At 40.0% G+C, this 106,491-nt stretch overlaps 1 protein-coding gene across 3 annotated transcripts; it reads left to right on the forward strand.

Moving 5' to 3' along the window:
• The first annotated feature begins 404 nt into the window (after window positions 1-404).
• Window positions 405-90,196, forward strand: BMAL2 (basic helix-loop-helix ARNT like 2). 3 transcript variants are annotated; one of them, XM_032159897.2, is made up of 17 exons: window positions 405-672; window positions 37,410-37,560; window positions 39,273-39,374; window positions 45,495-45,536; window positions 49,369-49,526; window positions 54,637-54,716; window positions 56,384-56,476; window positions 58,780-58,897; window positions 59,700-59,843; window positions 70,149-70,389; window positions 70,871-70,977; window positions 71,138-71,288; window positions 72,230-72,288; window positions 73,350-73,458; window positions 85,257-85,335; window positions 87,481-87,589; window positions 89,777-90,196. In XM_032159897.2, exons 1-17 carry the CDS (start codon window positions 642-644, stop codon window positions 89,911-89,913), a joined length of 1,911 nt encoding a protein of 636 aa, XP_032015788.1. In that variant the 5' UTR covers window positions 405-641; the 3' UTR covers window positions 89,914-90,196. The 3 variants fall into 3 exon arrangements, with proteins under 3 accessions (XP_032015788.1, XP_032015786.1, XP_032015787.1); XM_032159895.2 differs by lacking the exon at window positions 45,495-45,536; XM_032159896.2 differs by lacking the exons at window positions 39,273-39,374; window positions 45,495-45,536.
• The last annotated feature ends 16,295 nt before the right edge of the window (window positions 90,197-106,491 follow it).

Below are 106,491 nucleotides of genomic sequence, written 5' to 3' on the forward strand. Positions count from 1 at the left end.
GATTTACCTAACCGTTCCAGGAGGCAAAACGGCTTCCTCGGAACCCTCTCTCTGTCATTTACACTCTCCTCTCTGCAGCTAAGCCCTTCCTTAAGCAGAAAAGAGCAGAGTCTCTCGTCCAGCACCCTCCTCCCCAACCCAAGCCCTGTGCCCTCCGCTAACCCACCGTGCAATTATCTTCATTCACCCTTTACCTTTGCCCCGAGGGTCTACAACTGCAATCTTCGGAATGCTGGGACAAAGCTTACTATGAGCATGGAAGCTTGTTTTCAATAGGGTGGTTGCTAGGACTCAACTGGCCTTTTAGTGCTTTGCCGCTCGCGGGAGGGCTCGGCTGGGCGGTGTCCGCAGCGACTCCGCCCTTGGCCCGGGTCTCCTTCCCGCCGGGGAGCCCCGCGGCGCCCAGAGCAGCGGGCGGCTGGCTCCAGTCCGCATGCTCAGTAGCTGCGGCCGGCCGGGCTGCGGGGCGGCGTCCGCTGCGCGCCTACGGGCTGCGGTGGCGGCCGCCGCGGCACCCGCCAGGGCCCGCCAGTCCCCGCTTCCCCGCTCCAGAGCCGCCGCCTGGGCCGGGGCAGGGCGGGCCCGGGGCTCCTCCATGCTGCCAGCCGCGGGGCTGCGGAGCCGACCAAGTGGCTCCTGCGATGGCGGCGGAAGAGGAGGCTGCGGCGGGAGGTGAGGTTGCCGGTGGCTAGGCGGCGGCCCCAGGTGGGCGCGCGGCGTCTGACGCCCTGGGGGAGTCCCCGCGACGCCAGGTCTGCCCCCGCTGCCCCGAGGGAAGCGCTCGCGCCTGTCCCCTCGCGCCGGGCATCGCCTCCGAGGGGCGCTGGGACGAGGCCGCCCCGTGGGGCACAGGTGCGGCGCGGCGTCCGGCGCGTCCTCCTGGGGAGCGGGACGTGGGGAGGGGAGCTGGGGTCGCCGCCGGCCCTCAGGACGCCGTGTCTTGGTCCCGGGCCGGGCGCATTGGCTAAAGGGAGCCAGTGGGGGACCTTGCACCCGGCGCTGGGAGCATCCGCCTCCACCCACCGCTAGGCGCCCGCCTCGGCGTCGGCATGGCATGCACTGCTGCGGGGACTTCCTATATTTCTTCTTTTCTTTTGTGTAAACCAATTGTCAGCAGCCGTGGACGGAGCCCGGGTCCTGCGAACCCCTCCCCTCTGAGCTGATAATACTCGCGGCTTCCCGGCTTGAACCGCTGCCCCGCGGTGGAGCGCGCAGGTGGGCAGGTGCGCGTGGACGTGGGGCCACACTCCGGGACCGCAGCCCGCTCCGCGACAGCCCTCCGTAAGCGACAGGCGACTCGTGTCTTTCACCACTGCAGCTTCAGGAAAGCCGTCAGTGGAGTTAGCTTGTTCGATTATGTATTTCTGAGGTATTTTTGTGAATGGAGTTGGAAGTTTGCGGTGCTTTTTCCTTCTCGCTAGTATTCACTGGCAGTATTCTGTAGTTCCTTACAACGGGGCCTTTGGGACCACTGCTCACAGTTACGGAATGAATACAAAATAGCTGTTGTTTAAGACAAATGAGAGGCAGGAAAACAGAAATAACTAAAGGAAGACTGGCAGAGAAGTTCAGGGAAGCAGTTAAGTCTCCCCTTTCCTTTTGGAATAAGGTGATAGAGTTTTAGATTCTTCTCTGAAAGAAGGCAATGAGAGGAGGTGGCTTTCGAAATTCTAATATAATTGTGGGAATTTACATCATGGGGCGATTTCGGAAATTCGATCATTTGAATATTCGTAGTCTTAGGTAAACCCTTTGTTGAAAATAGAAGATGGCACATGTGGTGTTTATAAGCTGTGACACCCTTTCTGCTCCGTCTGGTGACTGAGCTCTGCCTTTACTGTCTGTGTCACCCAGGTTATTTGAAATCTCTTAGTCTAAGTTCCCCCATCTGTAAAATGGAGATAACTATGCAGTCTGCCTTATAGGATTGTTAGGAATAAACGAGATATGAGTGCAAATAAAATGCTTAGCCCAATACTTAGGAAATAGTAAGTGCTTCATAAAACATTAGCTTAATGTAGTTATTAATTTACAACTCCAATTTGCTTTGTGAAATTGGTGAGTCCTGTCTCGTCCATTAAGAAAGTGTTGTCCCTTGTGAGTTAAAATTGGCCAAACTGAAAGAAAGTGAAAATGCACCTACTAATTCCCCAGATAAGTCTTACGAACTTACAAGCTTTTAAAGTTTAATGCTGTTTACCTAACTGTTTTATATTAATAGTTTATTGCTCTTTGCATACCAAATGTAAAGCTGGGAATAAAAAAATTAAATTTTCCTAGTTAAGGGTAGCAGTGTTTCTGTGGGGGCTGGGAGAGCCTGCAGGTATGAGTACCTAAAATGTCACCGACATTTCACAGGGGTGCTTCTGTTAGTCTCACAACAGCCTTGTGAGGTAGATGTTATCTCCATTTCACAGATGAGAGAACCGAGGCTGGCCCACAGTTATACAGCCAGGACATGACAGAACTAGAGTTAAAATCCATGGCTGTCGCCCATGCTGCTTTCTTTTCTTTCCCATCTGACTTGGTGGTGCTAATGAGCAAGTGTGCTCACTTCCAGACACCTGCTTATCTAAAGAGTGGTAAAAAAACTCTCAACGGAAAGCTCTAGGAGGAAAAAAATGTATATATATTTTTACTATTTCTCCCTACTCCCAGAGGGAAAACAAAAACAGGCCTCTGGGCCAATTGGTGGCCATCTACAAAACTAGCCCTAAGGGTTTTTTTTTGTTTTTTTAACAGTGTAAGCCAAACTATGGGTTTCCCCACCCCATCAGTTTTAGATGGTAAACACCGAAATTGAGCATGCTGCCAAGTGACTGGGTGTCCTCCTAATAAATGATTCCAGAATCCTTGGAGTTAGGAAGAGGGCAGTCCTGGGGAGCAGCACATTTCCAAGACTGACTGCCAGAGATGGTCTGGGGTCGAGGCCTCTGTGGGCCAGCTTTCTCACCTTCTGTTTTCTTACCAGCTCATGTTTTCACCTGCGACAGTGTAAGATCCGATTCTTTTACGTGTAGTTCTGTAATTACAGTGGTTTAAATTCATTTTGTGAGTCAGAAATCAAACGTCATGTCCCAATCAATTTTGTATAAGCCCCTGTTCCTGGCATGGATCCTTGGGCAAAATTTCAGCCAGAAATGCATTACTCAAGATAAACCAGGATGGGCTAATTACTTTTCACATATTTAAGGGGGAGGAAAATAGAGAAGGAAAGAGAGAAAGAGTGAGAGGAGGGAGAAGGAAAGAGGGGAGGTGTGAAGTAAAGAGAGGAGGAGAGGGGAAAGGAGGAGGAAGGAGAGAGTGAAGGAAGGAGAAGGGGAGGAGGGGAGGGACTGCCACTCCATCAAAGTTTGACTTCAGGAAAAACAAAAACTAACGTTTAAAATATATAGGGAAAGCCAAAATATCAGTAGGATAATACAATGATTTCAGTTTACTTTGTCCTTGTGAAATGACTCCCTAGTTCTAAAAATCATGATGTTCTGTGCTGTGAACATTGAGGTAGCATCCTTTTGAAGTCTCCCTTTGTGTCATGTTCAGGAAATCATAAATGAGCAAATAACAATTCATTCTAGTAGCCCTAGTCTCAGTTGTCTCATTTCATTGAAGACCTCCACTTCTCTGCCCTGACAACTGAGTTACTCGGGTGCTTGGGATCTGGGTCACTAGTCAGCATCATCATGGTCACAAGCATTATCAGGGGCCTCAGAGTGTGCCATGTGCCCTACAGAAGGTAAGGGCACCTGAGACCTCTGCCTGTTCTGTGAGACAGTGATTTCCTGCCCTGGATTTTGCAAGTTTACTACCTGTAGTGGCTCCCCTGGTTCTCAGCATCCCAGCCCTCTGTAGCCCCTGCCTTGCCCAGTGCCTCACCCCTTCCCAGTGGCAGGAGCCAGTGGGAGCTAAGAGCCTTCAGTGTAAGCCCTTATTGGAGCTGGGACTGCAGGTGAGATATGTTCTCTGTAGTAGGGTGTAGTATTTCTAGATATTTACTGATAATTTATGCAATACTTGGCTATGCATGCCCTGCCCCACCCTGTTTCCTTCTGTTACTCAGGTGCTGTCACACTTACTGGTCCCTGACACATACTATTTATATTGTATCACACTAGGCTATAATATCCCATTTACCCACCCAATTTTTTAACTTAAAATATTTTTAAACCTGGCCGGGCGTGGTGGCTCACGCCTGTAATCCCAGCACTTTGGGAGGCTATGGCAGGTGGATCACTTGAGTTCAGGAGTTCGAGACCAGCCTGGCCAACATGGTGAAACCCTGTCTCTACTAAAAAATACAAAAATTAGTCCGGTGTTGGTGGTGCGTGCCTGTAATCCCAGCTACTCAGGAGGCTGAGGTGGGAGAATCACTTGAACCTGGGAGGCAGAGGTTGTAGTGAGTCAAGATCGTGCTGCTGCACTCCAGCCTGGGTGACAGAGTGAGACTGTCTCAAAAAAAAAAAAAAAAAAAGAGTATTTTAAACTTCTTTCAAACTTCTTAAAATCAGTTCAGTTATACAGTGTTAACATTCTCACCTGAAAATACTTAAATGGTTGGCATGATAGGAAATTTGACATTTATGTAGCTAAATTATTTGTATTTCATTTCTCTAGTCTTTAATCTTGTGGTTTAAATCTCTAGATGGTACCATTACAGCGAGATTAAAAACAAAGAAGTCTAAAGGAAAAGGAAATGTAAAGAGAATCATTCTTCCACTCTATGCTTTGCATTAAACGATATTTAGAATTGAAGGTTAAGACTATTGTGATAAAACAGTAACTTCCAAGACATTCAAAATGTTGTACTTACAACATTTCATACATTTTTAAGTAGATTAGAAATGTACTTTGTCATATTTTTCAAGCATATCACAGGGAAAGTAGAGAATCATCTACTACTCTTCTGGACCAAAGTGCCTCCACCTTTGCCCCTCTGGTATGTCCTATACTCAGTTATGTGAAGGGACCTGCCTTTCCCCAATATAATGTACACTTTCCCACCTCCAGGCCTTTCCTCAGGCTGTTGGCTGTTCCTAGAATACCCCTGCCCTCCCTCTAGATGGGCCTGGAGAATCTTAACCAATCAAGCTTGAAGGCTGAGCGCACATGTCACTTTTTTTGTATGTGTGGAGGAGGAGAACTGGTGTGGGGAAATCAGTATAAGCTTTGGAACAAGGAGGAGAACTGGTGTGGGGAAATCAGTATAAGCTTTGGAACTGGGAGGAGAACTGGTGTGGGAATCAGTATAAGCTTTGGAACGGGGAGGAGAACTGGTGTGGGGAAATCAGTATAAGCTTTGGAACGAGGCCACTGGGCTTGTGATTTCTGGTTTCATGACTTGTCAGCTGTGTAAACTTGGTCAAATTTTAAAACTTCTCTGAGCCCCAATTTCCTTATCTGTAAAATAGGGGTAAAAATACCTAACTTGGAAGGTTGTTTTGGGAATTAAATGAGATAATGATTACAAACTGTTTAATGAACTCTGACCTTCAACAAATGATTTTCCCCTTTTCCTCATGCAACCTTCCCAGAACCTCCTTGTCACCCAAATTGAAATTATTCCCCCTCCTATTTTCACACTGTAGTTTTTTTGTGCCTGTGATAACACTTGTGCCTGTTTGCCACAAGTTATTTGGTTTCTTAGCTCCACCCTTAAGTTGCACATTCCCAGGAGGCCAGAATTGGTTCTTACTCAGCTTTATAATCTCCAATTTCTTGCATCTATTAAGTGCTTAATAAAGGCTTGCAGATTTTGAATGAAGAATAGTTTGCTTAAGGTGTGGAAAGGGTTAGTTCATTCTTAAAGGACCCATTAAATTTGCACTATTTACTAGGCAAACAGAGAAGCAGAAGTGGATAAAGCAGGAGAAGGGGTTAAAGAGCTTACAAAATGTATTAGACTGGGTAAGAAATGCAGCCAAAATATTTGTAATATAAGGTAGGAACATGGTACAATATATGGGCTAACTGTTAGGAGTTAGCCTCCTTCCCCACAGCTGGGAGAAATTATATCTAGTTCATGAAAGAGGGAACCACAGAAGGCTTTCAGAGAAGGGGCTAATTTTAGTATCGATGGAAAAGACAACTCTTGGAGAGGCAGCCAAAAAAAAAAAAAAAAAAAAGGTTTGGGAGGGGGTCTTCAGGGAACAGAGTAGGCATGGAAATGGAAAATCACCAGTGACATGCATAGAAGAACTGATGTTAGTATCCTTTGGCTTTGGATAGGAAAACTGAAAAAGAAAGAACTGGCCCACCAAAAGGTTTCATCATTTTCTATTGGGCTTCCCCTCCGAGGTCTGTGATGAGGCGTGGACAGTGAACACAGGCAGCCTGTCTCACACGTAGGTGATTTTCCTACTCTAGAAAAGGAAAGATACATGCATCTTCTTTTTGGTTCCTGGCAGGCAACAGAACTTTTCAATCACCTTGAAAGGCAAATTATGGCATATTTCTGATCAGTAAGAAAGCCGGAAAGCTCACCGATTCCTGGTTCCTGCCAGGTGGTTGACTCTTAGGTCTTAGTCTTCACTCCAAGTTATCTGGGCCCCTTCTCTCCTTCATCCTCTTTTCTTTCCTGAAAAGGGAACTACTACTATCTTGTTTTTTTTTTAACTTTTAAGTTCAAGGGTACATGTGCAGGTTTGTTATATGGGTAAACTCGTGTCACTGGGGTTTGTTGTACAGGTTATTTCATCATCCAAGTATTAAGCCTAGTACCCATTAGTTATTTTTTCTGATCCTCTCCCTCCTCCAACCTTCCACCTTCCAATAGGCCTCAGTGTGTGTTGGTTCCCTCTGTTGCCCATGTGTTCTCATCATTTAGCTCCCGCTTATAAGTGAGAAATGTGGTATTTGGTTTTCTGGTCCTGTGTTAGTTTGCTAAGGATAATGGCCTCCAGTTCCATCCATGTTCCTGCAAAGGACATGATCTCATTCTTTTTTATGGCTGCATAATATTCCATGGTGTATATTTACCACATTTTCTTTTTCTAGTCTACCGTTTATGGGAACCTAGGTTGATTCCATGTCTTTGCTGTTGTGAATAGTGCTGCAATGAAATATGCATGCATCTTTATAATAGAACAATTTATATTCCTTTGGATATATACACAGTAATCAGATTGCTGAATTGAATAGTAGTTCTGTTTTTAGCTCTTTGAGGAATCGCCACACTGCTTTCCACAATGGTTGAACTAATTTACACTCCCACCAACAGTGTATTAGCATTCTCTTTTCTCTGCGGTCTCACCAGTATCTGTTACTTTTCGACCTTTTTTTTTTTTTTTGAGACGGAGTCTCGCTGTGTCACCCAGGCTGGAGTGCACTGGTGCGATCTCAGCTCACTGCAAGCTCTGCCTCCCGGGTTCACGCCATTCTCCTGCCTCAGCCTCCCCAGCAGCTGGAACTACAGGTGCATGCCGCCATAATAGCCATTCTGACTGGTATGAGGTGGTAATCTGATTGTGGTTTTGATTTGCACTTCTCTAATAATCAGTGATGTTGAGCTTTTTTTTTTTTAATATGCTTGTTGGCCACATGTATGTCTTTTGAAAAGTGTCTTTTCATGTCCTTTGCCCATGTTTTAATGGAGTTGTTTGTTTTTTCCTTGTAAATTTAAGTTTCTGATAGATGCTGGATATTAGATCTTTGTCAGATGTGTAATTTGCAGAAAGTTTTCTCCCATTCTGTAGGTTGTCTGTTCACTCTGTTGATAGTTTCCTTTGCTGTGCAGAAGCTCTTTGGTTTAATTAGATCCCATTTGTCAATTTTTGCTTTTGGCACAATTGCTTTTGGTGGCTTGCATAATGAAATCTTTGCCTCTTCCTATGTCCAGAATGGTATTTCCTAGGCTATCTTTTGGGTTTTTATGGTTTTGGATTTTACATTTAAGTCTTGAATCCATCTTGAGTTGGCTTTTGTACATGGCGTAAGGAAGGGGTTCAGTTTCAGTCTTTTGCATATGGCTGGCCAGTTATCCCAGCACCATTTATTGAATAGGGAGTCCTTTCCTGGTTGCTTGTTTTTGTCAGCTTTGTCGAAGATCACATGGCTGTAGGTGTGTGGCCTTATTTCTGAGCTCTCTATTCTGTTCCAATAGTCTGTGTCTGTTTTTGTACCCCTCCCATGCTTTTTGGTTACTGTTGCTTTGTAGTATAGTTTGAAGTTAGGCAATGGTGGTACTTCCAGCTTTGTTCTTTTTGCTTAGGATTGCCTTGGCTATTCGGGCTTTTTTTTGGTTCCATATGCATTTTAAAATAGTTTCTTCTGGTTCCGTGAAGAATGTCGTTGGTAGTTTGATAGGAATAGTATTGAAACTATAAACTGCTTTGGGTAATATATAGTCCATCTTAACAGTATTGATTCTTCCTATCCATGAGCATGGAATGTTTTTCCATTTGCTTGTGTCATCTCTGATTTCTTTGAGCAGTGTTTTGTCATTCTCATTGTAGAGATCTTTCCCCTCCCTGTTAACTGTATTCCTATATATTTTATTCTTTTTGTGGTGGTTATAAGTGGGACCGCATTCCTGATTTGGCTCTCAGCTTGACTGTTGTTTGTGTATTGGAATGCTAGTGATTTTTGCACATTGATTTTGTATCCTGAGACTTTGCTGAAATTATGTATCGGCTTAAGGTGCTTTTGGCCTAAGACTCTAGGGTTTTCTAGATATAGAATCATGTCATCTGCAAAAAGGGATAGTTTGACTTCCTTTCTTCTTACTTGAATGCCCTTATTTCTTCCTCTTGACTGACTGCTCTGGCGAGGACTTCTAATACTATGTTGAATAGGAGTGGTAAGAGAGGACATCCTTGTCTTGTGCCAGTTTTCAAGGGGAATGCTGCCAGTTTTGCTCATTCAGTATGATGGTATGATGTTGGCTGTGGGTTTGTTGTAGATGGCTCTTATTATTTTGAGGTATGTTCCTTTAATACCTATTTTGTTGAGGGTTTTTAACATCAAAAGGTGTTGAATTTTATCAAAAACCTTTTCTGCATCTGTTGAGATAATCACGTGGTTTTTGTCTCTAGTTCTGTTTATACAATGAGTCATATTTATTGATTTGCGTATGTTGAACCAAACTTGCTCCCCATAGATAAAGCCTATTTGATCATGGTGGATAAGCTTTTTGACGTGCTGCTGGATTTGGTTAGGGCAGCTACTTATCTCTTTAAATATACTTCACATTCTTCTGAAAAGCATAAGTACTATTTCATTTATTTCTGTGACAGCCTATTGGGAAGCAGGTATCTGCACTTTGTACATTTATTCAGCATAATGACCTATGTTGTTCTACCATCCCCATCACTCTGTGCCCTTGATGTGGGTATGTGCTCCAGATATGCTCGCAGAAAAGAACCTGGAGCACTTAAACAGACTTTTCCTGTGCAGTTCCATGGGACAAAGCTGAAGACCCTCAGCCTTGATTTCCAATACAAACACTTAATGAAGGTTTTTAAACAATAAGAAATCCAGTGCCCTGTGTCAGAACATACTCCTAATATGAAAAGAGCACTCATGGCAACAGCTAAGTGTGGTGACGTCAGGAGATGTTTTGTTTGTTTTTATTTATTTATTTTTTTATTTTTGAGACAGAATCTCACTCTGTCGCCCAGGCCAAAGTGCAGTGGTGTGATCTTGGCTCACTGCAACCTCCACCTCCTGGGTTCAAGCAATTCTCATGCCTCAGCCTCCTGAATATCTGGGACCACAGGTGTGCACCACCACAGCCAGCTAATTTTGTATTTTTTTAGTAGAGACGTGGTTCCATCATGATGGTCAGGCTGGTCTCGAACTCCTAGCCTCAAGTGATCTGCGCACCTTGGTCTCCCAAAGTACTGGGATTACAGGCATGAGCCACTGCACCCAGCCAATTGTTCTTATTTTAATTCAGTTACAATGCAGAGGAACTCTGGCTTAGAAGTTACTGGTAAACAAAAACTCTATATATCAAAATACATCATCTCTTTTATTTAGAAGCAGAGAATATAGGGAGAATATGTTATTGTGCCAATAGAGTACTTAAGCTATAAGTGTATTTTATAGAAGTGCAGATTTTAAGAGATAGATCAGTATACATCTGAACTGTAGATTGAATCTATACCATCCATACAGTAGATGGGATTGAAATTGATTGAATACTTGACAGAGTGCATTATCAATAGATGTTAAAAGGAATAGAAGATTATCAAGACTAATAATTGTTTTGTTAAAGATCTAGAGAAAAGTTTTGATGAAACAATGAACACAGTCTCCATCTCTGTCTTCTTTCCTTGAACACGTACCAGCTCCCTGGTTGGAGAATTAAATTTTCTCTTTGAGGTTACATGGCACCCAAAGATAGGCTGTGCTTACACTACCATGGAAGCAAACAATATTGCATTGAAGGTAGGCCATCTCTTCTATAACAAGTCACCGAGGCAACCACTCTGACCTAGAAGAGGGAGACTAAATCCAATTTTCCATGCATCATGGTGCTAGTGGCTTCTTTAGGACAATTCTCTTTTTCTTTAGTTTTCAACTTGAAATGCTAGCACTTTTGGCTTATCACTTCCTTTCAACAATAATCATAGCTACCTCTGGGGTATGTGGTCATAAGCAAAACAGCCTGATCTTAGAGGGATGTTGAATTCACACCTCAAAGTTTAGGAGGCATCCAGAGCAAATTATTTAGCAAAAGGTTTAGAAATAATTTTCTCTAGCTATTTCTCTAGGAAGCACATGGAAGCAAATTTAGATTATGATCACCATTGTTCGTAGGGCATGTTATGCCTAGATCGTATTAAAGCCATAAATATCACTTTCGGTTTTATTGCTTTTAAAGTCTATATCGGTTTAAACACTGTATTTAACATCTATACTGTATTTGTAAAACTTTAACATTTGCTTGTTGCAGTGTCCTGCTTCCCTTTTTAAAAAAAACGCTCTTTCCTTTTTTCTAGAATAATTGCCATTCAGTGAAAAGATATACAGATATATTTATGAACACTGATGCATTTTTTCCCCAAAGTTAAATGGAAGGTGTCTCATCTTGTGGCTTGAGTTGTCGGGAATCATGTATCTTTTATAGTCTTTGTGTAGAATTTGGCATATCCAACATGCCTGACTAATGTGAATCATGACAATGGCCTACATTGTGTCTACTATTTGCTCATAACCTGCAGGAATTATATTTTGTTGAGCTGTATTTTCCAGTATATAACAATGATCTCGGTGTAGACCATCCAAATCTAAATACATTTTTGTGCCTTTGGAAAAACCTGCTGATGTTGAAAATGTTAAACCCTGCATTCTTCTTTCGTATCAGTCAGGCCTAGAACAAGTTAGGGGACTTTTGTGTGTTGATATAGAACTGAAATGCTGATGAACTGTGGTTTCCTGCTTTTGCCCATCCCTGGATTAGGTATAATGCCTATGAAATGCTGGCCTTTTCTGGAATGGTCATAGTCAGGGAAGCATTCTTCAGTGCTTATATCACTCTGATTACATTCTGCATCACAGATGAGTGGTTTCCCTTGACTCCAGTTTCCTTATAGTCATGATGAGTGTTTCTCCTCCCTCTTTGCCCTGTTTCAAAAGCTCAGCTTCTATAATTCTCTTTTTGGTTCTGTTAAACAGTTAAAATTCTTAATCTTTATTGAGTATTTACTATGTGCTAGGTGTTCTAAATGCTTTGCATGGTATAATTCATTAGATCCCGAGCAACTTATGAGGTGAGTACTATTGTTAATCCATGTTTCAGATGAGGAAACTGAGGCATAGAGAATTTAAGTACATTGCCTAAGATTAAGGTGTCAGAACTAGGGCTTGAACCCAGGCAGAGTGGCCTTCAGAGCTTTTAACCTTGCCCTAGATTGCATTCCTTTAGTGTCTGCAAGGCATTTGGATGTGGTTCCATTTCTATGGAGTGCTGATGTCTAAAACTGATCTTCTGGGAGGGAGGGTGGAATACTGGCCTACTTTGAGAGCATCTGAGGTCTTTCACCTAGTGATTGTGTGATGTTTGGCATGTGTATTAGTCAAGGTTCAACCAGAGGAGCAGAACCAATAGGAGATATATATTAAGAGATTAATTGCAAGGGATTGGTTTATGCAACTGTGGGGCTGGTTAGGCAAGGCCGAAACCCACAGAGCAGGTTGTCAGTAAAGGCAGGCTGAACTCCAGCACAGGCGGACCCTGCTGTTCACTGGTGGAGTTTCTTTCTCCTCAAGGAAGACTCCGCTCTGCTTTTAAGACCATTCAACTGATTAAATCAGGCCTACCCAGATTATGTAGGATAATCTCCCTCACTTGAGGTCAACTGATCATGGGCTTTAATCACATCTACAAAATATCTTCACAACAACACCTAGACAACTGTTTGACAGAATAACTGAGGATTGTAGTGTAGCAAAAATGACATAGCGAAGTTGCTTTATTTCTCTGAGCCTTGGTTTTCTCACATGCTAAATGGGGATAGTAAACACCATAGACCTGTGAGGATTGTATAAAATATGTAAAGCATATGGTGCCTGGCGTGTCAGGATTCAGTAAAAGATGATATTATTTGCAGCAGTGGTGGGGATGTCAGCAGCTGCAGCCGTGGTCCCACCTACAGTGGTGACGTCGTCCTCATTTTCATCACTCTCTTGGTCATTCCTGTTCATGGCAGTGGATGGCTTCCTAACTAGTATTTCTGCCTCAAACTCTTTTAATCCATCCCCATTTTTTTTCTCAAGGCTATCATGAAAGTCTTAAAATGTAGCCCACTACTCTCCAGCTTTGAAAAATGTCTTTTTGAAATCCAGGTACACTATGTTTATAGATTTCCTCAATTGACGCAAACTGCAACTGCTTCCCTCCAAAAATGCCCCCTGCTCACTTGCTAAAAGGTGGTGCTGGGGAGGGCTGCATTCTGCAGTGGCATTGAAATTCATTCTAGGTGTCTTTCGTTCCTTTTCAGTTTCTGCAGTAATTGAGGATGGGACATGCATGAGAACTGTTTTAAGTTCTGTTGTTTTTCTTTTATTTAAACTGAGATGTAAAACATAGCTGGGCATATTATTTCACCACTCGGAGCCTAAGTTTTCTCAGCTTTAAGATGAGTAAATTGGACAAGATAATTTCTTTTTTTGTTTGTTTGTTTATTTTATTGAGACAGGGTTTACTCTGTTGCCCAGGCTAGAGTGCGATGGTATGATCACGGTTCACTGCAGCCTCCTCGCCTTGGGCTCAAGTGATTCTCCTGTGTTATCCTCTGCCTCTGGAGTAGCTGGTGTCACAGACGCATGCCACCATGCCCAGCTAATTTTTGTACTTTTTCTTTCTTTTTTTTTTTTTTTGGTAGAAACTGGATTTTGTCATGTTGCCCAGGCGGGTCTCCAACTCCTGGCCTCAAGCTATCTGCCCATCTGGGCTTTCCAAAAGTGCTGGGATTATAGGCATGAGCCACCACATCTGGCTGATAATTTGTTTTGTTCTTTTTCCCTTCTATTAATCTTTTTTTGCAAAGTAAGAAAACCAGGTATGTTTTTAGGATTTTCTCCAAATGTTTTTTATTAATTTTTATCTTTAAGAGCAAGACTAGTTTATTTTTCCATATTGAAGCAAATATTTAAAAGGGAATAATTATAGTTGAATCAAATAATAGATTAAAAAATTAGCCAAAAAACCTTTCACTTTTCTGTTCCATCAGACGAGAGACAATGTGTGAACAAATGAGTGAACTTGGGAACCATTTTAGTCTACTGGACTTGGTAACTGTTTTTGTCCTTATTCTGAACTGCTTGTCCGAATCCAACTCATACTAATCTCCCTGCCATGTTTCTGATCTTTCTGTCTTATAAACTTTGATTTACCTTCCTACTTATTCCCACTTTATCTTATCTCATGAATGTGTTGATTAAACCTTCGTTTTTTGTTTGTTTGTTTGTTTTGAGCGGAGTCTCACTCTGTCGCCTGGAGTGCAGTGGCACGATCTCAGCTCACTGCAACCTCTGCCTCCCAGGTTCAAGCGATTCTCCTGTGTCAGCCTCCTGAGTAGCTGGGACTACAGGTGCGCATGCCACCATGCCCGGCTAATTTTTGTATTTTTAGTAGAGATGGGGTTTCACCATGTTGGCCAGGCTGGTCTCGAACTCCTGACCTCAGGTGATCCACCCACCTTGGCCTCCCAAAGTGCTAGGATTACAGGCATGAGCCACCATGCCCGGCCCAAACCTTTGTTTTTAAAGTGTTACTCCCACCCTTTGCCATGATTCTCACTTTTCCTATGTGGCTGTTGTCCACCAATGCTGGAGAAGGCATTCTCTTCCCATAGTCTGCTGTCAGACCGTGGCTCCCAGTTGATGTCACGGTTTTTGAAGATATACTTTAAGACTCTTAAAATTCAAAACCATAGGTGTGTAGTTGAGATGGTTTGGGTGTTTGCCCCCTCCAAACCTCATGTCAAAGTTTGATCTCCAGTGTTGGAGGTGGGGCCTAATGGGAGGTATTTGGGTCTTGGGGTGGATCCTTCATGAATAGGTTAACGTCCTTCCTTGAGGGTAAATGAGTTCCCACTCTGTTTAATTGTTTGTTAAAGCTGGTTGTTAAAAGGAACCTGGTGCACCCTGCCCTCTTGCTTTCACTCTCCCCATGTGATCTCCGCACACTCTGGCTCCCCTTTACCTTACACCTTGAGTGGAGGCAGCCTGAGGCCCTCACCAGAAGCAGATATCCCATCTTGAACTTTCCCACTATTAGAATCATGAGCCAAATAAACCCTTTTTATTGATAAATTACCTAGTCTCAGATATTCTGTTATAGCAACACTAAGTGGACTAAGAGTAGCTTAGTACAGTAGTCAAGCACGAGATAAACCCAACATCTTTGGCATTGAATGTCACACAGGGAAGTGATACGGCTATTTTATGTACATAAAAACTTCAAGATTACACGCTGCATTTTCTTCACTAATATGCATAAATGATCTTATTTCTCAATAATTTTGGCCTTCTCCTTCATTTGCCCATACCACCAGAGGCATTCAAAGCCTTTGATTAATACCTGGTAGAACTTCAGGATACACAGGAGGATCTGTTAGATTTTTGAGTTCCATGAAGGATTAGTCTCTTTTGTCACCATCATATCTCCAGCCCTGAGCTCAGCATCTTGTTCACAGTAGGTTCTTGAGGAATATTTACTAATTGATCTGTAGGACATTGTAGGACCACAGCTGACAAGTACCACTCACCAGGTGGCCATCCATATAGGGGAATAGGCTAGCTTTTTTTAAAAAAAATTATATCCTTTCAACCAGGTTGTACTGCAAACTGGAAAACTGGTTTGAATATATTCTAAGGTTAAAACATAAACATTATTCTTGTGATGTGCACACCCGTGCAGTTGGTTTGTGTTTTATCCCGAGTGCCATGCCCTTAGGATCAGCTAGGAAGAATCAACCTTAGTATGTACTGTGCAAGAGATCCAGGACACCTGCCGATTTTAAGGCCATCTTTGGTACATAGTCCAGTATGAGCAATACAAGCAAATCCACATCTTAAACATGCTCTAAAATATAGGTACTGTTGCATTGAGCAATCCTGGGAGAGTCCCTGGCCCATCCTTACTGGTCTGACAGACATGTCATAATCAGGTAACCAGATTCCCTGTGGCTCATTTTAAATGGTGAGGCTAGCACAGCATAATCCCTGGGGCTCTCTGACACCTTGGCATTGTTTACGGTTTTACTCCCAGACTATTTACCCCAATCCAGATTAGTTCAGTCTTCCCACCTGCCAAGTGATTGCCTGAGTCCATTCTAACCATTCATATCTCTTCCCTCGTGTGGTGTCAACCTTTTACTTTCCCCTATAACTCTGCCTTGGGCTCTCACTTTGCCTATGTTGAATATGGCTGTAGTGAATAAATTCCCTGCTGTTCTCTCTTTTTCATTCAACATGATAGCCAGTCGCTTGGTTTGAAGATAGTGATGATCTTGTGGTCACTTTTGCACATGGCATACTTTGGGGAGGCTTAGGGAGGAGATAGATATAATCTGAATCCAGAAAGATATTGATAGGGTGATAGCAAAATTGATAGAGTGATACCAAAGAAGATTAAACTTAACAGAAAAAAAAGGTAACATTTTTTTTTTAATCTTAATTGACAACATAATAAAGCGGTGCAGATGCGGCTTAACTTACCTAAAGCCACTTTTTAGACTTCAAAAACCACTCCTCACTTTAAGATTATAAGACTTTTCACATATATATATATATGTATACATATATACATATATATATATTTCTTATACTTTTATGGTTTTATTTCTTTACATTTAGCTCATTTATCCATCACAAATTCATGACAGTAAATAGGAAGAAATAGCGATTTAACTTTTTCTGAATAGTTATAGAATTGATTTAATACAAATTATTGCATAATCCATCATTTCCTCAGTTATTGAGTGTGGGCAGTGTGTCAGGGATTGTGTTAAGCTAGGAATAAAAACACATGGTTCCTGCCCTCAAGGAGCTGTGCCTGGTGAGGAAAACCAATTAGTAAAAAGAGAATTAAGTGAAGCGGGATGAGCTCAATGATGGCATCCATTACAAAGTGCTGCTATATAATGTCTGAGGGGCCCCAGTAGGGTGGCAGATTTTGACGTTGGGGAACAGTGGGTAGAGAGGGCTTCTTGTGGGAGATAACATCTGACTTTGTTTTGACAGGTAAGTATAAACTGAGTAAACCTGGTTTGAGAACAGGGAATTCCAGGCAAGGAGAAGCAGAGTCATGGGGGAACCTGATATGACTGGGCAGCATCATGCAGTGCACTGAGGCCATTGCCTGGGTTAGGAGTGAGAGTAGCATGGGATGAGGCTGATGGGGATGCCTCGCATTTCATATTTCATGTCATCTTAAACTCAGTGGGGCCCACAGTTGGGTTTAAAGCAATAGAACAAAATAACCAAACCTGTTGTACGATAATTAAATCGTTAATAGTTTGCATATTGAATATTCTCAAGCATACTACTTTTAATTCACAGCAGTGATTACAATTTTGAATCATGTGCTTGTGTCATTGATGGTTTCATATTGGCTTCAGAAGAGGAAGGAAAAATTTATATTTCAGTAATTATATGAGGAGTTTCGTGTGGAAATCTGAATTATCTGGCATTATAGTTCTGATTTAATCTTGCTTCATAGCAGTTCTTCCCTTTAATTTGACTCAGACCTCAGTCAGCTTTAATATTTACACCCTTCAGTCTGACCATTTATATGAGGATGGAAATGCACACTAGTGTCTGTTTGGATCTCATACCTGGCCATAAGCTCACTATACTCAACTCAGGCAAGTAATTAATGTACTACTGAATATCTGCCCAACATAAGTTCAGAGATTCCAAAATCCTTCAACATTTATCTCAGTGTTTTCTTATAAACACTCTATGAGGTAACTCTGGTCTTTATTATAACTTCTATATTACAGATGAGGAAATGACCACAGAGAGGGTAAATGTTACCTAAAGTCACATACAGTAAGTTAGGGGAACAGCTGGACAAAAATGCTCTTGCCGTGCCTGGTGCTGCCTTCTTGCCATTCAGTCCATGGTCAGCAGAGGTGGCGAGCTCCTCATGTTGGGTGTGGGACAGTGTTTTCATTGTGGCAGGGGCTTGCACCTGAGCTTGAGCTAGGCCTCCTGACCAGTGGATATTTTATGAAGTTCACATAGTTAGGAAGTTCTTCCTTTAGAAGAGTCCTCAGAAATTGGTATAGGTTGTCAAAGTCTATTTAGTCACCCCTTTGAAAAAGCAGGTGTCTTTAGCAGACTATGAGGCTGTTCCTTGCCTCCAACAACAACCCGTTATAGACTCTTTGATGCCATAGTTTTTTTCTAAAGCATTAAACACAGCACTAACTAATGCTTTCAATCAGTTATCGGGTATGGAATGTAGGTGATCAAAGCCATGTGGCTGCCACTTTCGAAAATGAGTATAGTTATCCCTCGCCCACAAAGGGAATCGTCTGTAGGCAGGTGATGCTTGTGGAAGGCTTTTTCTTAAGTCCCCTAAATACTTTTGCCAGGAGATCTCTCTTCCACAGTACAGGACAAGGGTCAGCCTGGGATCTTGCATTTGATTAGAAACTCCCTGTCCCGACTGTTTGAAAAAACATGAAGATGTTCCACAGAAGTGGCTCAACATGGTCTCGTATCTTTAGCAACACAAAGTTCATAGCATCAGCTGTCCATAGTTGTTCTTTGGTTTAGAAAACAAGAAGGGCTGTGTACATGGCTCTTGGAATAGTGATATAAATTTATCCTTTCAAAGAAATGCCCAAGGTTGTGAATAACACAAGAAAATTTTTAGTGTATTTCTTTTTTCTTTTTTCTTTTTTTTTTCAGAGACAGGGTCTTGCTCTGTTGCCCAGGCTGAAGTGCAGTGGCTCAGTCTCAGCTCACTGCAACCTCCTCCTCCCAGGTTCAAGTGATTCTCTTGCCTCAGCCTCCTGTGTTGCTGGGATTACAGGCGCCCATCACCACGCCTGGCTAATTTTTGTATTTTTGGTAGAGACAGGATTTCACTGTGTTGGCCAGGCTGGTCTCGAACTCCTTGTGTCCGGAATTGGTGGGTTCTTGGTCTCACTGACTTCAAGAATGAAGCCGCGGACCCTCGCGGGGAGTGTTATAGCTCTTAAGGTGGCGCGTCTGGAGTTTGTTCCTTCTGATGTTCGGATGTGTTCGGAGTTTCTTCCTTCTGGTGGGTTCGTGGTCTCGCTGGCTCAGGAGTGAAGCTGCAGACCTTCGCGGTCAGCGTTACAGCTCTTAAGGCGGCGCGTCTGGAGTTGTTCGTCCCTCCTGGTGGGCTCGTGGTCTCGCTGGCTTCAGGATGAAGCTGCAGACCTTTGTGGTGAGTGTTACAGCTCATAAAAGCAGTGTGGACCCAAAGAGTGAGCAGTAGCAAGATTTATTGCAAAGAGTGAAAGAACAAAGCTTCCACAGTGTGGAAGGGGACCCGAGCGGGTTGCCACTGCTGGCTTGGCAGCCTGCTGTTATTCTCTTATCTGGCCCCACCCACATCCTGCTGATTGGTAGAGCCGAGTGGTCTGTTTTGACAGGGCGCTGATTGGTGCATTTACAATCCCTGAGCTAGACACAAAGGTTCTCCAAGGCCCCACCAGAGTAGCTAGATACAGAGTGTCCATTGGTGCATTCACAAACCTTGAACTAGACACAGGGTGCTGATTGGTGTGTTTGCAAACCTTGAGCTAGATACAGAGTGCCAATTGGTGTATTTACAATCCCTGAGTTAGACATAAAGGTTCTCCATGTCCCCACCAGACTCAGGAGCCCAGCTGGCTTCACCCAGTGGATCCCGCACAGGGGCTGCAGGTGGAGCTGCCTGCCAGTCCCAGTGCCATGCGCCTGCACTTCTCAGCCCTTGGGTGGTCGATGGGACTGGGCGCCATGTAGCAGGGGGCGGTGCTCATAGGGGAGGCTTGGGCCGCACAGGAGCCCACGAAGGGGGTAGGAGGCTCAAACATGGCGGGCTGCAGGTCCCGAGTCCTGCCCCGTGGGAAGGCAGCTAAGGCCTGGCGAGAAATCGAGTGCAGCGCCGGTGGGCTGGCACTGCTGGGGGACCCAGTACACCCTCCGCAGCTGCTGGCCCGGGTGCTAAGCCCCTCATTGCCCGGGGCCAGCACACCGGCCGGCTGCTCTGAGTGCAGGGCCCGCCAAGCCCATGCCCACCCGGAACTCCAGTTGGCCCGCAAGCGCCGTGCGCAGCCCTGGTTCCCGGTTCCCGCTCCCCGCTCGCGCCTCTCCCTCCACACCTCCCTGCAAGCTGAGGGAGCCGGCTCCAGCCTTGGCCAGCCCAGAAAGGGGCTTCCACAGTGCAGCGGTGGGCTGAAGGGCTCCTCAAGTGCCACCAAAGTGGGAGCCCAGGCAGAGGAGGCGCCAAGAGCGAGCGAGGGCTATGAGGACTGCCAGCACGCTGTCACCTCTCATCCTGACCTAAGGCGATCCACTTGCCTCAGCTTCCCAAAGTGCTAGGATTACAGGCATGAGCCACCAAGCCTAGCCCCCACCCCCCCCTTTTTTTTTTGAGACAGGGTCTTGCTCTGTCACCCAGGCTGAAGTGCAGTGGCATGCACATGGCTCACTTCAGCTTCATTCTCCTATGCTCAAGGGATCCTCCTGCCTCAGCCTCCCGAGTAGCTGGGACTACAGGTGTGTGCCACCACACCCCGCTAACTTTTTGTATTTTGTAGAGATGGAGTCTCACTATGTTGCCCAGAATGGTCTCAAACTCCTGGGCTCAAGCAATCTTCCTGCCCTGGCCTCCCAAAGTGCTCGGATTTCAGGCATGAGCCCCTGGCACCTGGCCTTATTTTTCTGAATTAAAAAAGTAATATGTGTTAGTTGTAGAAAAAGAAAAGGTAAATTAAGAAAAATATAAATGGCTTAATCATGTCTTTTATTTTCTGTATTCTGATCTTTGATATCTGGGGCTTGCTGACTTTGGATGGACTGTCCCTCCTAGGATTAGCCAATACCTAGAGATAGTAAACAATTTGACCTTGAATGCACTTTTCAAATATAAACCAGTCCAGAGCCCACTCTCCAACCATCTTTTTTGTTGAGCTCATACAGTCTCGGCTACTATCCACCTAACCTAATCACCCCAGGGCCAGATACCAGATCCCTACATAGGGACAGCCCCTGTTCTCCAGAGTCTGCTGAAATTATTCAAAGTACCCAATTCCAAGCTTGCTTAGCCTGCCTCACCTGTTCCTTCAGAAACCAGAATCAAGACTCTTGCCCTCAGTTCTCTGTCGTCCTCTGATTGACCCAGTGCTTCCCCTGTGGCGCCTGCAGTGGTGTGGCATGCCCACTCCGCTTGGGAACGGCAAGTAACAATCTATCTTTTCAATGGCCATAAATGTCTCCTGATTGGTTGACCCTACTTTATCTCAAATTTCTATTAATACATTATATTGTAAAACTAAAGCAGACAATATACCACACAAAATTTAATATCTTTAGGCCATTTGCTATTTTATAAATAATTTGAAAACATTGTATTTAAAGACAGCAGAGGACTCCATCATATGATTGCACCCTAATTTTTTAGCCGTTCCCTTGTTTGTCAAAGCTTTTAGATTGTTTTCAGGTTTATACTGCTGAAGTATTTTTATTAATTTCTTTGTACAAAAGTCTTTATGTATATCTTTAATAATTTTAGGGTAAGTTCAAAGAAATCGAATTGCTAAATCAAAGAACAGCATGTGTTTGTGCCCCTTGGCATAATTTTTCAAATTGCCTTCTGGAAACGTTATATACGACGAGCATCCCTAATTTGAAAATCCAAAATCCGAAGTGCCAAAAAATCCTAAGCTTTCTGAGTACTGGCATGACACCACAAGTGGAAAATTCCACACCTGTCCTCATGTGACAGGTCACGGTTAAAATGCAGTCAATCTCAACACTAGGCGTCGAAGGAACATAACTCAAAATAATAAGAGCCATCTATGACAGACCCGTAGCCAACATCATACCGAACAGGCAAATGCTGGAAGCTTTCACCCTGAGAACTGGAACAAGGCGAGGATGCCCACTCTCACCACTCCTATTCAACATAGTCCTGGGAGTTCTAGCCAGAGCAGTCAGGCAAGAGAAAGAAATAAAAGGCATCCCAATAGGAAAATAAGTCAAATTATCTCTCTTCACTGACAACATGATTCTCTATCTAGAAAACCCTGAAGACTCTGCTAAAAGGCTCCTAAGCTGATAAATAACTTCAGTAAAGTTTCAGGATACAAAATAAATGTACAAAAGTCAGTAGCATTTCCATACTGCTAAGCTGAGCACCAAATCAAGAGTGTAGTCTCATTCACAATAGCCATTAAAATAATACCTAGGAATACAGCTAACCAGGAGGTGAAACATCTGTACAAAGAGAATGACAAGACACTGCTCAAAGAAATCAGAGATGACACAAACAAATGGAAAAACATTCCATGCTCATGGATAGGAAGAATCAATATTGTTAAAATGACCATACTGCCCAAAGTGGTTTACAGGTGCAATGCTATTTCTATCAAGCTACCAATGTTATTTTTCACAGAATTAGAAAAAAACTATTCCAAAATTCATATGGAACCAAAAAAAGAACCTGAATAGCCAGAGCAATCCTAAGCAAAAAGAACAAAGCCAGAAAATCACTCTACCCGACTTCAAACTATACAAGCAGCAGTAACCAAAACAGCATGAGACTGGTGCAAAAACAGACATGTAGACCAATGGAACAGGTTAGAGAACCCAGAAGTAAAGCTGTACACCTACAACCATCTGATCTTCGACAAAGCTGACAGCTACAAACAATGGGGAAAGGAGTCCATATTCAATAAACTGTGCTAGGATAACTGGCTAGCCATAAGCAGAAGATTGAAAGTGGACCACTTCCTTTCGCCATATAAAAAATCAACTCAAGGTGGATTAAAGACTTAAATGTAAGACCTAAAACTATAGAAACCTTAGAAGAAAACCTAGAAAATACCATTCTTGATGTAGGCCTTGGCAAAGATTTCATAATGTAGTCTCCAAAAGCAATTGCAACAAAAACAAAAGTAGATAAGTGGGACCTAATTAAACTAAAGAGTTTCTACACAGCAAAAAGAAGTATCAAAAGAATAAACTGCCTACAGAATTGGAGAAAATATTTGAAAATGATGCATCTAAAAAAGGTCAAATATCCAGAATGTATAAAGAACTTAAACAAATCAACCAGAAACAAACAACCGTATTAAAAAAACGGGCAAAGGGCATAAACAGACACTTCTCCAAAGAAGACATACATGCAGCCAACAAACATGAAAAAATGCTCAAAGCATTAATCATTAGAGAAATGCAAATCAAAACCACAATGAAATCCCATCTCAAGAAAGCCAGAATGGCTATTATTAAAAAGTCAGGAAATAACAGATGTTGGCAAGGTTGTGGAGAAAAGGGAATGCTGATGGGAATGTAAATTAGTTCAGCCACTGTGGAAAGCAGTTTGGAGGTTTCTCAAAGAACCTGAAACAGAACTACCATCTGACCTAGCAATCCCATTACTAGGTGTATACCCAAAGGAATATAAATTTGTTCTACCAAAAAGACACATGCATTCATATGTTCATTGCAACACTATTCAAAATAGCAAATACAGGGAATCAACCTTGATGCTCATCAGTGGTGGACTGGACAAAGAAAATGTGGTACATACACACCAGGGAGTGCTACACAGCCATAAAAAAGAATGCAGTCATGCCCTTTGCAGCAACACGGATGGAGCAGGAGGTTATTATCCTAGGCAAATTAACACAGGAACAGAAAACCAAATACTGTATGTTCTCACTTATTAGTGGGAGCTGAACACTGAGTACACATGGACACAAAAAGGGGAACAATAGACATTGGGGCCTACTTGAAGGTAGAGGGTGGGAAGAAGGGTGAGGGTTAAAAAATTACCTATTGAGCACTGTGCTCCCTACCTGGGTAATGAAATCATTTGTCTGCCAAACCCCAGCAACATGCAGCTTACACATATAACAAACCTGCACATATATCCCTTAAACCTAAAATGAGATTTAAAAAAAACCCAAAACACAGTCAACACCTTGTTTTGTGCAAAAATTACTTAAAATATTGTATAAAATTATCTTCATGTTTTGTGTATAAAGTGTATATGAAACATGAGTGACTTCCATATTTACACTTGGTATCTTACTAGGTATCTGCAGATATTCCAAAATCCAAAACAGTCCAAATTCTGACACTTCTCCTAAACATTTCAGTTAAGGGATATTCAACCTGCACCAGTTTTCCTTCCTACTAGAAATATATGGAATTATGTGGATGTCTTCTCACCCCTTCCCCTTCTGTAAGGCACCTTTGCCAGCTCAACAAATGATCGGTCTTAATTCATTAAATAGGCCAAAAAAAAGATGTTTTTATAATTCAGTGATTACTAGATTAGTAGTAATATGGTCAGCCCAAATGTTAAGGAATTAACTAAAGAGACATTGTGGAAGCCAATCACAAAGCCAATCACTGTCTCGTGTATTTCAGCACTAGGAAGTGAGGTTGACCTCACTTTTTATTTGAGCCTCATTGCCATTTCCAGATGTTATTCCTGTCATTTATTGCCTTCATTTTGGTTTTCTGTTTATTGCACTCTCTTCTCATACCTGTTTTAATCTTCTGCTGACCTTCAGGGTGCTGCTGCATCATATTCTTAGAGACATTTCCTCTCCTCCCCATCCCCTGATGTTACACTGGCAACATGGGTCTTCTCTTTTTTAACACACTCTGTCCTCAATTCACTGCAAACAGTGCTCCATAGACCCTTTAAGCAGCTGGAAATTCTTCACCTCTGAATCCCCAAGTCTGAACTTCTCTCTGCAAATCATGGTTTCATATTTTTATGGCTCTCCCACTGACACCAGATTTCTTTGTCATCCTAATGTTATTTCCAAGTATTCCATCCACTTCCCAGAGTTCTTTTTTCAGCTCCTTCTGTGTGCCTCTTGCTTTCCTGCCCAGCCTGTGCTCTGTGAGGCACCATTTAACTATGATGTGATAGACATCACTTACCTGTTTATGCTTTTGAACTTTGACATACTTCCCTGGGAAGTTGCTGGCCTTGGGCAACCCAAAACATCTATTTTCTCTGCTTCAGTTCTCCAGCTGTTATGTGATCATGGACAAAATCACATACCAGCCAAGCTCTGTGTCCTTGGAATCTAGGAGTGTGTGGTTTCCCCTTTATTATTTGGAATTCACAGAAACTAACAGTCTTAAAATACAAATTGACAGAAAATGGGCCTAATGCATTTTAGTTTATGGAGTCTGAGACAGTTATGCTTTGTCCCAGGGTCTTCCACCTGGGTTCCTTTCTCACCATATGTGAGCCTTCGCTCCCCTAAGATGATTTAATCTTAACCATCCTCAGGACTTCCCTTTTAGACATCTTGCTACTTTTGAGGCCAAGGCCAGAAGAATCAAATCCTTCTGTGATGTTTTAATATGGTATCTGAGATGTGATATTTTGGGCTCCTGACCCCTGCCTAAAATGATTTTTGACCTTCCCTGTCCAGGCTTAGCAGCAGAGCCATATTTCCCCAACCAAGATGGAGAGGGTTTAAATTATACAGCTTGGAGTACAGTCTTTATTACAGAAATAAACAGAATGACTGGCCTCTCATCTGTTTAGGCAAAGGTGGAATGCATTATGATGAGAGTTGTAGCTTTTGCTAGGAAGACTAATTCCAGAACTGATTTGTAGGAGGGAGAACATTGTAAAATTCCAGAACTGATTTGCTCGGAGGGAGAACATTGTAAATGTCCCCCTGCCTTGGTGAGGATTGGCCTCAGTAGTGAATAGGGCTGAGGCAGTCCTAGGTAACTACATTAGCTTCCCGCTACCTGGAGATAAAGCTCAGACCCCTTGGTGTTACATCCAGGGCCCTCCGTGAACTAGTGCAATCTACCTTTCAAGTTTGATCTCACATCAGTTTTGCGTTGTGGCCAGCCATACTGATCTTGCTATCCCCCAATAGTCCATATGCCTTCTTTTCTCTAAGTTGCCCGTATGTCTTACAAAAGTAAGACGTGATACTTAGAAAAGTTTGGAACAATATAGGGAAGTGGAAAGGAGAAAAATCCTTTGATTGGCTACTGAGGTAAAACTCCTAGTAACATTTCATTATGTGTTTTTTATCTCCCTTGCAAATGGCATTATTTTTGTTTCTTGTTTTTCCATAGTCTTTCATCCTCCTTTTTAAAAACTAAACATTACATAAGCATTTATTTTTTATTTCCATAGGTTTTGGGGGAACAGGTGGTGTTTGGTTACATGAATAAGTTCTTTAGTGGTGATTTCTGGAATCTTGGTGCACCCATCACCCGAGCAGTATACACTGTACCCAATGTGTAGTCTTTTATCCCTCACCTTCCCCACCCTTTCCCCTCGAGTCCCCAAAGTCCTTTGTATTATTCTTATACCTTTGTGTCCTCATAGCTTAGTTCTCACTTATGAGTGAGAACATATGATGTTTGGTTTTCCATTCCTGAGTTACTTCACTTAGAATAATTGGCTCCAATTCCATCCAGGTCGCTGCAGATGACATTATTTCATTCCTTTTTATGGCTGAGTAGTATATATATTATACTATATATTATATAGTATATATATATAGTATATACTATATAATATATATTATATATATTTATATTTATATATTATTTATATATATATATTTTATATATATATATCTCACAATTTCTTTATCCACTTCTTGATTGATGGGCATTTGTGCTGATTCCATATTTTTGCAATTGTGAATTGTGCTGCTATAAACATGCATGTGAAAATATCTTTTTTATATAATGACTTCTTTTCCTCTTGGTAGGTACCTAGTAGTGGGAAAATAAAATACTTAGGAATATACCTAACCAAGGAGATAAAAGACCTCTACAAGGAAAACTACAAAGCACTGCTGAAAGAAATCATAAATGACACTGACAAATGGAAACACAACCCATGCTCATGGATGGGTAGAATCAATATTGTGAAAATGACCATATTGCCAAAAGCAATCTACAAATCAATGAAATTCCCATCAAAATACTACCGTCATTCTTCACAGAACTAGAAGAAAAAATCCTGAAATTCATGTGGAACCAAAAACGAATCCACGTAGCCAAAGCAAGACTAAGCCAAAAGAACAAATCTGCAGGCATCACGTTACCTGACTTCACACTGTACTCTTAGGGCATAGTCACCAAAACAGCATGGTGCTGGTATAAAAATAGGCACATAAACCAGAGGAACAGAATAGAGAACCCAGAAATAAAGCCAAATATTTACAGTCAACTGATCTTCAATAAAGCAAACAAAAACATAAAGTGGGGAAAGGACACCCTTTTCAACAAATGGTGCTGATATAATTGGCAAGCCACATGTAGAAGAATGAAACTGGATTTTCATCTCTCACATTATACAAAATCATCTCAACATGGATCAAGGACTCAAATCTAAGACCTAAAACCATAAAAATTCTAGAAGATAACATCAGAAAAACCCTACAAGTTTTCCTTGTAGACATTGGCTTAGGCAAAGAGTTCAAGACCAAGAACCCAGAAGCAAATGCAACAAAAGCAAAGATAAATAAATAAATAGATTTATTTTTTATTTATTTATTTATTTTATAAATAGATGGGACTTAATTAAACTAAAAAGCTTCTGCACAGCAAAAGAAATAATCAGCAGAGTTAATAGACAACCCAGAGAGTGGGAGAAAATCTTTGCTATCTATACATCTGACAAAGGACTAATATCCAGAATCTACAAGGAACTCCAACAAATTAGTAATAATAAAACAATCCCATCAAAAAGTGGGCTAAGGACATTAATAGACAGTTCTCAAAAGAAGATATACGAATGGCCAACAAACATATGAAGAAATGCTCAACATCACTAATGATCATGGAAATGCAGATCAAAACCACAATGAGATACCACCTTACTCTTGCAAGAATGGCCATAATCAAAAAATCAAAAAATAATAGATGTTGGCGGGGATGTGGTGAAAAGGGAATACTTTTACACTGCTGGTGGGAATGTAAACTAGTACAACCACTATAGAAAACTGTGGAGATTCCTTAAAGGGCATTTTCTATATTTATGAAATTCATAATCATTTTAAATGATGGCATAGGATTTTCCTGAATGCATTTACTACCTCCTATTCATAGTGTTCTCGAAGCCTAAAACACTCATCCAGGAAAATGTGTTCAGATGTTACTCCCTTCCCCCAAACAGAATTAAGTGCCCTTATCTCTGTGTTCTTGCAGCACAGACTTGTACCTCTATCTAGGTCTAACTTCATTCTGTATTTAGTTAATATATCCATGCACTTATACATGCACAAAAATATACAGGATTATAAACTTCTCGAGGGTAGGTACTAAATCTTAACTTTTTAAGATATCTACCACCTGGATTAGGCTCTTAAATACTGTGAAATAATAGAATATTTTTGATCTCTGTTGAGCCAATTTTTAAATGTAATTTATGTATAATACTATCTATACATGGCATTGTTCTTGAATAGTGCCAATTAATACTTAATTTCTATCCATCGTGTGACTAAGGATCTTAAACTAATGTGTCAATGGTAAGAAACAGTATTTGGTTTCCATTGTAACGCATTAGCACAAACCTATAAAACAATGACTGCTTGTCATTCTAGAAAGCTTTCCAAGATGCCAAATCCTGTACCACACAATGCCTTTTTTCCAAAGCAGACAATCAAGTGTCTTTTTTCTTCTGTGAAAGAAAAATGATATAAGTGAAATAATGGTAGAAAGTAAGCCTCCTTGTTTGTGAAGTATGGATAGCAGGGACTTCCATGTTCCTTGTTGCAAGAATGATGAAACACAGTGTGGTCTCAGCTCGGGAAGGTGAAACTGGAAGTTCTGATTTCACATCTGTCAGATTCTCTTTTGGATGTCTGGGGTAATAAAGTGAATGTAATTTATTCTTTGAATAAACCCTCAGTACTTACTGTGGGGCTGGGCATGGTGGCTCATGCCTATATTCCCAGCACTTCGGGAGGCTGAGGATCTCTTAACCCCAGGAGTTTGAGACCAGCCTGGGCAACACAGCGAAATCCTTACAGAAATTTTTTAAAAAAACTAACTGGGTATGGTGGTATGTGCCTGTAGTCCCAGCTACATGGGAGACTGAGATAGGAATATCGCTTGAGCCCAGGAGGCAGAGGTTGCAGTGAGCCATGATTGCACTGCTGCACTCCAGTATGGGCAACAAAGCAAGACCTTGTCTCAAAAACAAACAAAAACTTACTATGTGTCAGGCACTGCCAGGATTTGGGGACAAAGATAAAGAAGCCTGCTGTGGTCCTCAAAGGCTTTACAGTATTGGAACATATAGCCTTATGGAGGACCTCATAAACCTTTCCCCTGCCACTTCTGTTTATTCCATGAGCTGAACACCATTTGGAATCTGGAGGAGCAGGATCTTAATGAAGCAATAAATTCAAGCAAATTAGCTGGGTGTGGTGGGTGTGCCTGTAGTCCCAGCTACTTAGGAGGCTGAGGTGGAGGATGGCTTGAGCCCAGGAGGGGGAGGTTGCAGTGAGTTGAGATTGTGCCACTGCGCTCCAGCCTTGGTAACAGAGTGAGACCCTATTTAAAAAAAAAAAAAAAGTACTAGCAGCAGTAAAATGTAAAAGAGAAGGAATTTAGCACTGAGAAGGGCACAGCATCATTTTTGTGGTATTCTTGACAAATGTGCACAATCTAAATTTAACCATGAGGGAATATCAGACGAACTTAAGCTGGAGGACATTCTAGAAAATAACTTCCCAGTACCCTTCAAAAGTCTCAAGAAAGGCAAAAGAAGCCTGAGGAACCATTACAGATGAAAGGAAACAAAGGGCAGGTGGCAGGTGCTAAATGCATTGTGATCCTGGACCAGCAAAGGACATTAGGACAATTGACAAAATTTGTATAAGATCTGTAAATTAGATAATAATTGTTTATCAGTGTTAATTTCCTGATCTTGACAATTATGCTGGGGTTAAGAATGACATTATCATTTGGGGAATATTATTGAAGGGTATATGGGAATTCTTTACACTACTTTTGCCAGCCTGAAATTATTTCAAGATAAAAAGGTTAAGAGCTTTATAATTAAAAATAAAGCAATAACATTAACTCAATGTTGTTTTCCTGACACCTTAGGCATCTACAGTGGCTCACCAACAATGTCGATGCATTTTTGCTGGGCTAGTTACTTAATTAGCATCAGTGAGCTTCTGGTTTTCAAACAGATTCATGTACATTTTCTTATTTGATTCTGAAACAAACAAATGTGGTTTGCGGGAAATTTCTTCCATCTTAAAGAAATAGAGTTGGTTATGTTAAGTGATTTGTCCAAAAAAAAAAAAAAACAAAAACCAATACTAACAAGGTAGTGGGTAGATGGGACCACAAAGATTTCTCCGGGTTTGGACTCTCAGAAGTTAAGAAGCAAAGGCCACTTTCATTTCTCAAGGAAGTAATTTAAACGTTTACACAGAATAAATTATTTTTAACCAAAAGTTATTTACAAGATAATGAAAATTTACACAAATTTTAAGATATAGCATACTATTGGCTATGAAAGTAGGTAATGGAACAAAAGTTTTAAAGTTTTATGAAAAATGAAAAATTTTCCCATTCTGCCGTGGCTTCTGTAAATGTGTGTGTGCATGTGCATATATGCAACGTGTATTCTCTTTCAACCACAATGCCAAATTCCAAATTTGAAACCCTTTGTAACTATGAGCCTAAACCAAGTCGCTACTTGGCTTCCCTTGGTTATGACTTCCAAACAGCTGCTCCTTTCCCCGTAATTAATTTTCCTCCTTGAGGAATTGATACTAAGTAGTAGACCTTTGAAATATTACAAGATTGATTGTCATCACCAGGGAGACAGACGTAGAGTGGAGTGAGATTTAATGCTAATCTCGTTTTAAGTAAAATCACAAACTTTCTTTGTAAAAAGGTAATCACGATATCTTTGTTTAACCTAAATTCTGTATCATTTTATTGAGTGTTAAAGGACACATATTACATTTACCACTGAGAAGTCACTCAATTTGGCAAGGAAAGACAATATCAAAACATTAAATCATATACCTCCAAACTGTGTTATATAAAAGCAGAGCTGAACTTCAATTCCTAACATATGGTCTCATCTTCTGCAGTTGTATATGTGGAGGCAGAAAGTCAAGTAAACTGGAAAGTTAAAAATGAAATTTTTACTCCTTAAATTATGAGTCACCTACTAACAAAAATAAGAATCTGCAACATGGAGATTATTTCCAAAGAACAGATCCTTTCAGCTAAAACTAACTAGTCTCACTAACCCATATTTTCCTTTTGCTTACAGAAAGCCCTCTGTTTTGAATATACTTCTACTGACATGGAGTCAATGGAACATAGCTAATTATAAGGCAATACTCCCCACCCATTAAAGAACATAAAAATAAAGACCCTTAAAGCTTCAGATTTTTATTTTGTGAAGAGAAGACTATTCTGCCTGCCTAAAGATAATTCACATTTCTTATTTAAAGGTTAATAAGGAAGTAGGTTAGAAACATGTGAAGATCATGCTTCCCAGAATGGGAGGCAAAAAAAAAAAAAATCTTCATTTTATTTCTGTCTCTGAACTTATGTGAGGGCAAGAATGTACTTGCAGAGTGTGTGTTGGAAGTAGGGGGAATGGTTGGGGGTCTGGTGTTACATATTGCAGGGTATGCTGTGGTTTAACAGGAGTGAATTTTTCCTTTTGATTTGTCATTTGATGAAATAAATTCCCTGCACTTTTCTGTGGGGACAGATAGTAATCCATCATTCAACATCCGTTAGAATGAAGTCTGGGAGCTGAAGCTGTATTTGATCTCATGTGGTATGTGGTGATCCTCAACTGGTCCCATTTAGAGAATCCAGGCCTGGAAGTCTTGGGATGTTGTAGAATGGAAACTTAATTCCCAAGTGCCCCACGATCACTGGTAAAATTATTCTCCCTATTTCTTTATTGTGAGATCTGTTATACCTGTGAAGATGGTAAAAATAATGTGTGTTATTTAAAGAAGTAAGATAAGACATTGATCTGTGAAAGAAGTAGAACATGAATTCCTTAGAAGTCCATGTGTGTCCCTCATGGTCATACCCTCCTTTCTTTTCCCGAAGAGAACCACTGTTCTGACTTTTGTCTTAACTACCCCCTTACTTTCTGTATAAGGAGGTATCTCTATACAAAAAAAATCTCTAAAAAAACCCCAGATATTCCTAAAATTGATTAGTTTTACTTTTTCTTTAGTTTGCTTGTTTTTGAACTTTATATACATTTTTAAAAACACGCAATGTGTTTTTGACTGACTTTCTCCCCCTCAGCATTATGGGTTTTGTTGTTGTTGTTTGTTTTAGAAGACAGGGTCTCACTCTGTCACCCAGGCTGGAGTGCATGCAGCACACTCACTGTAACCCTCAACTCCTGGACCCAGGCACTCCTCCCACCTCAGCCTCCCGAGTAGCTAGGACTATATGTGCGCACCACCATGCTTGGCTAATTTTAAAAGTTTTTTGTAGAGACAGCATCTCGCTGTGTTGCCCAGACTGGTCTCAAACTTCTGGCCTTACGTGATCCTCTTACCTTGGCCTTCCAAGTCTTCATGCTGGAATTACAGGCATGAGCCACTGCACCTGGCCAGCATTATGTTTTTTGATTCATCTGTGTTGTGTATAGCTGGACTTCATTTTGCTGCTGTTAGTATTCCATTCAGTAACTAAGCAATGTACTCATTTTGCTGATGAAAATTTAAAGTTTCCAGTTTTCTCAGGTTTTTGTTGTTGTTCAGTTACAAGCAGTGTTGCTAACGCATTTCTTATACCTGCCAGCTAATACACAGTAAGAGTTTTTCCATATACCTAGGAGGGGAATGCCGAGTCATATATGATATATGCGTTCACCTTTATTAGGTAATGCAAAAATGGTTTCCAAAGTGGCTGTAGCAACTTACATTCCTGCCAGCAGAGTGTGAGTGTTTCCATTGCTCCACATCCTCACCAACACTTGATATCATCAAATTTTTCAATAGTAGCCATCGTATATTAGTATATCACTACAGTTTCCTTAGGATTTTCCTGCTTACCAGTGAGATTGAGTATCTTTTCATCCATGTGTTGACAATCGGAATTTCTTTTATGAAGTGCCTAGTCAAGTATTTTATCCAGTTTTCTGTTGAGTCATTGGTCTTTTTCTTATTGATTCAAAGCCATTCTTTATATAATCTGAATATTAACCCTTTGTTGTTTATATGTCTAACAAATATCTTTTCCCAGTTTGTGGCTTATGGTTTCATTTTCTTTGTAGTGTCTTTTGATCAACATTAACTTAAAGATTGTCTCATTTAACAATCTTTTCCTTTATTGTTTTTACGTTTTATGTCTTGGAAATTTCTTTCTATGAAATAAAAATACTCTCCCTCCTTTAGAGTTGTCTTAGTCCATTGGTGCTGCTATAACAAAGCACCTTAGGCTGGGTAATTTATAAACAACAGGTAGTTATTTCTGACAATTCTAGAGGCTGGGAAGTCCAAGATCAAGGCACAGGCAAGTTCAATGTCTGATGAGGGCTGCTCCTTCTGCTTCTACGATGGTATCTTCTTGCTGCATCCTCACTTGGCAGAAGAGGCAAAGGAATGGAAGGGACAAACTTGTCCTCTCAGCCCTTTTACAGTGGCACTAATCCCATCTATGAGGGTGGAGCGTGCATGACCTAATCACCTCCTAGTGGCCCCACCTTTTAATATTGTTGAACTGGGAATTAAGTTTCCACATGAATTTTGGAGGAACACAAACATTCAAACCATAGCAAAAGTTTTCTCTATTCTATTTTTGTTTTATACATTTAGGTCTCAAATCCAGCTGGATTTGTTTTTGTATTTGGTGTAACACAGGGAGTCCCGTTTCATCTTTTCCATAGAGAAAACCAATTGATCCTGGACCATTTATTAAAAAGTTATTTTTTTCCCCACATTGATTTTTACCACCTTTGATATTTAGCAGATATCCATATATACATGTCTGGGCTCCTTGTTCTCTTCCATTCATCTATCCTCATACCAGTACTACACTGTCTTAATTACTGTGTCTTTACAAGTCCTGATATCTGATAGGGCCAGTCTTCCCACCTTTTCCTTGGTTACTCATGACCCATTGTTCTTCTGTATACAGTTCACATAGTTGTATATTCCACTTGAAAGTTTCCACCAAAAAATTAAGTATTTTGAGAGGAATTGCACATCTATTTCAGGATAATTTATATCTTTAGTATATTGAAGCCTCCAATTCAAAAGCCTGGCATATCTTTCCATTATTTGGATCTTTTAAAATGTTTTAAATAAAGTTTTAGTTTTTTCCATAAAGACCTTATACATTTATTAGATTTATTCTTTAGATACTTGATATTTTTGAGATTATTATAAATTCTGTCTTTTAAATATTTTCTTACTATTTGTTACTTTGGATAGAAAGGCAATTGATTTTTGCATATTGATTTATATACAGCCAACTTGCTATATCCTCTAACTTTAATGATTTATATGTTGATTATTTTGGATTTTCTATGTAGTCAATCATATCATTTCCCAATAAGAGCAAAACAATTTTATTTCTTAATTTTATATTTCATTTTTCTTTTTCTTGCCTTACCCTACTGTGAACTCTTCTAATATAGAATTAAATAAGGGTGTTCTTGTTTCTGATCTTAAAAAGAACACTTTCAATATTTCTTCATTAATATTTCTACATTTCCTGAGATGATTGTATAGTTTTTCATTTATCTGTTATTGTAGTAAATTATATTCATTAATTACTAATATGAAGGCACTCCTGCATCCCTAGGATGAAACTGTCTTAGTCATGATGGATGATTATTTGTATTCATTTCTGAATTTTGTTTGATAATGTTTTATTAAGATTTTTGTATTTTTGTTTGTGAATGAGATTGGCCTGTAATTTTCCTTTTGTACTGTCATTGTCAGGTTTTAATATCAAAATTATGTAAGCCTCCTTGACAAAGAAAAGTTGGGGGTCAAGGTAGTCCCTCTTTTTTCATATAGTGGAATAGTTTGTGCAAGGAAGAATATAGGAATATTCAGATTTTGATTTCTTTTTGTTTCAATTTCAGTAAGTTAAAATTCTATAGAAAATGTTCCATTCCATCTATGATATTTTATTATCTTTTAAATTTCTAGGGCATCTAAATTATGACCCCAAATTTATTATTTTCTTGTACTCTTTTTTCTTTGAAAAATCTTGCCATAAAGTTGTTAGAGTTTCCAATCATTTGGAAGAAACTTTGTTTAGCTTTTTAAATCTACACTCTTATATGTTTATATTCTATTTCATTATTTCTGGTCTTATTTTTATGATTTTCTTTCTTCTAGTTCTTTGGATTTATTTTACTGATCTTTTTCTGATTTCTTAAATTATTTACATATTACATTTCAATTTTTCTTTTTTTAAACATTGTTAAAATTTCACATAAGTAATGCTTATGCATCTCCACACATTTTTATGTGTGATATTTTTATTAATATTTAATTGCGAATATTTTGTCATTTTACATTTGAATTTCCTCTTGTCCCATGAATTATTTGTGGGTTTCTTAATTTACAAAGATACAGGGATTTTCTGGTTATCTTTTTGTTACTGGCTTCCCGCACAATTACACTGAAGTCAGAAAATGTTTTATGTATGGTATCAATTTGTCAAAATCTTTGAGACTGGTTTTTGGTCCAGTATATTGTCAGTCTTTATAAATGCTCCATAGTTGGCCAAAAACAATTAACACTGGTGTTTCAAGCTGCTAGGCATAGTGCTCCATATATGTCTATTATATGAAGCTTGCTGATTGTGCCAGTTAAATATTCTGTATCATTATTTTTACTACTTGATCCATCGGTTACTGTTAAAGATGTGTTAAAAATCTTCCACTATTATTGTAGACTTATTACATTCTCCTTATAAATATTGTTATACATTTTCAATCTGTGTTATTAGGTACAAATTACTTTAAACTTTTTATATGCATTCTAATATGAAATATAGTTACAGATTCTCAAATTTAGACTATAGGTTATTTTGGTTCAGTGATTCTGATTTTTATATTTTGTAAAACATTTAATAAACCTCACTTGAGACAAAAAGGATTTTTTAAAATCACACTTAGCAATTCAGAGTTAAAAATATTGATGTCTCTTGACCTTGTTAACCCATTTCTGGGATAGTGTCCAAAATAACCAGAAGTAGATAAAAAGCTTTATGTACCAAAATATGTATTTGTACTGGCAAATAAAATAAAATTAAATGTAGGTTTTAACAACAGGAGAGTGGTTAAATAACTGGACACAGCTACATGATAGTGTATTATACATCCATTAGAGTCATTTATAAAGAATTTGTAATAAAACTAGAAAGTTATTATGTCACAATGATACATAAATCTGATGACAGTCATCCCCTCTTACCCATGCTGGATATGTTCTGAGACTCCCCAGTGGATGCCTGAAACTGCAGATAATACCAAGCTCTACATATATGAATTTTTCCTATACATACTTACCTGTGATAAAAGTTTAATTTATAAATTCAGCATAGTAAGAGATTAACTACAATAATTAATAATAAAGTAGAACAATTATAACAATATGCCAGCATCATTACTCTTGTGCTTTGAGGCCACTATTAAGCAAAATAAGGGTTCTTTGAACACCAGCACTGTGGTACTGCAGCAGTGGATCTAATAACCGAACCAGCTGCTAAGTAACTTGCAGGCAGGTGACATATACAGCGTGGATATGCTGGACAGAGGGATGACTGTGGTGTGAGATTTCATCCTGCTACTCAGAACCGTGTGCAGTTGATAACTTATGAATGATTTATTTCTGGAATTTTCCATTTAATATTTTCAGACCAAAGTTGACCGTGGGTAACTGAAACCACAGAAGGCAAAACTGCAGATAAGAGGGGACTACTGTATACTGTATGATTTCAATTACCTTAATGATAACTATAGAAAAAAATTCTCAGAAGAAATATCTCAAAAGGATTGTAACATTGGTTTGTGTAACATTGGGAAAAAATTTGGATTTCCCCCTTCCGTTCTATTTTTCTGTGTTTTCTGTATTTTCTACCATTTTCAAATTCCTTTTACAATATAGGGGGAAAGCCTTAAAAACATGGACTAACGAATGCTTATTTAATTAATACTTGAGTGTACACAATTAGTCTTTCATTCTGTGTTATGTTGGTTTTGGCTGATATATATATATATATTTAAAATGTGTCTATATATATAATGTGTATATATATATATATATAATGTGTATATATAGATATAATGTGTGTGTGTGTGTGTATACATTTTTTTTGAGAGGGAGTCTCGCTCTGTTGCCCAGGCTGGAGTACAGTAGCATGATCTCAGCTCACTGCAACCCCTGCCTCCCAGGTTCAAGGAATTCTCCTACCTCAGCCACCCGAGTAGCTGGAATTACAGATGCCCACATTGTGCCTGGCTAATTTTTGTACTTTAATAGAGATGGGGTTTTACTGTGTTGGCCAGACTGGTCTTGATCTCCTGACCTCAGGTGATCCACCCGCCTCAGCCTTACAAAGTGCTGGGATTACAGGCATGAGCCACTGCGCCTGGCCTTAGCTGGTATTTTTTAAATACCAAGATAGAAAAGTCATTTAAAATGTGTGATACGGATATGTACAAAGTAAAAGTTAATGTTTAAAATAAATGTCTTGTTGTACTCTGCTGCCCGTAGGTAAAGTGTTGAGAGAGGAGAACCAGTGCATTGCTCCTGTGGTTTCCAGCCGCGTGAGTCCAGGCACAAGACCAACAGCTGTGGGGTCTTTCAGCTCACACGTGACAGAGTTTCCACAAAAACGCAAAGGAAGTGATTCAGACCCATCCCAGTAAGTGAATTTGGTCCTCTAACCCAGTGAGATCTTTGACTCTAGGGAGAAGAGGAAAATATTCCTTTTAAAATCATTAATTATTTCCAAGTTCATGGTAACATTTGGAGACGGGAGAGTACTTATCCACCCAACTGCTACCTTTGTCAATGGCTCACTTGGAACTTTTACATCCAGCTCTGAAGAAAGGTATCTAGGAGGGTCAGCTGGAGTCTGAAAGAGACATAGGAACATGAGTTTTATTTGGTTAATGTTTATGGTCATGGCAAGATACTTGCCTTCCTTATTGAAATACTTATAAACATGAGGAGAACACCTTGGATATTTGACTGAAAATAATAATGACTACTTCTCACTGACTCATCATACATAGAATAACCAACCCTTGGTTATCTGTGGTCAGTTTAATCATATAAAACTCGTGCTTTCCATATTTATTAAGTCAAATTGATAATACAGTCAATGTTGAGAATACCCACTATCTCCTTATTTATTTTTGTTACCCCTGCAGCCTCAGTCCTAAATATTATTTAAGGACTTCCCCAAAGCTAGAATTTATATGGTGAAAACATCAGAGCAAGACAGGTACAGGGGCACACGCCTGCAGTACTGGCTACGCGGGAGGCTGAGGTAGGCTCGTTTGAGCCCAGATGTTTGAGACCAGCAAGACCCCATTTCTAAATAAATAGGTATAAAATTTAGAAAACATTAAGGAAAAATAAAGCTAGCCATTCAGAGCAACTCATCGTAGGCTGGTAGTTTACATAAATATGAGAGTTGATGACAGTTCTCCATCATGAATGAAGGGAAAAATCCTGAGTTGGGAGTTGGAGGTCAAGATAAGGACATAATAAAACATCCTAGCTCTTTTTTCTTTTTTTTGGTTGGTGGGCGGCGGGGGGGGTGGTATTCAGCTCTTTATTTACAAAGTGGGTACATGCTAGCTCTTTTTAACTCAGTTCTTCCCAATACACTTTATAATTTAGCTTCAGTTCCCAAGACAGTAAATACTAGAGCACTTCCCACGCCACATATAAATGATTGGAGGGTTTTCTGCTGTTTTTGGTTGTCAGTATTCCCTTAGTCTCTTCCATTAACATGGATGCTTCTGAAAACTATAGTTGATGAAGTGACAGTCTTTTTAGAGCTGTTTTCCATCCTAAATTATCAGTCAATAGCCCCCACTTATCTTGAGCTGAAAGTGACTGTTCTTTTTATTTTCTTCCTTATTCTTCAGAATCATAAGCACCATTGTTCTTTCTTGGTGTCTAAATATGATTTTAGCAATTGAAGTGGGAACAGTGAATATAGAGGTAGCCCAGCTTCGTGCCACATGGGGGACACAGAGACCTTGCAGTGGTTTGGGGGTGAAATGGCAAGTGGGGTCAGTGCTAGCAAAAGTATAAGAAACATGCAAAGTACTGACGGTACCGACATTTTTTTGTCAACAAGCAACACTGAAGATTATTTACATAACTACTTACATTTTAGAAAAGGAAGAAGCTAGAACTCAGAAATGTCAAGCGGTTTGCCCAGCATCACACAGCTTGTTAGAATGCCTGATTCCAGATGTGGTATTTTCTCCACTTCACCCAGCTTCCTATCACTGTGTAGCTGGACAGAGGAGGCTACTTTCTCCACTTGAGGACAAGCTTGCTGTCCATTCCCAGAACGTCTGGGTAGGGGGTGACCCAAGGCCTCCTTCCTTCCAGGTCAGGAATCATGACAGAAAAAGTGGTGGAAAAGCTTTCTCAGAATCCCCTTACCTATCTTCTTTCAACAAGGATAGAAATATCAGCTTCCAGTGGCAGCAGGTAAGTCCTGGACCGTCTTTGACATACTCCCTCCCCTACTTGAAGAGGGCATAGAGTGGCAGTGAAAACATAATACACGTCCCACTGATATGCTCATCATCTATCCCAGAGCTTCTCCTTCCTGCCCTAATCCTTCCTTTATCCTACCAGTTTCTATTCCCTTTAATGAAATTATGGATGTCAAAGTACGTGGTGCTGAGTATATAGTGTCCTTCCCCAGGACTCAGTGCAGGAAAGCCAGTCAATAGGTGAGAGGCTGATTTCACTCACATAGCCTCAGAGTGCTGGATCTTTTTAAAAACGAAGAATATATGAGAATGTCCACCCTTTCTGTGGCAGTGTTGGTTTTGAATGGAGAGCTGGTTCTTTTTTTTTTTTTTTTTTTTTTTTTTTTTTTTTGAGGCAGAGTCTCACTCTGTCGCCAGGCTGGAGTGCAGATGCAATCTCGGCTCACTGCAACCTCCGCCTCCTGGGTTCAGGTGATTCTTCTGCCTCAGCCTCCCAAGTAGCTGGGACTACAGGCACCCGCCGCCACACCCGGCGAATTTTTGTATTTTTAGTAGAGATGGGGTTTCACCGTGTTGGCCAGGATGGTCTCAATCTCTTGACCTCGTGATCCACCCGCCTCAGCCTCCCAAAGTGCTGGGATTATAGGCTTGAGCCACCACACCCGGCCGGAGAGCTGGTTCTTTAAAAGGATCTTTGATGAATCTGTGGAATGTAGTCATTAAACATTTATTGTGTTGCTACTATGTGACAGTTAGTAGACTAGGAGAGACAGAGACACAAAGGTACAAGAAACTTGTGCAAGTGGAAAAGATACAAACAATTATTTTACATCATCGTAACTGCTAGAATAGACATCCTGGGTACTATGTCAGCAAATAAAGTTGGGCATTTAAATAAGATTTAAATGCTTCCTGGAAAAGTTGACTTAAGCTAAGTTTTAAATGAAGAATAGAAATGAGTCTACAGCCAGGTATGATGGCGTATGCCTGTAATCCCAGCACTTTGGGAGGCAGAGGCGGGAAGATCGCTTGAGCCCAGAAGTTCGAGGCTGCAGTGAGCTATGGTCACGCCACTGCATTCCAGCCTGGGTGACAAGAGTGAGGCCCTGTCAATATAAAAATGCATTTAAAAACAGAAGAGAAGAAGTGAGTCTACAGAGCAGGAATGGAGAAGGTATTTTAGGTGGAAAGAACAACCGTGCAGGCATACAGGTATGTAGTTGCATACTCCTGATCAGGAAATGAGTGGTTGTCACCTTAAAGCAGAGGGTGCACTTAGAGGGGGGTGAGCTATGAGATTTGAGGGATAAACACGAACTAAGTCATGAAAGATCTGCTGAACTGAAGAATCTGAAAACTATCTTGAATGTGGTAGGAAAACTGAAGAATTCTAAGCATGAGAAGAACTTGATCAGATTTGTATTTTTTAAAGAATTGATTGCCTCTGCACTTTTTCACTTTTTTATTGTAAATACACACAAACATATATATATATATATAAATAACATGGAATTTGCCATTTGAACCACTATTAAGTGTACAATTAATTGGCATCAATTATATTCAGTATTGTAGACCGTCATCTCTATTTCTAAAACTTTTGAATCACCCCAAAGAAAAACTCTGTGCCCATAAACAATAGCATTCCCATTCTCCTCTCTCCCAATCCCCTGCTAACCTCTAGTATATTTTCTGGCTCTATGAATTTGCTTATTCTAGCAAATTCCCACTATTTCACATAAGTGGGAGTCCAAGGCGGGTGGACTACCTGAACTTAGGAGTTTGCAACCAGCCTGGGCAACATGGTGAAACCCCATCTGTACTAAAATACAAAAAATTAGCCAGGCGTGGCAGCATGCACCTGTAGTCCCAGCTACTTGGGAGGCTGAGGCAGGAGAATGGCTTGAACCCAGGAGGTGGAGGTTGCAGTGAGCCAAGGTCATGCCACTGCATTCCAGCCTGGGTGACAAAGCAAGACTCTTATCTCAAAAACAAACAAACAAACAAAAAAAAGTGGAATTATATGATGTTTGTTCTTTTTTGTGTAACTTATTTCACTTAGCATAATGTCTTCAAGTTTCATCCATATTATAGCATGTGTCAGAATTTCATTCCTGTTTATGGCTGAATAATATTCCACTGTGTGTATATACCATATTTGATTTATCCAGTCCTCTGTTGATGGGTTATTTCCACTTTTTGGCTATTGTGAATAATGCTACTTTGAACATTGATGTACAAATACCCATTTTAGTCCTTGCTTTCCATTCTTTTGGATATATACCTAGGAGAGAGTTGCTGGGTTATGTGAGAATTCTGTTTAGTTTTTGAGGAACTGCTATACTGTTTTCCATGGTGGCTGTATCATGTTACATTCCCATGAGTAGTGTACAAGAGTTCCATTTTCTTCACATCCTCACTGATATTATTATTATTATTATTATTATTTTTATTTTTATTTTTTTTGAGATGGAGTCTCGCTCTGTCGCCCAGGCTGGAGTGCAGTGGCGCGATCTCGGCTCACTGCAAGCTCCTCCTCCTGGGTTCACACCATTCTCCTGCCTCAGCCTCCCGAGTAGCTGGGACTGCAGGTGCCCGCCACCACACCCGGCTAATTTTTTTTTTTTTGTATTTTTAGTGGAGACGGGGTTTCACCGTATTAGCCAGGATGGTCTCGATCTCCTGACCTCATGATCCGCCCGCCTCGGCCTCCCAAAGTGCTGGGATTACAGGCATGAGCCACTGCGCCTGGCCGATACTTATTATTTTCAATTGCTTGATTATAGCCATCCTGGTAGGAGGGAGTGGTACAGTCTTACAATTTTCAAAGAATCACCGTGGAAACAGCATGGAGGATGAGCTGAAAGAAGAAGACCCAGCAGGCAGAGAGAACAACAGAGAATAGCTTTTGCCAAGGACGAGGTTTTCTGAGCATTGATCAAAGAGAGTGGCCCTGGACAGGAAGGGCAGGGAAAGGAAGGGACATATGACACACTTAGGATCAATAGGACTTCATGATTGTTCATTGGGGAGAGGATATAAAGTGTGCCCACGTTTTCTGACTTGGGCTCCTAGATGGAGGGTGTTATTTTCATTCACTTAGATTGAGACAAAGATGATGAGTTCAGTTCTGGACACACTGAGAATGGGATATTTATAGAACCTTCAAACAGGAAGTTGGACATGAGGATTTGGAGCTCAGGGTGGAGGCCTGGCCTGGAGTTAGAGACTCAGACATCATTAATGCACAAAAAGTACTTGAACTGATGATGTGGGTGCCATCACTGGGAGAAGCTTATGGAGTGGGGAGACTGGGGGCTGAGGATATACTCTGGGGGTGCTGACCTAAAGATAGTACAAGATGAGGGGAAGCCTGCCCAGAATATGTGAAGGCATGGCTCTGAAGTGGGAGTGGCACACAGAAATCAAAGGAAGCATGTTTCAAAAAGAGGAATGCCTGAAAAATGGCAGATCTGGGGAACATTTTGAGATTGCATCTGTGTCTAACTTTGTCTTTGGTTGATTTAGAAAGAATGCCTACATTTCATTCAAAAGGCAGCGAAAATAGTTTTCAAGAAAACTTCACATTGTATTTTGAAATTCTGTTACTGTAATGTAAGGTGCTGCACTAAGAAAATGTATCCCAGTAATGTGAACATTATTAATATCAGAAAGCTTATTAAAACACATTTGTAAAAATTTGTAAAATATTAGGATTATAGACCAAATTTACTAACTATCTAGATTTGTGGTACAAACAAAGAAATGAATTGTTTGACTAACAAGATCCTGCCTTTGCTCTGTTCTGCCAGGGGCCATTAAATAGAAGGATATTTGCATTTAATAAGTACAGTATATTTGAATTTCACCAAGGAGGCAAATTCATTCAGTGAGTTCATTTGCTACAATGCCAGTGATCAAAGCAAAAACATGACTTTAAAAGGTCAAAGTTTACCTTTTGAAATTGAAGTAATGTATATATACATACCTATATATAGTCAGTCCTTCATATCCATGGGCAACCAACCAAAAATTGAAAATATCTAGAAAAAAAAGCAAGTCTGTACTGGACATATCCAAACTTATTTTTCTTGTTAGTATTCTCTAAACAATACTGTATAACAACAATTTACATAGCATTTACATTTATTAGGTATTGTAAGTAATCTAGAGATGATTTAAAGTATATGGGGGGATGTACATAGGTTATATGCAAATACTATGAAGAGACTTGAACATCCACAGGTTTTGGTATCTGCAGGAGGTTCTGCAGCCAGTCCCTCATGGATGCTGAGGGACAATTATATATAATTCCAGACTATTAGGAAGAAAATTATTCATCTGTATAATTGTTTTCTGTTTATTCCTTTAAGATGGCTAAAAAGAGAAAAGGGAAAAGAAGCTGACTTAATCTGACCCTCTCTTTTGCCTCAGAGAGGCTGTTTAGTTTTATTTGTACCAACCACACAACAGGCTGACAGTGGTGAGAGAAATGGTCAGGTATGGTGAAAGGCGCACCAGCCTGCATTGAGTAGTCTTCACTTGGCCTCCTACTAGTTATAGGACCTTGCACAATCATTAACTTTACTCAACTCCTTCATCCGTAAAATGGGGATAGTAATAACTTCACCACTGTGCTGTGAGAATCAAGTGTGGAAATATTTTCGATAAAGTACCATAAATATAAAAGCTCTTCTTGATTGAAACTGTGAAAAGGAAAAGCATCACTTGATTAAGCATTTGTCTTCGTGGTCTTTTTTATTTGGAATATTTATAAGCATCTATTTATAAATTTGATTAAATTTTCTATAAGTGTTATCTTTTTTTAAGTAGAAAAATATTAAAACCTCAAAAGAGTTCAACTGAATAAGACAGTTCTAAAGTAGGCCAATCTTTTTTCAAAGCCTGAAAAATGTTCATTGTTACAAATCTGTAAAGAAGGAGATTTGTTAAGATGAATCAGAAGCCTTAAAATATTTATCCATAAATTGTACTTCTAGGAATTTATCCTAGAGTATAATTCAAGATGCACACACCACAATATTATTAGCCATATTATTTATGATATTGAAAATATTAGAATGTTGAAATATCCAACAATAGCAAATGAATAAATTATGATATAACTAATCAATGGGCTACTATTTAATCATTTCAAATTATGTTATCCAAGAATATTTGAAACTATGCAGAAATATTCATGTTAGAGTGTTAAATGAATAAGACAAGACATGAAAATTATGTACTATGATCTGAGTTTTATTTATTATATATGTAGAACACACAGAAATATCTACATGGTACCCACGTACCATGGCTAAGTTAAATAATCATTGTATGTATCTGCATGTTTAGGAAACGCTGGAAGGAGACACATTAGAATATTAACTGTGATTACTTCCAGGTGGCATTATGGGTGCTTTCCTGGAATTTTTCAAATCTCCACCAAACGATACATTTAGAAATAAATCTTTTAAGATTACATATTTTTAAAAGCTATGCAGCCTGCATAATTTTTAAATGCTGACAGTCTTCTATCACTACCAATGTATTTCATTTTAGTAATGGTCTGGTGAGTACATTTCTGATGCTAGGAACTATACTAATGTGAAAATTAATATTATTGGCGAGAGTTTCCAGTTTTCAATATTTGTTACTATCCAGGTGGATTTTTAGGCAAAATAAATTGCTTTTGATTAAAGGTCTGGGATTCTTAATCCATTTGCAGGCTGTTTTAATACAGCTATCATAAAGTTTTTGGTTAAGCCATCAATGATCTTAATAACTTTAATGTTAGTTCTATGAAAATCTTATTCTTGCTCAAGTTTGTCATGAGATCATATCTAAGTAGCACACTAATTATTGTTCACTGTCAGTTAACATAACTTTTGTTATCCTTATGGGAATGGTGTTGCCTGTCAGCGTTAGGAGGAGAATGGTTCATGTAGACAGTAATAATCATTTCAGGTCATTAGGTCCTCAAGGGAGCATCTACAGCTAAGGATTTTATAGGAATTAGGATGATCGGACTTAATCTCACATCTATTTCTCTCTCAAGAACTACAGAAAAGGTACTTCATGTAGTTTGATATTTTATCCTGCTTTTTTGTAGAGTGGAAGATGGTGAACACCAAGTTAGAATGAAGGCCTTCAGGTACATTGACTTGTTGAGATGGTACATGGTGAGTGGAAAGGTACACAAAGGCAAGCCTGTAGCCTAAGGCAAAGGTGACACCAAGGTAGAAGGGCTTGAAGATGAGGCTTTTCTCTCTCATTATGCTCTGAGAAGCAATGTTATCAGGCACCTGTTGTCTTGCTTTTCTGTCTACTTGGATAACATGTTGGCTTTCATGCCTTTAACTTTCTCTTAGAATAGCTTTTTTTAAAAAAAAACTATTATTTTCTTTAAGCACTAAAGAAAAATTGATTCATGACTTAAACAAATCAGTTACTTATGAGGGGCATCTGACTGTTAGAAACCCATCCTCGGCTGGGTTCGGTGGCTCACACCTGTAATCCCAGCACTTTGGGAGGCCGAGGTGGGTGGATCATGAGGTCAGGAGATCGAGACCATCCTGGCTAACACGGTGAAACCCCGTCTCTACTAAAAATACAAAAAATTAGCCGGGCGTGGTGGCAGGCGCCTGTAGTCCCAGCTACTCTGGAGGCTGAGGCAGGAGAATGGCGTGAACCTGGGAGGCGGAGCTTGCAGTGAGCTGAAATCGCACCACTGCACTCCAGCTTGGGTGACATAGCGAAACTCCATCTCAAAAACAAAAAACAAACAAACAAAAAAATCCATAAGTTCTTTGTCAATTATTTCAACATGTTTTTTCAACAACAACAATAAAATATTTTTCTACATCTGGCAACATGGCCTATCAGAGTTTTGCTTTTTCTCCATTTATTTTGTTTTCTGATAGGATTCTACAAAATACTGCCATGGTTCAAAGTGGCAGTAACTGTACACAGAATAGGAGTCAGAACTCTGTTGAAGTATTAAGCAGAGAGCTAGCCTCTGGATAAATAATGCCTTTCCTTAATGAGAGCCTCCAAACCTTTTCAGGTGTAGCCCCTTCAAGTGAAGTACCTTATTCAGACATTGGTTCTTTCACCTTGCCCTGGGTTTCCTGGCTCCCAGCATCATCATTCACCTTCTCCACAGTGGGCTTTCTCCCACCCTGCTCTCATCTCTCTCCAGATCCTGGCTCAGAGAGAGCACCCCTTCCTCTGCTGTACATCCTGGAGTCAGGCGTCTCTATCCATCGCTGCTGTCCATGCTGATGGGGAATACTGTTAGAAGAGGTGATCCTTCTAGTGACAGTGTAACTACAATATTCTTTTAATCATAACATTTTAATTTTAATCAAATTGCTCTGTAATCCCAGCTCCTTGGAAGGCAGAGGCAGAAGAATCATTTGAGCCCAGGAGTTTGAGGCTGCAGTGAGCTATGATCATACAACTGCACTGCAACCTGGGCAACAGAGTATCTTTAAAAAGAGAAAGAAAAAAATCTAATTGCTCACAAATAGAACAAAGTATGAGTAGATAACTGAATTTTATGTGAATACAATTTAATTTGAATCCTATCCACTTCACCCAACAGTATGTATTTTGTTCCAGGAGTGTCATTGCCAAGGGTGAATGGTTGGGGCAGGGAGTGTGTTAGCTCCCACAGCCTTCATCGGTGTTCCTCCCTACCCACCTCCCTACTCTTTTATCTGGAAAAATTACATTTTCTTTTATCCAATTTAAAGTCTTTGTAAAAACAGATCAAGGAAGTCTCCCACTTACCCTCTTTCCCATCAGATTGCCCCTAAACTATTCTAATAGAGAAATTCTGGAGTTGCTGTGCGTTGTAGGAGAGGGATTTACAGCAAAGTGTGACAGATAAAATCATGTAATTCTTGAAATCTAAGATACACTTTTCTCCATGTTTTATCTTCTGTGGAAATTTCTTATCATCAGTGGCATCTTCCTGTCAATTGGCAGCATTTCTTTCTCTTGTGATGCTTTAAATAATAGTGCGTCTTGGTGGCTCTTAGATTTGATGAAACAAGGATAGTGGTATGAAAGGTACTGAGGTAGCTTAGAGAGAGCAGTGATTAATCACGTAGTAGTCAGAGAAAGCTTCCCAGAAGAATAACTGAGCTGGATTTTGAAGAAAGAATAGGATTTCTCCAACAGTATAGTCAGAAATGGCTTTGTAAGCCTGGTAAAGAGCAAGGCATGGAGGAGATGTGAGACGGCGTGGCGTGCGTGAGGACAAGCAAGTCTTCGGGCGTTGCTGCTGTGGAACCTTTGGAGCTGTCGGGGAAAGTCTTGAAGAGAGAAACTGGAGATGAAGATGTGAGGCAGGTCAGGGAGAACCTTGGCCTGCAATTAGGGAATCTGGCTAGTCCTCTTGGGCAGTGGAAATGCAGTGAATAGTTTTATGCAATGGGATTGGGTGACTTGATTTGTTTTACTACATAAGTTTGGAAGTCATAGAATAGACTAGGAGAGGAAGAAACAGCAGTTTAAAAGGTTTTGGGGTAATGCAATGAGCCTAAATTAAGATGGTGACAGAGGGGATGGAGAGGAAGAGAAGACATATTTAAGAAATATTTTAAGATCTAGAATCGACAGGAGTTTGTGATTATTTGGCTTTTTAAGGTGAAGAGGAAGGGTCTAAACCAGGGATATCCAATCGTTTGGTTTCCCTGGGTCACGTTGGAAGAAGCAAAATTGTCTTGGGCCACACATAAAATACACTAACACTAATGATAGCTAGTGAGCTAAAAAAAAAAAAATCTCATAATGTTTTTAGAAAGTTTATGAATTTGTGTTGGGCTGCATTCAAAGCCACCCTGGAGCGCAGTTTGGACAAGCTTGGTCTAGACTGAGTCTAGTTGTGTTACCTACCAAGATAAACCCTATAGAAGGAAGAATAAATCAGGAGTAGTACAGGAAGAATTGAAAATGGGGGTAGATTGCAGAGAATGCATGCAGTTTGGGGTTTCTTGAATTTTAGATTTCTGGAGAATCATTTAGATTTCTAATTCTAGTTCCAAAGGTCAGGAACTGAGTGAAGTATGAATGAGATAGGGTTATAATAACAAATAGCTTATGAGTAGCTGTAAAGCCTTGTGAGGGAATGAGATCTCAGGGTGAATAAAGAGTAAGGAGAGAGCGGTGCTGGGCGGGGAATCTTAGTGCACACCAGTATTTAAGGATCAAGTAAGAGCTGGGTGAGGAGACGAGGGGATTGAGCCGAGCCGGGAGAGTGGAGGAGGACGAGGTGGCAGAGAGGCTGTGGAGACCAGGGCAGAATGGGAAGTGTCAGCAGTGTCAGATGCAAGGCAGGGATCAGCAAGAGATCGCAAGAGAGAAGGAGGATCTTTGCTAGAACAGTTTTATTGGGGCAGGGGTTGTGGAAGGTTAATGTTACAGATGGACAGAATGCCTGGGAAATGAAAGATTCAGTGGAAACTGCACTCTTTCAGGGAGTTTGCTGAGGGGGGAAGACAGTAGCAAGAACAAAAAACATCTACAATTATGGAGAGGGTTTTTTTTTTCAGAGGGAAGATACTTGAGCACATTTATAGACCCATGATAAGGAGCTATAAAAATAATGAGGTTAAGATGCTGACAACTATTTATGCAAATACCAGAGAATAGTTAGCTTTGAACAGAAGGGCACCCATCTCTTCTCTAATATTGGAGACAGGTGGAAAAACCACCTGGGCTCTCAGACAGATGGCTTTGTTTTTAAATATTTCAGAAAATGAGGTAGGGAGGGACTGACCAAGGGCAGCGAGTTTTATGAATGCTGTTCCTGGTCTCAGCAGCGCCTTCCTCTTCCCTCAGTGACAACTGCAGGGCCCAAGTGGGGAGGAAGAACAGTGTGTGCCTGCTGGGCTCAGCATCTGCTCCAGTGAGCGACATGGGGGTGACTGGGGGTCTGCTGAATGTTAAATATAAAGGAAGTTCCTTTTCCCTCTTAGAGAAGCTCATAGCCAAACCGAAAAGCGGAGGAGAGATAAAATGAATAACCTGATTGAGGAACTGTCTGCAATGATCCCTCAGTGCAACCCCATGGCGCGTAAACTGGACAAACTTACAGTTTTAAGAATGGCTGTTCAACACTTGAGATCTTTAAAAGGTGAGTTTGACGACGGCTTCCACACTTCGATAAGTGAAATCTGCTCTGTCACTGAGGTCTCTGATTGGTTCGCTTTGCTGTCAGCTGTTGAGGTTCTATCCAGATGTGTCTTTCAGCTTTATGGGTATTCACTGGCATTTGTCTATAGTCTGTATGTGGAGAGAATACTGAATTGGATGTCAGAAAACTTGGTTCTGATAAAAGCTTTATCTCAAGCTCACTATACAACCTTGAAAGGTATTTACATTTCTGCTTCACATATAGTATGAAGAGAATATCACCTGCCTTTCAGAAAACCTCTCCATTCTTTAGAAGTTCTGAAGTTGAGCTGGGCGTGGTGGCTCATGCTTGTAATCCCCATACTTTGGGAGGCTGAGGTGGGCGGATGGCTTGAGTCCAGACTTCCAAACAAGCCTGGGCAAAAGAATGCAAAAATTAGCCAAGTATGGTCTTGCATGCTTGTAGTCCCAGCTACCTGGGAGGCTGAGCTGGGAGGATCGCTTGAGCCTGGGAGGTGGAGGTTGCAGTGAGCAGTAATCGTGCCACTGCACTCCAGCCTGGGTGACAGCCTGTCTCAGGAAAAAAAAAAAAAAGTTCTGAAGTATAGTATTAATTATTAAGTTATTGAGAGATTTCTATCCTTCAAAAAGAAAACTTCCTTAAACTCTGCAGTTTCTCTTAAAGCTTCATTCAGATTTATGAGTAGTACCTTACAATGCATCACATGTTGCCATTCCAGGGTATCCTTGAATATGTGAGACACTGGGGGTAGAGATCCCTGACACTGCCCCTTGGTGTGTGGGTGATCATTTCTGGCTTTAGCAATTCCCCAACTTGAGCTTGAATTTTAAATCAAAGTAATAAATGTATATATGTACCTGTGTATTAGTCCATTCTTGCATTGCTATGAAGGAATACCTGAGACTGGGTAATTTATACAGAAAAGAAGTTTAATTGGCTCCCGGTTCCATAGGCTGTGCAGGAAGCATGGTGGCTTCTGCTTCTGGGGAGGCCTCAGGGAGCTTTCACTCATGGCAGAAGGCAAAGTGGGAGCCAGCATCTTACATGGCAGGAGCAGGACCAAGAGAGGATGGGGGAGGTGCCACACACTTCAGACAACCAGATCTCATGAGAGCTCACTATTGCGACACAGTCCCAAGGGGCACATCCACAAGCATGATCCAGTCACCTCCCACCAGGCCCCACCTCCAGCACTGGGGATTATTATTGGACATGAGATTTGGGCGGGGACACAGAGCCAAACCATACCAACATGTGCGGTAGAAATCACCCCTGTTTTGGGAATAGCCCCAGTCCAACTTGGGGGACAGGGTGATGGAAGTGGAATAGAGTTTTCGATTTATCAATGCTGATGATGTAAATTTGCATTGAAAAGATAAGACCTGGCCAAGTAGCAAGCTGAAGACTCCAGAGGAGACTCTGCAAGTTCAGATTTGTAAAGATCTAGAAGATTATAGTGAAATTTGGTGCAAAAATCATAAAAAGGGAGTGAGCAAAGGATGACCAAGGGTCTCAGTTTAGATCTCAAACACTGCCAGGAAAAGGAACATATATTTCAGGGTAATGGAAATTATCTGGGCACCATGCAAGGACTTTACCAAGTCAAGTTAAGGTGGCTAAGAGGAGAGCAGCACTCACCTGGACTCCGGTGCTTTCTGTTGGAAGCGTGATGGGAGATCTTATTTTCATAACAGGCTGTTGTGAAATAAGCTCCTCTTTTACCCACAGCTGAGGCTTGCAATATTTTCCTTAAATCCTTCAGAAATGAAAATTTATAGGCTCAACTGAGGTCATTTGATTGCAACCCTAAAATTAGCTGAATATTTTCACATTAGCAGTGTCCTAAGGGAGGAGGACCTAAGGGGAAAGCCATGAATCAGTCGACTAGTTCAACAAAACATGATCTGAGCATCAACCACGTTCCTGTTCTGTGCTGAGAATATAAAAATTAATGAGGCAAGATCTCTGCCCTTTAAGGGTTTGTGGTCTGACTAGGAAGACTGACTTAGGAAGAGATCGTCAAAGTCTGGTGTGATGAATGTTACAGCAGTGGTACGAGTGAGAGGGGAGGCTGTGAAAGCTCGGCAGGGAGGAGGTGAGTCCAGAGGAGATTCCTTGGAACAGGGCGTAGATTTTGCCTCAGCTCTGCTAAGCAGAAGTGACATGGTTAAGTACTCATCCCCGCAGTCTGACCAGATCCTTCGGTCAGTGCTGCTCACAAGCAAGACGACTTAAGGCAACTGGATCTGCTTTTCAGGGTATTGTCACAGCATCCCCACACTAGCTCGGCAAGAGCTTAGAAGCCAGATCAACAGAGGGCTGCCTGTGGATCATGTTATTTTGGTCCATAGCATAATTAGGTTAAAGACAGAAGGATCGTGATGTGATTTTTTTTTCCACTATACTCTACAGCAGTGCTTTTTAAACTATCTGGATGGAGAAGTTCCTCCCATCCACCACCAGTTCATTGTAAAATACAATTAATTATGGAAAAACGATCATGGGTTTGGCTGTCACAGCAATGCTACATTTTTATAAAAGCCTCTGAATGCACATTCTTAAATTCTGCACTCGATCTCACCACAGTTTGCTATGACTTTGGTCTGCCAGACCACATTTGGAGTAGCCCTGCTTTGCAGCATAAGGTCCTGTGTCTGTGATCTGATTACCAGGCGGGGCAGTGGAGCATGGTGGTTCAGGCGTGTGCATCCTGAAGGCAGACCTTGTGGTTCAAATCCTGGCTTCCTCCCTTCATAGCTATGTGACTTACTGAAGTTATTTGACATTCTAATCCTCAGTTTCCACATCTGTGAAATAGGGATGATGCATTTGCCCCCTGGGACTATTGTTAAGAGTAAAGGGTAATGCATGTAGAGTATAACACAGTGTTCACTAATGGTGGGGGTAGGGTAAGAGGAGGAGGAGGAATTGTTACTGTCATTTTGATCTTTTTTTAACCCAATGAACATTGTGAAAAAAGTAAGTGATTGTGTTGCCTCATTGGTTTTTGCCATGGGAACTCTGAGAGCCAGTGTGTGGACAAGTGTGCGGAACACCACAGCATGTGTTTACGGGCCGGCCTCTACCATGCCTCAGCGCTGCTCTCACTGCCCTCATTTTCTCTCGAGCACATCCCCACTCACTTACCGAGTCAGGGCCTGCCTGTGCTGGCTGATTTACACCGACGGGGTTTCCCAGCCCACTTCTGCCTGGTGTGCTCTGCCAACCTTGCTGCAGGCCAGACCTGAAATGTCATTACCTTGCTCAGAATCAATTGATTGCTGTTCCCTGACCTAGCACTCAGAGTCTGCATCCTTCATTCCTTCCTCAGCTCCCTCCCAAGCTGCTGTGTAGTAATATTAACAAGAAGTCATTGGGAGAATTCCCTGAGCCCTAGGATGAAGACAGATTCCAACAGAAGAGATTTTCTTTTCCCTATGCCAGGCTCTTAAGAGTGCTACGAGTCTGAGAAAACTGTACTGAATCATAGCATGAGGCATTTTGACTTTCTGCCCCGCCCACTTACTTTGCCACCACCACCACCACTTAGTTCATTGGTGAGTTTGGGCCACAGATCCGTCCAAGGGCCAATGTGTGGTTAAAATGTCTAAGGATGTTACCCCACCTTTCCCCTGCAAAAGCAACTTTTCTTACAGTGCCCAGAAAGAAGGGATAGGAGTCAAGAAGGTTGGGGAATATAAGGAAGGGAAAATTGACTTAATTCTGAATCATCCTTGCCCTGGGGAGGGCTTGCTTGGCTTTGTTGAATGTGTCATACGCCCCCTTGTGGCCATGAAGGGCTTTGCGTGTCTGGGTTGGTGGATTCCCTTACTCCTCTCAGGTCAAACATTTCCCTTGGTTTTGGCCTGATAATTCCTCATCATTTTGCAAGCTCTTCAGCTGCCTTAGAGACTTTCATTTTAATATAACTCAGCGCTAAGGGCTGAAAATGAATTATTTTATTTATATTTTATACATTTTAAAAATAATCTGTGTATTATCAGAATAGAGGTCTCTATATTGCCATTAAAGGATTTTCTTACTGGAAAATCTCATATGAATCCATAACATTTGTTTAGAATTCCAGAATGCCCCCATTCAAGGTAACTCATATGATCAATTTTAACTAGCTAAGACATTATCTAAATAACTGTAGTGGTCCCCCCTTATCCATGGGGCATACATTCCAAGACCCTGGTGGATGCCTGAAACCGTGGGTAGTACTGCACCCTAGGTGTAGTACTTTTTTCCTATGCACATATACCTATGATAAAGTTTAACTTATAAATCAGGCACAGTAAGAGATTAACATCAATAATAAACTAGGACAATTATAGCAATATACTGTAAAAAAGTTATATGTTCTCTCTTTGGCTGTCTCAAAATATCTTATTGTATTGTGCTCACCTGTTTGCAGGCTGTGGTGGACCACAGGTAACTGAAACCACAGCTAAGGGGGGACTACTGCATATCAATTCTTGAATATTATTTCATGTACATTTTATTATAATGTTTTTATATATAGCTCTTAAGGTGCATATTTGGATATAAAGGAATAAGTAGTTCCAAGAATTCACAATCTAAAAGAAAGAAATTTTAATCAAGTGGTAATGAAGAAAGAAAATGATTAGCTGGGCATAGTGCCTCACACCTGTAATGCCAGCACTTTGGGAGGCTGAAGTGAGTGGATTGCTTGAGGCCAGGAGTTCAAGACCAGCCTGGCCAACATAGCGAAAACTTGTCTCTACTAAAAATACAAAAATTAGCCAGGCATGGTGGCACGTGCCTGTAATCCCAGCTATTCAGGAGGCTGAGGCACGAGAATCACTTGAACTCAGGAGGTGGAGGTTGCAGTGAGCTGAGATTGCGTGACTGCACTCCAGCCTGGGCAACAGAGTAAGACTGTGTCTCAAAAATAAATAAATTAATTAAATTAAATGAAAAGGAAAAAAAATAAAATGATTACAGAAAATGTCTTAGAATGTGCCAAAGAGCAAATACCAGCAGCAGCAGCAGCATTGCTAATGTTCATTGAGCATGTTGCCCTCTCTACTATATTTCCAATAACTCTTGACACCTTTCTTTTTAGGCTTGACAAATTCTTATGTGGGAAATAATTATAGACCATCATTTCTTCAGGATAATGAGCTCAGACATTTAATCCTTAAGGTAACTAAAGATATATTTGTCTAAGTTGTATATGTGCTTTCATTGCTGTTTGAATAGGAGGCAGATTTTCTTCCATTTGCTTCCTGTTCTAAACATATGGGACTCCATATTACACCATATTTCCTTTAATATAGAAATTTAAAATAGAGAAGTAGCCGTGCCTTACTAGTTTGTGTTAATGAAAGTAGAGACAGAGTATAGGCACTTTCCACACTACGGAGCAAAGCTTGTCTTCAGTGCTAAGCATTTTATACTACCCATCTCTCACACACAGGATCTGTTCCCCCATGATCACCACCTCCTTCAAAGCCGTCTGCCTGGCATCCTGTTCCCTCAGGATCCTGTTCTTCTCAGAGGCCAGTCACCGCTTACTTAGAGTTGTTAGTGCTTTGACATTTCTGTCCTCATCATTCCTGTGCATGACTTTTCAGATTCACCGGTCTAGAGGGGAAACTGTGATCATGTGATTTGCTTCTCATGCCCTCGGAGGTGATAAATGTCTTGGTCATGTGCTGTGTGACTACGAGATTTTAAGCCATAGTCAAATTAAATAGAAGGATTCTTCATACACATTTTTGTCCATTTTTCCTTTAATTTAAAAAAAGCCACTCTTTTATTTGAACAGCCGAATTTAAATATAGCATTCCTGGCAGGGATAGAAAGGATATTGTGTGGATAAAAAGGATTTTTGAAGGTGGCAGAATGTACGATTTGCTTTTGAAGCTTTCTTACCAATCTGTACATGCTCGTCAGTCGTACCTTCATGGAACCCTGCTTCTGCCCTGCAGAGCATGCCCAGCAGGAGTGCCAGACTCTTCCTATGTGGCCATACGTACCCGCTTCCATGCAGGCTGCTTCATGGGATTTGCTGGGTAGACCTTATGAGAGTAGCTGACACATTAGTTTAGAATGAGTGATGCCTTTTTATTATTCAAAAACTATAACAAGGTGTACAGTATAATGTCTTCATTGCTTCCCTGTCCCCATTCTGCACAGTCCTTCTACCTCAACACATCCACAGGCAATCATTGTTCTGCATGCAGTGTAGTAGAATTTGGTAAAGGTAATTTTATTTTATTGTTATTTTTTGAGACAAGGTCTGGCTCTGTTGCCTAGGCTGGAATGCAGTGGTGCGATCTCGGTTCACTGCACCCTCCACCTCCCGGGCTCAAGCCATCCTCCCGTCTCAGCCTCCTCAGTAGCTGGGACTAGAGGCGTGCACCAGCATGCCCGGCCAATTTTTGTATTTTTTGTCAAGACAGGGTTTTGCCAGTGTTGCCCAGGCTGGTCTCAAACTCATGAGCTCAAGAGATCCACCTGCCTCGGCCTCCCACAGTGCTGGGATATAGGCTTATTTAGTGCTGTATTTAGGCTCATATACAGCACCTGGCCTAATTTTAGTTTTTAAGAAATGTCTCAACTAAATAGTCTGCAGCCAAACTTTTCATGTCCAAAACATTAATTTAGAATAGGATTTCAACTTGACACTCTTTATAAATCTGTTTGCATCTTAAGAACATTTCTTAAAATTAATTTTACTAGCTCCATGACTACTCTGTTAGTTTTATTGCCACAGTAATTTCCTCAGAATCTGAATGTGTGTGTGTGTGCGTGTGTATGAGACAGACAATATTTTAAAATATTCACTTTTTTTTTTTAAATCCTAGACTGCAGAAGGCTTCTTATTTGTGGTTGGATGTGAAAGAGGAAAAATTCTCTTCGTTTCTAAGTCAGTCTCCAAAATACTTAATTACGATCAGGTATCTAAAAATGAGGATATTTTCCATACAATGTTTAAATTTTTGAACAAACATATTTTTAAGCTCTTTTTCTGAAAACCTTCTCCCCACTGGGATATGGGATTAGGTTCTGCTAAGTTAGAACTCCAAGAGAGATGGAAAGCTGTGTGGAAAGAGTAAGGATTTTTATGACTGATTGCGTTCCCTTCCTGACCTTCAGCAAGTTACTTAATTTTACTGAGCCTCAGCTTCTTCCTATGTAAAAAGTCAAAATGATTATACCTGTCTCTCAAGATGTAAAGACTAAATGAGGTGTCATATGTAAGAGTGTCTGAAAAGTGTTAGTCACCCTTCTCTGTTCCCTCCAAGAGACACTTTATAGTTAATTATTAAGTTATAATCATTGCATGACAGCCTTTGATCTAATCTCTGGCAACACTCTCTGAAATACATCTTTCGTTTAACTAGTTTAGTACTTCACCTCCTTATTACTGAACACCATTTCATGGAAACTAGCTACTCAAAAATTACAGCATTGAAACTAACCCAACCGAATGAATAAACTAGCACTAGAAATCCGATAGACCACAGCATTGTTTTTTAATAACTCGCATTAGTTTATAAGGGTGTTCAGAGATAATGAGTTAAGTAACAGAAATAAGGAAATATTATGAGCCTATGTACAGGAGGATTGAAGACCGATGAATCATGCAGCAGGTTATAGCTGGGGACACAAACCTCATGATTCCACATTCTAACTGGAGGTGGAAAACACACCCACACATGCATGCACACACACATGCACACACACCCACACATGCACACCCACCCACACATGCACGCACACACGCACACACACCCACACATGCACGCACACACACATGCACACACACCCACACATGCACGCACACGCGTGCACACACACATGCACACACCCCCACACATGCGCGCGCACATGCGCACACACCCACACGCGCACACACCCACACATGCGCACACACCCACACACCCACACGCGCACACACCCACACGTGCACACACCCACACATGCACACACACCCACACATGCACGCACATACACGCGCACAAACATGCACACACACCCACACATGCACACACACACGCGCATGCACACACGCACACACCCACAAATGCACGCACGCACACACACATGCACGCACACGCACGCACACACACATGCACACCCACACATGCACGCACACACACGCACACACATGCACGCTCACGCACACACGCGCGCACACACACAGGTAACTGACAGTTTAGGGTATCACTTAAGTTTCGAGTTAATGACATGGAATCCAGTCCTACTGGGCACTGACTTTGCATAGAAGAGGCTGTTAAGAGACTTACTGGCTGCTCAGGGGCATGTAGGGATTCCCATGATTCAGGATTTAGTCCTCAGCTTTTCAGATTCAGAAACCTGATCTGCCCTAGGGAGTTCTGAATATAGACTTATATTAACCACACAGGTTTTTTTAGAATGAAACATATAACTGCCAAACAAGTCAGCCTACTTATATCGGCTGGTCCGTTAGTCCTGTTGTCTATAGGAACGTTTGCTTGGGTAATACAGGAATTCAGAAGAGGGGTGGCCACTGTGGGTCAGGAAGGCGTCACACATGAAGTAGGATGTCTGCCAGGCTTGTCAGAAGCAAGGTGTAGAGAAGGGGAGGAAACATTTCAGCCTGGGAGAAGGGAGGCCCGGAAGTCTAGGGAGTCAAAGGCAATTTGGCTGGAGTGGCCAAGGGATGGGGAACGGGTGATGAATTCTGAGGGATGGGACTGTATCAGCAAAGGCATAGACCTGGGGGTGCTGTGCATATTGGGAGTGGTGGAATGGGAAGTGAGAGGTATTCTGGGCTGGATTTTACTTATCAGTAGTATGGTAATTTTTTAAGCTGTATAGTAAATGTCTGATAAAGTCACAGATATTCTATGATTTCTATATTATACTATGATGTAATCTTTTTTTTTTAACAAGGACAAAAAAGTTCAAAGTAAATCACAGTCATTTACAAGTAACATGTTAACAAGAGTTACAAGATTTAGCAGAATACTAGCAATTAGTGTTTGCATATGGTTTGTGTATATCCAGGGATGGTTCTATATGCATTTATTTTTTTCTGTCTACAAGTATCACCCTGCTTTGAACACTAAATTCATGTCGCACAGTGTCGTGGGCATATCTTTGAGCTTGAGAAAAATCAATCAAAAGTCAAAAAACGACGTTTATTGTATGCATCAAGAAATGTAGAAAAAGCATGGTACTGACTTTAAATGAATGTCTACCTTATGAATAGGCTAGTTTGACTGGACAAAGCTTATTTGACTTCTTACATCCAAAAGATGTTGCCAAAGTAAAGGAACAACTTTCTTCTTTTGATATTTCACCAAGAGAAAAGCTAAGAGATGCCAAAAGTAAGTGTCCATTTCCGCATGCTTATTATTTTATGTAAATGTAATGATCACCTAAAAGTTTAGCTACACAGTGTTTTTAAAACAGCTAACTAAGCTTTTATCAAGAGAGAATTATTTTGTAAACTTTACATCATAGTTAATAAATATATATAGCTATATAGAAAATTCCTACATTCATACAGACATACACAAACATAAATTCATTCATATGAAGATGCTTTGGGGAAAATATGATTGCTTCATATTTGCTATTTTTCATATGCAAATAAAATCTTTACAAGAAAGTATCATTTTGGATAAAAAGTTGCTGAAGTTCCCGTTATTTAGCTATATGCTAAAAGACAATTATTCTCTTTTTTATATGGATTAGGTCTTTTCTGTATGAAAGACCGTGTATAATTGTGTTTGGGAAGTATAAGTATTTTTTTCTTCTCTGAAAATGTCTAGTACCAAATAATTATGTAAAATATAAAACAATTGATTCCTGTAATAGTTAAGGTTTTTTCATTTTTTAATTTAATTTTCATTTCATTTCACTTAAATTAACTTTGTTCTTCCCCATTTGAGGAAAAAAGAAAGATAAATTGCAAATGTCTGTAAGTTATCAAAATGTGATTGCTTGACAAATACATTTTTTGGGTATGTTTCACTTCAGGGTTAGTAAATGTACAAATATGCCATTGCTTTAAAAAACTATTTCCTTTCTCAATAATAGATGATCAGGAAATGTTAGGAGATAAATTTCAAAATTATTTGACAATATTCTTTTCCACCTATTCTCTCGCCCCCTTCTGCACGAAAGCTGGTTTGCAAGTTCACAGTAATTTCCACACTGGAAGGACACGTGTGTATTCTGGCTCAAGACGATCTTTTTTCTGTCGGATAAAGAGTTGTAAAATCTCTGTCAAAGAAGAGCATGGACGCTTACCCAACTCAAAGAAGAAAGGTATCATTTTGAAATGTCAAGTGATGCAAAGCATGGCTATAAAATTAATGTCCTAAATATTTTCTGTACAGAAAAAATAAAATATATGGTCAAGGGAAATATTTGAATTCAAAAGCATCTTAAAAATAAGATTTTTTTAAACCAAAATTACTTAGATTTGTTCATCATATCTTTCGAATTTATCAGGTAATCACATATTATCTTTGTTGCCCAAGATTTTAATGGTGTTATTGAAATTGTAGTTTGGGGCCTATCAAATGGGAAAAAAATGACAAGAGATGGAAATAAAACTTTTGCTTGAAACTTCATTATTACATTTTAAAATATAAAGGTTAGATTTTAAAAAAACTTCAATAGTACAAGAGCCTGATTTGACTAATTTTGGTGAAAGTTTCTTAAAATGTTCCAGGTGTGATTTTAATTTTTTATGAGATGGTGATTCTTCGGTAAATATCTCATTTGTTTTCTTATGATCCTTTGCTGGGTTTGTCTTGCAGATATTTACTTTTTGAATTGATTAAATAGTCATCTATTTAACTTAATTGGGAAATTTCAGGGACTACAAAATGTCTCATGACTTTTTTGCCTAAGAGCATATTAAGCTATTAGACATAGGATTCCATAGGCAAATTTCAACATGGCATTTGCTTTCCTATCCTTTAAAAGGGTATTTATATGGAGCCACAAAAATTCAATTAAGTTTTGGTCGGAATCTTTTTTGACAAACACCTAAAACGGTAATTGCTAATACTCATTTATTTAACACTAACCCTGGGCCAGATATTGTGCTAAGTGTTTTAATCCTCATGAAAACACTATTTTTTAAAAAAATTTCAACATTTATTTTAGATACAGGGACTATGTGTGCAGGTTTGTTGCATGGGTATATTGCACTAAGGTAGTGAGCATAGTACCCAGTAGATCGTTTTTCAACCTACACGCCCTTCCCTCCCTTCCCCCTCTAATAGTCCACAGTGTCTGTTGTTCCCGTGTTTATGTCCTTATGTGCTCAATGTTTATCTCCTACTTATAAGTGGGAACATGTCGTATTTGGTTTTCTGTTCTTGCATTAATTCACTTAGGATTATAGCCTCCAGCTCTATCCACATTGCTGCAAAGGACATGATTTCATTCTTTTTTATGACTGTGTAGTATTCCGTGATTTATATGTAGCCCACTTTTCTTTAATCCACCAGGGATGGGCACCTAGGAAGATTTCATGTATTTGCTATTGTGAACAGTGCTGCAATGAACATACAAGTGCATATGTCTTTTCGGTAGAATGATCTATTTTCCTTTGGGTGTATACCCAGTAATGGGACTCCTGGGTCAGATGGTAGCTCTGTTTTAAGTTCTTTGAGAAACCCCCAAACTGCTTTCCACAGTGGCTGAACTAATTTACATTCCCACCAACAGTGTATAAGCAGAAAATACTTTTCTTATCTCTATTTTAGAATCAAGGAGGAGTGACGGAGAGATTCAGTAACTTGCAGAAAGTCAAATAGGCAAAATTCACAATCAATCATAAACCCTGTACTCTGTGTTATACTATAAAGAAACAAAAGTGGAAATGAATAAGCAGTCCTCAGGGGGATCTGTTTGAGTGCCATCTGTTGCTTCCCTCTTGCCCATGGCTCTGAGTGGTGGAGAGCTGTCTAACGTCACATATGAAGCATCCTGGGCTTGAAGTCACAGCTGAAATGGAGGTGAAGAGGCTGTGGAATCCAACCAGGGGGCATCAGATTTTAGCTCTACAACTTGCTAGCTGTGTGATCGTAAGCAAGTTTCTTAATCCCTCTGAGCTTCAGTTTCCAGATCTTTAACACAGGAATATTCACAGGACTCTGTGGTTTAGCACAGCAGATAAATGAGTAGGTTCTAGAGCCAAATTGTTTACATTTGAATCCTAGCTCCACTATGTGACTTAAGATAAATTACTAAATCCTTCTGGCCCTTACTTCCCTCGGTTGTAAAATGGGAATAATAGGACCCCACTCATAGGGTTGTTACCAGGATTAAATGAGTTAATACACATCATGTGCTTAGCCTGGTTCCCAGCATAGTGACACTGATGTTAGGAGCTCTTACGAGCGCTATTGGAAATAGTCCACCTAAACTCTTAGGACAGGGCAGAGCAGATGGCAGGTGCCATTATTGTTACTGCCCCAGAGTGCCTGTTCTCTCTGCCTTCCTTCCCACATCAGTCATCTTAGTCTTACCATAGCGACCAGCTAGGAAGGACATGGCCATATAATGTGAAAATAGTCCCCAAGGGCAGGAATATTCCTTCTGGGTGGATGATCCAAGGAGTCAGAATGTAGTATGTTTTACTGTTAGGCTTTAACCAGAGGTGAACCAACACCGTGTTGGTTCACCTCTAATTAATCCATCCATAAGGATCCAATCATTTGTAAATCACCAAATCTACACAGAAATCCGTATGAGAGGAAAACATGACAGCCAATAAAACAGCCTTAAGGTGGCTGAAATCTGTAATGTTTGATGCAAGTTATAAATTGAGTAGAGGCTAGAATGGTCAAATTTTGTTAAGTGTTTTAAAGATTACCAGATTGAATTGTCTTACCTCCTGGGAGATTTCCCACATGGACTGACTTAGTATTATAGTCATGTTTGTGTTGGTGTCTGGCTGGTGCCCATTATAACCCTCCATTTTTGTGAAACCTGATTTCGCCCTCCGCCCCCTACCCCATCATCTTGCTCTTTACTGGCAAAGCTTGCAACTCTACAGCCTTCATTTTCAGCCTCTGTATTCTCTCCCCTCCACCCTAATCTAATCCTCCCTGCCACTTCTCCCAGTTTCATTCTCTCTTCTGACATGAGTAAACTTACCCAGCCTTCTCCATCTCAAACCCATATCCACATTCAAACTAATTTATATTATTGAACTTGAAAATAAATACTTATCCAGGCTGAGCTTCTACTCAGAAATTTCTTGGCAAAACCCCATTCTCTTGTGGCCTGATCTTCCAACCAAATCCACTATCACCATTTGAATTCCTCCCTGATATTCAGGAGAATTTAGGGGCACTGAAGAAATACATTTTAAGTTATACCTTTAGACACAAGGTTCTCAAACTTTAGCCTGCATTGGAATCACCTGGAAGGATTTTTAAAACACAGATTGAATCAGTTTGAGGTGGGGTCCAAGAATGTGCATTTCTAGCAAGTTCCCAGGTGTGGCTGATGGTGCTAATCCAGAGAGCCTACTTTGACAGCCGCTGCTTTAGACTCTTTTCTCAAGATTCTCTGAGAGTGTGAGAAATGGAAAGCAGGGATGCCCTGGACAGCAGTGCTCAAGCCTAGGACTAAAGATTCCTCCCTGAGTTGTATTTTCTCCTAGCTTCTTTCACAGTCTTATTTCTAAAAAGATCCCTGCACATTGGCTGTGCTGAGGGGAAAATGATTGGGATAAACCTGAGATCATTGTCTGACAACAATAGATGTTGGTGAATGAACAGTTTATTGAGTGCCTACTATGTGCCAGGTACTATACCAAATGCAAAGGACACACTGGGGAGCAGGTAGACAAGTACTGCTGTAGCGGACCTTATGTGAGTTGGCCCTAATATGCTAGAGGCAGCCAAGAAACATGTAAACTAGTAAGTAGGTGGTGGAAAGTGTGATGTGAGTGACATCTTTGCCGAATTAATAATAGTTTTTGAATACTGAAAGATTACTCAGTTTTTTGGTGCTATTCACTTTGTAACAATTACAGACACAACACACTTATGCAGTGGTGCAGTCATAGCTCACTGCAGCCTCAAACTCCTGGGCTCAGATGATCTTCCTACCTCAGCCTCCCAAGTAGCTGAGACTACAGATATGTATCACTGCATCCCTCTAAGTTTAACATTTTTTGTAGAGATGGGGTCTTACTATATTGCTCTGGCTGATCTCAAACTCCTGGCCTTAAGCATTCCTCCCAGTTCAGCCTCCCAAAAGGCTAGGATTTCAGGTGTGAGCCACCATGCCTGACTACAACACACAAGTCTGTCCGCAGACCCTGGACATTAAAACTCAGGCATCCCCTCTTTCCAGGAAACCATCCCGGATACCCTCCCAACTCTGGTGGCTTGAGTCCCAGGTACCCACATCAGTAATCCTGAGCTTCTCTCAGATTTGTTGCCCTTCCACACTGTATTGAAATTACTTAACTTTTTAATACTTGCCTCCCACACTGGATTGAGAGCTGCATTTCTGTCTGTTGTTTCTGGCCCATAGTAGACATTCAATAAACATTTCCTGAAGGCATAAGTGACGATCCTCTTGTCCTTTGTTCCTGGGTGACTGACCACATAACCACTCTCAAATCCACAGGAACGATTATGAATTAAATGAATGAATATACATTACAATCTTTCTCTTTTACCTAAGGAAGCAATTTCAACATTTTTTTTTTATTTTATCTCAAGAAGTTTTTAGCCAATGCTATGGACTGAATCCGTCCCCCCAGAATTTGTATGTTGAAGCCGTAATTCCCAACATGATGGTATTTGGAGATTAGGCCTTTGGGAGATAATTAGGTTTGGATGAGGTCATGAGGATGGGGCCCTCATCATGGGATTAGTGTTCTCGTAAGGAGAGGCACCAGAGAGCTTTTTGTTTCTGCATGAATGCAGTGAGCAAGGGAAGGCCATGTGAGCACACAACAAGTTGGTGGGTATCTGCAAGCCAGAAAGACAGCCCTCACCAGAACCCAGCCCTGCTGACACCTCCATCTCTAGACTTCCAGCCTCCAGAACTGAGAGAAAATCAGTTCCTGTTGTTGAAGCTACCAAGTCTGCTATTTTGCTATGGCAGCCCAGCCTCAGACTGCAGACAACTTGGATCATTTTCTATACCACAGTTCTCATGAGAAAGAAATCTGAAAAGGCTCTGCCCTGAGAACCAAAGGAATCTGGGTCTTGCTGAAAATAAATGTCTGTTAATTAAATTGGCATTTTAAAATTTGGCTTCAAATATGGAACTAGAAGTCACAAAGCAATAGCAGGACTCCACCTTGTCTGGGCTCCTCCTCCTTTCTGTCGCCTTCGATTCTTCCTCTCATTGTTTTGTGAAATTCTAGACAACACATGACTGAATATATACATTCTTGGAGGATTTTTCCTAGATACGGGAGCTCAAGTCAGTCACTGATGATAATCTTGGACGTCTAATAATCTGCGGTCTTTTAACCCTTTGCAAAGATACAAGAGGGAAAGTGGGATGTCCTCCGTGGAACTGCATAGCCCTGCTATAGTATTTTGAAGTGGTCTTTTAAATATTCAATTTTCAAACAAAAATGCATGTGTACAGTCATAGGTTTAAGAAAAAAAACCAGCCAAGCAGCATTCTTGAGAATATACTAATCAAATTTTAGTCCTTCCATGGGGTCCCTAAAATGATTTTTTTATTGCAAGTTTTACACATTTATAGAAGAGGTAGGAATGATTTCTTTCCTTTGAAATACATGATAATCTTATTGGGAAGATATAGATATTTCAAGAACATCTAGCAAATGGTCAATTAGAGTTAATTCGTAGTTGAATTCTGTGAGGAACTAAAGGAACAAATACATTTTTGAGTCGCTGTAATGTTCCAGGTTCTCCCACTAGACTGCCTCCCAACAGCCGTGCTGTAGGACAGAGTAGAAAGGGCCTGGGCTCTGAATTCAGTAGAGTTTTAGTGTCAGGTCTGCTGCTTAACAATTGTGCGACCTTAGGCAAGTTTCTCTTAATATATGGAAAATGGGTGGTACGGGGTGAATTGTTTTCCCCCAAAGTTTGTATGTTGAAGCCCTAGGCCCCAGTGTGACTGTATTCGTAGTTAGAGCCTTTAAAGGTGTAATTAAGGGTAAATAAGGTTATAAGGGTAGACCCCTATACAACATTTCTGTTTTTGAAACCACGCAGTCTGGAATTTTGTTATGACAATCTGAGCAGACTAATACAGTGCGTAATGACAGCGTCTCCTGAGAGTGTGGTTAGGATCACCCGTGGCTCATGCAGTGCTTGGCTCCTAGGAAGCACTCAATAAATGGTAGCTATTTGCAGCTCAGAAAGAAGAGAATAGAAAACGAAAGAGAGAAAGGAGTGAGTGAATAATTATTAAGATTCTACTACATGCCAAGCACGTTGCATAATTATCCAGTTTAATCTCCCTAACAGTTCTGTGCAGAGCACAGATGAGGAAACTGCACTTTTAGAAGGTTGTGTAATTTTTCTAAAGTCACATATAGAGTGACAGAATCAGCAATCTGGCTTTAAAATCTGTATGCCATGCCACCTACTAGAGTAGCTTCCTAGATGCTGGAAGGTTTTAGTGAAAGAGATTCTGGATGATTTTTGCAGCAGACACACAGCGAGGGAGTGGGCACCTGCTGTAGGAATGTGTTCCTGCCCACACCAGGATGTTCACTCCCACGCCCGGCTGGGCCACACAGATGCCTGCATTCAGAGGCAAATATCTTTTCAAAAAGGAGTTTTGAATCTGCTCAAGCCCTGGAACCAAGTATTCACTTAACACACCAGAGTTCTGTACCAAATGCACAGGCCTAAGCAATGGTAAGGAAATGTGTCAGCATTCAGTGTGGCCCTTCCTTGCAGGACCTGGTTTGAGAACTGCCTGTAGACAGCTGGGCCAGGATAAGGTTACTGCAGAAGGTAAACCCTGATTGCCACCTGGATGATCTGCTTGAGGGTCGTTTTGTCTTCTGCTTTAACCAAGGAGAGTGTCTGTCAAGTGAAATTACATTTTTCATATGGTCGCTTTGAAATTACTCTTTCAAACAGTAATTAACCAGTGGAATTCACTGTGGTTTTTAATTAATTAATTAATTAATTTATTTATTTATTTACTGAGACGGAGTCTTGCTCTGTGGTCCAGGCTGGAGTGCAGTGGTGTGATCTCAGCTCACTGCAAACTCTGCCTCCTGGGTTCAAGCCATTCTCCTGCCTCAGCCTCCCAAGTAGCTGGAACTACAGGCATGTGCTACCAGGCCTGGCTAATTTCTTGTATTTTTAGTAGAGATGGGGTTTCACCATTTTAGCCAGGATAGTCTTGATCTCCTGACCTCGTGATCCGCCCGCCTTGGCCTCCCAAAGTGCTGGGATTATAGGCGTGAGCCACCGCGCCCAGCCAATTCACTGTGTTTTAAGACCGCTCATTATTAATGATGAAACCCTGTGATTAGTAAAGGTGTTTTTCTTCCCTTTTACCATGACATGTCAGTTACATTTAAACTTAGAGGAAGACTAGAGAGCAGCCCTTTTTATTTTAATTGGAAGTTGAATTGAAGATTTATGGAAAGGCCGTTTCTCAGGATTTCTCAAGATGAGTTACCCAAGTTTATTTCTGATTTTGCATTATGTTTGAGACTTTACGTAATAAAAGATTTTTAAAAAATAACAATTGACATTTAAAAAAATTATTTATATCCTGAATCAAACCTTCATGGGTCATGGATTCAGACTTTGAAAAAGCTTCTAAGGTAGAGAGACAATTACTCAGGTATCTGAAGTTGTGAAATCGCAGGCTGATGAAGGATGGATGACTGCTACCAAATGTCTTAAGTGTTTCTTAAATTTATCTTCGTAAGATAATTGTACATGAGGAAGAAGTACAACAGTACACCCAGAATCCACTTGTTTCTTGTGCATGTGTGGCAGATGCTATCTGTCAGTGCCCCGTGGATATTTGTGGCATATCCGCCTAGCACCCACCACTGCAGACAGGGCGTGCTACTGGCCTCCAGTGTCCAAAGCCGGGACCCTCTGCCTGACCTCTTCCTCTGGTCTCTGGAGCCAGTTCTGCCTGTGGCTCCAGGAACTTGCAGGTTTCAGGTACTTTATTAGCTTCCTTCTCTTCCGTGTCTCACTTCCCAGTTCCCTGACAGTGTTTCCTGGGACCACCCCTCAAATAAACTTCTTGTATTTGAATCCTTGTTTTGGATCTGCTTCCTCAAGAATTCAAGTGAAGACAGCAAGACACCAAGTTGAGAGACCTAGCCTGCAACATATTGAGGAAAAATTTCATAAAGGATTTTGAAAGGATGTCCTGTAAATTAAGGCAGTGTTTAGGGTAATAACAGGCTTTTTCTCCCTCTCGTCACCCCCACACAGTTTTGGGAAATCATGGAGTACATGACACTTGAGTCTAGCCTGTGGTGCAGATGTAAGTAAATAGTTTGGCAAGGATCAGGCCTCACGACTCCAATATTTAGATAAAGAGCTAAAGAATTATTGGGATAAGAATTTTTAACCCATTTCCCATTTGCCCTGAGAATACCGCACTGGTAGCGAGCTGTATTTTTTTCTTTTCTAAATAGGAAATGGATTAAATGGGATTTAAAAAAAAAAAACTTAGATAGCTGATCAAATGAATTGCAGTTGATAGAATTGCACAATCCCAAGTAGAAAATTGCCAACTGAATAAATGTTCACAGTGAGAAGGGAGGGACAGTTCGATTTGGAAATATAGAGAGAGAAGTAAATGCAACAGGCTAGGTTCTATGTGATGAGATTACATATATAAATAAAAAATACAGACTTTCTTAAGTCTGTATTTTCAGTAGAGTGGAATGTTTTTAGTCAGTATCATTCATAAGTTTGCAGAAATGCCGAACCTGATGTATAAGCCCTTTTATTTTTAACTGCCATCTAGCTTTGTTAATATGAATGAAAACTTTTATTCATACTTACTCAATTTTAATTCATTTGAGGTATCTGGGTTGTTAGGAGGAGGTAGAGCCTAGGGTGACCTCCAGATTTCTCTTTGAACTGCCTGGGTTGATCGTGGCACCAGTAAACGGGGTAGGGAATAAATGATAAAGACTGGGTTTGGGTTGGAAGAGATAAGGAGTTTTGTAATTTAGGGCATCTGTGGCCCGGGAAGGGAGCGGTGTTTGTGAGATGTTGGATACAAGGTTTTATGCATGGCTTACAACCTGCCCTCTGTTCCCTGCTTTATTTTCCAGCCTTTCCCACTGCAGCACATGCTTCAGCTGCATCTGACCGCTCTCTCTCAGTTCTCACTGGTCATTCACTCTGGCTGGAACACCTTTGTGTCCCTCCCCTTCTGTCACCCAGGCAACTCCTATTTAAACATCTTTGGTGACAGAGCACTCACTATCAGCAAATGGTGTGGCATTAGTGGTTCAGAAAGTAGGCTCTGGAGCCAGCCTGAGTTTTAACCCCAGCTCCATCCTGTACCTGCTGTGACCTTGCCATTAACTCAGTTTCCTAGAACAATGAAGATACTAGAACATCCCTTAGAACTATTAAGATTAAATGAGTTATACGTTTAAAGCACTTAAAATAGACTGTGACACATAAAGTGTTCTCTAAATCTTTGCTATTATTGTTAACTACTATCTTATATGACCGTTCATATCATCTTCTATTTAAACAAAAATTTAAAGGATTTATTGTAGTGGAAGTTTTACCAAATAGTGCCAATTTAAAACATTGATTGTTCTAATCTTTTCTAAATCGTACCATAAAAACAGCTGTTTCAAATAATTTTTATCTCAGGCTTTTCGCCTACCTTTTAAACTTTAAATCACTTTTGTGGCATGCCATAATCTGTATCCTACTCATTGTTTATGCCCGTATTGGATTTATTGTTTGCTTAAGCATGATATTTGAGCATATAGATTATTTCCAATTTTTTATTATTTTGGTGGACATGCTTGACAAGCTTCTTCCTATGAGTTAATTGCTTGAGATTTTCCTAAAAAGTGAAATTTATTTTATTTTTATACTTTTCATTATAAATTTCTCCAAGTGTTCTTTAAAATGCTTCTATAATCTATTATAACCTTATATATCTATTAACCATTATAAGCACTAACATAAGAAGTTTAAGAATGTGTGCATAATGATTTAGATGTCTTTTTAAACTTTCGAATATAAGTTACAATGTACCAAAAAACTTCATAAGGTGAAAACAATATCGCAAGGGGGCATGAGGATTAATTTTTTCCAGTAGATGTAAATTACTGTAATTTTAAAAATTGACTTGGAAATATGTTAAGTCGTAGACCTAGTTAATCCTAAAATAAAGCAACCTGTTCGCTTTTTCATGTAGTACATACAATTTAGTTCCTGAGAAAAATAAACTATTAATAATAAAGTCATGAAATAAAATTGGTGATACCTTTTCAATGGAATACCATTCCCTTTCATATTTTAGCATATTTAAAGAGCATTTTATAGCACAATTATAACTATTATAGATGTCAATATAAGAAATTTAATGACTTACTTATAATGATCCAAATGTCCTTTTTAAAAATCTTTGAATTAGAGCATAGAAAATTCTATACTATCCATTGCACTGGTTACTTGAGAAGCTGGCCTCCAAATATTGTTGGAATGGAAGAAGAAAGGAACAGTAAGAAAGACAACAGTAATTTTACCTGCCTTGTGGCCATTGGAAGATTACAGCCATATATTGTTCCACAGAACAGTGGAGAGATTAATGTGAAACCAACTGAATTTATAACCCGGTTTGCAGTGAATGGAAAATTTGTCTATGTAGATCAAAGGTAAACATTTACATGTTATAATGATTAGAATTCAATGGGATATTTGAAGCTATTAAAGGCGTGTCTTAGTAGCACTGCTAGTTTTTTTTTTCTTTTTTCTGTTTCAGAACAGAAAATAAAGTTTAAATGAAATAAGAATATGGACATGTCAGTAAATTTGTTTAAGCCAGAATGTAAACTTGGAAGAGTGTCTCTTAGCCAGTGGTGCAGAAACTGGGCATGGTCTGTGGCCACGATTTTACTGGCAAAAGTTAGTAAGAGCGCAGCCTGGATCGGGTGGAGGCCTCATGCCTGGGTGCCTGTTCTGTGTTGCAGCTCTAGTCTGGGTCTAGGGCAGCCGAGGGGAGCCCAGTGATGTGCTTGGGTCACTCATCCCCTACCCTGTGTACTTCTTTATGATCCTGACCATATGTGGGCCTACAGTCTTCTGGGAGGGAGTACACTCACCACTTCTGAAGTTTATTTTCAATTTTAAAACCAGGGCAACAGCAATTTTAGGATATCTGCCTCAGGAACTTTTGGGAACTTCTTGTTACGAATATTTTCATCAAGATGACCACAATAGTTTGACTGACAAGCACAAAGCAGGTAGGTATGCATTGAGCAGAATACATTTTGGGGTATTTAAAATGACAGTTTTAACTCTTAATTTCCCATTCCTGTGAAATTTGAGGTTTGAATTAATCTTCACAACATTGATTTTTATAGTCGTTGACTATTATGCTGATAATTATCTTTTCTCGCTAAGTTCTACAGAGTAAGGAGAAAATACTTACAGATTCCTACAAATTCAGAGCAAAAGATGGCTCTTTTGTGACTTTAAAAAGCCAATGGTTTAGTTTCACAAATCCTTGGACGAAAGAACTGGAATATATTGTATCTGTCAACACTTTAGTTTTGTAAGTAATTTTTTATGTTAAGACCTTTGTATTGATTTCAAATGAGTCTCTTTGTTTTTCTCCTCTCATCTTGCTAAACCATTATAACTGTATGATCCTCTGGCCTTTTATTATAACTTGAGATTTATCTATTGAATAATTCATTTACTGTTCATTGACATTAGTTCTCAGAATTAAGCTAAAAGTTTTCATTTTTGTAATACATTCCTTCTTACTTGATATAATATGTGAGGGTAAAGGCATTTATTCAAGCATTTTCTTCCTACCCTCCATGACCATTCAGTAAACAATGCAGACATGGATTTCTACTGTGCATTATTGTAAGAAATTGTTGTGTCCTCCCTGTCATTTTTACCTGCATATCTTGTAAGCCTGGGGTGCCACAATGTCTGTGTAGGCATGCCCAGCACAGGGGAGAACAGAAATTCAGCCCAGGTGTTGCTTTAGCAAGCCCTGGTCGGTAGCTGTGTCAGCCTGAAGGAAGAGCCAAGTTTTCTCGATTTTATAGTAGGCTACGATGGCACCGTTCTAAGTCTTACTTTTTTTTTGTAAGTTTCTCTTTGAAATTGCTGTAAGGTTTCCTTAAACCAGTTGTTTCCTTGTCTACAATACTGAGTGAAAAATAATTTTAAAAAAAAGTTTAATGCTTCCAGTACTTCCTGTCACCCATCCCAATAATCTTTGCCTACTTAATTATTAGTACATGAACTGAGTTTGTTATTGTGAGAACACATACTTTATAGAGGAATGGGGCATTTGGCAAATGCCGTGATACTTAGCACATTAAGACCTTGATTTCTGGTGGTGATACCAACAATATGTGTATATAAAACATAAGTGGGCCACAAATGGACAAATTAAATATACAGAGCTTAGTGTAGTTGCTATAACAGTTTCCTTCACCTTAGAAAGTAAATCACCTATGGTGTTTTTAATTCTAGGGGACATAGTGAGCCTGGAGAAGCATCATTTTTTCCTTGTAGTTCTCAATCATCAGAAGGTAAGCTTAGTTTTAGATGATGGAAGACTTATTACTAAGACATACTATTAAGACTATTATTAGGCCGGGCGCGGTGGCTCACGCTTGTAATCCCAGCACTTTGGGAGGCCGAGGCGGGCGGATCACGAGGTCAGGAGATCGAGACCACGGTGAAACCCCGTCTCTACTAAAAAAAATACAAAAAATTAGCCGGGCGTGGTGGCGGGCACCTGTAGTCCCAGCTACTTGGAGAGGCTGAGGCAGGAGAATGGCGTGAACCCGGGAGGCGGAGCTTGCAGTGAGCCGAGATCGCGCCACTGCACTCCAGCCTGGGCGACAGAGCAAGACTCCGTCTCAAAAAAAAAAAAAAAAAAAAGACTATTATTATCTTTTTCTGTCCTGGAGAGGGGAAAATTTGAAGGTGAAATTAAAAGGAGTTCTACAGGTTGGGTTATAGGAATCCCAACTTTGGTTTAGAAGAGACTAAATTCAATGGGAGACAGATACCCCATTTAAACTCCCAGAGGTATCAGCATGTCCCCCTCGAAATTTTCACAGTGCTTTACCCACATTTATGTTATAATCTTGCATTGTACTGCAATTAGTTGTTCATTCAACTTGCTTTCCAGTAGACTGAGTTCTTTAAGAGCAGGAATGATGTTTTATCCATTATTCAGCCCTAGCAGCTAACATTGTTCCTTGTCAGTTGTGACACTCTTGGACAAGTTAACGAAAAGTATTGGAGTTTTTGCTTATCTGTGTTAGTTTTTCACCACAGGAATATATTAATGTATTATTTGTAAAAATAAAAATCTTAGGAAACATTGAAGTAGTATTGCTGTGGAAATTAAAGTGGGAAGAGACTGGAGTCAAGGGTTACAAGTCACAATTGTGCCCTCAGTGACTTTCTACACATTTGATTCAAAGAGCATCATGAATTACATATGTAATGCAAGGATGAGTGTTTTCCAACTTTTTTGGATGCAGCTAGTCTGTTTCTTTTAAGGAGAGAATTGTGAAATTATTTGAATTGAAAGAAAGATGAAGTCCTCAATTGAATTTCTCCTTTTGCTGTTACTTAGGATCCTCTAGACAATCTTGTATGAGTGTACCTGGAATGTCTACTGGAACAGTACTTGGTGCTGGTAGTATTGGAACAGATATTGCAAATGAAATTCTGGATTTACAGAGGTAATGTTTTATTGCTGCAAATATTTTCAAAAATAAAAATACCATATTTATAAAATCAATATATAAAAATCAGTAGCCTTCCTATATACAAATGATAACCAGTTTAATATAATGGAAAATATTGGGGGAGGGAGCCAAGATGGCCAGATAGGAACAGCTCCAGTCTACAGCTCCCAGCGTGAGCGACACAGAAGACGGGTACTTCTGCATTTCCATCTCAGGTACCGGGTTCATCTCACTAGGGAGTGCCAAACAGTGGGTGCAGGACAGTGGGTGCAGCACACCATGCGTGAGCCGAAGCAGGGCGAGGCATTGCCTCACTCAGGAAGGGCAAGGGCTCAGGGAGTTCCCTTTCCTAGTCAAAGAAAGGGGTGACAGACGGCACCTGGAAAATCAGGTCACTCCCACCCTAATACTGCGCTTTTCCCATGGGCTTAAAAAACGGCACACCAGGAGATAATATCCCGCACCTGGCTCGGAGGGTCCTACGCCCATGGAGTCTTGCTGATTGCTAGCACAGCAGTCTGAGATCAAACTGCAAGGCGGCAGCGAGGCTGGGGGAGGGGCGGCCACCATTGCCCAGGCTTGCTTAGGTAAACAAAGCAGCCAGGAAGCTCGAACTGGGTGGAGCCCACCACAGCTCAAAGAGGCCTGCCTGCCTCTGTAGGCTCCACCTCTGGGGGCAGGACACAGACAAACAAAAAGACAGCAGTAACCTCTGCAGACTTAAATGTCCCTGACAGCTTTGAAGAGAGTAGTGGTTCTCCCAGCACACAGCTGGAGATCTGAGAACGGGCAGACTGCCTCCTCAAGTGAGTCCCTGACCCCTGACCCCCGAGCAGCCTAACTGGGAGGCACCCCCAAGTAGGGGCAGACTGACACCTCACACAGCCAGGTACTCCTCTGAGACAAAACTTCTAGAGGAACGATCAGGCAGCAGCATTTGTGGTTCATGAAATTCCGCTGTTCTGCAGCCTCCGCTGCTGAGACCCAGGCAAACGGGGTCTGGAGTGGACCTCTAGCAAACTCTAACAGACCTGCAGCTGAGGGTCCTGTCTGTTAGAAGGAAAACTAACAAACAGAAAGGACATCCACACCAACAACCCGTCTGTACATCACCATCATCAAAGACCAAAAGTAGATAAAACCACAAAGATGGGGAAAAAACAGAGCAGAAAAACTGGAAATTCTAAAAAGCAGAGCGCCTCTCCTCCTCCAAAGGAACGCAGTTCCTCACCAGCAACGGAACAAGCCTGGACGGAGAATGACTTTCACGAGTTGAGAGAAGAAGGCTTCAGACGATCAAACTACTCTGAGCTACAGGAGGAAATTCAAACCAAAGGCAAAGAAGTTAAAAACTTTGAAAAAAATTTAGACAAATGTATAACTAGAATAACCAATACAGAGAAGTGCTTAAAGGAGCTGATGGAGCTGAAAGCCAAGGCTCGAGAACTACTTGAAGAATCCAGAAGCCTCAGTAGCTGATGCAATCAACTGGAAGAAAGGGTATCAGTGATGGAAGATGAAATGAATGAAATGAAGCGAGAAGGGAAGTTGAGAGAAAAAAGAATAAAGAGAAATGAACAAAGCCTCCAAGAAATATGGGACTATGTGAAAAGACCAAATCTACGTCTGATTGGTGTACCTGAAAGTGACAGGGAGAATGGAACCAAGTTGGAAAACACTCTGCAGGATATTATCCAGGAGAACTTCCCCAATCTAGCAAGGCAGGCCAGCATTCAGATTCAGGAAATACAGAGAACGCCACAAAGATACTCCTCGAGAAGAGCAACTCCAAGACACATAATTGTCAGATTCACCAAAGTTGAAATGAAGGAAAAAATGTTAAGGGCAGCCAGAGAGAAAGGTCGGGTTACCCACAAAGGGAAGCCCATCAGACAAACAGCATATCTCTCGGCAGAAACTCTACAAGCCAGAAGAGAGTGGGGGCCAATATTCAACATTGTTAAAGAATTTTCAACCCAGAATCTCATATCCATCCAAACTAAGCTTCATAAGTGAAGGAGAAATAAAATACTTTACAGACAAGCAAATGCTGAGAGATTTTCTCACCACCAGGCCTGCCCTAAAAGACCTCCTGAAGGAAGCACTAAACATGGAAAGGAACAACAGTACCAGCCACTGCAAAATCATGCCAAATTGTAAAGACCATCGAGGCTAGGAAGAAACTGCATCAACTAACGAGCAAAATAACCAGCTAACATCATAATGACAGGATCAAATTCTCGCATAACAATATTAACTTTAAATGTAAATGGACTAAATACTCCAATTAAAAGACACAGACTGGCAAATTGGATAAAGAGTCCGGACCCATCAGTGTGCTGTATTCAGGAAACCGATCTCATGTGCAGAGACACACATAGGCTCAAAATAAAAGGATGGAGGAAGATCTACCAAGCAAATGGAAAACAACAAAAGGCAGGGGTTGCAGTCCTAGTCTCTGATAAAACAGAATATAAACCAACAAAGATCAAAAGAGACAAGGCCATTACATAATGGTAAAGGGATCAATTCAACAAGAAGAGCTAACTATCCTAAATATATATGCACCCAATACAGGAGGACCCAGATTCATAAAACAAGTCCTGAGTGACCTACAAAGAGACTTAGACCCCCACACAATAATAATGGGAGACTTTAACACCCCACTGTCAACATTAGACAGATCAATGAGACAGGAAGTTAACAAGGATACCCAGGAATTTAAGTCAGCTCTGCACCAAGTGGACCTAATAGACATCTACAGAACTCTCCACCCCAAATCAACAGAATATACATTTTTTTCAGCACCACACCACACCTATTCCAAAATTGACCACATAGTTGGAAGTAAAGCTCTCCTCAGCAAATGTAAAAGAACAGAAATTATAACAAACTGTCTCTCAGACCACAGTGCAATCAAACTAGAACACAAGATTAAGAAACTCACTCAAAACCACTCAACTACATGGAAACTGAACAACCTGCTCCTGAATGACTACTGGGTACATAATGAAATGAAGGCAGAAATAAAGATGTTCTTTGAAACCAACGAGAACAAAGACAACATACCAGAATCTCTGGGGCACATTCAAAGCAGTGTGTAGAGGGAAATTTATAGCACTAAATGCCCACAAGAGAAAGCAGGAAAGATCCAAAATTGACACCCTAACATCACAATTAAAAGAACTAGAAAAGCAAGAACAAACACATTCAAAAGCTAGCAGAAGGCTAGAAATAACTAAAATCAGAGCAGGACTGAAGGAAATAGAGACACAAAAAACCCTTCAAAAAATTAATGAATCCAGGAGCTGGTTTTTTGAAAGGATCAACAAAATTGATAGACCGCTAGCAAGACTAATAAAGAAGAAAAGAGAGAAGAATCAAATAGATGCAATAAACAATGATAAAGGGGATATCACCACCGATCCCACAGAAATACAAACTACCATCAGAGAATATTACAAACACCTCTACGCAAATAAACTAGAAAATCTAGAAGAAATGGATAAATTCCTTGACACATACACCCTCCCAAGACTAAAGCAGGAAGAAGTTGAATCTCTGAATAGACCAATAACAGGCTCTGAAATTGTGGCAATAATCAATAGCTTCCCAACCAAAAAGAGTCCAGGACCTGATGGATTCACAGCCGAATTCTACCAGAGGTACAAGGAGGAACTGGTACCATTCCTTCTGAAACTATTCCAATCGATAGAAAAAGAGGGAATCCTCCCTAACAAATTTTATGAAGCCAGCATCATCCTGATACCAAAGCCTGGCAGAGACACAACCAAAAGAGAATTTCAGACCAATATCCTTGATGAACATTGATGCAAAAATCCTCAATAAAATACTGGCAAACCGAATCCAGCAGCACATCAAAAAGCTTATCCACCATGATCAAGTGGGCTTCATCCCTGGGATGCAAGGCTGGTTCAACATATGCAAATCAATAAATGTAATCCAGCATATAAACAGAACCAAAGACAACAACCACATGATTATCTCAATAGATGCAGAAAAGGCCTTTGACGAAATTCAACAACGCTTCATGCTAAAAACTCTAAATGAATTAGGTATTGATGGGACGTATCTCAAAATAATAAAAGCTATCTATGACAAACCCACAGCCAATATCATATTGAATGGGCAAAAACTGGAAGCATTCCCTTTGAAAACTGGCACAAGACAGGGATGACCTTTCTCACCACTCCTATTCAACATAGTGTTGGAAGTTCTGGCCAGGGCAATCAGGCAGGAGAAGGAAATAAAGGGTATTCAATTAGGAAAAGAGGAAGTCAAATTGTCCCTGTTTGCAGATGACATGATTGTATATCTAGAAAACCCCATTGTCTCAGCCCAAAGTCTCCTTAAGCTGATAAGCAACTTCAGCAAAGTCTCAGGATACAAAATCAATGTGCAAAAATCACAAGCATTCTTATACACCAATCACAGACAAACAGAGAGCCAAATCATGAGTGAACTCCCATTCACAATTGCTTCAAAGAGAATAAAATAACTAGGAATCCAACTTACAAGAGATGTGAAGGACCTCTTCAAGGAGAACTACAAACCACTGCTCAATGAAATAAAAGAGGATACAAACAAATGGAAGAACATTCCATGCTCATGGGTTGGAAGAATCAATATCATGAAAATGGCCATACTGCCCAAGGTAATTTATAGATTCAATGCCATCCCCATCAAGCTACCAATGACTTTCTTCACAGAATTGGAAAAAACTACTTTAAAGTTCATATGGAACCAAAAAAGAGCCCGCATTGTCAAGTCAATCCTAAGCCAAAAGAACAAAGCTGGAGGCATCACACTACCTGACTTCAAACTATACTACAAGGCTACAGTAACCAAAACAGCATGGTACTGGTACCAAAACAGAGATATAGATCAATGGAAAAGAACAGAGCCCTCAGAAATAACGCCGCATATCTACAACTATCTGATCTTTGACAAACCTGACAAAAACAAGCAATGGGGAAAGGATTCCCTATTTAATAAATGGTGCTGGGAAAACTGGCTAGCCATATGTAGAAAGCTGAAACTGGATCCCTTCCTTACACCTTATACAAAAATTAATTCAAGATGGATTAAAGACTTAAATGTTAGACCTAAAACCATAAAAACCCTAGAAGAAAACCTAGGCATTACCATTCAGGACATAGGCATGGGCAAGGACTTCATGTCTAAAATACCAAAAGCAATGGCAACAAAAGCCAAAATTGACAAATGGGATCTAATTAAACTGAAGAGTTTCTGCACAGCAAAAGAAACCACCATCAGAGTGAACAGGCAACCTACAAAATGGGAGAAAATTTTTGCAACCTACTCATCTGACAAAGGACTAATATCCAGAATCTACAATGAACTCAAACAAATTTACAAGAAAAAAGCAAACAACCCCATCAAAAAGTGGGCAAAGGATATGAACAGACACTTCTTAAAAGAAGACATTTATGCAGCCAAAAGACACATGAAGAAATGCTCATCATCACTGGCCATCAGAGAAATGCAAATCAAACCCACAATGAGATACCATCTCACACCAGTTAGAATGGCGATCATTAAAAAGTCAGGAAACAACAGGTGCTGGAGAGGATGTGGAGAAATAGGAACACTTTTACACTGTTGGTGGCACTGTAAACTAGTTCAACCATTGTGGAAGTCAGTGTGGCAATTTCTCAGGGATCTAGAACTAGAAATACCATTTGACCCAGCCATCCCATTACTGGGTATATACCCAAAGGATTATAAAACATGCTGCTATAACGACACATGCACACGTATGTTTATTGTGGCACTATTCACAATAGCAGAGACTTGGAACCAACCCAAATGTCCAACAATGATAGACTGTATTAAGAAAATGTGGCACATATACACCATGGAATACTATGCAGCCATAAAAAATGATGAGGTCATGTCCTTTGTAGGGACATGGATGAAGCTGGAAACCATCATTCTCAGCAAACTATCGCAAGGACAAAAAACCAAACACTGCACGTTCTCACTCATAGGTGGGAATTGAAGAATGAGAACACATGGACACAGGAAGGGGAACATCACACTCCGAGGCCTGTTGTGGGGTGGGGGAAGGGGGGAGGGATAGCATTAGGAGATATACGTAATGTTAGGTGAAGAGTTAATGGGTGCAGCACACCAACATGGCACATGTATACATATGTAAGAAACCTGCATGTTGTGCACATGTACCCTAAAACTTAAAAGTATAATAAAAAATAATAAAAATTAAAAAAAAATAAAACTAAAGCTTTTCCAGAACACATGTATGAATTTTTATATTCTCTTTCTTTCTTTCTTTTTTTTTTTTTTTGAGACGGAGTCTCACTCTGTCACCCAGGCTGGAGTGCAGTGGCGCAATCTCGGCTCACTGCAAGCTCCACCTCCTGGGTTCACGCCATTCTCCTGCCTTAGCCTCCCAAGTAGCGGGGACTACAGGTGCCCACCACTACGCCCAGCTAAATTTTTTTTGTATTTTTAGTAGAGACGGGGTTTCACTGTGTTAACCAGGATGGTCTCGATCTCCTGACCTCGTGATCCACCCACCTCAGCCTCCCAAAGTGCTCGACCACCGCACCCGGCTGAATTTTTATATTCTCAACTTGAAAAGTTCTTTCTAAACATCACAAAATCCAGATTTTATAAAGAAAAATATTTGGTAAATTTATTGTATAAAAATTAAAACCTTACATATAACTGTATCATTATAGCAATGTTAAAAGAGAAATTATAAACTGTGGAAAATGTGTGGATTTCATACGGTAAAATAGACTATCTTAATGTATGAAGAATTTTCTTGTATAAAGAGTAAAATTATTACGCTTTATATTAAACTTTATGTATTTAATTTTGTATATCTCTCTATATTAAACATTATAGTATACAGAATATTTATTATGTTTTTTTAAATTTTCTTTTGAGGCAAGGTCTTGCTCTATCCCCCAGGCTGGAGTGCAGTGGTGCGATCATGGCTCAGTGCAGCCTGGACAACCCATGCTCAAGCAATCCTCCTGCCTCAGCCTCCCAGGCAGCTGGGACTACAGGTGCACACCACCACACCTGGCTACCTGGCTTATTACATTTTAAAAAAATAATAACACAATAAACGGCCAGGTGCAGTAGCTCATGCTTGTAATCCCCAGCACTTTGGGAGGCCAAAGTAGAGGATCATTTGAGGCTAGGAGTTCAAGACCAGCCTGGGCAACATATCGAGACCCCATCTCAAAAAAAGAGAGATTAGCCACGCATAGTGGGGCACAGCAGTAGTCCCAGCTACTTGGGAGGCTGAGATGGGAGGATCACTTGAGCCCAGGAGTTCAAGTCTGCAGTGAGCTAATCATTATCATTTTCCTACTGATTAGTGACATCAACTGCCTTTTCTTGTGCTTATTGGCCATTTGTATATTTTCTTTGGAGAAGTGTGCATTCAAGTCCTTTGCCCACTATTTAATCAAGTTGTTTGTTTTGTTGCTGTTGTTGAGTTGGGAGTTCTTCACATATTCTGGATATTAACCACTTAGCAGATATGTGATTGGCCAATATTTTCTCTCAGTCTTTGGGTTGCCTTTTTACTCTGTTGATCAGGCTTTTGATGTACAAAAGTTTTTAATTTTTATATACTCCAGTTTATTTATTTATTTTCATTTGTTGACTGTGCTTTTGGTGTCATACCAAGAAATGGTTGCCAAATCCAATGTCATGAGGCTGTTCTACTATTTCCTACTAAGAGTTTTATAGTCTTAGGTCTTAAGGTCCTATGTTTAGTCTTTGATCTACTTTAAGTTATAATAAAAAATAATAACTTGGCTTCCTTCATATTAGTTTCCTGGGCAGAAATCTGTTATTTAAGTCCCTCTACTACTTGACTTTACCTTAGTTAAGAACCCCCACTGCTCACCAACTCAATTCCTCTCTCAACTAAGTATATGGTGTAAGGTAAGAGTCAGCTTCATTCTTTTGCTTGTGGATAACCAGTTTTCTGATAGCATTTGTTAGAAAGACCATCCTTTTCCCATTGAGTGTTCTTAGCATCCTTAGTGAAAATTATTTGACCATATATGCTGCAAGGACGTTTTAAGAGAAGTGGAAATGGAGCTAAACATTGACAGCTGGGTACTATTAAATGCTCAGCATAAAGTAAGGAGGCACCTTAGGTAATGTATGAAAGTAGGTAGAAGAAATCATAGTGGCTTCAGAAAACAAAGACTCAGTTGAGAGAGGAATTGAGTTGGTGAGCAGTGGGGTTTCTTAACTAAGGTAAAGTCAAGTAGTAGAGGGACTTAAGTAACAGATTTCTGCCCAGGAAACTAATATGAAGGAAGTCAAGATACAGAAGATTAATCTGATTGTAAAGAGATGAGGGGAGAGGTAGTTTTCATCAGGCTAAGTGAGCAGGTAGTGATTTTAAAACATGAACAGGGGTGATATCAGATGCCAGCAAGATGGCACAATAGATTTCCAGAATGAAGAAAGCCCACAGGACTTATGGGACACTTTCAAGAAAACCAATGTACACATGTGGGTGTCCCAGAAGGATAGAGAAAGTCATAGGCAAAGAGCTTATTAAAAACAAAACACACACACACACACACACACACACACAAAATGGAAAATCCCCAAATTCAGAGAAGGGAATGTTCATTGAGCCCAGGAGTTCCAGATTCATGAAGCCCAAAGAACCCCAAATAGATTAAATATAAAGAGATCTTCACCAAGACACATTATAATCAAATTCTCAAAAGTCAAAGAAGGAGGGGGTTTTGAAAGCATGAAGAGAAAAAGCAACTGTCGCATGCAAAAGAACCCACATAAGCTTTCAGCAGCTTCCTCAGCAGAAACCTTGCAGGCGGGAGAGAATAGGATGATATATTCAAAGTGCTGCAAGAAAAAAAAAAAAAAAAGCCAAACAAGAATACTACATGTAGTAAGGCTGTCCTTCAGAAATGTAAGGTAGATAAGGACTTTTCCAGACAGAAAAAAGCTGTGGGAGTTAATCACCATGAGATCTGCCTTACAAGAATGCTAAAGGGAATTCTTTACGTTAAACTGAAAGAGTGCCAATTAACAAATGAAAATATAAAACTTTCTGTAAAGATAAGAATATAGTCAAATTCAAAATACTCTAATACCGTAATGGTAGTACGTAAGTCACTCTGAATTCTAATAGAAAAGTTAAAAGACAAAAGTATTAAAAATAATTATAGCTACAATAATTTGTTAATGAATACATGATATGTAAAAGATATCAGTTGTGACATCAGTAACATAAAATGTGGAGAGAAATAAAGTGTAGAGTTTTTATGTGCAGCTGAAGTTAAATTATCAGCTTAAAATGTCCTGTTATAATGACGAGGTATTTTATGTAGGCTTCCTAATAACTACAAATAAGTTCTTTTTCCACGAAAAAGAAAAAGGAATCAAAGCATACCACTACAAAAAAATCATCAAATCACAAAGGAAGACAGTAAGAGAGGAAGAATGGAATAAAGGAACTACAAAACAGAGAACAAGGAACAATATAGCCTAGTAGGTACTTTACTATCAGTAATTCCATATAAATGGATTAAATTATTCAATCAAAGACAGAGTGGCTGAATGGATTTAAAAAACAAGATCCAACTGTGTGCTGCCAACCAGTGACTCAATTTAGTTTTAAGGACACACATAGGCCAAAAGTGAAGGGATGGAAAAAGATATTCCATCCAAATGATAACCAAGAGAGAACAGGGGTGACCATACTTATGTTAGACAGAACAGATGTTAAGTCAAAAACTGAGCTGGGCATGGTGGCGCACACCAGTAGTACTAGCCATTTGGAAGGATGACAGGAGGATCACTTGAGCCCAGGAGTTCAAGGCTGTAGTGCACTATTACCATACCTGTGACTGACCACTGCACTCCAGCATGGGCAACAACAAGACCCCGTCTTGAAAAACACGCAAAAAAAAAACTCCCCTGCAAAACTGTCATGAGACAAAGAAGATCATTATATAATGATAAAGGGGTCAATTCAAGAGGATATAACAATTGAAAATATATATGCACCGTAACACTTGAACACCTAAATGTATAAAGCAAATAACCAAATTGAAGGGACAAATACACAGCAATACAATATTAGTAGGGGACCTCAAAACCTCAGTTTCAACAATGGATAGACCATTCAAACAACATCAATATGGAAACAGTAGACTTGACTAAAGACATGAACACTCCATCCGCTGGCAGCAGAATACATCTTCTTTTCAAGTGCACATGGAGCATTCTCCAGGCTAGGTCATATATTAGGTCACAAAACAAGTCTTAAAAAATTTAAGAACATGGAAATCCTATCAAGTATCTTTTCTGGCCACAATGGTATGAAACTAGAAGTCAGCAACAAGAGGAAAATCAGAAGAGTCACAAATATGTGCAATTTAAACAACACATACCTCAACAACCAGTGGGTCAAAGAAGAAATCAAAGGGGAAATTTAAAAATCTTGAGGAAAATGAAAATGGAAACACAACATATCAAAACGTGTGGAATGCAGTAAAAAGCAGTTCTAAGAGGGACGTTTATAGCAATAAATACCTATGTTAAGAAAAAAACCCTAGCTTTACACCTCCAGGAGCTAGAAACGGTACAAACTAAGTCCAAAGTCAACGGAAGGAAGGAAATTATCAGAGCAGAAACAGATTGAATCAAGATTAGAAAAACAATAGAAATGACTGATGAAACTGAGTTGGGTTTTTGAAAAGATAAAATTGATAAACCTTTAGCTAGACTAAGAAAAAAAAGAGAGAAGTCTCAAATTATAACTACTGACAATATGAATGAACTCGCAGTACATTATGCTAAGTGAAATAAGCCAAACACAGAATGAAACATACTGCATCATCTCTCTTACGTGCAGAATCTTAGGAAAAAAAAGCTGACTAAATAACAATAGAGTAGATAGGTGTTCACCAGAGGCAGGGAGGGCATGGAAATGGGGAGAAGTAAATCAAAAGGTACAAATTTGCCATTAGGTGGAATGAGTAAGTCTACAGATCGAATGTACAGCATGAGAGCTAACTAGAGTTAATAGTGTTATATACTGAAGATTTGCTAGGAGAGTAGGTTTTAGGTGCTGTCAACATACACATACACACAGGTAGCTGTGGGAGGTGATGAATATGTAAATTTATTTAACTGCAGCAATCATTTTACTATGTATATGTACAGTAAACCATCGTATTGTACACCTCAATGTCAACTGCCTTCTTGGGAACACATAAAGACATAAAGTTGTGTTTATGCCATTTTGTTCTCTATGTATGTGTTTCATTGATTTTTACCTGAGGATGACCTATTATAGTAAAAATATGGCACATTTTCCACTTTAAAAAGGTTCCAGAATGTTAGTAAATCTTTCCTTACTCTTGGTTCTGCCATTTAGTATCTTGAGGAGGAGCTGATTTTTGACATGAGCACCTGTTTTAAACTGTGCTGGGTTATTCTATTAACACATGCTATATTGACAGATGATACAATTTACTCAAGAGCTTTTACCTCAGAGCTTTGTTTTTCTATTTACCATGGAGTGTTTTTCAGCATTCTGTAGTCAAAAATAAGCCTGGCACTTAGTAAGTCAGTCTAATTGTGAAACCTGCTATGATACTCAGTTTCAAGTTCCTCACTGTGTTTTCATCAGTAGATTATTATGTATATAGAGGAGAAAATTTCCTTCTAAAATATGTAAAAATTAAAAATGTTTTATGTATCACTTTTTAAAGGTTACAGTCTTCTTCATACCTTGATGATTCGAATCCAACAGATTTAATGAAAGATACTCATACTGTAAACTGCAGGAGTGTAAGTATACTTGTAAATGATAATATTCATGAAATAAATGAAAAATAAAATTTGCCCCTTGTTGATTATCTCTTTTAAGAAAAGAAGCCATTCTGTCAAAAAAAACATGAACCAATTTTGATCACTCAGTGATTTTTAAGTGGCTTTGTGGAATAGTAGTTAAGAATGAAGTTGCTGGAAGCGTAGTATCTGAGTCCAAGTTATGACACTTACTGGGACGTAACCTCAGGCTTTTACTTAAACTCTCTGTGCTTCAATTTTCTCATTCATAAAGTAGGAATAATAATATCACTGATCTCCTCAAGGATTGTCAGAATTAAGAGCTTAAATACATAAACAAAAACTCTTAGAGCAGTGCCTAGCACACAGTAAGTGCTAAATAAATGGTAGCTCTTATTATCGTTATTGTAATAGGTTCCAATTTAGTAGATTAAATCTACTCCTTGAGGTTCGAAAAAAAAGTTTAAATGATATAAACCACAAGATAAATACCACATACTACTTAATTCAATTGAACAAATACTAGCTTATTTGAAATGCATTATTGTATATACAAAAATTACTAAACCTAATGCTATCTGGAAGACTAAAATACAATATAATTCTAATTTAGCACAGACAACAAAAAGCTCTAAATCAGTTATGTAAATCAAGCAGTATAAGACTACAGGAGAAAAGAGAAATTTTATCTGACCAGGGCCAAACAGAAACTTGAAAATACAAATATCAGAGCCAGGCATGGTGGCTTGTGCCTATAATCCCAGCTACTCAGGAGGCTGAGATGGAAAGATCACTTGAGGCCAGGAGTTCAAGACTGGCCTGGGCAATATAGTGAGACCTCCTTTCTAAAAAAGATTTTTTAAAATACTAGCCAGGCATGGTGGCACATGCCTGTAATCCCAGCTACTGCAGGAGGCTGAGGCAGGAGGATCACTTGAGCCCAGAAGTTTGAGGCTGAAGTGAGCTATGATCACACCACTGCACTAGCCTGAGCGGCAGACTGCAACTATCTAAAAGCAAAAAAAGGAAATATAAATGTCATGTCTTTTTACACAAATATCATGTCTTCTGCTTTATTATTTATTCATTTTTTTCATACAGTTAGCACGTGTTTATTAGGTATCCATTTTGCACAAGGCAATATGCGAGAAACAGATTTATGTGGTAGTAAAAATGTCTAAGTAGTGTACGTTATGTAAGCATTCTATAGATAAAGTGTGTCAACTTGAGACAATATAGGCAAATGATTTCCTGTTTTATGAGCTACATGGATTATTAGATTGTTTGGCTTGTAACTATATAACAGTATAAGAACTTCTCAGTAACAGCATTTGGTTTAATGTTTCCCACCCCAAAGCAGTATTTTCCATAGTAGTTTTATATGAGGTATGGTTTTGCCATCATTTTATAAAAACAGAAATAAACTTTGACCCCAAGCATTTGTGGTCATGAACTTTTTCTTCTTCATCCAAAACTTTTCCTTACATATGCACCTTCAGTAATGGCTCTTCAGAATGCAGGCTTTGGAGTCAGGTAGACTTGAGTTAGAATCATGGCTTCAACACCTTGGGCAAGATATCCTCTTTAGGCCTCAGATTTATGATGTGTAATATAGCTGCCTCACGGTATCTGAGAAATGAGATGAGATGATGCAGGTGGAGAGCTTGGCACATGGTACTCGGGAAAAGCAAGCTTCCATATTGATGATGGCAGTTGTAGCACTGGTGGCAGGCCCATGTCTGATAACTGCTAAAAAGTATTTATCATGGCCGGGTGCGGTGGCTCACACCTGTGATCCCAGCACTTTGGGAGGCCGAGGCGGGCAGATCATGAGGTCAGGAGATCGAGACCATCCTGGCTAACACGATGAAACCCCATCTCTACTAAAAATACAAAAAATTAGCCAGGTGTGGTGGCACACGCCTGTAATCCCAGCTACTTGGGAGGCTGAGGCAGGAGAATCGCTTGAACCCAGGAGGTGGAGGTTGCAATGAACCGAGATCATGCCACTGCACTGCAGCCTGGGCAACACAGCGAGCCTCCATCTCAAAAAAATAAAAAATAAAAAGTAAAAATAAATAAATAAATAGAGTGTCCTTATTCTAGTAGGAACCTCACTGTTTGTTACTCTGGCTGTCTTTTCAGATGTCAAATAAGGAGCTGTTTCCACCAAGTCCTTCTGAAATGGGGGAGCTAGAGGCTACCAGGCAAAACCAGAGTACTGTTGCTGTCCACAGCCATGAGCCACTCCTCAGTAAGTTTTCTTTGGGAACTGCTGACCATTTTCATTTATCAAAACCCCCCTCTTAATCACTATGTTTTCAGGCACAGGAAATTCATAGAGAAGCAGATAGTTTTAAAACTAAGGTTTTTTTCAGTTGGGCACATTGGCTCACACCTGTAATCCCAGCACTTTGGAAGGCCAAGGCAGGAGGATTACTTGAGGCTAGAAGTTCAAACCAGCCTGGCACACATAGCAATAACCCATCCCTATGAAAAAAAAAATTGTTTTAATTAGCTAGGCATGATGGCTCATATCTATAGTCCTAGGTACTTAGGAGGCTAAGGCAGGAAGATTGCTTGAGCCCAGGAGTTCAAGGCTGCAGTGAGCTGTAATTGTACCACTGCACTCCAGCCTGGGTGATAGAGTGAGACCTTGTCTCAAAAAAATAAGTAAATAAATAAATATTTTTTTCGTTTGAAATTCTAAGTAACAATAGTACTCAATCTTAAAATGGATGCTACCATTGCCTGGGCATGATGGCTCATGCCTGTAATCCCAGCACTTTGGGAGGCCGAGGCAGGCGAATCATGAGGTCAGGAGTTCGAGACCAGCCTTGCCAACATGGTGAAACCCCATCTCTACTGAAAATACAAAAAATTAGCTGGGCATAGTGGCAGGCACCTATAATCCCAGCTACTCGGGAGGCTGAGACAGGAAAATCGCTTGAACCTGGGAAGTGGAGGTTGCGGTGAGCCAATGTCATGCTGCTGCACTCCAGCGTGGGCAGCAGAGCAAGACTCCATCTAAAAAAACCAAATGGATGTTACTTAATGGTTCTGTCATTAAGAATTCAGTTATCAATGGAATCAGCTATGAGTATTGGTAAATACACAATTTAATTAAAACCAAGGTATTTCTATCTAGGAAAAAAAGGTCCGTTCTCAAGAATTACCAAGAATTCATAAAGGATAGAAGTCAAAAAAGTTTAAGATGTAATCATTCATTTCAACAATGTTTATGCAAAGTCCAGATCAAGTAAATTGAGTGACATGGTATTTTAGTCTGTTTTATGCTGCTATAACAGAATACCACAGATGGAGTAATTTGTAATAAACAGAAATTATTTGGCTCACAGTTCGGGGGACTGGGAAGTCCAAGAGTATAGTGCAGGCACCTTATGAGGACCTTCATGCTTCATCTTCACATAGTGGAAGGCAGAAGGGCAAGAGAGGGTAAGAGCAAGAAAGCAAGATGTGGGAAAACTCACTTTTATCACAGACTCACTCTTGAGATAACTAACCAACTCCCATGATAATGACAGTCCATTCATGAGCGCAAAGGCCTCATGACCTAATCACCTTGTATCAGGCCTCACTTCTCAACACCATTGCATTGGGGATTAAGTTTCCAACACATTAATTTTAGTGGACAAATTCAAACTATTGTATATAGTTTCATATCCTCCATGACTGACATTGCTCTGCTAAAGCATACACTAAAGAGAAGCAAAGGACTTGAAGGAATTTGGATATCCACTTTAAACACACATAGAGTCATATGTTTATTATCTGAAGTTCCACTGTACTTTGACACATATATACAAACCTTTGGTTAGTCTTTATCTGCATTTTAACCCTCAATTTCTAGAACCTTTTATCTCTAAATTAATTATCATCTCCATGGTTCCTACTTACTTCCTTTTTCAATAAAAATCTGATTTATCTCTCTTTTATAAGAAAATTCCAAATCTTTAGAAGATGCTTTTGTTTCAGGCTTCTCATTTCAGTATTAAACAGATAGGGTTTTTTCACAAGCAGATTAAATTTTCTCCTTCTGGGGTTTACACACACACACACACACACACACACACACGCACACACTAAATCCCCTAGCTTCCTTCCAGCTCTCTGAGAGTCTGTACCCTTTAGCAGTGTAATTTCCTATTAGAAAACTCATAGACTAGCTTACTTCTCTGTAGCAGATGAATTAGGTGCAATTTATCTGACAGAAGATTGTTATAAAACTAGGTAACCCATTTAAAAATATATCAGCCGTCTGCAGCTTAAGATATATACTTTGCCTTCAAAAATATATTTTATGGTTTTCTAGCCTTGCTTTGCCAATTTTTATCACAATCATTCTTTAACCTCAAAATGTGTGAAATGTATGACTTTATTGATCACCTTTACTTACACAGGCCTGTATTTTAATTCATAGGTGATGGTGCACAGTTGGATTTTGATGCCCTATGTGACAATGATGACACAGCCATGGCTGCATTTATGAATTACTTAGAAGCAGAGGGGGGCCTGGGAGACCCTGGGGACTTCAGTGACATCCAGTGGACCCTCTAGCCTTTGATTTTTAACTCCAAAAATGAGAAACATTTTAAAGCATTTCATTTACGAAAAACCGTCTCAACTATTCTTAAGTACTGTATTGATATTGTTTGTATCTTTTATTAATGTTCTACCAATTTTTATAGATTTGCATCTTCCTGTCACAGGGATGTGGGGAAATATGTTTTCCTCCCAAGAGAACCGAGTTTATTATAGACTCCTTTATTCAGTGAAATGGCTTATAATCCACTAGTTGCCATATTTTTGCTAAAATATTTCTAACCAAGAATACTACTTACATATTGTTTTGGCTTTGTTTTATTTTTGATGCAGTTTTTTTTAGTTGAGGTAATATATTGATATTTTCCTTTGTGTCTAAGATTCATTTATAATCGTAGGTTTGTATAATTTGGAACATTTTCCATTCCTTGCAAATTTCCTTAATCGAGGATAGGGCTTACACACTTTAAGAAAACAGTGAGTACTTGAACATTTAGAGGGACAGTGCAATTTATAGTCATAATCACACTGAATACTGTATTTGATCTTTGGAGACAGGCAAGCACAGAGCTGGGATACTTATGCTCAGTTGAGCACTTTAAGATGAATTTTAAGTGAGATGATTTCTTACTTGAAACTCAGAAAGTCAAAAGAGTTTCAGCTTTCCTTACAGAAAAGGAAGGATCTTGGGCCCTAGATCTTGGGGATTAACCTTTGTATATAAGATTTACTCTTAATAGGCCAGACGTGGTGGCTCACGCCTGTAATGCCAGTACTTTGGGAGGCCGAGGCAGGCAGATCACTTGAGGTCAGGAGTTCAAGACCAGCCCGGCCAATATGGTGAAACCCTGTCTCTACTAAAAATACAAAAAAAATTACCCGGGCACTCACTCTTGAGGTAACTAACCAACTCCCACAATAATGACAGTCCATTCATGAGCACAAAGGCGTCATGACCTAATGGCACACACCTGTAATCCCAACTACTTGGGAGGCTGAGGTGAAAGGATTGCTTGAACCTGGGAGGCAGAGGTTGCAGTGAGCCGAGATCGCACCACTGCACTCCAATCTGGGCAACAGAGTGAGACTTCATCTCAAAAAAAAAAAAAAAAAAAAAAATTAATATAATCACTGAAGATCTCTATTACAGATAGATTAGGTTTTTGACATTGAAAACATACCTAGGGATAGATTCGTCCTAAAGGAAAAATGTAGGCCTGAGCAGATTAAATGTCTTGTGTAAAGTCACACATTAAATTCATAGAATTTTAAATGTTTAATGTATATAAACCAGTTTCTTTATACACATTTGGGAAAACATTGGTCTCACAGGTTAAATGATTAACTAACTGACCCAGGAACTAGTTGTAGCTTTCTAGGTAATTAGGCAATTATAGTTATTATTGCCGGTAACCAAAGGTAATAAAACAAATGACAAGTACATTTTTAAAATTAGGAGGCAATGAGAAATAATTTAAAACCGATTTTCTAGTTATAATTTAAAATTTGGAGAGCATTTTTAACAGTAATTAATCCAGAGGTGGCTCAAATTGAGTATAAGAATTAAGATTATTTAAAATACTGCATGTCTACCTTCTCGGGGATCATACTTTATAACACTTTCTGCTTCAGTAGCTCTTCATAGCTTGCCAAGTGTGGTCCCATATATTCTCTCTTGTGCATCGCAAATGAAAGTCAGATAGGCTGGGAACTCATGGGGCAGCCCTCAGACTTCAATGTGGGCTTCCAATCCAGTTTCCTGTTCTATATGGTGCTACATCTTTGCAGCAAATTTCCCTCAGAGCCCCTCGCCGAAAGAAAGCATTGTTTTGACCCTGTATGCTATTTCTTTAGCTGTAGGTGATAGATTAGAACTTCTGTCAGACACGTTAATGACAAGCATACCAACAGACAATAACCAAAAGCAAATATTTCCTTCAACTGTGAAATGTGCAGAGGCTGCATGGGCAAGGATGTATTGGCACACTGTCCTCTTGAACTGATAGTGTCCCAGCAATGTTGGAGGGTCGGCACCATTCCTGGTCCGACACTTGAGGACCTGAGAGACATCAGGTTTAGACTGAGCCAAAGAAATCCTACTAGATGGGGAGAATTGGTGTGCAGCAGCCTAAGCATTATAGTTAAGTCTAAAGAAGTATGAAAGATCCCCTGTGTTGTCCAAATTGGGCAGAGGGACCTGCCTACCAATATCACTTTTTAGGGGACTGAACTATTGCAGGTTAGACGTGGCTTCCAAAGAGTCTGCCTAAGCCAGGGGTGGCAGGGTAGGCCATCACGGCTGGATGGCCTCAAAAGCAGATGGGGGCAGACCAGCCCTCGTGATGCCAGGATTTGAGAGGCAGAGTTTCTAGAGGCTGACCAGTGCTGCCTCGCACAGTGGCAGTTTTTTCTCTTTGCAAGAGGAGGGGCTGTTCAATTCCATAGATCAGTGGGCAGATAGCCAGTTGAATACTCTGTGCATGGTTTGATCCTTTATTAGTTCGCTCTAATATTTTTCTGTAGATCCTTCTGTCCTGGACTCAGAATCTAATCCATGCATCGTATGATACCGTAGCTCTCCTAAGGTTTGTGTTTCCTTCAAAATGTTTTAGTTTTCTTCAACTAAATTTGATTTTTGCTGTTAGAAGTGACATATTTTTATGGTATACACTATGTTACTTTTTTCTCCGCAAATCAATTTTTTGAATTTTCGTGAGAAAGAATATGTCTACAAATTGCATGAAAGTATCATAAAAACAGTACTGTAGACTTTTTTTTTTTTTTTTTTTTTTTTTTGAGACGGAGTCTCACTCTATCACCCAGGCTGGAGTGCAGTGGCGCGATCTCGGCTCATTGCAAGCTCCGCCTCCTGGGTTCACGCCATTCTCCTGCCTCAGCCTCCTGAGCAGCTGGGACCACAGGTGCCCGCCACCACACCCAGCTAATTTTACTTTGTATTTTTAGTAGAGACGGGGTTTCACCATGTTAGCCAGGATGGTCTCGATCTCCTGACCTCGTGATCTGCCCGCTTCGGCCTCCCAAAGTGCTAGGATTACAGGCATGAGCCACTGCACCCGGCCTACTCTACACCTTTTTTAACACTAAGAATTACCACTACAATAATGTAGTGAAGTGGGAAGAGTGCCTCGAATCAGAAGACCCTGTTGAGGCTGAATTTAGCTGTGTGACCTCATGCAAGCCATTTAAACTCTCTGTGCCTCAGCTTCCTCATTTTTAAAAGGAGGTTTGATCTCTGTGTTACTTCCAGCTCTGATTCTGGGATTCTAATCCACAGGACTTGGGTGTTAGGGTGGGACCTAGAACTGTGCTGTCCAGTGCAGTAGCCACTGGCCACGTGTGGCTACCGAGCACTTGCAATGTGGCTAGTACAAAGTGAGGTGTGCTGTCAATGTGAGATACATACCAGATTTTGAAGACTAGTATTACCAAAAGAATGTAAAATATCACATTAATAATTTTATATTAATTACATGTTCAAATGATATTTTGGATATACTGAATTAAAACATTAAAATTAGTTCTACTTGTATCTTTCTACTTTTTTAATGTGGCTAGAAGAAAATAAAATTATTCATGTGGCTCAGATTATGTTTCTATTGGACAGCACTGCTCTAGAACATTATATTAAGTGGTTATTATTGAAGTAGACCAAAGTTTATACCATAAGGATATTTTTCCTTAAATACCGTGTTTGAAGAACAATTATTTATTGATCATTGAATCTGTAAGATCAAATACCAAGTCTCTATTCATGTTACCAAATTTAAACTTTTGAAAATAATAAACTTTAAAATATCAGATATGTTATTACAGGATGATACTTGGAATCGAGTGAAATGAGTTATATGGTCATCACTAAATTTAGAAATCTATTGCGAAACAGAAAGACAAACAGGAAAGTACAGAATAGAGACTTTTAGTAAATAAATGGAATTTAAAGGGAAGTGCTTATTTACAGTGTCACAACAGAAAAGGATGTCTTTGTCGTCATAGTCTTTGAGGGATCTCTGTAAAATCTGGGGCACAGGTACAAGAAATAGCCAATATTTAGTTCCCAGACCATGTTTAGTAGTGTCCAGTCTCAGATCATGCTGTCAAGAGGTATCTCCCCCTCAGGTAGGTCATCACTGAGCTCTGGGATTGGAGACTCATACTTGCCCAGCACAATGTTATGGGCAGACAGGCCGACATCTATGATTAGCTAGAAGCCATAAAGAAAAGCTGCTAAGTGGCCCCTAGGTGCCACTTTTCCATTTTTATAATGCTTTCATTAGCAGATCTTGTTTTTCCAAGCTCCATGGGGCCTATGAGAGGCATCTATGATTTTCGTGCCTACAATAAGTCAGCCTGTCTGGTGTGAGTGGTTTTATGAGAAATGCTTTCCAAGGGAGGTCTAGAAAGATCCTGAGACATAAGAACTTTGGCTTAGGGAGCTTTCCAGCTGTGGTGCCAATAAAAACTGACCTGGAAAGAAAACTTGTCCAGCACGGAATATGCTTTCTGAACTCACTTGAGAGTGTATGGTGTATGTCACTTCTCATATATTCTTGAGTTTAGATTTGTCTTTTATACAATTTTTAGCTCTTTTCCAGTTCACTTGAGCTTATCTGTATATTGGTACTTTTAAATTTTTGTGGTAAATAATGAAAAGAGTGAAATTATATTTTATAATTACTCATTTGTAGTTTTTTTTTTTTTAATTTAATAAACTTCCTCCAAAAAGTGCGCCCTTAACTACTTTCTAATGTGGAAACATAGATTAAGGAAACCATCCAGTGCCCTGAAGCCACTGGGCAGAGGGGTACATTGAACTCTGTTACTATATATATTTCTGGGTGTGTTCCCCAGGGTATACTAACTGCTGTAACATCTCCAAAATCTCAGTGGTTTAACCAGTGAAGGTTTCCTTGTGCTCACATCAGACTCCAACGTCATCAGCCTTATCTGTCCCTCTGACTCTCTCCTCCTCCCTTTCCGCCTCTTCCTCATTCCATCCCTCAGCTTTGCTTTTCTATGAGCTGGTTTTATCTTCCGGTGGACCCTCTCCGCATAATGACACTCAGAAGTTCCAAGCATATGTTGTTCTTATACCTGACAATTTCAATGGAAAGGGAGCCTCTCTATTTCCTAGTAATTCACACGCAAATATGCATTGACTGGGCCTCTGGATCAACTTGGTCTACCTGGACTTTCTGTTCTGTGGCTGTAGTATCTACACTAATTCTAGGGAGTCAACCATCATGAATTACAAGGTTCTATTGTCCCTTCTGCAGATAACCCTGTCCTCCCTCTGGCCCCAGGCTGTCTGGCTGTTGGCATCTGACATCTTTTCCTCTTCAAGGATGCCTTTAAAGTTTATTTTAATTTATTTAATCGGAATTAAAATGTTAGGAAGGGAAGGCAAAATAAGCAGTAGGTTCTTTCCAGGTCAACAGGCTGGAATATACAGATTGGCCAGGCTGTGATACGTGCCAGCCTTGGGTTGAAGGTTGGCGAGGCAGCCCTGTTGGAATCTGAGGATCTCCTGTGGGAATCTTCCAACACATTGGACTCTCCTCTTCCCCAGGTCTCCCGCTGCCAGCACAAGAGGCTGTGAAGGTGAAGAGGATACAGATTTAAGAGATTAGTATTACAGAAGGAGGATGGCAAGAACTTGAGGACCAATTGCATATGGGAAATGTTGAAGCAAAAGCAGTAAATAATGACTCAAGTTTCTGGCCCCAGGGGTCTGGACTGCAGTGCTGTTCAAGAGGTAAGAGTTACACGAGGAGAGACAACTTTGGGGTAGAAGATGCATCAGTTCTAGACAAATTGTGTTCATCCAGGTGATGTCTAGTAGATAGTTGGATATGTGAGTATGGAGGATGGGAGAGAGATCTGAGATGAGCGGCACACTGAAGCTTTTGAGCCTCAGTTTCTTCATTCGTAAAGTAGACTTCATTTGTAAATACCCTTGCAGAGCTTTAGTGAGGATTAAATTAGCTTACGTAAAGTGCTTACACATCGTCTGACAGTAATTTTAACAATGATCATTATATGTTAATTTATAAGCTCTACAGTGTGATAAATGTTGGAAATTAGTGTTATAGAGAAGCTTCATAATTAAGTTAGTAAAAAATTCCTGAGACTATATATAGCAAACAAATATATAAGTAGTATAACAGTAATTTAAGCCTTGCAAAAGTTTAACCCAAATAACAGTAGAAATTCATAACCAATGGGAAAGTGTTAAGTACCTAGAGAACCCAACTGAGGTAGGGTGTTCGGGAAGACGTATACCTACAGCACAAAGAGGTAAACAATTTTGTTTGCTAAGGGGGACATCTATAAGGCATTTTAAAAGAAAGTCCAAATGGTTCCTAATAAATGACATCATTTGTTTCAATGTAAGCACTTATTTATCCTGTACTATGCTCTTAGAGACAATTGAAAATGCCACAGTCCCTGCTCTTAAGAGACCACAGTTTGGTAGAAAGCCAGTGGAGAGCAGTAACTATAGAATGTGATAGCTGCTATTTTAAAGGGATGTGCAAAGTGCTAATAGAGTATGGGAAGGTCAGGCTTTAACTTTGCTTGTGAAGAGTCATCAAAGTATGTTATACTCTGGCAGTTTTTTCCTATTTGTCCAGCCCAATGGTGCTCAAATTTAGTTGCATCAGAATTACATGGAGGACTTGTTAAAACACAGATCATGGGTCTCCTCACACCCATAATTTCTGATTCAGTTGGTCTGACTTGGAGCTTGAGAATTTGCATTTCCAATAAGTTGTCATGTGATGCTGAGGCATCTGGCCTGGGGACCACACTTTGAGAACCGCTGATCTTGCCAGTCACAAACAACAAATGGATGTATCCACAGATCTCTTATTCTAGGGCTCTTCTGAGGAAAGTAGGGTAGGGAACAGAGGGCCTCAGGGTGGACAGAACCTACTGCTTATTTTGCCTTCCCTTTATAACATTTCAATTCTGATTAAATACATCAAAATGAACTTTAAAGGCACCCTTGAAGGGGAAAAGACAACAGAAATAGCCAACAGACAGACAGCCTGGGGCCAGAGAGCAGAAGGGGTTATCTGCAGAAGGGACAACAGAACCTCTTGTAACTCATGATGGTAATGTAATGATGTAATTCATGATACACCTAGAATTGGTGTAGGTACTGCAACAACACAGCAGGCTCTTCTTGCCTGCTGCCCAGATAGAACCGATTTATCAAGATGGGGAAATTGCAATAAAGAGTTTAATACACGCAGAGCCAAGTAAATGGGAGACTGGAGTTTTATTGTTACTCAAATCAGCCATCCCCAAAATTTGAAGGTGAGAGTTTGTCAAAGATACTTCAGCCAGTAGAAGGCTAGGGAATGGGGAATGCTGATTGGTCGGGTTGGGGATGAAATCATAGGGGGTTGAAGCTGGTTTTTCTTGCTGTCTTCTGTTCCTGGGTGGGATCGCAGAACTAGTTGAGCCGGATTACCCTTGTGGGTGACACCAGTTGGTTCATCAGAAACATCTCTGAACACCAATGTTAGGTTTTACAATAGTGATGTCATCCACAGGAGCAATTGGGGAGGTTGGGAATACTCCTGAGCCATAATTTCTAATCTTGTAAATAATTTGTTAGTTTTACAAAGGCAGTCTGGTCCCCAGGCAAGGAGTGGTTTTGTTTCAGGGAGGGGCTGTTAGCGTCTTTGTTTCAAAGTTAAACTATAAACTAAATCCCTCCCAAAGTTAATTCAACCTACACCCAGGAATGAACAAGGACAGCTTGGAAGTTAGAAGCAAGATGGAGCTGGTTAGGTCAGATTTCTATCACTGTCATAATTTTCCTATGTCAGGTTTTTCTCACTGTCATAATTTTTGCAAAGGCACTTCAGTATGTGAGCCTCAATCTTCTTGTTTGGCTGTTTTGGTTGTTTTTAGTTGAGGAGGGGAGGCAAGGCGGAGAAAGCTGTGTCACACTTTTTTAATCTTAATCTTGGCCACCTTTTTTTTTTTTTTAAATACTCAGCCACTAGTCACTGTGGAGGACTCTGTCCATTGCTTAAGGCATTGTGTGTTGAGGGAGTCAGTAAAGAGTTGTCTTAAATTCTTGTCCAGCTGTGTGCCTCTGGCCTTGGAATTACAGTTTCTTAGACACTCCTAGCTCCTGGCTGACTTTAAGGCAATGCTTCTCACATTTACTCCTGTCCAGGAGGAAATCTGTTACATTTTACCTTGGGGGTAAATACATCAAATAAATTTACTTTTTTTTTTTTTTTTAACAAAACTACACTAAAAGGAGATGCCTAGATTACATAAACTTAAAACTTAATAGAGCCCTTGAAAATTTTATTTAATACTTTGTCGACTGAGCAATCACCCAAAAGGCTTCCCATCTACCAGAAGGGACATGTAGACCAATATCACATAATTAGCTGATGATTAAATTATTTGGGAGCCCATAAATGTTCAGTTTGATTCGGCGAAGGTCAAGCAAAACACAGTTATAGTGTCTGAAATATCTATTCTTGAGGGAGAAAATGAACACATAGATTATATGTAAAATAATTAAAACAGGAGTAAAAAGACACTATTTCTTTGTAGTAACGTATTAGTAGCAGATTGCATTTTTAATTGTTTTTTCTGATTGTAAAAGAACTTTACATTCATTTTTGGAAAATTCAGGATTATATAAAGGTACTAAGAAGAAAATAAAAATCACCTAATAAAAAATTTTACCACCTAGTGAAAAACCATAGTCAACACTTGGGTAGTCTTTCTCTTTTTTCAAGGCCTTTATATTCTAATGACTTTTTAAAAGTTAGAATCCTCCTGTTTAATACAAAAAAGAATAATAAAATTGTACAAAGTAACACATATATTGGTTAGAAGTCAGATAGCATTTGAAGTCATAAAATTAGAAAAAAAAAAAAAATAGTCCCCACCTTAGCCCTAATTCTTGTTCTCCAGAGCAACCACTTACACCTTTTTTTAGCTGATTATCATATTTATAGTTATGTTTCTAAGTATGCTTTTATTGTCACTTCATGAATGGCCCAGAATGAGTATAGAATAGGAAGTCAACAATTCATTTAAATATTTCATTATTATGAAGCATCTAGGATGTCGGAAAGTTTTACTATTATGCATAAGATGACAGCTAACATCCTTCTACACACATACATGCTGTACACCTCTCTCCTGTTGTTTAGAATGAATTTCTTGGAGTGCAATTGCCAAATCAAAATTGCCCAATTGCCATAAAAAACAGTTTGCATTCAGCATTCTTTCCAGAGTTAATTTTATGTGGTTAAATATGTTGACTTTTCTTGCTTAATTTCTTTGTTTTTATGCTTAGGAGGGAAAACTTCTCCACCCCAAGATCAAATAAACACACACCTCAGTTTCCTTCTAGGTGTCTTGTGGTTTCATAGTTTATACTGAAGTCTTTGATCTAGCTGAAGTTTATTTTGGCCTATAAATAAGATACAGGAGTCTATTTTTCTTTCCAAAATATTATGTCCTTTCTCCACAACTCTTCAGTGACTAGTCCTTTCTTTTCCCACTGATTTGAAATGTTGCCATTACCATCGATTAAGTTCTTGTATATTCTGGTACTCATTTTGAAATGAAGTAATGGTGGTGGTGGGCAGGGAGCTGAATTAACGTGATTGTTTTTTCACCAGTACCAAACTGTTTAAGTTAATAAACACAGTAGAGTTTGATACTGATCTTTCCATTATGTGATAGTATATCACTTTTTCTTCTCTTATTTTCTGAAAAGTGTTCAAAATATAAAATATAGTTCTGTATATTTTGTTTATAAAATATAAGATAACAGAGGGAATAGTGGCTTTTTCTGACTATAACATTTCCTTTTAAAGTTTTTAATTTATCAGACTACCCGTCAATCACTTCCATCAATGAGGCAGGAGAATTGCTTGAACCCAGGAGGTTCCACTGTGTTAGAACCAAACTTTCAGGAACAGTTTGGCTGTGTTAGCATTCCTTTAAACTTTTGTTATATATAGAAATCTAATTCCAACATGTTTATTCTTGGAACCATCTGCCCAATGCTGCAATTTGAATTCTCTTGCGTTGTTGAAATTTTGAGGGAATAAGAATAAAATCGAACCTTTATTAAATACTTACTGTGGCTGGCACAGTTCCTAAGCCTATTACATGGATTAATGTAAGCCTCCTAACAATCCTGAAGATAAATGCTGGTATTATCCCCCATTTTACACACAAGCAAACTGCGGCTTAAGAGTTAAATAACTTAAGGTTACCCCACCGCTCATAAGCAGTGGAGTTAGAATCCAGACCCGAGCAGCTCGATGCATGCTCTCAACCATGATTTTGATAAACCTTTGATTTATTGTGTGCTCTCAGGGACCCCAACCCCCTGAACTCAATGCACAGCAATTTCTTTTACAAAAGATATTTAATTGTGAAAAAACACATAAAATTTACTATCTTTTTTTTTTTTTTTTTAAGACAGCTCTGTCGCTCCAGACTGGAGTGCAGTGGTGCGATCTCAGCTTACTGCAACCTCTGCCTCCTGGGTTCAAGCCATTCTCCTGCCTCAGCCTCCCTAGTAGCTGGGATTACAGGTGTGCACAATCATGCCTGGCTAATTTTTAAAATTTTTAGTAAGATGGGTTTTTGCCATGTTGGCCAGGCTGGTCTCGAACTCCTGACCTCAAGTGATCCGACCTCCCAAAGTGCTGGGATTACAGGCATGAGCTACTACACCTGGCCTCAATTTACTACCTTAACACTACTGAACCACACATTTAGTGGTTAACTATAGTCATGTTGTTTTGCAACAGATCTCTAGAACGTTTTCATCTTGTAAAACTGAAACTCCATACCATTTCCTCTTCTCCTCAGCCACTGGCAACCACCATTCTGCTTTGTTTTTAAAGATTGAATACTTTAAATACAAATACATGAAGTATTTGTCTTTTTGTGACTGGATTTCTCTTAGCATCATAGCCTTAATGTTCATCCATGTTGTACCATGTGACAGAATTTCCTTCTTTTTTGAGGCTGCATAATATTCTATTGTAGATCACATTTTTAAAAAATCCATCCATCCACTGAAGTACATTTAGGTTACTTCTACCTCTTAGCTATTATGAATAATGCTGCCAGGAGCATGGACGTGCAAATATCTCTTCAAGATCCTACTTTCAATTCTTTGGACATATACCCAGAAGTGGGATGGCTGGATCATATGATAATTCCATTTTCTTTTTCTTTTGTTTAAGGTAAGAAATCTCCACTGTTTTCCATAGCGGTTTCACCATTTTACATTGCAATCACCAGTGCATAAGGGTTCCAGTTTCTCCACATCCTTGCCAACTCTTGTTATACTCCTATTATTCTCTTTATTGACTAGTGGCCATCCTAATGGGTGTGCAATGATAGCTCATTGTGGTTTCGATTTGCATTTCTGTAATGATTAGTGATGTTGGGTGTCTTTTCAATGTTTTTTGGCCATTTGTATATCTTCTGTCCTCTGTTCATTTTTAAATCAAGTTATTTGGTTTTTTTGTTGAGTTGTAGGAGTTTAAAAAAATATATTCTGGATGTTAACACCCTATCAGATACATGATTTGCAAATATTTTCTCACATTCCATAGGTTGTTTTTTCACTCCACTTACTGTTTCCTTTGATGTGCAGAAGTTTGATGCAGTCCTACTTGTCTATTTTTGCTTTTGTTGCTTGTGCTTTTGGTATCTATTTCCATCTCAGTTGCTGAAGCACGTGTCCTACTTATTTGGGGAAAAAATACATTAAAAACTTTTAACAAATGCCGTGAAATACATTTTGAAAACTTTAGGAAATTTCTTGAAATATGTAGTATGAAAATTGTATTTGTAAATCATTACTCAGTTCAGCATTGTAAATATGAGAGGCTAATTTATACAACTATATAAGAAGAAATGGGAGACAGAAAAAAAGAACCATCCCTGTTCATATCTAAAAGAGGGATAGCATTTGTACCATATCCTCTCCACATCTCCAGCAGGTGCAGCTAAAGAAATATCATGCTTTTTCTTGTTGAACCCAAATGGGCTTCAGAACCCTTCTCAACACAGAGCTCCAGGCAACTATTCATGATCAACTGAGGTGACACATGACATGAAATCTATTTGTCATTATGTCTTCAAAAACACTTCCAAAAGCATATTCATTAAGGCAGAATTCTCCAAACATGCCACGTTGAAAAACAGTCATAGCTGCAGATTCACAATGATTACAAGCATATTAAACTCACTGAGAAATCCTCCCAAATTATTTCACTGATTAATCCTCATTTTCTATATTGATTTGTCCACAGAACCATTTTTGTTATATTGTTTCTATTAAAATACTATGAAATTAGATTTGTATGAAATTAGATTTGTATGAAATAGTATTATTGAAACAGTTCTCCAGTATTTGCCATAGAATGGCCATTTATAACATTGGTGTCAGTTCTCTGGAAAATGTTAGTCAACTTTATTCTACATCGTAACTATCTTGTGGAATTTGGTCTCCACAAAAATGTATAATTTTTAAAGGTTAAAAAACAAGAAAAAAGTAAACATACATGTGCACACATATATACGTGTGTGTGTGTGTGTGTGTGTATGCTAGCGTTTTCAGGAATACAAAGCAGCTAAAAAAGATCTATTCTCTTTTATCACTAGATTTAGAGGATTGGTTGCTAACAAAACAAGAAGGAAAAATTAACAGCATAAGAGTACAGCTACAAAGTTGACTAATATTATCTGTGGCAGCTTAAGGAGAAAATAATGAATGTAGCCATTCCTCAGCTATGGAAACAATCCAAACTTATATAAATAGAAAGAGGACATTTTAAGGGAGAGGCTACCTCTAAGTCAAATAAGAGGGCATCTGCTCTAGAGATGGGCTGTTCCACACCATGGGCAGATGCAGATGTATATATACACACACACACACACACACACATATCATATTCTCAACCAGGGATGAACATTTCAAAAGTGTCAGGAGAAAGGAAATTCTAAAACTCTACCCAACTTTAAGTGATTATTTTAAACTATAATGATTAAAAATATTGAAAAACTAAGCCACAAAAGGAATGAAGTCATTATTAATTGGATATCTAGCTGGTGTTTTACACAAATGAGGAATCATGGCTGCTTAGGCCTACTGCCTAGAGGCCGTTCTTCCTTTAACTCTAGATTATGTGTTTACATAAATACAGTTTTGGTGAGCATTTATTATTAAAATATTTCTTCTCAAGAGGTCATAGAAAAGAAGCAAAGTTATTAAAAATCATACCAACAGTTGCCCTGAACATGCAAGATTGCAAAACATCTTTTGGAGACATGATCTGGCTCTGTCACCCAGGCTGGAGTGCGGTGGTGCCATCTCAGCTCAGTGCAACTCCCACCTCCCCGTGCAAAACATCTTAAAGCTTAATGTTTTCCAATCTCAGATGTGTGGTCACAAGAGCAACCATTAGAGAGTAACATACTATGTGGTTGTGAAAAATAAAGAGCTGATTTCTGAAACATAACCTAGTGCCAAAACAGAATCCATCAAAAATAAATGTCGGAATCTACAGTGGCTCCTAATATGTGGTCCTGAGACTGATAACATTAGTGTCACCTGGGAGCTTGTCAGGAATGCAAATTCTTGGGCCCCACCTGAGCCCACTGAATCAGAAACCCTGAGTATGGGGCCCAGAAACATTTAATAGGCCCTCTACGTGATTCTGAGACCCACTACTGTTAGAGAACTATCGCTTGTTTTGTGTTTGGTATTAGCTTGGTCCATTTTATCTAGACTTGTTGAGGCTTCTTCTTCTTTGTGATCTTGGTGACAATAGAATTTCCCCACATTTGAAGAGCAAAATACAGAGACAGCTTTCCAAATATAACATCTAATGAGCGGTCGAACAATGACCCTCCTTCTGTAGCAAAATTGAATACAGAAGTTGTCTATGTATTTTCAGAACACAAAAAGAAGATATGTTTCAGGAAAACCAACCAACTGAAAAAGATCCATTCTCTTTTATCACTGGATTTAGACAATTAGTTTATTTAAAAATTTTAAACAAGAAGGAAAAAATGCTGCAAAGTTGACTAGTAATATCTGTGGCAGCTTAGGGAGAAAATAAGGTAGCCATTCCCCAGCTATGGAAATAGTCCAAACTTATATAAATAGAAAGAGGACATTTTAAGGGAATGGGGTACTCTAAGTCAAATAAGAGAGCGTGTTTGCTCTAGAGATGGAATGGATGTCCCACACCATGGGCAGCTGCAGTGACTGAGGGAGTGTCTGTAGGAAGCTGTCTGCTACACGAGGCGGCTTCTGCTACTAGGCCATGGAAGGTTCCACTCACAACCACCACCTTCCAAGGGGCTGCTGAAATCTCCCTGTCCTCTTGGAGACCTTCACATTCTCTTTCATAGCAGGGTAAACTGTGCTGAGAAGCTGGGGTTCCCTAGCCAGGCACGTTTTATACTCCTGGGTAATGTTCCCATTTTGGAGGGTGCTTCACAGTTTTCAGATGACAGTGACACATTTTCTAGAGCAGGGTTTCTCTACCTTGGCACTACTGACATTTGTATATTTCTTTTTTTTTTTTTTTTTTTGAGACGGAGTCTCGCTGTGTCACCCAGGCTGGAGTGCAGTGGCGCAATCTTGGCTCACTGCAAGCTCCGCCTCCCGGGTTCACGCCATTCTCCTGCCTCAGCCTCTCCGAGTAGCTGGGACTACAGGCGCCCGCCACCACGCCCGGCTAATTTTTTGTATTTTTAGTAGAGACGGGGTTTCACCGTGGTCTCGATCTCCTGACCTCGTGATCCGCCCGCCTCGGCCTCCCAAAGTGCTGGGATTACAAGCGTGAGCCACCGCGCCCGGCCTGTATAATTCTTTAATTATACATCCTGTATAATTCTTTGCCATGGGAGCCTGTCCGGTGCACTGTTGGCTGTTTAGCTGCATCCCTGGCCTCTATCCACTAGATGGCAGCAGCAACCCCCAATTGTGACAACCAAAAATGTCTGCAGACAGGGCCGAATGTCCTCTTGGAGGGTGGGGTGCAAAATCCCCGCCCCCATAATGGAGAATCGCTACTCTAAACTCTAAAGAGGTAGAGTTTTCCTTTCTTTCTGTCAAAAGGGGCAGGAAAAAAACATTCTCCTGTTTGTTCTTTATTTTCATTGATGCCACCACTCATCTGATTCCTATTTTGCTTTGTTACCCCTCCCTCTCTCTCTCTCCCTCTCTCTCACTCTCCCCATCCCCCGTCTCTCTCCTCTCTGTCTCTGTCTCTCTCTCTCTTTCTCTTTCTCACTCTTCTTCTTTCCCTACCCAGAGTGGTCCAAGGCTATCACTTCACTTACTCTTTGACAATGTTCTCAACCTCCTGGCCCCATTATCTTTGGTTCTACTGACCCCAAAAATTCCCAGCTCTGGGTCAGTTCAACTCTCTGGTGACCCCATTTCTACACTAGACATACCAGGCATCTCTGGAGAAAGTCACAGTTCTGTATAAATTCATGGTCTCCCACCAATGAGCCTTAGTGAGGCAGCATGAGGTTCTTGTTTCTCTTCACCCACTTCAATATTTTCCATTCCTATTGTCTTAGTCCATTTGGGGTGCTATAACAAAAATACCATAGACTGGATTGCTTAAACAACAAACATTTATTTCACACAGTCTGGAAGCTGAGACATCTAAAATCAAGATACTCTCAGATTTATTATCTGATGAGGGTTCCACTTCCTGGCTCATAGACAGTTGTCTTCTTGCTGTGTCCTCACATGATGGAAAAGGAGAAAGGTTGCTCTCTGAGACCCCTTTTAGGAGGGCACTAATCCCATTCACAAGGGCTCCACCCTCATGACCTAATCACCTCCCAAATGTCCCGTCTCCTAATACCATCACAATGGGGTTTAGGATTTCAACATATGAATCAGGAAACACAAACATTCAGTCTGCAGCACTCACCTTGGGTGGGGAGCTCATCAGTATTAATAACACAAAGGTTGCTTTGTCTGTTTTGTTTTGGTTTGGTTTTACCTTATTAATACTGCACTTTGGAGAATGGAAAGTGTAGGGGATGGGTGGGAACCATATGGAAAACTAAGGAGTGACCAACCAGATGGATCCACATTTGTCCTGCCAGAATGCAGCCAGGAACAATCCTTCCTCCAGCCCTGACCATGGTAGGGGCATTCACAGGATGGGGGTCTAGCAGAAGAGGAGAGGGATAGAAAAGAAAAGAGGAAGAAATGAAAATAAAACAAAAGAAAGGAGAGAGTGAGGGAGGTCAGGGAAAGAATGAGCTTCCGGTGCCTAGCTAAGGTTGACTCAGTATGAATTTAAAAGTAATGAGATGGATCAAGTAAAGGAACGCTCCATCCACTCCATCCACTTGACCGAGATGGATCAAGTAAAGGAAAGCTCCATCCACTGACCCCCAAGTATGTTCCTGGTGAGCTAGCTAAGAGTAAGGTGGTAAGATCATGCCCCTCCTGGTAATGGGCTAGATATAGGCACATAGGGCATGACGGTAAGGCTACATATATTTATGAAGCCA

The sequence above is a fragment of the Hylobates moloch genome, unplaced genomic scaffold (assembly GCF_009828535.3).
Source record: "Hylobates moloch isolate HMO894 unplaced genomic scaffold, HMol_V3 SCAFFOLD_8, whole genome shotgun sequence".
In the NCBI taxonomy this organism is placed as follows: Eukaryota; Metazoa; Chordata; class Mammalia; order Primates; family Hylobatidae; genus Hylobates; species Hylobates moloch.

Bases quoted from the DNA above. Each gene is read 5' to 3' on its own strand.
- BMAL2 (XM_032159897.2), top strand. From the start codon at position 642: ATGGCGGCGGAAGAGGAGGCTGCGGCGGGAG. The intron at 54,717-56,383 runs GTAACTAAAGAT...TTTAAATCCTAG, and splicing joins TCAGACATTTAATCCTTAAG to ACTGCAGAAGGCTTCTTATT. The intron at 59,844-70,148 runs GTATCATTTTGA...TCTTTGAATTAG, and splicing joins ACCCAACTCAAAGAAGAAAG to AGCATAGAAAATTCTATACT.